We start from the raw sequence: 144179 nt of genomic DNA, 5'->3' as shown, positions 1-144179 counted from the left end.
GAAATGCATATGAAACACGCAAAATACATACACTCATACGCACATGCAAAAAAACATGGTGTTTTTCAAAGCCAGTTGGCCAGTTGTCCCTCTAATCTCAAAATGACGTGCCTAAGAAAAGATTTGTTGAACCTTAAAAATCAATTAAAATATTGAATTTAATTACAAACAAAATATGTGTGTAAATGTTGAAAGGGTGCTGCAAGCTTGCGTCTGCAAATTTATAACCACATTTCCCTTTAATTTAAAGTTAAAAGAAATTAGGAAGTTTAAAAGAAAAAAAAAGCGGCAGTGATTCAAAGAGAATTAGAAAAAAAAAAGGAAAAAGAAATGAACATGAAAAACTGTTAAAATTTAGCAATTGTTCCCCCCCTCCCCAACTAAATTTATGTTGAATTTCAAACAAAAAATTTCCAGTGACTAATTTATTTTAAAATGTTCCCATATCATTCCTTTTAGAAAAAAAAACCTTCTTACACCACACCCACCCGGTAAGACGCTTCACATAACTTTTATGTCAAAGTTAGCAACGTTAACCGAATGTGATACAAATTTCTCGGATCAATTTATCACGGTTCAACAAATTAGTGGCTGATTTATGCGTCAGAGATGTTGTAATTGCGAGGGGCCCCCACGACCAGAGGGGGCCAAGAAGGATATACAAAATTGCACGTGATACATATTATGCATTTTGAGAAAATGGCCTTCAAAAAGGCGTTTCGACGGGTGGCTAAATCTGTAAATCCGCCACTGCAACAAATTACTTAATTTTCATAACTGATGATTTTTGGAAGGCATTTTTATAATTTAAGATACGATTTTACTCTTATTTTTATACTTAAATTGACTTAAATAATAATTACTACACATTTTCTCGATCGGAAAAACTTATAAAAGTAACTGTAAACATTGAGCTGTTAGGGCCTCTTTTGTTTATTATATTTATGAATGACATCAATGAAAATATTTCTGGAAGCATGAATTGTTTTGCTGACGATGTAAAAGTTATGGGGATTGTCGAAAATGAAGACCAAGTAAAACAGCTGCAAGAGGATTTAGATCATATTACTAAGTGGGCAGATAAATGGGGTATGGCAGTTAATGTAGGGAAATGTCAAGTGCTACACTTAGGTCATGGAAATAAACGTATGAGATATCGTTTACAGGGTTCAGTCATAAATCAGGCAGAAAATGTTATGGATCTGGGTACTGGGTATCTTTATTAATCAGGACTTCAAGTTTAGTCAACAGTGCAGTATTGCTAGTAACAAAGCCAACAAAATGCTTGGGTTTATCAATAGATCTATTTCAAACAAATCTAAGAAAGTTCTTCTGCCTTTATATAGGAGTTTAGTAAGACCTCATTTGGAGTATGCTGTTCAGTTTTGGTCGCCTTATCTGAAGAAAGATATTTTTGTATTGGAAAGGGTTCAAAGAAGGGTAACTAAATTAGTAAGGGGACTCTGATATTTAGATTATGATACCAGACTTAATAGGTTTAACATGTATAGCCTGGAGCAAAGGAGAGTCAGAGGGGACATGATTCAGTTATTTAAATTTATCAAAATGAAAGATGAAAATGGATTAAATTTTTGCGGGGAAAGCAGGACAAGGGGTCATTGTTTTAAGCTATTTAAATCTCAGGCTAACTTGGAAATCAGGAAAAACTACTACTTTAGCAGGGTCGTGGGCACTTGGAATCGCTTACCGGAAGAGGCGGTAATGAGCAAGGGAGTGGATAGCTTTAAGAGGGCCATTGATCTTCATTGGGGACTAATTAATTGACTAGGACCAGCCTAGCTGGGCCCAGAGCCTGTTGCTGGTCGTCACATTTGTATTTGTATTTGTATTTGTATTTTACCCAATCAAATCGAGAACGTGTGATGATTAAAAAAGCACTTCACTATTAATTGATAAACACGCTACGTTTTGGCCCAATGACACGTAATAATGATAATATCCTTCAAGGAGTAAGTGCTATCCCACTTAAAACATTCTATAAAAAACTAGCCAAGTCTCGATAGAGCTGCTTGTTTATCTCTAAAAAGTAATGAAATCTGGACAAAGTCATGACAAGTCTAAGGTTCCTTACTGCGATTTCTTTATTATTATAGTTAATTTTGTGTGACTTGGCCGTTAAACGTTCTTTATACGTTAGTGGGTACAAGTCAATTTTGTTTACACGTTTTCCAAGTTGCAATTTTCCATCGTCATTGGGTAGCGGTTCTGGCGACAGATTGGTGCAATGGTGTCATGGAGCACCTGGTTTTGTACCCTTGTGTACCCTTTAACGGCCAAGTCACACAACATTAACTATAATAATAAAGAAATCGCAGTAAGGAACCTTAGACTTGTCATGACTTTGTCCAGATTTCATTACTTTTTAGAGATAAACACGCAGCTCTATCGAGACTTGGCTAGTTTTTTATAGAATGTTTTTAGTGGGATTCACTTCTTTTTGTAGAAATATTTAATTTGTGTAATGTTAGAGTAGACTAAAGTTAGGCTAGATTAAATTAGAAGATGTGTCCCACTACGCTAGACTTTTGCAATGACAGTCGATTTTTTGATGTACCAATAGTAGAAGGGGGCATTACCATATCTTTAATACAGCTGAGACCAGCTGAGGGTTCTTTATTAGATACTTCAGACTTTCGATTTTTGACATCAAATGAAGCGGCCCACCAAGTTGAATATTTTAGTTTTCCCTTTATGTGGTCATCAAACCCTAACTCTGTACCAAATTTCACCTCGTGAGTGAGTGAGTGTCATAAATGCGAAACTTTGCTTTCGCTTAACTTCGGAACTAAATGACCTACAGACTTGAAATTTCGGGTTTCAAGTATGTGATTATAGCTTACTGGATGACGAAAATTTCAGCGTTCTGGTCTCATCAGAAGGTTTTCAAATAGAGGCCTGAAAATGCGGCGAAATGGTTCCAGTAAAGGATGGTACGGCAGTGTTTGCTTCGCGCTCGACTTGGCGGGGGCACTGCCGTGCCCCCAGATATAATTAATATAACACCATACTTATGAGTACAAGTAAAAAAATTCCTTCAAAATTAAAATAACTAATTTTGTATATCTTACTTGATGTTAAATCGACTTAACTTCCTTTAGATGTATTCTATTATCAGAAATAGAACCTAGTTCTTACATTTCGCGTTAAATGAGCTTTTCTTTAAACAATGTCTTCTAATTGCAAAAAATGAAGTCGTCTGCAACAAAAGACTCGAGAGAATTAGAGCAGTCATCTTCTTTTTAATAAATTGTCTGCGGTTACGGTCACTCGATTCCGGGCGGATTAATTCCATGATTGGAGTGCACGCAGAAAACCGATATTCCGAAGGTCGGAAAAGTCAACCACTTTGTTCTCAAAGGAATGTTTAATCCGCTCCGAGATTGGGCCGATACGAAAATGTGACCCTCTGAAACAGCGGAAGAAAATCAAAACAAATGCTTCCAGTGTTAGTTAGTCCTTTGATTTTGGTTTCGTCCGGTAATTCTAAAGCTTTGAATGCCCAATTCTCGCAGCAACTTCGCTGCATAAAAGCTTTTGAAATTATGTTCTTTTGTGTTGCACTCTTTGTTTAACCTTTCAAACAACTCGTTAGAACTCCCCAAGTAATATGAACAGAATAATAATATCATTCAACGATTTTGTGATATGTGTTCATTAACTTTTTTAGTACCTGATACCGCGTTTTATTTGTTGTTATTTAGGAGTAATATCGCTTAGGGCATACGTTAGTATTCAAGTAGAAATTTTAATGTTCTTAAAAAATTATTCGGAAACTTTTTTTTTAAACTCTTCCAAGAAAAATTTCGTAATTATACCTTCATTCATAAAAAGCAGTAAACGTTAGATTTAAATTTCTAGTTATATTGTTGCTTCAATTCTTTACATAGTCACTGAATACAGGGGCGGATACTGGATATTATTTTAGGGGGCGGAAGGTCATGCTCAAGAACGTAGTCTTACGTACAATTTTTTTTTTCTAGAACCCCCCCCCCCCCCCCCCGTCCCACCCCGTAAAAGCTCTTCAAATATACAAACAAAAATCATTGAAATCATAAAAGCTGTTCAAATATACTTACAAAAATCATCAAAATGATTGATAAAATTAAAAGTTTTCTTTTAAAATAATTTTTCGGTTTTAGAATGTAAGCCTAAAATTTTCGGAAACGACAACTCAAAGTTTTGAGAAATTTCGGATCACAAAACCCCTGTTTGATTCGATATTTGCATAATACTCGACACATATTCATCTTAGATTATAAATTAGCATGATACTTGACACATCCATCTTGTATGCAGAAAAATAACATCTCTTAAAAAAAAAGTAAAACATCACTTAAAATAATAGTAAAAAATGCGGCGAAAATTTAACTAAAAATTAAATATTCCAATAAATATAGGCTTGCGAGACGTCCCGGTTTGAACGGGACAGTCCCGGTTTACAAACAAAATTCCGGTGTCCCGGCCAGTTTACTTCACGTCCCGGAAAAAAGAAATTGATTACAAGTGACCAAAAATGTCTAAAAACAGTTAACTGTGAATGATTATTTAGGATGATTACTATATCATTTGTATCATTGACTTGTAAAATTAATACCGTATTATAGCTTGTAAGGTTTTTACAACAAGATTAAAACCAAAAAAGGCTCTCAAAAAGTCCTATGAAATGAAAAGTATATGTAATATTCTTCAACTTTTTATTCCTTATTCAACGTGTTTTTTTCTGACTGAAATAAACTGTAAATCTCTACATATCGGAAGTAAAATGGTCAAATTTTATCTGCTTATGTCATTTTTTATTGCCCCTGTTAACGGTTCATAACTAGTAACCATTTATTCATAGCATCGAGAATAAACTGCTCTACAAAACCAGGGCTGCGGAGTCGGAAGGAAAATGGCCGACTCCGACCCCGACTCCGACTCCTGGATTTTGAAACGCCCGACTCCGACTCCAACTCCGACTCCGACTCCGGATTTTTTTTTAATTTTTTTAATTGTATTTTTTAAACTCCCTCTCTCCATTCAAGGGAAGGGGGAAACCTCTTAACAGGGATTGAAATATTAATTCCTTTTTATGAAAATTTAGCATTTTGTTTTTTATTGTAAACCCAAGACGTCATACAACGTTAGAAATTCATTTTAAAAATCAAACTTTCCAATAGTTACGAGTTAAAAAGTGAGATGACTTAAAAAGCCCTTTTAAAAATTTTGAAAATGATTATCTGTAATTTGCCCCCCTTTAATGTTTAACAAATATATATTGATCAAATCGTGTGCTTTCAATTTTTGAAAGCTGTAACTTGAGAGAAAAAAAACTTTTTTTCTAAATCCAAGTTCTTGAGAGGGAGTGGTTTGCCCCTGGTGACATCCATCTAGTAGATGACACCCAAAGTTAATTTCAGAGTTTATAAAAAATATAAATACTTTAATTCTGAAAATTTTCACGAATATATTTTAAATTATATTTCATCAATAAAATTTCAACGAAAATAGGGCACATATGCGTCAGGAGCTAATTTTACACAAAACGCGGCGGTATACAAATTTGTACGAATAGCTTTTACTATACCTATATTTCTTCTTCGCTAAATTTTTAATTTAAATTTTATTGGCTGCTTTAGAACTAACCTAAATATGAAGATTTTAAGATTAACTGCAATTCTTGAGTGTTGTAATCAAGAAATTTTTTACACTTATTTTGTTCCATACTTTTTAGTGAGAACCAAGCTTACAGAAATAGTCTTAATAAAGAAAAAAACATTAGATTATTTCATCGAATCTTTTGGATTCGTGCTTTCGAGCCAGAACTTCTTTGAATTTGCCGATCACACTTAAACGTTTCAACCTTAGCTACAGGCGTCGACTTACTAATTTGTTAGGTTTCTTTTACTATTTTAAACTGAGATAGAACAAAACACTATATTTCTATTTTTATTTGAAAGTGATTACTTGAAAATGTTATTCAACAAAACCGTTTGCTGGCAGTTGCTATTAGTTAAGTTAAAAAGCAAGCAAACTAGGGGACGGCTACAGAAAGTTCGGTAAGCATTCAAGCTAGCTGATTGCCATAATGGCAGTTATTTTCTCATTAGTATCTTTTTATACATGTAATCGAACCAATTGGTAATCAATTTTTAAAAAATGCAAGGAGAGTCAGTGAAAAGGAAAGAAAAAAAGAAGCCCGGAGTCGGAGTCGGAGTCGGCATGTTTTCCAACGACTCCGACTCCGACTCCTTTATTCCAAAATCAGTCCGACTCCGACTCTTCGACTCCGACTCCGACTCCGACTCCACAGCCCTGTACAAAACGCTCCAGAAATCAGCCAGGAGTGTGTACAGATTTAAGTGCTAACGACGCTGGGAAAGCGGGGGGGGGGGGGGGGGCAAGGCATTCTGGTGTCCCGGATGAACATTTCAGAAATCTGGCAAACCTATATAAATATAATGTGATAAATTCCAATTGTAGAAAATTGGAGGTTGACGAAGACTTCGCAGTCTGAGTCTGATGCAGGAACTCTAGATATGTTTCCATCGGTTTTGGATTCATAAGTTTTTTTCAACAGTCCAAAAAAAAAAAAAAAAAAAAGACTACACTGCTTTGTCTCCCGAACGCTTCATTGTTTTTGCTTTAGGTCAGGGTTTCCACCTAATACTGTGGGCTGGTTTACGAGAACCTTTGTTTTACGAGGTTTTGCGCTAACACGACACTGAAATTTTACATTTCTTCCACGATACTAAATCCGAAAATCACTGATTTTAACTAATAAACTATTTACAGCATATTTAAAAATAAACTCAGTTGGGCTGAAAACGGAACTATCTAAAAATTACAACAGAAAGAAATTGAAAAAAAAAACATTTACGCACTCAAATGTTTTATCGATTGAAGCGATGCCTGTAGCTTTGGATATAGTTTGGTTTTACAATACTATCGTTGATTAAATTTGTCGCATAAAAAGCGATGGGCGGCAGACACTTCTTTGTTACTTTTCAGTAGACTGGCTCCTGAACCCAGCGCCGCAGACTAACTGTCTCAAAAAAAGCTATTTTACTGTCTACATATTTTAAATACATATGCTATAAATAGAAAAATGACAATTAATACCCCCCCTCCCCCCAAAAAAACGAGAACTATTTTCTGTTTCTTATTATGGTTTCAGTCCGGCTTTTTTTTTTTTTTTTTCAAGCAGTCATTTTCACTACTCAAATGCAATGAACCTTAAAACAGATTACAAAGTATTGTCGTAGATTTTGAGGGGGGAGGGGGGGGATCATGACTCCATGATCCTCCCCTCCACTTCTTACGGCTCTGATAAAGTTTTTTATTTTTTCGAGCAAACTTACAAATACTGTTGCGGTTTTGGGGAGTTGTCATGCCCCGCCTCCCTCCTTGTATCCGCCACTGACTGAACAACGGCCGTGAAAAGGATTGAGGCAATTTTGCTGAATTTATGATTGAATATAATTTACGAAGCGATATTCCCATCTACTGATTCTTAAGTATATTTTACAAACGAAAAAATATTAACAAATCAGTAAATGCGTATTGAGTTGAGAGTTCATCTCGTTTGCTTCCTTTCCCAAGAAAAACGATTAAAACCCAACTGCTCAATGAATCACAATTATGCGTCTTGCTTTGTCTTGCACCATATTTTTTAGTGTTGATTAAATTATTACATCTGACGCAATGTGGGATCCTGACATTCAAAGCAATACTTTTACTGCTTTATTTTACCAGAAGATATATCTTATGTGTGTATGTGCGAGTGCGTGTCTTATTATTATTTGTATTATTGCTAGAAAGTCGCCCGTCAAGATATGACGGGTGAAAATTGCTTCTACATTTGAACGAAGCCATTGCCTTGTTTGGTGATATTTTGTGTAGTTAAAATGGTAACTCTAACTCCAGTATAGATTAACCCTAAACTCCAGTAAGTAGCGTTCATTGTTGACCATTTTTTCGTTTCTTCAGTCCCCTGAAATGACACAGCCTTACCAGTAAAACAGTTAAGTGACCAGATCGAGTTCAGCCTTGTCACAACAAAGCCTTTCCCTGCACGTTTAACATTACCAAAACATATTATCAAATTATCATGCCGTGGCGCGAGTTTCATTGTTGAATCACGCGGTTTACTCGAACATCGGCTATTATTTATGTGGGGATTACCACATGTTTCACAAACTTTAGTTTAAAATGGTTTTTAACAATCTATTACTGAGTGAAGAAGCATTATCAACTCATGAATTTTAAATCAAGGATCGAAAGTAAGGAGATTGGTTTTCGTTTCCCTGGAAGTTTACAGACGATTGAAAAAAGCACTGTTTTATACAACTCATTAAAAACTCCATTTATTATTTTTTTAAAATAAATATACATCTTTTTGACTGAATAATTAGTGTTCTTTTCATATCTAGTGTAAATAAAAAATCTGAAAAGGTAGTCTGAAATTTATGCTTAACTATAACTTTTAGAAGTTTGGAGTAATCAATAATAGAACATAGTAATTCGGAAAGAAAGGAAAAAAGAGAGGAAGAAAATATGTTATGGAAGAATAATAAGAAATTCTGTTTCAAAACCGCAATTGTTGAATGCAAACACTTTAATATGTTAGAAACTAATTATTATATTATTTTCTTTCTTTACTTTTTCCGATGTAAAACATTTTAAAGACGGGGATTCAAGTTTCTTGAACAATCCTATAATTCAAACCAAGTCATAACTAGTATGTTGTAGCTATCACGAAACTTTCTTCTATATTTTTTCTTTTCTGATCCCTCCCCATGCTTGACGAGGAAGCAATATTCCTAAAAAACAAAATTACACATGCAAAAACTTGACGACCATCCCACTGTCTGAATTATTGTAAAAGCAAAGCAAAGAGCGAAAATTGAAAGTTATTTTAAAAGCCTTGCTTGAATTAATTACAAATATTTTATTTATTAACAAACATAAGATGGCAACAGTTAAAAATTTTAAATCATTGAGATAATATTTCCATAGACTAATAATAAGAGTAGACCATAGACTAATAATAAGAGTAGACCATAGACTAATAATAAGAGTAGACCGAGCTATGGCAACCCTTTTGCTGCTCATAAACCAAACCATGTGACTGGTGGATATCCTAGCAACAGTGGGCGTTAATCGTAGCAGACGATCAACGCCAGCGCGAAATAAAATAAATAGAATTGATGGAACACGGAAGAATGATCTTTTATGGAGTCCGATTTGTAAATTTGTTATTCTAAGTTGTAAATATTTTGTTAATATAGTGAGTTTTTCGTTTAGATAGTATTGTGCATTTTCTTTAGTCAATTTCAATAACTCTCTAAGCAATAAAAGATGCAAGCGACCAAGAAGAATCAGCAAACGGTAAGATTTTTACCTACAGTTTCAATTTAAGATACCGATTAGTACATTTTTGTGTTAACGCAAAACGTTTACGCCATTTCGTTCACGCCAACGCTGACAGCTCCAAATGAAATAAAAGTTACCGAAAACTGATCAAAAACTATTACTAATGTCAAAATAATGCATAACTAAAACAAAAACAGTTCAATCTCTGCACTTGGAAGTTTTTTTTAATGAAAACACATTGTCTTAAAATACATGTCGAGTGCCAAACTATAGATAATGCTGCGATCTAGCAACCATGCTGCCAAAGTCTTCGCCAAGCCCTTCCACTAGTCACATGATACATCTCTGAACCAATTTTCTTCATCAGCAAGAATGAGAAAGCTCGGTCTACTCTTATTATTAGTCTATGGAGTAGACAGAGCTTTCCCGGACTTGCTGATGAAAAAATTGGTTCATGGATACATCATGTGACTGGTGGAAGGCTTGGCGAAAATTTTGGCAGCATGGTTGCTAGATGGCAGGATTATCTATAGTTTGGCACTCGACATGTATTTTAAGACGTAATGTGTTTCTATTATAATTTTTTTCCCAAGGTGCAGAGATGATTGAACTGTTTTTCTTTTAGTTATGCATTATTTTGACATTAGTAATTAGTTTTTGATCACAGTTTTCAGTAACTTTTATTTCATTCGGAACTGCTACGTCAGCGTTGTCGTAAACGTTTCGCGTTAACGGAAAAATGTACTAATAGGTATCTTAAATTGAAATTGTAGGTAAAAATCTTACCGCTTGCCAATTTTTTTTTTTGGGCGCTTGCATCTTTAATTGCTTAGAGAGTTATTGAAATTGAATAAAGAAAATGCACAATACTATCTAAACGAAAAACTCGCTATATTAACAAAATATTTACAACTTAGAATAACAAATTTACAAATCGGACTCCATAAAAGATCATTCTTCCGTGTTCCATCAATTCTATTTATTTTATTTCTCGCTCGCGTTGATCGTCTGCTCTACGATCAAGGCCCGCTGTTGCTAGGATATCCACCAGTCACATGGTTTGGTTTATGAGCAGCAAAAGGGTTGCCTTAGCTCGGTCTACTCTTATTATTAGTCTATGAATATTTCCGATCATTTCCATACAATTAAAATCACGAGAAATACGCAGACGACAATCTATTACGATTTATCTTTCTTATTGTTGCATTAATAAAGCTATTTTTATTCGCAAAAAAAAAAAAAAAAAAAAATCAACACGTCTTGGAGCGATTGGAGTCAAAATTGAACCAAAGCCTGTTTACGTATGGATTCACATATATTCCAAATTTCAACCAGAACGTAGCATTACTTCTTGAGATAGGGCACTCACAATGGAAAAAAAGAACGGGCGATTGCACTACCCCCTTTTCAGCTGTTGACACCAAAATAAAATCAGCTCTTATATCCACTAAGGGCTACTTGTCAAAAAAATTTTGTTTGATTTCGTTCGTTATTTCTTGAGATACAGCAGTCACAATTGACGACAAAAAACGTTCTATAATTCAACCCCCGTTTGAGCTATTGACACCAAAATTGAATCAGCATCTGTTCCTGTTAGGGGCAACATGTGGACCAAATTTTGTTTGATTCCGCCAGTTACTTCCTGAGGAATAGCAAGCACGAGTAACTCAAAAAACGTCCCATTACTCCACCCCCCTTAGAGGAATTCGCGCCAAAAACCAATGGGCACAAGTTCACATAGGGGCACATATGTGTACCAAATTTCGTTCAATTTCATGCGGTAGTTTTTGCTGTAGAGCGGCCACAAAAAACTGGTCACACACAGACGTGACACACATACACACACACATACACACACATACACACACACAGACAGACAGGCATTTTCCAAAAATAGTCGAAATGGACTCAGCACACCTCAAAACGTTCGAATCTGTCAAAATTCGAAATTCGAAAATTTGCACGAATCCAATACTTTCTTCTATATATTAGATATAGAAGAAAGTAAAAATAGATTGATTACTATATAGCCACAGTGACAGCATCTTCAAGGAGGCGTATTTTGTTATTATCTCAATAGATTTGTTGGGATAACAATAGTGTAGTTTTGCATAAACAACTTCTTTCTAACAGACCTATCATTATTATCTGGACTCTTATCAAAACATCACTGTTGCGAAAGTAACCTCTCATCACATTTAACTTTCCCTGAGAATTTAGCTCAAAATTTATTGAGAGAAAGAGCGACATAATGCTGTGCATTAAAAAAATCCTCTTAAGGTAGTTTTAAAACTTTTTTTAGCATGAAATTAATTTTCCCCGATAAAAAATATTCTTCAACCATTATAAAATATAGTTGAATGGAACACAATACATGTTCTCATACAGCAGAATCTATGTATTTCCGAAATAGTTGCTGCATGATTAAGCAGTATTAGATAAAATAATTGACAAAATATATGTCTTTTGAATAAGCCTTACTAAGTTTAGTTTCCATTAAGAATAAATAAATAAGCAAACAAATATTTGAAAAAATAACAAATAAATAAAACTACATACACAATAGTAAATGATAAGAAGCTAATGAGAAAAATATGCTCTACCAATCAGTCGAAATTTATTTCCCAAAATCAGGGCGAGTAGAGAGGGGAGGAAGTGATGCCAAAATTCAATTTCAGAAAAACAGTGATGAATTTCCTTAAGATGGATGTTCTGTTATGGAGATGGAGATCCTATTTTAATCTCTTAAGAGCTATTGTAAAAGTTTTGAACTTTAAGTTCAAAACTTATTTTATAAATTATCAAGTTCATATATCCTGTCCTTACTTCCTCACTAATATTATAAATGCGAAAATGAGTTTGTTTATTTGTTTGTTCGTAATGATTTCATACCTTAACTACTCTGTACCGTTCAGCATGAAATTTTCTATACACGTTGTCAGGGGTGCAGAATAGAACATATGGTAACTTTCATCCAGGAAAAAAACTATTCCAACTTTTAAGAAAATCATAAGTTTGCAAGTGTATCATTGAAAAAAAAGTCATATTTGTTCGTTCTTTGCAGGTATGCCTGATAAGGTTATCCCTGAAAGAGGGATAGTTAGAACTTCCCTCAATTCTTCGTTTTAAGTTGATTTCAGATTCTGAAACGAGGCTTATTTTCATTTTTAAAGTATCATCTGTAATTTCTGGTCACGGAGTTGAAATTCAATTAACTCGAATTTCTGAATCGTAGCTGACGATAATTTCCGTGAAGAAAAGTAATAAACAACAAGCACATGAAGATTTCACGATTAAAAAAAAAAAAGGGCGTGAAAGTTGTCCCTTAATAAAATGATTGTCTGTTTCATAAATTGTGTTACTAATAGAAAAATGAGTGAAAACTTTATGTATTCAAAAAGAGTAATGATCTTAGTTTTTATGTTTTTTTTTTTTTTTTAAATATTGTGTGCCTTTTCTGCCAGATTTAATAGTTTTTGCAGAACACAATATATTGGCAACATTCTGATAAGTTGATACATAAAGATGACTGAAGTTTTGGGATTTAAAATAAAAATCCAAAGAGATCAAAACTTTAATTTTTAGTATAAAATTTGCTCTTTTCTATACAATGGGAAATTTATTTAGTTTTCCTTGATTGCTGAACATGCGCCACTTGGCACAACTTTTATTTATTTATTTATTTTATTTATTTATTTATTTTGAGGTAGACGGTGCAACGTCGGACAATGCAGCTTTATAAATTATTTTTTTTTAATGTTGTAGACATCAGAATTTCAATAGCAGGGAAAAATATTAATCATTCTTTAAAAAACACGCTCTAATTTTATTTTGATAACATCTCAAATGAAATGTTCATCTTACATTCTTACTGCCGTGCTTTTCTACTTGTATTCAAGATTACTTTTTGATTGCAAATTAACTGCAGTTTGCGCCATTAATCATTCAAATATTCCTGAACTGAGTAAAAAATGAACGAAATATTGGAAATTAGTTGTAGCTATGCATCTCCAGTAGAGCAATAACCATATAGATACACATCGCACCCCGGCAAGAAAAATGATACAACTCAAAAAAAAAAAAAAAAAAAACAGCATTGGTGAAAATCAAGGTTTTAGTAGTTTAAAGCGATTTAGTCTCAAATATTACAATACGTGCAAAAAATTGAAAATATGATGTTTTATGGTTAGTTTTTGCTGTCTAAATTAATAATGCATGTTTAAAGTTTGACATTTTTTTTCTTCTAAATTATGAAATTTTAATGCCGTGTCACTGTTTGTCATGTTTTTACAGCACTACACACCAGTTATGTGAGCTAACTTTGTGCGAGTTTTACGGCAAGAACGTTTTTGCAAATTTTGTGTTGTGTCACTTTTTTTGCCGAGATGCGATATGACCAATCCATTCCATTTACACAAAATCTGCAGACCCCTGCTCTATTCTGACAGAGAAAGGGCTGCAGCACTCTCAGATCTGTGATATGTGAGCCGAAAAGTTCATTGAGCGTTAACTATTGCCACCCAATTTCAAATCAACGATTGGACACAGCCATTTATATGAAAAAGAACACGAATTACATGATACCTCTCTTTGAACTTTCCTTCCGAAACTGTGAGTCTATTATGGGTGGAGACTCCCGGCGTTGATGTCAAAAATAGGCGACCTTTATTAGGGCGGACACTCCAAAACATGAATTACAAAAAGCAAAGAAAAGAAACATTATCGGAACATCTTTCTAACGTAACAAAAGGACGCACGCCCCTTCGAATACAATCGTGATCATAAAACCACCAGTTGCGCATCCCGATCTCGGCAACAATACCGAACGCTGACCTGGCCGGCAACTAACTGTAATTGTAACCTCACCATCAGTATCCGAGAAAAGTGATTAAGTGGCTAGTTTAATCGGCGATGGAAAGACAAGTGTTGAAAAGAAAGATATAAGGTGAGTATGGTCAAGCAAATGAATGATCAGAGATCGGTTTGGTGATTGGTTGAATCTATTTTGATGAAGAAACATATTTCATCTGATTTTAGAAAGGTTTCTTTCCATCGTGTGGAGTAAAACAATTGTAAGCATCATTTTCCCTCCCTTTAAACAGGATGGCTTTTATTAATATATTATTATTATTTATGGTGACACTAGAATATGGTATATTCAGTAAATTACCAACCATTAGCCAGGGCTAAAGCAGAAATACATGAAATACACTGCCAGCTCAGTCTTTTCCAGCCGAGGACTGCAGTTTCGTGCTTATTAGCACTCATCAGCCCGGCATAGGAAAGTGACTGAGCTGGAGATGGAAAACCTCTTAAGGAAGCCAATAGGGCCAAACAAACTGGTAGCTAATGTAGAATTAGCACAGACCAACCGAGTGACCGAAGCAATGGTTCTTTTCAACTCGAAAATTGATGGCAAGGCATGGTATATTCAGTAAATTACCAACCATTAGCCAGGGCTAGAACCCCTATAAGTACGCAGGCCGACTCATCCGCCATTTTGGATCAAAAGATGTTCTGACGTGCTGCCGCGCTTGGCGCGTTATCGCTCTTTTCAGCTCAGCTTCGTACTCGCGCAATGCATTTTTTTTTTCTTCTCGCAAATACATAATGAGATTTGAATTTAGAATGAACTAAATATGTGAATACAAGCACGCAGATACGCAACATGAAAATACAAATATGCAGGAAGTAAAAAAAACTGTGTACATGCAAAAAAAAAAAAAAAAAAAGAGTAATATTTGTGTCACTTAACTTCCTTTACTTCATATCTTTTTAATTATATTTTAAAAGTATTAATTTATTTAACGTTTGCCTAAATTTGGTTTGAAATGTTTGTGAAAAAATCATGGATGAAAATAAGTTTTAAATTTTGTTTCAAAAAGGTATTTACATTAAAAAATTCCTGATAAAATACCCCCCCCCCCCTTCCCCCCAAAAATAGATTTGATGGGCCTGATCCTCCGGTTAAAAAAATTATGAGACATAAAATCTTTAACAAAAAAAGGGATAGTCCCGGACCAGCGAACCACTATAATTTCAAGCCCTGATATGCACTTTGCATTTTAAAGATAGATGACTTCAAAAATATTAATAGTTTGGAGCTATTTAGTGTTTTGAATGCAAAAATAATAGCTTCACACGCACACACACACAAAGAGAGTTTGTAGCAATTTATGAATAATTGTTTGTAGTCAATATTTACAACGTTTGTAAAAAAAAAATAAAAAGGCTGAAAAATAATAAAATTGTGCACTTAAATTCAAGATTTAAGTAAAAGGCTTCAAATATTGTACAAAAAATGCTGCACGACACAGTTAACACAGGACTTTTACATTTAATTCCCCCACTCCCCAGGTTGGATACTGTACGAGAAGTTACAGAAAACAAATTAATAATTAAACTTGTATTCAAATAGCTTCTCAGATTTCAACTAGCTTGTTTACTTTTAAATTTGAAAAAGCCATGGGGGACGTAGTACACCTAAAAGGAGTATCCTATTTTTGTTGTTGAAAAGATCATCTGATTTTTAAGCTTTTAAAGCTACGTTAACAACTTTCTGCAGCCCTTTAAAAATGACGCCAAAGTTGTCGCCATAAGTTAAGAACCGCTCATTACAGAGAATGAATTTTTATGTCAACATTTCCATTATAGAAAAATGATAAAGAAGTTTTTCTTTCGAAACAAAAAGGAGCAGAAACAACATTTATCAAGTATAGGGAACGAACATTGTCAAGAATGAGGAAAAAACAAAACAAACAGATCGTAAAATTGAAGCAATTTCAGTTGGCGAGCTATTACCGCTTCACTAATTAGTATTGTGGTCAAAAACTTCTTTAAACTATTCGCTTATGATTAGAAATCAAATAATTCAATTATTACTTCTATTACTTATGATATCTGAGTGCATAAACTCTCTAATTCGTTTAAGAGTATTAGAATTTGAAAGAAAATAAACTAGTCCAATTTCTGGCAACCTTGTATTCTTTGCAACTTAGATTGTTAGAATTAAATTAGAAATTAATCAGAAATGAACTGAAACTGTCTCAAACTAATGTTCAAAATGAGTCTTTCAACCATACTGAAAATAAAAATACTTAAGAGTTTATAATATAAAGATTACTCACTTCGCACAATCGAGCTCTAGGTCCAGGTTTTCAGTCAGCCCCCCACGTTGGCAATTAATAATCTACTTTTTTCTTCTTTCTGCCTGATTCGGGAATCTAATCGAGCGGAACCCTTTCTCTGTACTTTTTGTACAATTAACTGCGGCACAACTACCCATTTTTATGTTTTTAATACAGCCAATAATAACATTGTTTTACAAGCATGCTCCACGGTAATGGATCAACAGCAGACGACTTTTGATCCAAGATGGCGGATGCGTCGGCTCCTTACTATAGGGGCCTTAGCCAGGGCTAAAGCAGAAATACATGAAATACACCGCCAGCTCAGTCATTATATACCATGCCTTGCCATCAATTTTCGAGTTGAACCGAACCATTGCTTCGGTCACTCGGCTGGTCTGTGCTAATTCTACATTAGCTACCAGTTTGTTCACCATTTCACCCGTACGTTTTCTCTCGTGCCAAGCTCTTGTTCTTTCTGCGTCTGACTTAGGCATATTCACAACATGATTATATATTTTAATGAAGAAAATAGATTATAAAACAGCGAGAAAACTAAGAATTACTCGAAATCCGCTTTTTAGCTGCTGCCAAAAACGATAAGAAATGATGGTAATAATAAAGTTGATTTTGATGATAAAAGTTAACAAACTAAATTCAAGGAACCTTAGCAATGTGGACGACGCTCTTGAACTTGAATCAAAGAAATCCTCGAAAACCTGCTTTATTTGAAACGTTTGAAGTGACTAAAATCCACAAATATATTCTTACTTAAGCCTTGAAATTAAATTGTTAATTTTATTAACAAAATTAAATTTAAACGCTATCATTTTTCATTTTTTCTGGAAACAATTAAAAAACAACTATGTCACTTCCGTCACACAAAAAAGTTGGGGATCAGAAAAGCAAAGCTCTCGTATAAAAAGCTTCACTTCAAAACAGAGGAGAAAAAAAAAAAATTTTGCATCCCAATAAAAAATAATTCATTTAATCCATGTTAAAAAATTCTTGATATAAGTGTTGCTTTTAAGAGAAAGTATCAGTGCTTACTCATTAATTAATATTTAGACACTTAACGGTCTAAAGACTAAACGAGTCATCACCGTGAAGAACGTAACTTCAGCGTTGCGCTCTTCAATATTACGTTCGTCACACGTCATATTTTGAAGAAATATTCATTTCTGTTGCATTATAAGAAAAACGAGCTGATGTGTGCATCACATGACTTCCTTTTACTCCAATTTTACTGTCATGTTCCCATTATTGGCAATTTTAATGTGGTTCAATAGTTTACTCTCTAAATATCACCACCAGTGGCCAAATTGAAACAAGATTTAAAAAAAAGAAGAAATAATCGCCAAATTTATCGCCAACTTGGCGACAAAACTTGGCGACCGAAAGACTGGCAATATATCGCCAAGTGTCCGCCAAATTATAACACCACTTGAGTATACATCGAAATTAACAATGATTTCCCCCCACAAAGGGGCAAAAGACCCCCTTTGGAGCATCCAAATGCAACCAAAAAGGAAGGTGCATAACTAGACCCCACTAGGAGTCTACGTACCAAATTTCAACTTTCTAGGACATACCGTTCTTGAGTTATGCGACATACATACGCACATCTGCACATACGCACATCTGCACGTACGCACATCAGCATATTTGCACATACGCACATACACACATCCGCACATCTGCATATACGCACATACATATATACGTACATACGGACGTCCGAGAGAAGTCGTTGTAATTAACTCGAGGAATGTCAAAATGGATATTTCGGGTGTTTATACGTTCTTGGGCACTTACTTATCCGCGTGTGGTCGGGTTGAAAAAAAAAACTCAACATTCATTCGGGGGTGAACAAAATAGAAATTAAGGCCGAATTTTGAGTGAAAAATTTTTCGCGAATACAATACTTCCTTTTTTTGGAAAAGGAAGTAATAAGTATTATTCTGCATGAAAAATTCTGCATGAAAAGTTAAGGAATGAAAATAACGCATTGCACTGTTTTTACAATAATATCTACCTAAACTTTAGAGAAATTGAGAGCTGAATTTCATGTTGCAAATTCAAGGTTGCAAAAATGTTACGTTCGTCACACTATAGTAATTTAGTTACAAAAACCAATTTATGTGATTTATACTGTGTTTTATTGCATAAATGTTACACATAAGTTTTATTCTTTCACAAAATTCTACAAAACCAAAAGTACAGTGACTCCCAAAAGTCTTCGTACACTTTGAAATTTTTTAGTAAAACCAAAATAACGCAAAACTGAATTCGAATATGACGTCCAATATTTTTTCACATCATTCCTATGTCATTCTAAATACAACCCAGTAGTTTTTTCAAAATATTGATGGATCTTCTTTTTGAAACGGGTCAAAAAACGAAAAGACAGAGAAATAACACGTCACAAAAGTAATCGTACACTCAAATATTTTCGAATAAATTCATGATTAAAATTATCATACGTCGTTTTTTTCATTATTTTTGCATTGCGTAGACCCTTAAAAGTCATTTGCCTTTAGTTTTTTGCTTATTTAGTCCTTAATATTGTGCTTATTACTTTGAAATGGTTGGTATTCGTGAAAAACAACAAACACCATTCAAAATTTGAAATTTTCCCTCACAGTAGCGGCAAATTGCTTTGAAATGTCCCTAAATTAGCTAATTTATTCCATTCTACAGTAAAGTGCTTGATAAAATGCTTTAAAGAAAAGAATCGAACCGAAAAGACTTGGTCAACCGGCAAAGTTGACCAAGAGTAATCGGAGATTTAAAGTTACAAATTTTATGAAAAATACACATTTGAGTGATGTAAAAGTTTCTACAGAGTTAAATGAAAAATTTTACATTTAATATTCGCCTAAAATTATTCACTAAGTTCTCTGGTTAGCTGAATTAAATGGGACCTCTTACAGCATAAATTTTTTTGGCCGCGCGACAAACAGAAAGGTTACGCTTTTCGTCGCAAAATCAATGATAAATAAGCTCAAAACGTTTTGGAATTACGTCTTACTTAGAGATAAATATGAATTCAACATTTTTGGTTAAATTGCTGTATAATTGTAAATAGAAGAAAAAGTTAGGAACTTAATCTTAAGAACTTAGTTGAATCATTTTAATCAGGACGGTGAAGGTGTTCTTGTGTGAGGGTGCATATCAGCATCAGGACTTGGTAGTTTGGAATTTTTTGAAGAAATAATGAATCATGCTGTTCCTTTAATTATTTTAAAAACTAATTTTAAACATTTAGCCAAAAATTTGGTTATCGGAAACAATTTTGTTTTTTACCAAGATAACGTTAAGAAGCACACGGTGTTTAACGTTTGCGTGTAGATCCTCGAAAATTGTCCTAAAGTTTAGAAAATACCACCTCCATCTCCAGATTTGAACTTGATGTAACATATTTAGAGATATCTGGAGGCTAGAGTACGAAAATATGGCTTTGAAACGAAAATAGATCTAGAAACAGAGACTCGAAGACTGGTTGAACACTTACTTAGAAATTACGCAAAAAAAGAATGAAAAAAAGAATGAAATCTATTCCCAGACGTTTAAAAGGTGTTGCTGATATTGAATGATATTCTACTTATTCATAACATAATAAAAAGTTAGATTATTTGATAATATATAGACATTTTTCAAAGTGTACGAAGACTTTTGTGAGACAAAATTTTCGGCACTTTTTGGTTTTTGATTTTTAAAAAATTAAATTTTAATATTTTTCAGAAAAATTTCAGGTAGTTTTGTTAAAAATTGATCATAGATCTTATTATACGTATAGATCCGTAGATAACGTATAGATACGTAGTATACTATAGATCTTATAAGTACGTATTCCGAAGTATTAATTCTAACCAATGGATAGGGACCTATTTCATTGAAAGTCGTAGGTGTACGAACACTTTTGGGAGCCACTGTAAATGATTATCAGACGTTTTAAACTCATGATATGCAACAAAACAGTCTCTGAATGTTACGTTCGTCACTATGGAATGACCCATGAATTAGACTCAAACCACCTTTCTTTCAAACAACAAACAAATATCTGCTTTTAAAATTAAAGCTGCGAAATTAATTTAAGCAAATTTTTTTTTTTGTCCTAACAAAAATCCTTCAACCATGATATTTACCCTATAAAAAGGTGAGTTACCCAAATATTTTTTCCAGCAACAGGTGCTGACCTTAGGGAAACGATTGGGACCAATTCGAACCTCACTGACAGCAGAAGAATTTCCATCGATCAATCTCAATTTCGAATATTCACCACCTGCGAATGCCATATCATCTTGAAACGGCGGGAAAAGTAGCGAAGCGTGCGGAGAGTCGCCGATATATCCTGTTCGGCCCTCATCGAAGAAGGCGACGAACACGGAAACAAAGCAATCGACAGCGTGATCCATCTGATATGTTTACTTCATTAAAGAGCGATTGTCATTACCTGGCGTCAGATCGGGGACGACGAAACACGGAATGTCATCCTACTTTCGCAGTTTAATAAGGGCAGGGTAAATTAAAACACATTTTTAGGTACGTCCTACGTCCTGAATTTAGTTTTCTGAAACGGATTTGCATTACTGCAATACACATGCGAGGCCGTTGACAGAGATTTTTTTTTTCCGGGGAGGGTTATCCAATTTCTCTTCCGCTACAAAATTTATCTGAACTAATTTCACGATTTTCTATTAATGTTATGCAGGGCATACCCAACGTTTTGATTCTTTTTTCAGGGGAGGGGTGGAGATAACAGGAATGTTTACGAATGTATACTCAATGCAAACTTGATTGGGAAACAACAAGAATCACGCTCACTCATATGTAAAAACATTAAGCCGAGAAGGAGGGAGATTAACTCTCCCTGACCCCCCACCCCTAGTGATGGACCTGATGCAGGGCGCACTCGAACTGAAAATTCTTTGGGAGAGGGAGGATTTTTCAACTAACCAAATGAAGTTCTAAACTTAACCGAACGATAAAAACGAGCGTGTTCACGCATTCTTGCATCTAATGAGGAGAGACATTGGGAGCTAAAACAGAATGTGTGTGAAAAAACTACAATGTTGCAATAATGCCTCCGTATTTGCTGAATACGGACATTTTTCCTTACAGAACATTGGGGGGGGGGGGGGGGGGGGGCTGTAGTGAAAACGGGCCCCTTGATGACAATGTTTCCACCTTCATGACAGGACATCCATCACCAATTTCTGTATAATTCTTTAAGGACTGCGGTGTTGGTAAACGACAGTATCTGCAGAATTGAGTTTTTGAGATATTTGAAGAAACGCGTTTTTGATTCCCCACAAACTATTATGAAACATTGGAACTTGACGTTCTTTTCGTGCTTTATTTTAGCGTAAATAAGCAAGATTGTACAATAGAGCTATAGTGCAAAAGATTATAAAAATGAAAAATGAAGTATTTGCAGATACTTCTGTTTAGCTACCCAGGGCTCTATAGTCCGAAGAGCTAATTTTTCTGCATGAATAGTCTGAATTTCGTTCAATTTGCAAAAATTCTTGTTAAATTGAAAATAAGTGCAGGAGCTGAGCTCCTGTGGGCTCCCATTCAAATTAGGTCATGGATATACAATTTTCGTAAAAATTATTTTCAAATAAAAAAAGAACCGATTTCAAAACACACCTAGGAACTAAAAAGCAAAAAATAACTAATTGCACTTACATACGATTTCCTACCCAAACGTTTAAATTAAATTTTCTTTTACAATTCCAGTACAAAAATCAACTAGACTAAACACCCAATTATAAAATAAACACTGATTTTAATTACTATACGATGAATTATTTTAATGCGTAACTAATTATATATGATCTCTTAATTTTTAAAAACCATTTGAAGTCGGGGCCTCCTATAAACTACTCATTAGGTTTAGTTTTAAAGACTTTTGCGTTTTGTTAAATTAATATTTAACTCAGGATTTGGTGGGCTGTTAGTTATGTTAGGTAGTAGTTTATAATAGGGCCTGACTTCAAATGGTTATTAAAAATTAAGAGATCGTACATAATTAGTTAGGTATTAAAATAATTCATCGTATAGTAATTAAAATCTATGTTTATTTTATAATTAGGTATTTAGTTTAGTTGATTTTTGTACTGGAATTGTAAAAGAAATTTGATTTAAACATTTGGGTAGGAAATCGTAAATCAGTTATTTTTTGCTTTTTAGTTCCTAGGTGTTTTTTGAAGTCGGTTCTTTTTTTATTTGAAAATAATTTATTTTTTGCTTTTTAGTGGTGTAAATATAAAATAAGTACGTATGATAGAGTATGTGGTACACTCCTTACGAACATCTCGAGTGAGAAAGCGTCGAGCACAGGAGTCTGAAAACAGCTAAGATGAGCTAAATAGAGAAAGAAATAGAGCACAGCGTCTCGGAGACTTCCGAAGACTGTGAAGAAAGGTTTTTCCAAATGCGCCATTATATACAAAGAAAATTGTCTTCATCATTAATTTGACTTTTTCAAAGTATGCATTCTGAAAAAAAATCACAAATCACTAAAAAAAGAACAGAAATCGCTTTAACTTTGCCCATAGAATTTGAAGAGTTTCTTGATTTTTTAAGAATCCCATCTTCAGATACTGACCTGATGACCATGGGATCACCTCAGAAGTATATACCTTTTCAAACGAGGAAAAAAAAATAATAATAATAATTTTTCGAATTGGCCCATGCGTGTTTGAGTTTACGGGGGACATACATAAAAAGATTCCGACAAATTGAGAACGTCTTTTTTTTATTTTATTTTTTATTTTTATTTTTTGAAATCGGTTAAAAAAAATAAAATCTTAATGCGCATAACATTTTATACGATTGGCACTAAAAACTGATCTTTGTTTCTTCTCAGGATTTATTTGTGCGTTAATTTAATTAGAACCATTTAAATGTCAATGGTTTTCTTAGCTATTTTATATTTCACAATAGTTGTCACGTAACTCGTGAAAAAGGTCCCATTTCTCTTTACTTGGTCCCGTTATAGATCAACACAAGAAACAGAGTATCTACTGTAATGTTGTATTTATGAAGATCAAAATACTACTAGAGCAATGATACTAAATGAATTTCCTGCTTGCTTCAGAGGAGTCTTCATTCAAAATTTGCGATGTGACTACTAATGATCAATACAGGGGAAATATTTAGGGGGGAGCACTCCCCCAAACCAAGAACCCCCAAAAAGGAAAAATACCCCCTTAAAACACCCCCAGCCCTTAAGGGGGCACCCCTGATTAATATTATTGTTTTATCAGGGGCGGCATTTCAGCATTTCGTTTGGGGGGTCGAGTTTCTTGAACATGAATTTCCTCAGAACGGTATAAAATACATATTGTTTAACAAGAACTGATAATTAAATGGTTTTAATGTTAAGAATAATTAGGTTTGTAAAGAACCCCCCCCCCCCCCAATTAAAAATTTTTCGACCGAAGCTTTAAATTTATTTTGTTATAATTTATCTCACAAAATATCTCGGTACTAGTTTTTATTTTTTAGTAAAGTTTTAATCTGCTATTTTTGGAGTCAGGAAGAACAGAAAATTTTGTAACTATAGTTAATCAATATCCAATGACTTAATTTATTGCCAGTATAGCTAAAGAGGAAGGACTTGCTTTGCCTCATTGCGCTTCGAAGGCAATTCTCTAACCTTCTGACACACGAAAGTCAAAATTGGTTGACGTTCAGTTCTCCTACAACCTACAACTTTCTGGTTGTGTGCGTAGTTTTTTTACACCGATGAAGAGGCTCCATTATTGTAGCCTTAAAATAGCTATATGCTATATTTTCGTGTAAATTTGTGCTTTATTTACATCGGTTTTTCAATTTAAACACGGAAGTCATCTTTCAAATGACTGAAATGATTGAAACAGTCAAAAAACAATGGAAGCAAGAAAGTTATGTCAAAAAAGCACATTTCCTTTACATTCGTCTCTTTAAAATAACCAAGAAAGCTTTTTAAATAGGCTAGTATTTATTTTGTGTCATTAAAAAGTATAATCACAATTCACAAAACAATTCCTCTTTCCTTATGCTATTACTTATAAGTGTAATATTTTCTTTTTCGCTTTCTATAACCGACCTACATAATATTGAAGTTAAGACCAATAATAAATATATCTCATTAAATCCTGTCTCAATTTCTTGAGAAACTGAATTGATCAGTTTATTCAAAATATTGATTTAATATTTTGACTAAAACTTCATCTGGGTTTTGTCACCTCTTCCACATTGGCATACATTAAAAACTGTTACGAAAAGTTCTGTCACAAAGTTCCACACCTGGTTCAAGTATGCATTAATGCGAAAATTACTAAGAGTTTCAATTGTCAATCCAAGAATTAAGATTAGCGAATTAAAATTTTTATGATAGAGTGTAGCATTTATCAAAAAAACGCTCCGCAGTATAAATAAAGTAAACAAAAAATTCAGACAAAGGCATACATATTAAAATGACATCAAATTTTTTATCAATGAAAAGGTCGCTTTCCAGTAATTCTTCCATGGGGCTTTTATAACTCTTGAAGACCATCTTGTGTCACTCAGAGATTGTCAAGTAAAGAGCCTCAAGATACATTTGTTGATGTGAAAGTATTTTTTGATGTGAGATGTTTTTCAAAAATAGCATATCTTTACAAAAAGTTCCCATGAAAGCATATGATACACCGAGTTGCTAAAATGTGTTTCTAGTACATGGCGTCAATGAACACTTACTAGCTGAACATTAAGTTATAATATGAGCATAAAAATTTATGTAAACTGACATAGAATTTACGCGTAAAAATTGCACAGACTCTACACTGTACGGGTATCTCATACAAGATGCTCCGTCATAACATAGATTACTCAATTTTGAAATATTTAACCCATATGAAGAGATTACTTCTTTAGTTAAGGCAAACACTTATCCTCCATCAGTTTTTTCTGTTCTGAAAATTCAGGCAAATGATTTTCTAAGTTATCTAAACTGAATTTTACCATTTTATATTATTCTTAGTGAAAAATTTGGGGGTGCAACCGCCCCCTCTCGCACCCCCTATTTGCCGCCCCTGTGTTTTATGGTTCTTTCTTCAATACTGAGTAAAGAAAGTACTTTTGTTTTATGGCACTTTCTTTAACAATGGATTTTATATTTAATTGTTAGATATTGAAATTAAATGAAGTTTACTGTTTTTCGCCCATTACTTTTTTCTAAAGAACAAATATAGTGAAGCAAAGGTTTGGGACCTAAGTTAGATCACTCCTATCCATTAAACAAAAATATCATAAAAATCGTTTCACTAAGTGAGACGCTATGAATTTACAAACAACAAAGCGCGAGCATGAATTTTCAAGAATTGCTTCGATTTCTCCAGGATTCCTCACACCCGGACTTGAAGATCATTAGACGACCGGGAGAAGTATACCGTTTCAAACAGAAAAAGAATTTACCTAATCGGTCCAGGCGTCTTCTAAAAATTGTGGAGTATAGTACATAGAAAAAGTCCAACGAAGTCTGTTTATTAGTATTGCCAAAACTGTAAATTAAACTGACGGCGTCATGAAACATGAAATTTAGAATACTTATCAAACTTCAGAAATCGGACACCAGTTACGATATATTTATTAAGGAATATAAATTTAGTCGTCGGAGGGGGTGGGGGGATTTTGTCTTCAATTCCCCTTGAATTGAACACTAAATATATTTCAAAACTGAAGTATTAAAAAAAAAAAACTTTTATGACTAAATGAAGTTATTTATTAGCAAAAAAATGTTTATATTAAATTAATTAATTCAAGTATTTTCGCAGCTAAATACATGAAATTTACTGATTTGCTACAAGAGTAATAAATGCATTAGTAAGACTGTAATTAAAATCAACAGGCGGCGCCGGGAAAATCAAACATCCCGATGCATGAGAATTAAATATTGTTCAAGACAAGATTCCTCCGTCTAAAAAATGAACCGTTCACACCGAAACCACGTGACCTGTGACGTATCGCGCAGCAGACGAAAGCTGGTCTGCGTAGCTACAACGCGTATGAAATTGAAAGTTTCTTAGATTTCACCGGGACCCCTCATCAAATCCCGACAAAATTAATCTAGGACCATCTGGTAAGTATACCCTTCCAAACAAAAAATAATAATTTTTCAAATTGGTCCAGTATTCTTGGAGTAATACGAAAACATACATAAAAAGTCGCAAGACGAAATCATAACCTCCTTTTTTGAAGTTGGTTAAAAATTGGTTCTGTAGATTCTGTGTAAATGGACTGGACATATCACACCTCGGCAAGGATAGTGACACAACTCAAAATTTGGAAAAAGCGTACTAGCTATTCGCACAATGTTAACTTACATGGTGCACAGTGACGTAAAAACGACATAATTAATAGTAATTTAGTGATACATCACAAAGTTTTCATAATTTTGAAGAAATATTTTCGAATTTAAGTATGCATTATTAATTTGGACTGCAGAAACTAACCAGTAACCATCACACCATAGTTTCTTTTGGCGCGTTTTGTAATATTTGAGAATAAATGACTTAAAACTGCTTTTGTGTAAAACCTTAATTTTCTCCAATGCTGTTTTTTTTTTTTTTTTTTTGAGTTGAGCCATTTCCCTTGCCGGGGTGCGATATGTGTCTAATGGTCCATGGTCTATTTGAGATGCAAAGCTACAACTATTTTCCAAAATATGAGTGATCAGTGCCCATGGCGAGCGATTTTGTTCAATTGATCAAAATTTGAAAACATACCAAACAGTAATAATGATCCAAGATTACAGAAAAACATATTAAGGAAACGATACAACGAAAGCAGCAAATTAGTTTTAAAATAAATTTCTTTCATGTTACATAGTTAATATTCATGTTCTATTACTTAACTTTATACTCTATAAGTTAACTTTGCATTCTATCACTTGGTCAGGAAATACTCGGTATGACACTTCAAATATGTTTTTTGGAACAGAGATGTTGCTGAAATATTTCCTAGAATAACGTCAGTTAGCATAAAACCATGACGTAATGCATTTAAAATATTTTTATTTTTGGAATTAATAAAACCTCGAAGAAAATATTTTTTAATATCAAAACGATATTTAAGATAATATTAACAGAATCGTAATTCTTCATTTCTGTAATCATAATCCTGTTTCCATTTCCTCCACTTAAAACGTTTTTATTTATTTTATTTTATTTTATTTATAATTATCTCTTTCTTTTTTTCCTTTCGATTTATTCTTCTTCGCTCTCTTTTTCTTTTCCATGGTATCTATCTCCTTCTGTATGTGTGTGCGTGTTTTGTTTTGTTTAATTAATTTGCTATGTTTTACTGTTTTTCCATCTCCGTTTTCACAATGACAAAACCCATTGCTGCAGAACGAGAAAAGATTAATTTCCCACCCCCTCACACTCATATCATGAAAAAATATTCAAACAAAATTAAATTTAGGACACGTTTGAGAATTTTAAAATCATGGAAATAGCGACTGGAGTAGTGGTAGACATTAAGAAGAAATTTGCATGAAATCACTCGACTCAGCCAACGTTAATCGATAATGAAATCTCTCGAGAAATTTACTAAAATGCTGATTATTCGATCATTAAAATCACTGAATAGTGATTACTCGATTATGTTAATCTTTCGATTATTCCCACCACTAGACTGGAATGAGACCAACAAACATTTGAAGTCCTACCACACTAGGACTCCCGAACTTAAATTTTTGGAAGAAGGAATTCTTGATTTTCTGAATGAAACTCCAAACTTAGGTATTATTTAGGCATAAGGTATTATTATTATTTATTTTAAGAAATTGAAATATTATACTCTACTGCCTCCAAATTTGCCGAATTGTCAAACAAAATTTACGGAATAAGGAAATTTTTGGAAGGTGACAGAGTCCTCTCGTGACCTTCCATCCTGGCACCCTTGCTACCTCAACATGGATATTTTTGAAAACAAAAGTAAGCAGGGGAAAATGCGAACACAGCAAAAAAAAAAAAAAAAAAACACTATTCCAACCGAAGTTGAACGTTAAAACTTTAATGCGGAGGAAATACTAGTGAATTCAGATGCTTGAAATAAGTTCAAGAAGGATATTTAATTCAAATAATGAATATGATTGACAAAAACTATTGCATTTTAACGTTCTTAAGTCTGTAAATGATGTGTGAAATGTAAAGGAAACTTTGGTTAGAAACTACATTTTTTACAAGTTTTTCATTCTTCTTTAAGCAGTAACTATTTGATGGTAGTGTGAAAAATATTGTTAAATTCCACAAATCTGATAACATAGAGTTACAAGAATGGGGAAAAAAATGGTTTTTACTATATTTATCTACTATACTGTACTATAGCGATGGGCATAATCGAGAAATTTGATAATCGAGGTGTTGGAAATCAAGTACTTCTCATAATCGAGTGATTGGCAATCGAGATCTTTCGAAACCGAGAACTCGAGAGATTGACTTCTCGATTATTTTTAATCGAGATCTCAAGATGTGATAATCGAGAACTTGAAATGTGACAATCGAGAACTCGAGGGGTAATCATTGAGAACTCGAGAGTACGATAATCGAGAACTCGAGCTGTAATAATCAAGAACTGTAGTCCTGATAATCGAGAACTCGTGATAATCGAGTTCTCGAATGATCTTGAATAATCGAATGATCCGATAATGAGAACTCGATTATGCCCCCCACTACTATATTATCGCTTTACTTCATGCAATGAGAATAGTTGTTTTCCCTGCAGTACAGTCATGAATGTAGGACATATCAAGAAATGTGAAGAAGTTTTCCTGACAAAACTCAAAGCTTGTTGAAATTCTACTTACAATCTTATTCTATTTTCCATTTTGTTTCATTCAAAACTCTTTAATGTTTCTTCTCCATTTACTTGCATTTAGTTCACGTTTGAAAGACATTTCAGGAGGCCGTAATTGTTTTTCTAGAGTTGTTCAAGAAATTAAGAAACAAAAAAGTCGTTCTAAAAAGGAATGTTTTTAAAAGGTTTATTTTTAGAGCGTTATTCATGAGTAAAATACAAATTTTTATAATTCAAACAACGAGTACAATAGGCACTTTCAAATGACCCTTTTTCTTAGTTTCTGCTGAAAATAATAAACGTTGAAAAGAGTTCTAAATCATGCTTTTATTCAGAATAACGTTCCCGTAAAAACTTTTCGTTTTTGGACTGGGGAATAAGCCTTGGAATAAGCACTTTTTTGGTTTGAACCTTTGAACGTTTACTTGTTGACAAGCTACTTCCGCTAAGCAGTAACTGAGGAAATGTACTACATACTTAATTGGAATCACACACAAATGGGAAATTATCGGACCAACAATAAAAGTTATCTTACTTTTTCCGTAATTGGAATTAAATCGTAATTTAATTTTAATTGTTATACTGAAGAACATAATTTCACCATAAAAATAACATGTAAATTTCACAGTGAATGATGATGTAACTTACGGCGATTGTTATTTTGAATACTTACTACAATTACTAGATTACAGCTGTTGCTTAAGGCTTTTTGTTTTACGATTAATAAAGGATGAAAAGTGAAATTAACGGTACAGCTTCGTGCTTTTAGTTTCGGCCTATTTTTCGAAAATCGTATTGTTTCCAAGATGTTGATGTTTCTTAACTTCCCAGGTCTTTGATTTACCTATAGTACTGCTCCGGTAAGTTGCAGCTTGAGAATGTGTTTCTTCTTGGGGAATGCAATGACAGGGGAACTGTTATTGGTGCTAGAATGGAGGTGGATTACTGTCGCATTTGTACAACGACGATAATCCAACTCAACTCAAGTGTCGATAACACTTAATCCTTTGGTACTCTCCACAAATGATGTCATACTTTTTTAAAAACGTTTTTGCAACCTACCCCCTTGTCACAAAGTGTCACACGTGCCTTTACTCTCCTCCCTTTTATCATATGACACGCTTTTTTTCATAAACATATCCTTAAAAAAATGCGCGATGTCAAACTTCTTCTTACCCCCTCCCTCCCCTTGTCACAAACTATTACAGTTTCGCGGTTTCCTCTCAAAACGTGACATCATTTCTGGACAACTTCTGAACTCCCCAAGAAGAAATAAACACTCTGATGACCAAGCTACAACTTACCAAAACCAAAATGTACAAGCGATTACTTCTGTGCATGATTATTAAGGCCCGTACTTTACTCACGCTAAAGTTCTAAAATCGATGTAGGAATTTTGGAAAGAATAAAGACAGATTTCCAAGACCACGCTCAGAAACACTCATTGAAAACACAAGATTTGTAATTTGTTTGTTTTATTGGCGAGTGATATTGACAAATACTGATTTAACATGTATATATTGCAGAAAAAAAAGCATTTTAAGAGTAATTTTCTGTGGTATTTTTTAAAACAGTCCGTCCTTTTTGTACCGCCCTGGGGATTGTCCATAAATGATGGACTTTTTTTTTCTACATATTTGACTTCATCCCCTTTAGTCACAAAGTGTCGCACCTCATCTTACCGTCCTCCTCGCCACTTTTTACCAGTCACCTTTAATTACACAAAGATTATTGCAAAAAAAAAAAGATATTTATATATATATATATATATATTGTAACGGATTCGGTGCGACTTCCACTTTCTGGAAAGGATGACACAGTTCTTGATTAAAAAAATACAGGAAATTTATTTACACTATGTACAGGAGAGAGCGTCAACAACTGCTAAATTATTCATCAGCAATTAAGCAATTATCACACAACACCGTAAACTCAACGTTTACACACGTATTTACTTCCAAATACGAAAACAACACAGCGAAATGCCTCGCTATAAACAGAGCAAATACACACTCTCAGTTCGAAATCCTCAATCGAAACTAACTGTTTATCCATCGCTAACGGCTTAAATACACCGAAAAGAAATTTCTCAAATATTCCACACGCTTCTGTAAAGTAGTAGACCGTTATCAAATCTTATCAATGAACAAAAAGGAAATAGGGGTCGTATACTTTAGCCATATGAAAAAGGGGTTGTATATTCATTACGGGAAACTATTTACAGGTTACGTTCCTACAATAATTACTATTTACAGAATTTGTAACATTGCCCCCTTCCTAAGGACTGCACGTCCCGGGCAGTACAATCCCCAGAAAGGTGTCGAACTTCTATCAAAAGTTTACAAATATTCACATTAATTAATAACTAACAGATACATAGGAAACACAATAATAACAAGAAATATTACTAAACATTAAAAGCAAAAAGATTATCTACAAGTTTTATGTTATCAACCATGGTTGTTTACGTAATACTCATGAACTATGGCCATAGTATGGGGCTAACCGATCATAATGTACAACCCTAGGTTTTGCATTAGGTGATTTTTGGATCCTCACTACGACGTCATTTAGTCGGTTAAGGACTTTGTAGGGTCCATCCCAATGCGACTGCAATTTGGGTGAAAGACCTTTCCGTCGGATGGGATTCCATAACCAAACCTTGTCGCCTTCGTTGAATTCATGTCCAGTAGACCTTGTGTCGTATCGGGTCTTCATCTTCTCCGCCGCGATGTTGATTCGCTCTCGTGCGAAGTTATGAACGTCTTCCAACCGGGCCTGGAGATCCTGGATGTACTCCTCAGGCGATGCAGGCGCATCCGGAGGACGACCGAAGACGAGATCACAAGATAGCCGAAGCTCTCGTCCGAAGAGCATCTGAGATGGGGCATATCCGGTAGTCTCGTGGACAGCACTGCGGTAGGCCAGCAGGAACAAAGGCAGCTTCTTGTCCCAATCCTGTTGATTTCTGGATACCATAAGTGAGAGATTGTTCAGGATTGTGCGGTTAAATCTCTCCACCATGCCGTCCGATTGTGGGTGTAGTGGTGTTGTCCTAGTTTTCTCAATTCCGAGAATTTGACATAGGCCCTTAAACACAGCAGAGATGAAATTCCTCCCTTGATCGGAATGAATCTGCAAAGGTGTTCCATATCTCGAGATCCAGTGTTGGACTAGAGTCTCTGCTACGGTGGTAGCCTCTTGATCTGGAATGGGATATGCTTCCGGCCATTTGGTGAAGTAGTCGATGGAAACAAGAATGTATTTGTTCCCATCAGCAGTTCTTGGTAGAGGACCCAGGATGTCAATCCCAATTCGTTCGAAAGGAGCTCCAACGTTGTACAGATGTAGCTTCCCTCTGCTTCTCTTCTTCGGTCCTTTACGAGCAGCACAGGCGTCACAAGAATGGCACCACTTCTCCACGTCATCCTTCGCCTTGCTCCAGAAGAAGCGCTCCCGAACTTTATTGAGGGTTTTCAAGACACCAAAATGTCCTCCAGTCGCACTACTATGTATTTCTTTCAGAACATCTGAAATCCTTGATCGGGGAAGTAGTAACTGCCACCTAGACGTTTTGCCGTCCTCAGATTCCCATTTTCGGTGTAGCACGCCGTTCCGTAAATGGAGCGAGTTCCATAAAGCCCAGTATCGTTTTGTTGCAGGACTGAAGATGGAAACGTCCTGCCAGCTAGGTCGCCGACTGTCACTTTCCATGAACTCCAAAATTGGTTTTATGTCGGGGTCTTCAAGTTGATCTTTTCGAACTTGGTCGTCACTCCATGGATCAGGTTCTGATGATGTTGGAGTCACTGTCACCTGATAGGCGGTAGGGCTAGTCGTTCCATACTGTTTCTCGATTCGGGAACAATAGTGGCAGTTCTCAGGACAGGGTCTCCTTGATAAAGCGTCAGCATTACCGTGAGATAACCCTTTTCGATGCTTGATCTCCATGTCATATTCCTGGAGCCGCTGTATCCATCTGGCTATCTGGCCTTCCAGATTTTTGAAGTTCAAAAGCCAAGTTAATGAGGCATGATCTGTCCGAAGCAGAAATTTTCGGCCGTAGAGGTAATGATGGAAGTGTTCTACAGCTTTCACTATGGCCAGTAACTCCTTTCTGGTGACGCAGTAATTTCGCTCCGACTTTGATAAGCATTTGCTCCAGTAAGCGATGACATGTTCATTTCCGTCAATTTCTTGGGATAAAACAGCTCCGATGCCCTCGTTGCTCGCATCAGTGTCCAGGATGAAGGATTTTTCAGGCTGAGGATAGGCGAGGATAGGCGTTGATGTTAAAGCCTCCTTCAGTCGTAGAAATGCATCTTCGCATTCTTTGGACCATTCGAACTTTTGCTTGCTCTCCGTCAGCTTACGCAAAGGTCGTGCAATGTTGGAAAAACCCTTTACAAACTTCCTGTAGTAGGTGCAGAGCCCCAGGAAACTTCGCAGCTGATGGATGTTTTCGGGACGACTCCAACTCTTGACAGCAGACACCCTTTCTGGATCGGTTTGTACACCCTCAGAAGAGATGATGTGACCAAGGTAGTTCACTTCCCGGCGGAACAAATTACATTTGGACGGGCTTAACTTCAGATTGGCTTCCTTAAGCTTTTGCAGCACCTTCCTAAGATTTGCCAGATGTTCTTCGAAACTGCGTCCCACGATGATGATATCGTCTAAATAGACCAGACAGGATTCGTAGGAAAGTCCTCTTAACACTGTCTCCATAAGACGCTCGAACGTAGCTGGTGCATTGCAGAGGCCGAAGGGCATAACTTTAAACTGCCACAAGCCTTGTCCAGTTGTAAACGCTGCCTTCTCTCGGTCGTCAGGGTGTATTTCAACCTGCCAGTAGCCGCTCTTCAAGTCCAGGGTCGAAAACCACTTGTGTCCGGAAAGAGTGTCCAAGGTGTCGTCTATCCGTGGAAGAGGGTAGCTGTCTTTCTTGGTGATTTCATTCAGCCGTCGGTAATCGACACAAAATCTGGTGGAGCCATCTTTCTTTCGGACTAAGACGATGGGAGAGGCCCAAGGACTGGAAAAAGGTTCAATTACATCATTCTCCTTCATCTCTTTCAGGAGGGTCTCAACCTCTTCCTTCTTGGCGAACGGTAGTCGTCTTGGATGCTGTTTAATAGGGGGGTGTTCTCCAGTGTAGATCCTATGCTGCGTTAAATTCGTCCGACCCACATCCTTCGATGTAGATGAAAACAGATGCTTGAAGTCGTCCACCAATTGTTCCGCAGCAGTTCTTTGATCTTTTGTTAATGGTGCACTCCCAATTAACTTCGATGTCAAGGACTCAGAAGACACAGTCTCGGGGAAATTGATTCTTCTAATGATGCAGTTTACTGGAGTACAAGTTGCTAACACTTCACCTTTCCGGATATTCCTTGGCCTTTCACTCACGTTGGCGACTCTCACAGGAATTACATCCTTAGAAAGGTCCACAAGCGTAGATGCTACCAGCACTCCTTTTGGGTTATTGCTTAAGTTGGGGGATTCAATGAGTCCAAATCGAAAACTATTGCTTTCTTCAATGGAGCCGGGTATTAATGATTCTGACCTTGAGGGAATTGATAAATCTGTTTGGGCAATTATTTGATGAGCGGATTTTACATCACTTTCTGCGGGAAAGACGGCTATGTCTTCTCTTATCGAGTGCAGCTCATTAGTCTTGAAGTCGAGGTTGAAGTCATACTTCTTTAAAAAGTCCAATCCGAGAATGAAGGGGTCTGTGATAGCAGCAACGAATGCCGTATGATGGTAAGTGGCATTTCCAAACACAATTTCTAAGTTCACTTTACCTTCAATCTCGATCTTGTCACCTGTCACAGTTTGGAGGGTAACGCAGGGCGGCGTCCATAGAATGTTGAGTCCAAATTGACGAGCCACATGTGTTCTATAACATTGGCTCCAGTGTCAATAATCAGTTCGCAGGGAAACCCGTTTACATATGCGTAAACAAACAGTCCATTACTGCCGCCACTCGTCGATGAAATCTGGAAAACTTTAAAATGGGGCTCATTCCAATTTGGCGACCTCCGCCCCGCGAGATTGCCATGGCTTAGTTTTCCTGGACCTGGGAGGGAAAGGTGCTCTTCCCTCTGGTTTCTTGGCGAGCTTCACAGTTTCTTCGTAAGTGACCCTCGCCGCCACATTTCCAGCACTTAAGTGATTGTCCATTTTGGTCCTTGGGAGCCGAAGTCCTTTTGAGGATTCCTGCAATTTCTTTTATTTGCTTTTCCAGTTCAGCAAAGCGTGACGAAACCGGATCAGGCTCATCAGTTTTCACGCCGCGGACTGAATGGCGATCCTTGCGGGTTGCTTGCTGGGCGGCCTCCAACTTCATCGCATACACAACAGCAGAATTCAGGTCTTTGACATCCGCCATCCGTAGAGCTTTCTGGATTTCCGGATCTCGAACCCCGTCGATGTAGTAGTTGAGTGCCAGGTTGTCCCGAACATCCGCAGGACAGTCGCAAAAGGCAAGATGAGACAGTCTCTCGATGTCCGCTGCGAGCTCTTGCAGGGTTTCCCCGGTTTTCTGGAAACGGGACTTCAACTGGAGTCGGCTGAAATCTTTCTGGCACTTCTCACCGAAGCGAAGCTCCAACGCAGATGTGAGGGCGGCGAAATCCAGGCGCTGGCCGTCCGGAAGGGTCTGAAGAATGTCCGCTGCGTCACCTCTCAGGGATGCTGCAAGATGGCAGGCCTTGGTAGCAGAGTCCCATCCGTTCGCTTCCGCCACTATCATGAACTGAGTTTTGTAAACCTGCCACGAAGTTTTCGCATCAAATGTGGCAAGTTTAATGGACGGTCGAGCAACCGATGTGGGAGCGCCAAACTGTACAGAGCTGCTTTCCGCGGTCGCCAATCTCCTTTCCAGGTCTTTAAAGATGTCTTCTTTAAGTTGATGAAATTTTCTATCTTCTTCTTCCAGTTTATTTTCTACAGCATTGCATCGGCCTTCAACGGAACTTAATTTTTCTTCAAATTTCTCTTCGATTTTATTTTCCACTGCGATGAATCGGCCTTCAACTGCCTCAAACTTTCCTTCAATAGCATCAACTCGATGCTCTATCCAGGGCCGATCCTAGCAGGTGTGCAGAGTGTGCGCCGCACAAGGGCGGCCAAAGCAAGGGGCGGCCGCAGGCCGAATCATAAAGTTCTTATAATCAAGCAAAATTCCTCAAGAATTTCTCACAAGATAACTTATAATAAGTAGAATAAATATGCTGATTTTTAAAATTTTAATTGTCAAAGTATGTGTCGATTTCCTGACAGCATAGCATAATTTAAGAAAAATATAATGTTAGGAAAAATTGTGTTGGTTCATTGTCCATTAATATCTGCTCTTAACACACATGCTTCATTTGGTTGCAAAGTTTGCGACAGAACCGGTAATCAGGCATGGATACAGGGGAGGGGAAAGGCCCCCTTCTGAAGCATGGAATCGTGCCGTCTAAAAGGAGCACCGAGGGCGGCCACTAATGTTTACCCCCCAAGCTTTTATAGACCTAAACAATGAAGACATATTTTATTTATTTAAAAAAAAGCTATACTGATTAGATACTCTCGCAAGCATTTCAAACAACAAACTATGTAACAAACTCTGTGTTTAACAGTCGTGGATGCGCGGAGAGAAAGTGGAAAATTACGACTCCCTTGAGAGTAACATATATGAATGACGAACTAAAATGATGTACTTTTCCCCCTTTACGACAATTTTTCTGATTAAAATCTTGAATGAACTGCCCGGTTTCATCAGGTAGGAGGACATGGCCCTTGCCCCGGGAAGCAAATGCAGCTCCAAAACGAAGATCCAAAAGGATGCCATGACCTCCTTGACGAAATTAAAGAAGGCTTAAAATTGCGTTTCTAGGACTTTACTTTCGGAAAATTTCGCTGGTTGAACCATCGATCTTAAGGACCCAATTAAGTCTCTGATTCACCTCTTCCACCTTAACTTAATTAAACATAGCCTAAAAATGTTGACTCCAAAATCCGAAACTTGTTTTCAGACGACAGCCCTTCCTATCATCAAACATCATATAAAATTGCTTTGGCATTTTTCGAATTTTTTGCAGTGAAGGACCCCGAAATCCATTCGCAAACATTACTACCAAAGACAGTCTTAATCAGCGTCTTTAGAGAAGCCCCTAATTCCACCCTCTCTCACTTAACGTATTGAAAAACAAACTAAAATTGCGTTTTTCAAACATCAGTTTCAAGAACTTTTGGGGAAAGACCCCGGATCCCCATTTTCTCCAACGCAATCACTATACCTGAAAATTTCGTTTTTAGACGTTTCCGTGGAGCCACAGCTTCCTGCCTAAACTAGTCTGAAATTGACTTCAGTTTCAAAAACACAGTTCGTGAGGGCACACTGAACCCCGCCCGCTCTTAGTCCCATCGTTATCAAACAATGCTTAAAGTACGATTTTGGGACTTATAGTTCTAAAGAATTCCGGAGGAGAACTGCCAGGCTTATGTAACTTTTCACGGCGCTAGGGCATATCCATCAATTGTCGAGGTGAGGTGAACAAAAGTCTATATAGTTATATTTTTCAGATATTAATGTTGAAAAATATCCGAAAGATCCATGGAAACTTTCCAGTTTTGTTAACGTCACCAAAAATAATATAAAATTGCGATTTTAGAAATATCCGTTTAAGAGCTCCAAAATCCTTCCTTCCCAAAAATTGCCTATATTGAATTTCAGTTCCGAAAAATATTTTGGTTCGGAATATTTTCACGTTTCCCCTATTGCTTTCAAATCTAGCCAAAAACGGGTTTTTGAAAAAATAGTGCCGAGAAATTGCCGGAGGATAGCCGCCAGATCCCCTACCGTCACCAAAGACGGCCTAAATTTGCGTTTTAAACTCATATTTCGAAATCTTTCGATGCGAGACGATTGAATCTCCCTCTTGAAACGTCAACAAAGGAGACCCAAAATTGCGGGTTTAAAATTTCAATTTCGGAGATTTTTCGGGAAGAACGCCGATCCTTCCTAAGCTACGGTCTTAAAAAATAGCTTCAATTTGATTTCAATTTTGAAAGAATTTTAGGAAAGAACTGCAACATTACTTTCACCTAAAGTCTCGAAAAAGTTCCTAAAATTGCGATATTTGATGTCAATTTCGAAAATTTCTCCATGCACCTTGAATATACTTGACTCTTTTGTCCTTGCAACCAAACACAACTAAAGATTAACTAGAAATATTTTTCATACGCCAATTTCGATAATTTTCTTGGAGCAATCCTCCTCCCCTGAACCCCTGATACCTCCCCCCACGCTTCCCCTTCCTCCGTCCTTTCTCTGATGTCAACGAAGAAAGACTATAAAATGCGTTTTTACGACTAGTAAATTTTGGTATCTATTACTTAAAAGATATAAATTGTACCTAAGGAGTTTCTTACTAAAAAAAATTTGTTCCTTTTTATAAGATCATTCTTCTGCCCCCCCCCCTTTTTGAATTCGAACTTGGCATGGAAATTTAAAGAAAGATTTATATAGACGTTAAAGTGTAGTCAAAATATGCAAATTACTCTTGAGGGGCGGCACATTCGCTCTTTGCACACGGGCGGCCGATACCCTAGGATCGGCCCTGGCTCTATCTCATTAAATTTATTTTCCATCACAGTCTTTACCGAAGTAAGATCGTTTTTAATTTCCTCTTGGTTAGAAACTAGGTCATTTTTCAGCACCGTTAAATCACTTTTCAATTGGTTTTGATTAGCCGCCATATCATTTTTTAATTGTTCTTGATTAGCTGCCATATCATTTTTTAATTGTTCTTGATTAGCCGCCATATCATTTTTTAATTGTTCTTGATTAGTCGCCATATCATTTTTTAATTGTTCTTGATTTGCAGTAAAGCTTGCAGTCAAATCACTTTTTAATTGGTCTTGATTAGCCGCCAATTCATTTTTAACAGAGTTGATTGCATCAAGAAGTTGTTTTAATTGTTCATCCATTGCGCGAGTAATCACCATAAAATTAAAGTCCAAATTCAAAAAGTTTTTATGAAAAAAATGTCCAAAGTCACACTTCTCCAAGAAAGTCCAGAAGAAGCCCCACGTTGGGCGCCAATTGTAACGGATTCGGTGCGACTTCCACTTTCTGGAAAGGATGACACAGTTCTTGATTAAAAAAATACAGGAAATTTATTTACACTATGTACAGGAGAGAGCGTCAACAACTGCTAAATTATTCATCAGCAATTAAGCAATTATCACACAACACCGTAAACTCAACGTTTACACACGTATTTACTTCCAAATACGAAAACAACACAGCGAAATGCCTCGCTATAAACAGAGCAAATACACACTCTCAGTTCGAAAACCTCAATCGAAACTAACTGTTTATCCATCGCTAACGGCTTAAATACACCGAAAAGAAATTTCTCAAATATTCCACACGCTTCTGTAAAGTAGTAGACCGTTATCAAATCTTATCAATGAACAAAAAGGAAATAGGGGTCGTATACTTTAGCCATATGAAAAAGGGGTTGTATATTCATTACGGGAAACTATTTACAGGTTACGTTCCTACAATAATTACTATTTACAGAATTTGTAACAATATATATATACATATGTATATATATATATATATATATATATATATATATATATATATATATATAATTTGAATTCTGACACTTTGAATTCGAATTATGTTTTCCGCGATCCCGAGTTGCGACAGGACCCTACTCATTGGAGGCTATTGTTTCTAGAAACGGCTCATGTCCTCCCAAGCATGCCCCTCCTCCTGGGAAGTTACGTGTGTGTATGTGTGTAAGGACTTGTTTGCGTGTAGACGTGTGTGTATGCAGGACATGGACGCCACCGCCCAGGAGGAGGGGATTCCGTTGGACAGTGCTGTTAGTAGAGGCTAGGACCAGAGGAGCAGCTCTGTCCTCCGGTGGACGGTGGTGCTGCAGAGGCCCCTGGTCCATTCTGAAAAAGGGACCGGACATCAAGAACGGTCAAATAAAAGCAATAAGCAATCGTGATTTCTCGAAAAAAAAAAAAAAAAAAACGTGTGATATCACACTTCTTGTTATCCTCTTGTCACAATTCCCCCCCCCCCTCCCTACTTCTCAATGCGTAACATCCATTTTGAGCCACTACCTGTATTAGTGTTACTTTCCACCACACTAGCACAACTGCTACACATTTTACTATTATTGTTACTGAAACATACCTGTTTCTGAAAATAGTTACTTCCTTTCAACCTTTAAATACTAAAAAGCTTTCAATACACCAACTTACTGCTATTTACTACTGCCACAACTTCTGTTTTCCTGTAGCAATACTACTACTTACGACTGCTACCACAACCAGGGGTGCCCACCTTCTTGGAGAGGGGGGGGGGGTTCAAAGGGTATTTTTCCCTTTTTTTTTTTTTTTTTGGAGGCTCCCGATTTACGTAGGATGTCTTAGTGGAATTTAAAGGCGCGCCCTTGCTCGTGAGGCGGATTGGCACCCCTACTACAACTATTGATTTCAAGTCTTCAATTCTTTGACTTCTGCTATTATCATCACACTGAAAATCTTCAGACACTTTTTGAACGCATTTTGAACACTTTTTGAACATGGACACTTGTCTACTTTTTAGAAAACTTTGAAGCACCCTTTTAAGAACAAATTTCAAAACATTTTCAAGAATTTTTTTCAGAACACATATTTGGTTCAGCACACTTTTTCGACGTTTTCAGAACACTTTTTGAACACTGTTACATGTCTCTTCTTTTAAATCAGTTTTTGTATATTTTTGACTCTGCTTGTATTGCGTAACGGTAATAATGTTGAACTGACAAATTTTGCTGGAATCTAATTCCAATTGCTGTTTGAATGCACCTTCAACTTATAAGCTTCTGTTATACAATAAAAGCATGGCTTCTGTCGGCTAGTCCTCGGACTGTCTTTTTTTTTAATTATTATTTTTGTAAACGACCAAACTTCTCAAAAATTTGATAGCAGATTAAAAAAAAAAAAAAAAATGAGTTTGTGCCTTTACAAAGTTTGTATACTACTTTGTAGCTTTGCTTTCTTCGTACCTTCAATAGATATTGATTCCTCTATTACAATTTAAAAATTCATTTTTCCCCCTACTTACTGTGCGAAAATATGCCTCATAGAAAACAAATAAAGACAAGTTTTACGTACTAGCAATCAAAATCTTTTTTCTTTTTTTAAAACAAATTAGTTTGTCTCAAGTATTTTGGACTGCAGTTAATTTACTTTCTTAAAAAAGAAAAAAAAAACAAATGATCTGGGCTTAAAAAATAAATTGAATAAATAAATCATAGATTGTGAAAAGTAACTAATAAAGATTTTTCGCACAAGAAGATTTCTGCATTTAAATTTTTTTTTTTCTATCCAATTTCGATTGCAGTAACGTGTTAAGGATTTTATTGAAAAAAACCTTTTGATTTTTGAGCAAAATATAAAGCAAAATAAGAGATAATTAACTTCTGTTTGCTGGCAAAAAGGTTTTTTTTTCTGAAATATTATTTTGAAGTAGAAAATTTATTTACTTTTTAGAAATTTTGTAAAAATACAAACAAAAACTTTGCTCAGTATTTTCTAAAAAGTCAAAGACCATGTTTTTACTGTTGTCCTGAGATTTTCAGAAGAGAAAAAAAAAATGAAGTTTAAGTTTTTTTTAAATTTGAGGAATAAAATTTTTTCCGCATTTCTATAGCATTACCAATTTGCATTCGACTTCTCACAGAAGCTCGGAGCTGTTTCCATAGCAACTACCTGAACGCCCGGTCGCGCTCCAGAAGTCTTTACCTTGGCCTGATATCGCCAGCTTGGCATTCTTGAATAATTCATCATTTGAGCTTCATTGAGATCCCGTCTAGACGAGACTGCAATCTAATTTCATTCACATCTCACGCTTACCATCAATCACTATTTTCTCCCCTCAAAATGCAAAAAGAACTGATAGAAAACTTCGAACAATCCAGTTTTCACACACTTAAGATTTTCCACTTACTTGATGAAATGAAAGAGATTTATCATAAAGATCATTTCGTTAGTATAAAAAATATTTTCGTCATTGTTTTTTATTCCAAAAGTAAGATTATTTTAATTTATTAGAATTAGACCATTTATTATGCTGAACTGACGCGGTGATGTTTTCGCAATCTTTCAGAAAGTAGACTTAAATGTATGTACTGTATTATTCTTGATCAAGTAAAGAAGTTTGATTTGGTCAAACTGTACAAATAATAATAATAATAATAATATTAACGAAAATTTGAATTTTGATATCTTGAATTCAAAATTTTCGCAATCATAATTGTGAAAAACAAAGCTACAATTCAAGATGTTGAAACTCAAATTAATACCATAGGCTGGAGATGTTGTGTGATGGATGCTGTTTTTCTTTGAAGAAAATCGGGTAAGTCGAGAGGATCGGGTATAAAAAACAAAGGCGATTCCAGGGGACAGGAGCTAAGAGCACACCGGGGTTATATTTTTACAGAGGCTATGGTGTAACAATTTGATTTCAATGAAAGCTAATTTGAAGATTGATGATTAAATAAATTACTCTTCACGACAGAAATATTGAGTGAAAAAATTATTCACTATTTATGAATATGAATAGCAAAAGTATTCCTCATTTATGCTTATGAAGGAGAAAATCATTTGTTATTTCTGCAGTAAAAAAAATATATACATGTATTTGAAAAAAACCTCTTCGCAACTACACGCACACACTAACTCACACACACACAAACACACACACACACACACGCACACACACACGCATATGAATCAAATGCTTTCTATAGATATGAAGTATTATGAGCAAGAAAAGTAAGAACTGTAGTTCGTAACAATTTGGTTTCAATTGAAGCTAATATGAAAATTGAGGATTGAATAATTTACACTTTAGCCAAAATATTGAATGAAAAAATCACTCATTATTTATATTTATAAATGAGAAAATTATTCATTATTTCTGCTTGTGAATAAGAAAATGCTTTTAAGGCGTACTTTTAAATAAAAAATAAAATATTTAAAAGTACATCTTCGCAACCACACACAAGCACACACTCATATAGATATATAAAATTTTACTTTTAATATCTTAAGAAAAAATAAGCAAACACGGTGGGTTGTAAAAATCTGATTTCAGTGTAAGTGAGTATGAAGATTCAGTATTGAATAATGTATGTACTCTCTCTTGAGCAGAAAAAAAATGAATGAAAATATCATTCATCTTTTCTGCTGTTCAAAATAACGTATTTGAAAGTACACCTTTGCAATCACACGCACGTCCGCACTCACACACGCACATGTCTTAAAGTTTTATGATTAAATATTTTGTGAATGATTAGCAAGATCCATGGTTTGTAAAAATTTGACTTTAAAAAAAGCTATTATGAAGACTGAAGAGAAATTTATCCTTGAGCAAAGATGATGAATAAGAAAATCATTCATTATTTCTCATTTTAAAAATAATTCTTTAAAAGCACTTATCCGCAACCATTCGCACGCACACCCCAATACACGCAAGTGTTTAAAATTGTTAGAAAAAAAATATTTTAAGTAAGAAGAGCACACATAAGAACCCTGGTTTGTAAAAAAAATACTGTAGACGCATGTTTCGGAGTTAAAAAGGAATCACTTTATCAATCCACCGGGTTGTGAACTATGGAGTTGCAAGTGCAAAAAAATCGGAAAAAAAAAAAAAAAAGGTTTTCTACAATTGGATTTTATATTTGGGCCAGATTTTCTCATTCATTAAGATTGTTTGTGGGTTTGGCTGTTATATTTGTCATGCATAACTGGCGAATTTGCATGCAGACTTCCAAAGTGGTTATTATTTTTTGAATATTTCAATCGACATTTTTTATGTCTGTGATAAATGTATGTGGGTATGTGTTAAGTGTCTCTTCAGCGGTTTTTTCTTTATTTCGTTCCTTTTCTTTTTTTTAAAAAATAAATTAAGTATTTCTTGGAAACGTGTCGTGGTAATCTATTTAAAGTCTCTTAAACTATTTTTTATGTGTAAAACTATCTATTTCACAAATTGATTGTTTGCATTTGTTAAACTTTTCATGTATAAATTACATTGGCCAAAAACTAATAGAGGGGGTCATGTACCCCGCGCGACCTTTTATGTGCTATTTGTCACGGAGTTATACCAGGTTAAATAACTAAAATCTTAGAGTATGATTGGAAAAATGAGTAAAGATCGAAATCAGAGTGTCCACCAGCTTTAAGAAGAACAAAACCTGTGCCAAACAAATAAGTCATTGTTTCTAAAAGTCTCAAAAAATTTTAAATTAAAAAAAATTTTGTAGCTAGAATCATTTTCCAAGAGGATGAAAACAATAACAGGAATTAATGGAAAGATCAATTAAGTGCACTGCGAAAAAGACGACTCATGGAACATATCACCACACATTACGCATAAAAAAAACTTATGCAACGAAACTTTTTCTGCGATTTTTTATTCTCAAGCGATTGCGAAACAAAGGAATAATTACCTCGCGGTTGACTGATGCGTCAACTCTAAAACGATACTGTTTATGAAGCATAAAACTCGCAAATAGTACTGGATTATACCTCTTGTGAACTGGTTTTACAGAGTATAATATGATAGAGCATGAATAATACGCAACATGTTTTGAAGAGCATCACTGTGACCATATTTAATGATGTTGAAAGAATAAGAAACGTAGAACCATTTCATTCCAAGAAAAAACTAGCGTTATTTTCCCGGTCAGGTAGGACAGAGGTTCCCAAACTTCAGACCCCCTCCAGAAAAGTTACGAACTTCGCGCCCCCCCCCCCCCCCCCGCCTGGAGCGTGAAAAAAAAAATATTTGATGCAAAAAAAAAAAAAAATCTTTTTTTTTAAATATATTTTTATGTTTTTTTCCTTTAAATTTATTTATTCATTGTTCTGTCTAGTTTAGAGCTCTTGTCTCTTACATTATTATTTTGAGTTAAGGAAGAAAACTTCTATTTGAAATTCAATTAGGAATAAAAATGTTATCACCAAAACAAGTTTACTAATTTAAATGAACTGTTGAAGTTAGTGAACAAAACACTGTTGAACTCTAGTCTAAGTGCGTTAATTTCTCAAATGAGTTGTATTTTTATGGCGTCCGGCATGTACTTAAGCAAGAATTTTTTTATACTTTATACATGTGCTTTCTTTTTGAATTAAAATATCGTTACTCGTCCTTCAATCTCAGTTACATTTATCGTTTCAGCTGGATAGCATCGCGGCCCACCTGACGTGAACTCGCGGACCCCCGGGGGTCCGCGGACCACAGTTTGGGATACTTTGAAGTAGGGAATTAAGGAAGGTGCGGGGGAGGGGGGTGAATCCCATGGCTGTGCCCGGGCCTCGTTTCTAAAATGGTTCCCTAAATTGGACAGCTTGTTATCAAGGTGTCCAAACATTTATAATTTTGCAAATTACTTTCAATATTTTATTATTTTCCCATCAATTCTGAGACTACGCATTCAATTTCTTCCAAAATAAGTATGTTCTTCGACAAAACAACTTGAACTAATTAATACTTTCTATTAGAATAGGGGGGGGGGGATTAGCATTTTAATTTCCTTCATACTACACAATAGACTAGTAACTCCAAGTATTCTGTTTTCTCATTAAATGCGCTAGTATGCAATATATTTTTACCATGTCTTTATTTTAACATAATTTATACCAAACGTCTACAGAACTTCATACGCCAGAGCAGACAGAATTGACCTTCTGATACCTGTTGGTCAAAGCAGTCCTTTGCATGAAAATAAACTATCATATCTGTTCCTCAGAGCCAGAAGGAAGTAAGTTACATTATAATAATTTTACTGTAGAGAGGAAAAACTTTTTTTTGGCGCATGTAAAGAATGGGACGGGCACTCTTTTAATCCTGGTAAAAAAATTAAAAGGGATTTTATTTTAAGGGAATTACGTTCACATGGCTCGACGCGGAATAGACTTCAACATACAACTCACTAATAAAACGAAAATCGTAATTTTTGGGCTTACGTCAGTTTCTGATCGACAGATATAAGGAATAGCATTATGAGTTAAAATCAAGGATCTAAGGAGAGGATAACACATAATACGCCTTGCTGCGTGCCTGACTTTACTGTGAAAGCCCGAAGTCTGGTAAATGTCGCCATTAGCCGTTGAATATCTACAATCACCTACCAAAGACATCGGCGAAAGACCGAAAATTTTCATTGAATCACCGGTGAAAGTCGATGCTCACCAATTTCGATACTTCACGGTATATGTTCACTGATCTATGAAAATAACACCTGTTCGCCAGAAAAATATTTTACAAGATTTGACAAAAATGTTTTGTACCAAAGGCGCCCATATAGGGGGCAAGGGGGTGCTAGAGCCCCCCACCCCTTTGAAATTAGAACTTCCTTGCTTTTAGTACTTTTCTCTTTGCAAAATGTAAAAACATTTCTTCTCCAGCCAGAGATGAATAAATTATTAAAAATGACAAACTTTAATGACTCTAATCTGTCCTGAAATCGGTTTCCACGGGGAAAATATTCTGCTAAACCACGGGGAAAATATTTGAGCCCCCCCCCCCTTGCAACTTTGCATATGGGCGCCCATGTTTCGTACACTACATATTTTTGAAGGAATTGTTAAACAAAACAATTTTGGAAAGTTTTGTTGGTTGGTAAGTTAATGTGATTGGTTTTTATCGGTGCAAGAGAGTTAATAAGCTACAAATAACTGTTGAAAGCCTGAAAGTGAAAAAAAAAAAGTTAAAATGCGAAAGAAAAGAAATTGAACTGAACAAAATTTTGGGGGAAATCTGAATTGCAGAACAATTTTGAGAAGTACTGTCAAGATAGGAAAACAAGAAAAACGAAGCGAGTACTAAGACAGCAAGCAATAATAACAGTAATCAAAATCAAAAGAATATTTCGTCAAGGAAAAAGACAAAAAACTGCTTTGTCCATTGCTGTTTGTTTTGAATGTTTTTTTTTAAACAATTTACAACAAAACAAATTTTTTATTAAAAAATTCGGTTTAAAAATATTAAATACATCTCGAAATTTCAAGGGGAAAAATCATTTGGCGTAGAATCTTTTGGAACATGGCAGCCCTTCACGCCGGCTACGCCAAGATCCGACGATAAACTGAAACAGCCAATCGGGTCTTGTCCGGCACCTCGACGGAAGTGACGTCACTTTGAAGAATGGTTGGCCTTTTAAGGGTGAGTCTCATTGTAGCAGGAACCAGGTGGTGAACTGCTGTCGTGCGGAGAGTTCGATCTGTGAACAAAATTTCTCTTTAATAATTTCACCGACTCCGGCCGGCTTGTTTTTGCTCATCCAAGTAGATTTTATCAAAAAATATGGCCCCAGTATATGATTTTAGACACGTTGAGCTGGATAAAATAGGACGTGGGAAAAGGTAGGTTGTGACTGTTATTAAAATAATAATTATTTGAAATTTGAAAAACAGAATGTGAAGAATTAGAAAATGTTCCACTTAGTGTTTTCTCATTGTGATTTGATATCCCGTACATATTTGATGCATTGCATGTCTTGAAATTTCAATCTTGCATTTACTCAAGTGAAAAGTGAATCTTCTTGCATAATTCTTTTAAAAATGTCATTTATTGATATTTGTATTGGAGTTTAAATGCCTTCTGACGTACACTTTTAATTTTAATTCAGTTTGATTCAAAACAGAAAACATAAATCATGTGGAACAGCATATCATTGTGTTAAAATATGTTTCGTGAACTCGGTTTTCAAATTTCGTGCATAATGTGAAATTCTGTAAAACTTTAAGTAACCCGCCGTTAAAAATCACAATCGGAGAGTTAAATAACATTTTAGAATATCACCTACACTGAAATGTATTATTCAGATGATTAAAATGCATAAATTACAATTTTTAAATTTAGATAATGCGTTATTGTTCTGACACATTCGTATGGAAAGATTATGAGATTGCTATCCATCACTGATGAATGGTGATGAAATCATATTCATTGGTATTTAGCAGTTCATTGATTTTAATTTCAATTACACATTTCTTATTTTTAATTACTTAATTAGAATTTATATTCTTTATCATTTTTACCTTCATTCAAAGATGTCTGTCAGCGTATTTCTTTTCTGACAAGTTTCCAAATTATTGCAAAACATTATGCGGTATACGCAAAAATTTATGTTTTTACCCTTTTCACATTTTAATTCCACTAAAATATTGAGGAATAGCAAGACGTTTCTTACGACAGTCAATAGATGTTGTGTATAGATTTCTGATATCCATTTATTTTTTTATTACAATGTGTAATTATACATACATTACATTAGTTAAGTTCGTTCATTGCAGAGGAACTTTATCATTTTTAACGATACTCTGCTGATTCATAACCTTTTTTATAGTATGCTATTTGTTAAAGAAATTTCATTTACTAACGTATATTATGTATATTATGAATATATGAGATTATAGCAGCTGTTTTTTCACCCTGCAATTTTTTTTGTATCGATTTTATGAAACGAAATCGGATACTTATTAAAAAAGGAGATCGCGATTTTTATGGTCCGATTTCGTTATCGTAAGTTTGGAACGGTTTCGTTTCTACCATGTAGAATTTGTAAAGAAACTATTTTTGCAATTCTGAGTTTTCTGAAAGTTCCGCTTTTGTGATCGCAAATTTATTAAAGGGAGAATTTAGAGAAATCTGAACGGACCCTGCTTATCCAACGCAAAATAAATGTTATGCAAACGATCTATTGCACTTATCGTATTTTTAAGCTGAATTTAATGATATACATAATATAATTCCCGAAATACATTTTGGATAATTTTAAAATATTTATTAAAACACGGTAACTGACTGACATTTTAAAAAGAAGTATGTCAGTCAGTTACCATGCTTTTATTTATTTATTATTATTTTATTTTTAATCGTTCAAAATGTAGTTTGAGAACTTTATTATACCATTGAGTTCAGCCTAAAAAATACAATATTCCACGGGAAAATATTGTTTTCACAATGCATATTTTGCGTTGAGTATTACAAAATAAGTATTGTTTTGCTTCAAAAATGTCAGTCAGTTACCCATGGAATTGCCCTACTATAAAATAACTTTTAATACAAAATATTCGTGTAAACTCCGTAAAAATATAGTTGGCTCTCTGTTTAACGAAGCTCTATTTAACGACTTTCTATATTTAAAGACTACTTTTCACGGTCCTGGATGCTCCACTGTAGTTTTAGAAGCATTCTGTTTAAGGACGATTTTTTGTGGTCCCTTGAAAGTCGTTAATGGGATATTTTTTGACACCTGTAATCTACATGCAAGATGAGTCTCCGACATTATACAGAGAAGTCTGGTTTATGAAAAACATTAGGAAAACACGGAAGAACTCTTGACTTAATGAGTAAAAATTGAGACATGTTCATGAATTGGAAGTTTTCAGTATTTTGCAGCCATTAATGGCGACTTATTAATTCTTAATGATGATTAACTGTAACTGCTTCTGTAATCGCACTGGGTTATTCAATATTTATATTTGTTAGTCACTTCGCCGATCGCAGTTGTGGGAATTTGTAACCATATGCTGTTATGAATATGTCTGGTAGGTTAAATGTTTAATCCTATGCAAGTAATTTGAAGAAATGTGAGCTTTTTTCCGTTTCAAATGCAATTAATAACTGAACATTATTAAAATCTCAGAATGAATAAGTGGATTGATTTTTAACTCACACAAATGAAGGGGAGAAAGCTGATTACCGTACAAAAGAAAAAAATTCAACTTTTGTTGCTTTTATGAAATTACTTTCAAATAAAATTGCTAGAATTTCATTCAAAATTTTAAGAGAGAGAGAGAGCTGCGAGTAAATGCCTCAAACACATTTTGTCAGAGAAGGAGAAATATTAGTAATAAAATTATTTCATACGTAAATAAGAAAAAATAAAAAAATAAACAAAGATGAATTTCTATTTTTTGAATAAAATATATAAAGATGAAATAAATATAATTAGTATTTCTTTTAGCCTCAAAAAACATCAAGCTATGTCAAAACTGCCAATTTTTGTAGATTTTTAAACATACGCTTTATTTGTTTCAATAAAAGAGAAAATTCGACGGCATATTTCTTTTATGTGCAGAATAAAAATTTGTTAAAAAAATAACTTCTAATATTTTCGCAAAACTCTCAAAATAAATTTTAAAAATACACTACATATTTAAAGTTTTACTTGTTTCACTTGATTTTATAATTTAAATCCAATTGTAAAAAAAAACCTTTCTTGATGTTTTCGATCATTTGGTTCAAAATAAAAAGCAAAAACTATTTATTTGTATAAAGAAATTTCTTAATGTAGACAGATTATTTTATTTGTAAGTAAATTAATAAATATTTTGTTTGTACAAAACCTGCTCTTTATTAATTTTACTTGTTCGTATCAAACTAATACGAATCATTTATTTCATCTTAGACTTAGTTGTTGTAACCTAAATAAAAATATATAAATGTAATGATTTTTTCAAAATTTTAGAACATTACACAAAATACTCGTACTTTCCTCCTTATCCACGGTAATTTCACCAGAAGTACATTACATTTAAAATTCGTTGGATGTTTGGCTACAAAATATATTTTGAATTTAAAAAAAAAAAAAACATACCTCTAAAACTAAACTAAACTAACCAAACAATTATTGAAACAGCTCTCAAATCGATGCATATTGATTCTGACTTACCAACAAAGCAGTAACATGTCAGAAACGTTGCTATCCTTTCAGATATATTTTTCTCATAAGAAGAACGGTCTTACGTGAAAATTCTAAATTAAATGTGAAACAACATTCCATTTGTTTCACATTGAAGCCAATATTCCTACTTGGGCAACAAGATTCCATAACATTTGTTATATTTAAGGGGAAGAAAATACCAAAATTCCTTACATAGTCTCCATAGTTTAATTTTTACTTTCAGGGTTTTGTCTACAAAAAAAAAAAGTTGTTTATAGGCATATGAAATATAGAAAATTTCAAAATTCAGTTCTAAGAGTATATTAATTTTTCGGGCGATTCTCGAAAAAAATGTCCCGTGAGTAACGCTAAGTTTTTTATTTTATTCAAGTAACTATTTATTAAATATGGGATTAACTGTTATGCTTTGATAGTATTATAAAGCATGTATTGTTCTCCAACAGCATTATATTTTGAAAGCTTTGGTTAGCTGGGGAAAAAAAAGAAAAAAAAAAAACTTAGCGTTATGCACGGGACATTTTTTCGAGAGTCACCCTTTCATTGTATTAATAACTAGTAATTCCCGCACGGCTTTGACCGTAGTAGAAAATTAAAAGGTCATTTGGTTCGCCTGTATATTTACATGGATGATAAATTTCTCGCCAATTGGCTATGTTCATTTGCTCGCCCATTTTACGGTTCTACGTTATGATAATTTCGTAATTTAATCTTCCACGTTGTGATAATTTGCTCGGAAAAATATTCTTAAAATTAGAATATTGAAAGAACAAAATCGAATTTTCGAAAAATCGCTTCGAGGTGCACACCCCCATGCTACAAACTAACTTTGTACCAAATTTCATGAAAATCGGCCGAACGGTCTAGGCGCTATGCGCGTCGCAGACATCTAGACAGAGAGACTTTCAGCTTTATCTTTACTAATAATAAAGCTGAAAGTCTGTTTGTCTGAATAACTGGATCTTTGTGACGCGCATAGCGCCTTGACCGTTTCGCTGATTTTCATGAAATTTGGCACAAAGTTAGTTTGTAGCATAGGGTGTGCACCTCGAAGCGATTTTTCGAAAATTCGATTTTGTTCTTTTTCTACTCCAATTTTAAGAAAATTTTACCGAGGAAATTATCACAACGTTTAAAAGTAAATTACCAAATTACTTCTACGTGGAACCGTAACATGGGAAGCAAATGCACATAGTCAATTGGCGAGAAATTCATCATTCATTATTTGTAAATATACATGAGAGCCAAATGGTCTTTTAATTTTCTACTACGTGCCAAGCTGTACGGATACCACTAGTTATTAGTAAAGACTAGATGTTGGGAATTGTCGTGCATGTTAATCCTGACACATATTCCATAGTAGATGAGCATTAAATAACGTTATAAATGTACAAATTTGCAAATCTGTGCATAAGGAACGTTAGTTTTTAGATATAATTTTTAGCACCGAGGTATTAAGTTATTTCTTACATATAGTTTTGCCATTTGGAATGCAATAACGATTTTTTTTTAACCATCGATATATCGCTCACTCCTTTCAAAAAGTCATACCTCAAAAATTATCGATTTTGAGATATGTATTTTTTTTTTTTTTTTTTTGAACTGCCATGAATGAGTAGCATATCTCTGCAAGGTTTAATATTTCGCCGTTAGAGAGCAAAGTGTCGTATTTGCATTTTCAAGTATTTTCGGAATGTTCTTTCCAAGAATGTCACATCTTGGGTTGTGCTTCTGATCCATTAGGCATAAAACATCTGTGTTTATTCCGAAAACAGTATTGCACACAAAAAAGGAGCATTTTTCATTCTTTTTTTTAATCAAGAACGCACTATTTGCATTTATGCCGGTATTGCCTGTATTGTAAGAAGAACAATTAGTAATAATAATGACATATTTTGAGATATTTCAAATAGTATCTTTGAAGTTTAATGCAAGAAAGTCATAAATGAAACGTAACTTTTTAAAACGTACACTTTTTACACTTCTTCATGAAACGGAGAAGAAACGCCAAATTTTCTTGAAAAGACTATATGCGTAAGAAAAAGTTCAATCAATGGCTTGAAATATAGTTTAATTACATGATATATCTTGCTTTTAATTTTTAAAATCGCTCACCTGAAAAATCACGTTTTTTGAGATATGACGTTGTTGAAAGGAGTGAGCGATATTAGGATCTGTGTTTTCCGTTCGAAGTTTTTCCAATATCGATGTTTTCGTTTTGAATAAAAAATAGCATTAAGAAAAAGAAAGAAAGAAGGAAAAAAACCTTGATAAGTATATTTATCAAAATATCGTTTTCAAGAGAGCTGTTTCATTGATCTGACCGCGGCATCCCGCTGAAAGAGATGTACGTAAAATTGTTTAAAGACGTCCATGAACTGATAACTGCAATATTGGATTAATTATAATATATATGGTTTAAAGTATCGCTGTTTTAAAGTCGATGTATCGATACTATCGATGTTTTAATATGTGACATCTATGTTTTGAGATAGACGTTGCATCTTACATGTATGTCATCTCTTCTCTAATGTATTACGTATATAATTAAATAGAAGCATTTTAAAATTCATGATTGAAATGCGTTAATTATTTTTCCTCGTTAGAAGTTCGATACCCTTCTCTCACCTGAATAGAATCCCATACATATGCGTGGCCTTTTTCATACACAATAACTCGACAAGGATGATTTAACTTAGGATGATTTAACTTAGGATGATTTAACTTGTCAGGTCGATCGATTTACCAGTGCTTTATTCTGTATTGCAAAAGGATAAGTGAATGTAATTGTTTAAAAGAAGCAAGAAGATAACTCAACACTCCTCGTAATAACTGAAATCTTGACCTTTGGTTTCCTCCATTTTAAATTGCATTTTCGATGCTTCCGCGTTTAGCCCCATCACCTAAATCCGGCCGGATAATCCCATAATGTCCGATATTTCCATTAAAAAGAAGCAGTAAAAAAAAACAAGAATACAGTAATTTCACTGTCACGCTTTTTGTTCGATCACTTTTTCCTTCCCCATTATTTTCTATAACTCATTTTATTTTTGTTCGAAGAGAATGGATGAGTTCGACGCATATCGCCAAAACTGCATTCTGATGCGGTAATCAGTTCGATAACGTTCGTAGAAGCCCCTAATGTTTCGTCGGTTAGTTACAAGCATGTGATGATTTTTTTCCCTCTTTTTTTATGCATTTATTAGAGCATTTCTAATGGCGTGTTCACGACTTCAGCCATGCTGGTGATCGTGCTGCCGCCGCATTGTTGCCAGATATCATCGGATGTTCCTATCTTGTTTATTTATTTTCAGGCAGAGAAGTATTTTAGGTAGCCAGGTGGGGAAAAAAATCTTCCTGTGTTATCTTTTGCTTCTTAATTGTTTCTCTACCGTTATTGGTATCATCTCGTTTTGCATGCTCTTTTTTTCTTCTTTTTTTTCATTTATTATCTATTTTCTGTATCAGGAAGATCGTCCGTTCTCTGGATGTTATTGTCTTCAGTGTCATTAAAATTGTGTTTTTTGTAGGGTAAGATCGTGCTGTACATATCGAATCTGGAATTAACCTTATTCTGTATTTGCGTGTCGCTGTATTGTTCTCTGCAATCTTGAAGAAAAGAGATTTCGCGGGCATCCAAAAATACATTGATGTCCGTTAGATTTAATAAAAAATGCATTCCGCTGAAGAAAGTTTTTCAATTTTAAGTTCAGGTTGACAAACGCTTTGGTTGTTTTTGAAAGTTAATGATCTTCTTTTCTTTAACCATTGCATTAAATTTTTAGTTTTAGCTATAGCTGTAACACAATACGACCTGCACAAGATTAAAAATCTTTTGAAATTTGCTGCTAATGAACAGTATTCTAATTAGAATAAAAACAATGATTTCTTAGTTACTTTCTGCTTCTCTTAATTCAGAACAAAAACCTGAAATTTAAAGTCCTCTCAATACCTGCTTTATTTATTTATTTATTTATTTATTTTTATTTTTATTTTTTGCCAAAATGACTTTCGTACCGGAAAATCTCACCTTTCCTTTTGTATGCGTTAAACACGCTGTGTTTAATTTTGTTAATTATCTATTAAACAGTAGAATTATAATGAATTTTTAATGTGTTCTTATACAAGCAATTGTACGGATTTAAAACTAATTTTCACATACATTTTGTGCCCCAAAATTCCTGTTCCATTTAAAAATCAAATGATGCTGAAATGTCAACTACACTTTTCAAGATTCTGGATATTTCTTTTTCAAGAATGCATCATTGTACTAACTTCATTTATTAATTACAAAATATCAGTTTTTCAGTATTCTCTGGCAAAATGTCTATTGCGAGTTTTTGAATACTTTAAAATAGTGTTAAAAAATTAAAATATCGATAATAATTTATTTTTAACTCTTGGAAAACATTCCTTTTTAAAATACTTTCAACTGAAATAAATTTTGAGAAAATTTGACCGGCAGCTGAATTTTAGGTTTTTGGCTAAAAGAGTTGACCAAACATTCGGTTTTGGCCTAAACAGTAAAGAAACTGCCCAACCTTCGGTATCTAGCATTCAATGGAATGCCTATTCGTTACATTCCTAAAACAAGAAACGAATCATTTAAAAACTTAATTACATTTTGAAAAGGATCAACAATAGCTTTAAGGTTGTAAATTAGTTTCTCTAACAATGGTGTCAATTGAGCAATGGAATATTTATTGTTTGTATAAATCAACTTGCTGGAAGGGATCAAAAAAATAAGTAAATACATGCAAGTAAAATAAAAATTAAACTAACAAAACTCTGAGAAGATCTTGTACTAACATCAAATTTATTAATTTACACTATAATTTACACCTATGATCCGAAAAAAAGAAAAAAAAAATGAAAGGCTTATGACTCATTTGCATTTATTCATTATTACGGTAGAGTAGAAGATGTTAATTGTTTAGGATTTGTTGGCGAATTCATTAAGGATGTGCAATCAATAGAATAGTGGAAAATGTTCTAATTTACAATATAAAATTTTCCAAGAAATAATTTTGGATTGTACGTTGTTTACGATAGTCTAAATGCCAGTCACAATTTATGTGTCTTGGAGGGAAAAAAACTATGAAATAAAAAACAAGTGTTTCAGTCACAGTTTTGATAAAGGGTGCGATTGATCTCTTTTGACGAGTTCCATCCGAAAGCCGGCGAGAGACGTCGAGCAGTTGCTTGTAACCCAATCCTGTTATCAGTCCCGAGATAACAGTGAAGATAAGTCGGTCTGGAAAGTCAAAAGATCAGCATAGCCTTTCTTATCCCGTGTGAAACATTAAAAGTCATTTTTCTGAAGAACCAATCCTCAACCGAGTCGCGTTTCCTCTCTTGTTTCTAAGAGGAGGCAGATTTTTCTCACACATGTTCTCTACAAATTGAAAAATATCGCTATCTTAAAAAATATATGCTAAAATTTTAGATATAGAAAAAATAACTACTACTTCAGTCTGTAATTTTATTCTCCTAAATATCGTGAAGACTCCCCCAAGAACAAGAGCCTCCCCCCCAAAAAGAATAAATACCCCTTAACCTACCCTAAAATTTTCAATGGCACAGTCTGCGCCACGCCCCCCCCCCCCCCCCAGGTGGGCACCCCTGGTGAATTAATACACTGGGCGGGAGGGGAGAAAATAGTATCGGTGTTGCAGCTTTTGTCGAGTTTCAATGATTTTCCGGGGATGGTATGAGAATCAGGATGAACCCCGTGTCGTTAAATTCCTTTTTAATGAAACATATTCAGATAACCTCTTTCAAAAAATCCTTTGCAACCTATTCAAATTTGAAAATATTTAGTTTTCCTAAGATGTGATTAAGGTGAAGATAAAACCCCTTTCATGAAATCCTCTGTAATGAAACGGTTAAAATTTCAAAATATTTAGTTTTCCTAAGATGTGATGAAGTGGAGATGAAACCCCTTTCGTAAAATCCTTTGCAATGAAGTGAATTCCGATTTAAAAATATTTAGTTATCCGAAGATGTAATGAGAGTGGGGATAAAATCCCTTTCATAAAATGCCCTGTAATGGAATGGTTAAAATGTAAAAAATATTTAGTTTTCCTGAGATGTGATGAAGTGGAGATGAAACCCCTTTCGCAAAATTCTTTGCAATGAAGTGGATTCACATTGTAAAACTTTTTTTTTCCCCATAAGATGTGATGTGAGTGAGGATAAAATGATAAAAACCCTTTTTTAAAATCCTTTGCAATGAATCGGAATCAAATTTGAAAATATTTAATTTTCCTTGGATGAGATGAGAGTAGAGATAAACCCCTTTCATAAAATACTTTGCAATGACGCAGGCTCAGATCTCAGATTTGAAAATTATCTCAAGATGTAATGAGGGTGGTGGTAAAATTCCTCTTGTAAAATCCTTTGTAATTAAATGGTGTTCTGCATCAAGATCTGTTAATTGCTCACAGAGATTTTCATTGAACTATGGTCGAAAATTTGCAAATATTTAGTCTCAGACTCTCAGAACATTTTGTACCTGATTGGTCTTTTGTGACTGTAGTTGGAAAATAAACTGACAACCCTGATCAAATTTTTAAAAAAAATCTTTAATTCGTTTGTCCGGTGCAGTTTAAACTGATGAATGTGGTGCAAAATCATGTATTCATAGAAAACATTTCTTAAAAATGTAAGCTGCACACATTTACATAATGAATGCATGCTTTCTCTTGCTTTTAAATTTCTCAATGCCGGCTGGCTACCCAAGCAGTCAAATTGTTAGCCACGCCCAATTTTCACATAGACACACAGCTTTCAAAATTTAATTAAGTAGTATGCATTTTATAAAAAATTCTATGACTCATGAATAAGGTAATAAACCTCCGCGACCATATTCACAATAAAAATAACTTAATTTATTTTAGTAGAATTCTTTTCCCACCAATGCATTTTTCATTTTTGTCCTAGAATGTAATCCATTTTTTTTTTTTTTTTTTTTTTTTTTTTTTTTTTTTTTTTTTTTTTTTTTTTTTTTTGCAGCTTACAGGACTTGAAGTCACAATTTATTTTAGAATTGAATTTAATTTATTTGTATAAAGGCTTTCACAGAAATAATCCATCACTGTGCTTGATAAATGACGAATTTTCGAAATTGCATGATTTTTCAGGAAAAATAATAGAATCGTTGCGTACTCAGACGAAAACCATTCCACTCAAAGCTTGATAAATGACAAATTTTCGAAATCGCATGATTTTTCAGAAAAAATAAATAAAATCGTTGCGTAATTATACAAAAACCATTCTACTCAAAGCTTTTCCAATTGAACCATTTTGTCGTTTTTTTTAAAATTTCATCTAAATAATAAAACTACAACTACCAATTGAGCCAGTGCGAAGCAAATGGGGGTATAGGTGCATTTTAAAGTTTTGAGTAAAACGGTTGCTGAGTTCAAACTTTACGTAGATTTTCATTGGATTTTTTTGTTTTAAATCATGCTCTATAGCAGTACCTGCCAAGGGCTCTTGCACTAAAACTGACGAGTTTCTTCCACAATTTTGTACTGGCCCATTCGACCATTTATGAAATAAATTTTAAACTAAGGAGACGTACATGTTCCTCGCAGGACCCGATTAAGGTAAAGGGATCCCTAGGCCAAGCGCTTTTTGTGGTCCCTTGTAGTCAAACCTAATGAACATAAACATTCACTGAAAACCAGGAATGCCGACTTAAAGGGTGCTGCAGGGCTCAAACTCTAACTAAAAATATTTGTTGAGGTGCAAAGCATATCACACCTTAAGTAAGCAGAAGAAAAGGAAAGAATAAAGTGAAAAATCTCAATCTTATTTCTTGTTCTTAAATAATGAAACAGAACTTTTTTTTTTTTTTTTTTGAGCTATTTGGGGCTTCTAAAAGGCCGCTGTTCCAGACAGGGACTCCCCGACGGAAGGTCACTGAGACCTCCCAAACATTTCCTTATTCGGCAAATTTTGCCCCACGATTCTGCAACATTATCATTTTGCGAAATTTAGAGTTCCATTCGGCAAAATTATCATCATTCGGAAAAATTTAGAGTTTCATTCGGTTAATTCATAATTTCTCCCCTCCCAAAAATTTAAGTTTGGGGTGCCCCTGGTACCAGGTCTAATCCTAGTTGATCTATTCAGTACTCAGGCCTTGGTCCCAGGGTCCTTAAAAAGTTAGGAGCTTTTGCGTTTTATATTTGGTAATGTCTTACCAGTGTCCTTGCGCGAAATCCTACGAATTTTGGCCAAAAGTCCTATGACGCAAGAACTGGCACGATTAAGCATGGAATCGATTAGTGACGTAATTTTGCTGAATAAAGTGAGCGGAAATAGCTGCAGCGCATGGTCCGGAACGAAATCGCCCTACTGCATGGCCCGGATGTGACGAGTCCTCAGACGACGAAGATGCCGGATGTAGGATGCGGTCGGACGATATCGATTCGGCGTCAACAATTTTAAACCTTTGCATCTTCTCAGACTGAAATTCCTTTCTTTGAAAATGATCCTTTAATCCTACTGCGGTTACCGTGAAGAAATTTTCAGAAATAGGTTCTCTGGATATATAGTTATTATGAACGAATAACCGAGTCTTGTGAAATCAAGTAGCGGAAATAAATGTAAACAACTTACATAGAAGGATGCTCTTGGTGAACTTCGTTGACTTCGGATCTTTAAAATGTTCTAAGTTGATTTAGTGGGAAAGCACTCAAAACTGTTTTTGTGCGATTTTTTTTTTCTTTTTTTTTTCTTTTTTTGTGCGATGTATGTGAAAATTTCAATCAGATTGGGACTCAGTTGACGAAATTACGAGTGGCAAGGTAGTATCTTCAAATAACGACAGGGGCACCTCAATGGGAAGTCACTGTGACCTCCCAAAAATTTCCTTATTCGAGAAATTTTGTCCGACTAGTCGGCAAAATTATCATTACTTGGTTCATTTTGATTTCGTTTAAAGAAGCAGTTTCTAGCTATTTCGTAAGTTTTTGGGTTGTTTTTTACGTGAGACGTTTTTTATACGATTCCTACCCACCGCATAAAAAAAAAAGCTTTTTTTAAGTGTGTTGCGAAAACAACTTTGTAAAGCTACTCGTGAAGTTTCAAACATTTTTTTTATGCGGTTCATTACCACCGCATAAAAATAGGTTTGGGTGTATAACAACTCTTAACTTATTAAATTAGCTAATTGACAGTTAATTATAGTGACATCTTGACTTTATAAAAATGATTCTTGTTCAAATTCAGTTGAAATTTAAACTTGTGTGGTATTCTCTGTTTTTTAACTCTTGTTTAGTTTTTTTTTTATTCGCTTCATGTGTAGACTGTTGACATTTTAAAACATCGATAGTCTTGATTTAAAAATGTATAAAAAATCTTTAGTAAAGATTTTTTTTTAAAATCTATTGCAGTCGTAGGTACAAGTTCTCTTGAAAAGAAAACGTGCTGACTACTACTAAAGAAACAGATGAAACGCCTCAGTCTTTCGAACTTTTAAAATCGATTCATTTTCGTTGATGAATGTTGAATATTTGTATTTGGAATTTAGTCTCTTTTTAAGCAAAGAAAGAACGAAAGGAGATATCAAATAGCAGTTAACTAAAGTCTGTGTAAGTGTTTTTTTTTTTTTTTTTTTTTGAGAAGAAAGATTTTTGCATTTAAACATAAATTTTCCAAAGACTAATATTCAAGTTTATTTATTCATATTTATATGTAATATATATAGACTGTAGCAATGAGTGAAGGGCCCCTGGAAAAACGACCCAAGTTTTTGATGAACTCTTTGTTTTAAGTTTTATTCATTTATTTTATACCATAAATGTTAATTTCAACTAATCGTATATTTGTAGTTAAACATTATTTTTAAAAAAAGTATTTTTAAAAGCTTATTTGAATTTGAATTGCCCTTTTTTTTCTCTGGTAAATAAATGTACATTTTTGTTTTATTTGAAGTTTGAACTCTGGCCGTTTTTCAAAGATCCCTTCCGATGCATTCTTTTATTTGATGAAAGGTTACTTCATGAAACAAACAAACAAACAAACCATAACTTAAAGAAAAGTGAGATTCAAAATATTAATCTTAAAAATTACAACAGTATTTTCCTCCCGAAATCGGGAATAGTCGTTCAAATCATTGTCAGTAAAAGCAAGAAGTTGTTCTTCAAAACATTTGGTCTGGGGGGAATTCTGGAAGTGCAATGCCCGACGATGCACTCGGTGAGTAAATACACAATCTTTATAGTAAGCTTCACCTCACTGTTAGCTTTTAATCGGCTGAACTTCAAATATTTTATCAGTTTTAGAATTCCTTACGTAATCCCGACACCTCGTCATCAATATTAATGCTCTCATTTTTTTCCCTCCAATGGTTCAGGTTTTCCCTTAAGCTGATGCTTTGGAAGAGATAATCGAGAGAAAAAGCGTTTCTGCCCTCAGTTCTCTCTCCCTCTCCCCTCACCCCCTCTGCGGAGCCAAATGGGGGATGGGGGCTTTAATATGTTGCATATTTTCCTAGCGTAAACTACTTAGATACACAGTCGTGAACCTCTGAGGATTTTAAACGTCCAGTTGCTTGTTTACGTTATGCATTTTGCAGTAATATATGGAGCTAATTTTAACTATTTCAGGTTTATTTATAAATTTATTTATTTTTTTAGAAATTAATTAGTTTTGGATAATAAAAATGGTTTTCCACCCAAAAGGAATATTTTTAATATTCTTTGTACTTTATTAAACGTGGAATTACTTATTGAGGCCGCCCGTCTTGTCTAGTAATCAGAGAAGTTTGCGATGGGGAGGTCCTGGGTTCAAATCTCGGCTCGGGCATGGATGTACTTTCTCTCTCCTGTCCTTGTCCTTATTATTATTATTATTATTATTTTGCGAATGTGTTGTGCTGTGAATGGTTGCCTACCCCATAAATGGGTCCTTATGGCATGAGTGTACTGTGGAAGTGGGACTTAACACCAAATTACGGTACAGTTGGAGAAGTGAAGCAGCGCACCCTAAATTGCCAGTCGAGCTGGCACACGACAACAACAACTTATTGATGAATCTACTGTCTAACCACGGATTGCATGGAATTTTCAAACGCCCAGATAAGACGAATCTATGTGAATGAGGGGGAAAAGTAAAAATTTGATGCGCGTATTCCGCTCATTTGTATGAGACTCTGCTTCTGCAAAAGCTGTCATCGTAAAAAATAATAGATTCGTCCATTTCCGGCTGTAAAACGGATGTTTGTCTTTCCATACAATCCGTGGTCAGGCTATATTGCTTTTAATTTATCTCATTGAATTATCTCATGACGTTTGATGACGTCAGTGGTTTAGTATGTCCTGATTGCTAAATAAGCCAAATAATTTCATCCCTCATTTTAAAAATCTCGGGCACCCTTCAGATTAGGGCCCGGGTCAACAGGTCTCCCTTCACTCCGCCCCCCCCCCCCTTCCTGTGCACGCCCCAGCCCTTTTATCAGAAAGCACATTAGCGCTTTTTTTTATATATAATCTGAGGAAACATTAGAATTTATAAACGTCAATGAATGAATCGAAGTACAAGGTATGGAATGACAGTGGGAGTGCTAGACTGAATCGTATTTATCGAAGAGAGAAAAACTCACACTGCACACCCAAGCATAAATCCTTTTCCCAATCTTTCGGATTCCACAAACGTCGACTGCACCCTACATAAATAGCAACTCGATGATGGAAAATCACGATCTCTCGCATTCCAGTGCGTGTTGCGTTAACGCTACCATATTTTTATTTGATGCCAAAAAAAAAAAAAAAAAGTGTTAAGAATTTCATCTTTTGCATCGAAAGAAAGGGCGACCGATTACATACCCTGCTCAGGTTTTTCTTTTTTTCTCTCTCTCAAAAGGCTGGCTTATTGGTTTGGCAGGTCAAGTTTACGCAAGTGGAGCACTCATGTGTGCTTTTTTATCTCGTCTGCCACGGAATAGAGGAGATGATTCCCTTCGGTTACTAAACACAGCGATAAGCTTATGCCGGGTCAAAGACCTTATATATATATATATATATATTATCATAAGCAAAAACGTGATTTATTTTACTCAGAAATGTCATGTTTGGATGCAGAATATTTTTTGATATCCGTGATTCTTGGCTAAATTTAGATATTTTATCTTTCTACTCATCATTTCGGAACTCAGAACGAATCCCTCCCCTTTCGAATTCAGTAAGGGGCCATTCATTAATTACGTAAGGTTCCCGAGGGGGAGGAGGGGTTGAAAAAATCTCTACATACCCTTATTTTGGGGGAGGGGTGTCAAACCCATTTCTACGTAATATTTTAAAAGTCGATATTTTATATTAGATATCTCGCGGTCAAATGATTTGGAAGAGATCATGTTTCATTTGCTTCTGAAAGGTAAAAACTTTATTAGTATGAGCTGTTTTTTACTTGTTTTACAAAGAATGAATAGTGTAAAATATTATTAATCGCACTATTCATGACATGCTTTATTTTTAATTAGTATCGCATCATATAACATATTTGAAAAATAAAAATCTTTGATTTACGTCAAACTGGGAGTTTTAGTCTAACTGGTCCTTTTCTAACAACATTTCATTGTTTTGAAAAACGAAAAGGAATATTACGTAAGAATGTAAGGGAGGGAGGACTGAAAAATCTTACGTATCCTTACATGGGGGCGGGGGTCAAAAATAGCCAAAAAAACATCATTATGTAATTAATGAATGGTCCCTAAAGCGTTCAGAGGATATGGTGAACCTGGAATCGTTAATCGGTGTCTTGTTTGTGGTATAAAATGTCAGAGAAATAGTTAGATGGATAATCTAGATGAAGCCATCTGGTCCATTAACTGATGCATGTTATGCCTGAATGCCTGGTTCCATGAAAGCTCATTTGCGGGCCGGTATATGATATTTTGCCCATCCCATTGGTGCTGGGTAATCATGGGTATCAGATTTTATTCTGCTGCATATTTTACTTCATTTTTCCGCTGTTTAACTATATTTTATTTGAATGCACCAAAATATATATATTCAGGAAAGAATAAATTCTTTTTTGAAAAAAAAAAAGAAAAGATTGTTTTAAAATGAAATTCACATTCGCATTCCAACCTTACTCTTTGCAAAAACATGCATATTTGTGAACCCATCTTTGCAAAACAAGAACAGCAAGTAGTTTAAAATAATTAAATATCCAAGTACAATTAAATATAATTATTTTTAAGTAAAGTTCTCTGGAGTTCGAGGCAATATTTCACATTTTAACAAAATGTCATTTTTAAATGAAAACAAACTGATATTATTTACCCCAAAAATCTAGTGATCAGGAGTTACCTTGGGGCATCTTACTCCTATTTAGCGACCTGTACTATTTTTTAAACCTTGACACTAAAAGTACTCCAACGCATCTTTTTCTTCTTCTAAAAGGACAAAAGCTGTGACAGTTATTTTACGTAAAAATTTCTTGTCATCCAAAAATTAGCTTGGAATGGCAGTAGTGGCAGGGAAATTATGCTGTTTGCTAAAAGGGGGTGTTTTCTTCAGTCAAAGGAACAACTTTTAGTCACTGAAATTGATAGAATAAGCAAAAATAAATTTAAATAAATAAATTGAAAAAAAATAATAGTAATTAAATGCAGCCAGAAAATGCTTTATTTTTCCAACACTTACTTTTTATTTAATTTTTTCAAATGTCAAATTTTTAAAACAAGATGTTTCATCATGTGACGTCACAAGTGAGGAAAACCATCAGCGTGCGGTTGTCTTTTCTAGCAAGATACCGCCTTTTGGTAATTTTTCACTACGAATAATTATGAGCGGAACGAGAATTGTTATTTAAATAAAAAAAATTCATTTGGCGAAGCTTGGCAAAGTTCTGAAACTTTGTTCTGGTAACCCATGCGACTTGTTCACTTGTGACGTCAGCAGCAATAATGAAAACAGCAACTGAACGCCTATTAAGATTCTTTTTTAAGAGAGAAAATAAGTCAAAATGAAGAAAAAAAGTAACTTACCCCATTTTTTCGACCATACTCTTTTAGGGAAAAATATTTTTAAAAAATGGGACACAATTGAATAAGGAGCTGTATTTAAAAAAAAAAAAAACTTATTGTTTAAATGTTCGATTTTGAAACTGTCTCAACGTATTGGTTATCTCCAGCTTTTAAGAAAATCGAGGCACTGAAGTTATGCTACAATCATGTGGGCAAGTGGGCATTGATGCTTGAATCAGAGACATGATGGGGCAAGTAGAATTATTAATGGTTTCTGCCAGACGACTTTTCATCGTGTGAGCAATTGCCGTGACAGTTCCTTAGCCGGAAAGGAATGACGAAAAGCAGTTTGACTCGTCCGTCATTTGAGTCATGTAAAGAGTAAAAATATTAATAAACAAATTGGAAATAACTCGTAGTTAGTATGGGACACTGACTTCCCACTGTTTGAGGTGGAATTTAAAAAGTAGGTGGTCATTTCTTACGCCCATTGTGCAATCGTTTCGTAAAATGCTTCGTGTATTTTTTCTTCGCCGATTTCAAATCTAAGTATGATGTTGTTTTTTACTGTTCGATTATGCGATGAACTTTCATTTAAAAATGAGGATTTTCCAGCGTTGTACATAATATTTGTTTTTATTTATTTATTTTTTTATTTTTTTCATCGATTTATTTTGTTTATTCTTATATTTTGTAGTAAAAAAGTATTTTTAGGGTTCTTTCATTTCCTTTTTCTTCACCTTTTTTGCAGATAATTTCACGTCATCATTTCATTTTCTTGTTCGTAATAGAACATCATGTACAATAATCATTTTGAATTGAATAAAAAGTTAGGAACTCCATTACAAAAAAAGCAGCAGAGAGATGCGACAAAAATATATCAATTTAAAATATAAATCAACTATTTGTCTTTAATTGCCGTGAGTGTTTGAAGCTGTTAAATTACGCGTTGGCTACGACAATGGTGTTATGTCACTTTCTTGCTTTCTTTTTCAAATCTTTCAAAACATTAAACATAGGTCAATATAAGCAAATTTACACATGTAATAAAAAATGCTGGTTTGAATTGCACTTTAATGTATACTAATTAATGTATAAAAACGTTAAATATTTTTCCCCCTTTCGAATTTGCAATGTTAGTTTTGGAACAAAATTTTAATCCAATTTGGTCAAACCGATTAAAATTTTTCGTTTACCAAACATAATCATAAGAATTAGGTTTTCAGAAAGGTGGGAACAACTCAATTGTTGAAAAAAATTTAGAGTTTTCAAGTACCTCTTACTGAGGTTCCCAACCGGTGATCCGCAAAAAAATTTGTCCAGTCTTCAGACACCTTTCCTCGTTCACGCTAAAAAATTTCCTTACTAAAAAAAGGAGGGGAGGGGGGAGATGTTTTTTACATTAATTTTATGATCAATTTTTGAAATTTTCTATGATTTTTCACTAATGCTTTTTACTTGTGTATAATTATTACAGTAAGTGACATATAGCTATTTTTTGTGACCAGTTATTTAATACCAAATTAAGTTTTCTTAAAATATTTATTTATTCATTTATCTGTTGTTGCTACCTTTTAGTAAAAAAAAAAAAAAAAAAAAAAAAACCCTCAGTCGTCAATACAAGTTTTTACAGATTTTTAACGATCCCCGAGTCATTATTATTATTTTTAAACAATTAATAAAGAAATAAACAAATCAAGGAAAAACTTCACCATCTGAAAGAAAAAAAGTCATTTTCCGCGATTTTTTAAAAAACCGTTTTTGTCTCTCCACGGTTCAAAAAAGGTTGAGAAACGCTGTCTAAAAGTCTTTTTCAGGGTCATCATATTATTTGCCGCAGATCCTTTTCAAAACGGACAGTTGCAAAGAACAAAATTCTTCATTAACATCTCTACAAAGAAAAAAAAAGGCACAATTTGCGTTAACTACTGCTGATTCTCGCGCAACTTAGATGTACCTGTGTTTCTAACGTAGTATCACCAACTAACTACTTTCTCGTCACACCTCAACAATTTCATACTGCTGCAGTCACTGATTGTCCACACACAAATGTAATAGAATTACCAAACTGATCCGAAGTCAATCTGCTGTAAATCCCGGTTATCATTTTGTTGCCGTTCGCGTGATCGGCCGCCGTTTCCTCTTCTGTCAGTTTCCCTTTTCTTTTCATTTCGCAAGGTTGTTAAACAATAACAGGATACAACATGCGTGTAGTAGTTCTTCGCCAAATCTGTAAGAACAATTATAAGTGACATCGAAATTAAATGGAATCAGTAAACTATGCTTAAATAAATAAAGAAAATAAATACTATAAAAGAAAATGATGTTTTCTTATGCCTCTTACGTGCGTGTTTGGTCATTTTGTTAAGATATTTCACGTGAAATTTGAAAGAAACTGTGGCACAATTTCGTTGAACTCTTCGTTTCAATTTTGTTTCACTATTTCACCACTTGGTTATAATTTCTTGTTTATATCCTTGTTCTTATATCTCTACATAGTATAAAACGAAGTCTGAAAAAAGCATCTGTTTGTTTGAACGCGCAAAACTCGAGAACTAACTGGCCAATTCCGCTGAAATTTTCAATTTGTTTTTTTACGCCCGAAAAGGTTTTCAGAACAGTTCGAAAAAGGTTCGACAATAGTCCTTTTTTTTTAATTCCAATTTAGGCCCAATTTTCAAATTCCCGAATATGGGGGTGAAAAATTGCCCTTACTTATATTAATATTATATATCTTTGGAAAGGGCAGACTTTTCTGCGTTCTATGCAATGTGTTCCAATTCTCTAACTTAATTATGGCGGGAGTTATTCACGTTAAAAACGCGAATTTTTCAAGGTTTCGCTGCCCTTCAGGCATTATTTTCTTCATTAAAACTATCAATAAAAAGTTAACGAATTGTCCTTCGGTTTTCTTTTTGACACCATTGGAATAAACGACTTTTTTTACTCTTATTCGGCCGAAGGTGGAAGTTTCAATTTTCTCTCTCAATTAGAAAAGAAGTACAAGCAAATTAACCTGAAGTTCAAAAATCTCTTCTCCATTCAAGTTAAAACATTTTACTTTTTGTTGCCACGGTTACGCTTTTAAATCCTTCGTTTCTTTCTTTCTTAATTTAATTTCTTAAAAGTGCATTTCATTATGTAGCGATCCACAACCCTACAATGTTAACTATAATAAGGGAAAATGCCTTAGGGGACTGGTGTTAATAGGGAGAAAAAGAATCTTTCTTTTTATTTCAGAGTAGGAAGAGAAATTTACATTTGCTCTAAGAGCTTTTTATTTAACTTCATACTAGAAGCAAAGCCGTGCGGATAATAAAAAGTATGCAAGATTTTTCTGAAAGAAAAAAATATCAAGTTTTAGCATATTTCAACTGCTACGCAACTATCCCGTATTTTTTCTGCCAGTAAAAAACTTGGAACTTATACTTAGAACTTATTCTTCTATTAAAATAAAACTTTCAGCTCGTATTTAGTTCAAAGCTCGTATAATACTGAAAAAACTACTGTTCAGCATTAAAAATAAATAAATAAATAAATAAGTGATTTTTTACACAGAAATTTTATTTAATGACACAGAAATTTTGACAAATTTAATTAATATGCTAAAAATGTAAAAACTAATAAATAAAAATTAAAAGTTGCATTTTTATTACTTTGACATCTTTGAATTGTTAACAATGAAATGCAACTTAAAATGCTATATTGTATGGTTTTATGAACGTAGATTTTAATCGCTTAAATTTCTTCTCTTCATCTGCACTCAACTTTGTTGAGGGAAAAAAATAATCCAGTTACTGCACGAGTTGAATCAATGCGGGTTATGACTCTTTAAAACAAAAATTAGCTCCTTGATAAATTCTGCTTATGTTGCTGTATGAATTTCTAAGTGTTTTTCTCTTTGTTAAACATTTTAAATCCGGAGAGCAGACACGTTTATGCGTTATTGCTGCCTCTTGAGGCTTCGTAATTGAAAATCACCAACTGGATTTTACTGGAGCATTTTTGTGTTTTTTATTGTGAAAATACAGAAACATTTCCACGTATACTTTTAAGAAATATATTGCTTTGCTTACTCAAGGGTTTTAAATAAGAAAAAGAAAGATACAAGCACGCGCGTTCTATTGAAAAATGCAGTTGAAAAGAAAATTGGTAACTAAGTTCTTGTTCGAAATGTTACGCTTCTTGAATCAAACTGAATTCCCATTGAATTCATTTTTCAGTCTATATATCGGCAAAATCTTTTCTCCTTTTCGCAACCAAAGATTAGATGGCTCACAAGAATATATATATTTTTTTCTTTATTATGTGTGTGTATTATTGTCTATCGAATCCTTTCCGTTATCATGTCCTTTTTTTATGTTGTATGTTCGGAAGCCATCCTAATTGTTCGAAAGGTCATCGGCCAACAACTAACACAATTAACGACACGTTTGATTGAAGAAAAATTTGCGCGTGGGCGAGGGATTCAGGAAATTGGAAAGGACAAGTACAAAGATGACTTTGTTTTTACTAGTGACCACTGACAGAGTGACCTACTCTAATTTGTATTTTTTTTTTTTCCATGCTGCTGGCATTGATTTTGTCTTGTTTAGTTTTGCGGAGTCGTATTTTTATTGGCTTTTGTTGGCTTTGCACAGATTGCAGGGCTCTGAGAGAGATTGTAGAGTTGTTACTTTTTGAATTTCAGAAGTTTGATTGTTTGTGGTTATTGAGTCGTGACCTAAACACAGCATTGAAACATAATAAACATTCGGAGTTTTTTCAGTAAGTTACCGCCCTAATCTTAAGTAACCTAAGTAACCGCCCCAGAAATACATGAAATACATCGCCAGCTCAGTCATTCCAGCCGAGGACTGCAGTTTCGTGCTTATTAGCACTCATCAGCCCGGTATAGGAAGTGACTGAGCTGGAGGTGGAAAACCTCTTAAGGAAGCCAAGAGTGCCAAACAAACTTGTAGCTAATATAAAATTAGCACGGACCAGACGACTGACCGAAGCAATGGTTCGGTTCAACTGTAAGAGTTGTCTTCAGAGTTTTTGAAATCAAGACTTTTTTGGTTTTAGTTTAATGGGTAATATCATTTTTGAAAAAGTTTTTCATTTTCATAAAAATTTGCCAATTTTAAGGCGAAATTTTTCCTTTTTTTGGTCGCATGCTCTGTTTTTTTTTTTTTTTTTTTTTTTTTTAAATAAGTTTCAGCCTTCTGCCTTCTCAAAAATCTAGAATGAACTCTTCTGTATGAATGTGTGTGTGTGTGTTTTAACTTTATAGCCTACAGGCATAAATTAGAATCAATACTTTGAGCACTAATGTAAAAGAATTGGTTACATTACTAAGACTTGTGGGACTGAGTTCCAACACGAAAATTTAGCTTGAAATCAAAATAATCTTTACCAAGCTCGATTCCATATTCACCTCTACAAGTATTCCTTCCGTTAAGTCGTCTGTAGACATTGATTTATTACTTCCTGTATATCAAAGGCGGACATTTTTTGCTCTGGCGAAGCATTTTTTCTCTCCCTTTTTATTTTTTGAATAAAATTCCTGTCTTTAAGCCACCAGTTTTTACATCCTCCCACCTACTGTTTTGGTGTAGCATACAAGGCCATACATACGCTTGCATCAAATTTCGACATTAGAATAACAAAAGCCATCGTCACACTCCTACGGAAGACTGCTGATTTAAAACTAACACCGTTGTTTTGATGCAGCTGATGCTGTGTTTGAAAACGCCATGGAGGCTTACATAGGGAACGGAATAGTAATAAAACATTTTGGTGTGTATTCCTTAGTATACGCTGAGTGTTTATCATGGCTTGGTGGATGAAGGACGGGTAATGTAAAAATTTTTAATGATAGATAAAGGGAATCTATGTATGTGCGCTAATCTTAAAATATTTCTTGCTCTGATATCCTCATATATATAATAGCCAACGATCGAGTAACGCTCCTGACGTCATCAACAAAGAAACTCGCGCCACGGCATGATAATTTGATATGTTTTGGTAATGTTTAACATGCAGGGAAGGCTTTATTGTGACAAGGCTGAACTGGATCCGGTAACTTAACTGTTTTACTGGTAAGGCTTTTAGGAGAAGGAAGAAACAAAAAGTGGTCATCGATGAATGCTGTCTACTGGAATCGAGGGTTAATCCACTGGAGTTAGGGTTCACATTTCAACTATCAAAATTTCACCAAACCGGCAATGACTTCGTTCAAATGTAGAAGCAATTTTCACCTGTCATATCTTGACGGGCGGGCTGCTGAGTTTCCTAAAAAGACTTAATAGCATTTTTTAACCATATTTGGGACGAATACAATTTAAAGTACGACGGGTGTTGTAAATAATACAGTACAGCTCTTCAATGTATTGCAATTTGCAATACACTCCGATTATCAGATTTCTAGCTTGCCATACATCTAGCAACAAGCTTCTGCTCTGACCGAGGATTTTTAAGTCGTTTCCGACGTCAACCAACCATTTTCTCTAGGTATGCATGTCTTCCTCTTATCCTATTACCATCTTTTTGCTCTGAAAAACAATAGTTGAGCTGGGTTAATCCTGTGATCTTCAGAGTTTGAGATACATAATGCTCCCTTCTCCCAGCCTTTAGATTAATTTTGTGATATTTTATGCAGAGGCAACAATTTTGTTAACATGGCAGTAAGATGCTAAACATTTAATTTTCAACACATAATACTGTTGAAAACTTAAAAGTTTCCTTGTTTTGGTTTACTTACATTCAAAATTAAAAAAAATTTAAAGGGTACTTTTTCAATACTGTAAAATTCTTCCTTCACCAAAGACAAAATAATTCTTACATTCACAAAAAATAATGCTTATTCCCATGTCTAACATCTTCAAAAATTTTGTTAAAGAAAAATGTTTATTAATTAGATTTCAAAAATGTTATTAAAATTATGGAAAAAAATTAGTTTTTTTAACTCATTGAATATTGTTTCGTTTTGGTACAAATATAAGCCTTTTGGTTCGAAGAAACTAAAACGTTCGGAAGATTTAGTCATGAAACAAAATATTTTTGACAGTACTTTATGTCGGTCATTAAAGAGATTTTATGATTGGAGCAGATTTTTTTTAAATAAATCTTGTTTTAATTTATCGTAGTACGTTAATAATATGTTAATAGAACTCTCTCTCGCTCCTACTTCGATGCTAAACTTAGTGATGAATGTAAAGCTTGAGTTAACGCACATTCCTCTACGGTGTGTTGAATCCCTTATTGTTTTATCACAGCAGTTATTAATGATGTGTGTTTCCATTAGTTTTCTAATGTACCTCAACCTGTTGAATTTTGAAACACTTCCGGAGTTCAATGTGTGGCTGATTGTTCATAAAGAACACCATATGATTGTCTAAGTGTCACAATATATTTAACGTATGCAGTTGATAAGTAAATTATCATTTATCACCTTAGTAATTGACTAACAATAAAATTTCTTGACTTCAAAATGTTACTTTGTTCATTATATCGAGTTGCAATTACTCCAAATTTGTTTTTAGACAATGATCTAATCTCATTTAGCTGAAACATTGAAATTCTTTTTGCTTCTTGATAAACTTAATTGCTTAGTTTTTTTTCCTCTGTATTGTTCAATGCAAGGTTCCGTAAACGTTTTCAGACCGTGTTCATGTAGTTATTCACGGGAAAAAAAAACTACATAGACGAAAATTTTTATAACAACTTCAAGGAAGAATATTTTATAAAAGAAATTTCTTTGAAAGGAATTGGTTAAAAATATTCACTAGTTTCAAATTCTACAAGCATTGAAGATACAAAAATGTTACCATTATTTTTTTTAATGCATAGGTAAACTTATTCTTTCCCCTATACTTTTATTCCTGTTTTCGGCTCCAAACTAGGTACTTGCAAACGGTTAGCCCCATCACATGTAATATTTTTACTGGCAGGCGCAAAATGTTTCGGCATTGGATTTTTTAGAGAGAATAATTATTCAGTTGTTAGAAAAAATATCTTTTCGCCTGCCTGGAAAAGAAAAAATGAAATAAATTTTTAGTTACTTCGAAAAAAGCTGTTTGGTGGGTATTAAATGTTAGTGGTATCCTCTCAAACTTTTTTGTTGCTTTCGTGACCATATTCTATTTTAAAAACAATCCTTCTGACGCTGATAAAATCGAACCATTTTTTTTCTTCTAATACAACAAAAAATAATTACAAATTCACAGTTTAATGAACTTTGCTTAACACCACTGGCGCGATAGGAATCCGAGTTCCTGTTTACTTTCTGCTGGTGATCCTTCAACGATTAATTACTTTCCGATGGTTAATCGTTTGTTGTTCTTCTAAAAATAGTTCTCAAGATCAGCTATATTGCTTACCTTATCTTCATATTTATCGATTTAGTACGGATGATAGATAATTTATTATGGGTCATGTATTCGAAATTACTTTGAAGGATTAAATTTTTCATAAAACGCAACTTAGTCAATTAATGTTTTGCTATGAAACAGATTTAAAAGACTCGTAAGCTCAATGCAAGAATTCCGGAAATTATTTTAGAGTGGAGGGTAAGGTAATCAGTAAGAGACAAGGGTCCAGTAACAGGCAGTCAAAAGTTTGGATTTAAATAATAAGCGTAAACCTAATGTTGCTGTGACCCATGAATACGGTGCAAACATCTAGTGTTATTAAAGTGAATTTTATGAGTTAGTTGGTATTTACTAGGCAGTGGTGAAAGGTTATGAATAGCCACCACGAGGTCAGCTGGTGTTCCATGTTCATCTGAACTTAATAAGGCTTTTAGTTGTAAAAAATAAAGAACTTTTGCTCATTTTGAAGAGAAAAGGGGATTTTTTTCTATTACTCATCCTTTCCTCATCCTATCTGTTGGGTATCATCAGATTTTTCGGGGGTCGGACCTTTTTTCGGAATTGAGCAAATAAAATAGAATTAACTCAGAGGACCCAGAAGCAGCCAATCGTTACATGAGATGTTGTTGCATGAGAGAAAAATAGTTTAAAAAGTCTAAATGCATTAAAGGGCTCAGAAAATTGAGTTAACCTGAGAGCGATGTTTTAAGCATGTCTGTGACTGGTGCGGTTACCCTATGTACATTTTCTTTCTTTCTTTTTTTTTTTTACAATTTTTTAAGAAAGTTATCACTAGATATAAAACAATAGGGAAGTTGCAACCTATTAAATGTTCATATTTTGACCATTGGATATTGTTAATTGACCCTCAAAACTAAAAAATTCACCATCGCCGAATTTTAAAGCACCGTGATTGATTTTTAATGAATTTTTAAAAATACACGCGCAAAAGTGCGCTCTTCTGAAACGTCACGAGCTTACGTCACAGGGCACTAATGGGCAGCCTTCCATCGAAGATCCCTTGTTTTCGCTAGGGACATTTTGAGCGCGTTGATATTTTTATTTTTTAGAAATTCAATAATCCTTTTGAACACACTATGGAGGCCGGATTCGTTAAAGCACAATCTAAATAATCTTCCTCAAGTAACATCAATGATGATATTCGAATATTTCCAATAGGATGAGAGATTTAATGTTCCAGAAACGCGAGAAGTTAAATGGGAGGAGATAAGCCTTTTACGTTTCGTCTTCGAAGCCAACTTCGAAGCACGTCCTTCGGCTTCTCCCGTATCGGAAGAGCGCATGACGTCACTTCCTATGCCATTTGACGTCACAAGCGCTTGAACTTTAAAAATTAATTTAAAAAAAACTACTTATCGTATCGCAAAAGTTTTTTCACCTATTATGTTCATACATGTTACTCTATCATATAAAAATAAAATTGAAAAATCGAAAACTTCCCTATTTAGAATTACTCGATTTTTCAAACAATTTAAATTTGATTATTTTGGACTATGTTTTATTGTTAATTTTATGATATAAGTCGTTAAAGTGTTGATTGTCATAAGATTTTGTTGTAATTTAGCCCCCAAAACAAGCTTTACTTCACCGTAGCCCTGCAGATTTTTCTTTCATAGACACCATTTTCAGTTTCTGATGTTAGCGCCACCTATATGCCTTTAGTTAATATTCTACCAATGGAGAAAAAGAACTTAGATGAGAAGGTTCTTTGGAAAATAATGGCAGATTTTATGTTCTAATATTAACCACTGGAAAGCACAGCAAACTTACTTTTCTTAATGCAAATTGCCTGAAGAGTTCAACTTCAAACACTTCTCCTGTAAAATTTCAATTTTTCGTATTGTGGTACTCTTCTTACAAATGAGCGACATTTTCTTCATCAGTGTGGGTCTTTATTAAACACCCTGTATCTCTTTCTCTATTTTCATTCGACTTTCTTGCTCTGGTTAACCGCAACTTGAAGATATGGGATGATTCAGGGAGCGGATTAGAAAACTACTTTTTTTCTCAGCATTTTCTGTAAAGAACCCATGCATGAAGCGCTCATTGTCTTACATTAGTGTGTTTTTCGCCGAAAAAATTGCAATGGATAGGATGTTGTGCAAGCAATTGAGTCAAAAGTTTGATACTTAAAGTGAGACATAATGTTCCGCTCTAACTTGGATTACGTCATTTTTTCGTATAATAAGACATCAAAAAATGCGGTTAACAGTTGATTCTCTTTGAGTTTAGTGTGTATTGTTTGTTTGTGACAAGAATCCACAACGCAAGTTGAAGGCTTATGTTTTGACACTATTTTTGCCAGATACTGAATTTCGAAAGCTTGTTTTGATTATTGACTTTGATCTTAAAATTGTTTTCCTTTCCTAAATAATACTGTGCTTGCTCTGTAGCTCTACCATAGAGACAAAACATTCTAATTTTAGTTTTACAAAACATTCTCGTGGAAAGAAAACTGAATATTTTCGGTAACGTTTGAATTTATAATCCTGCTCTGTGATATTAGGTTTAGAATTTGTGAAAATAAAATGTTCTTACTGTGGACAACAATCATAATTTTTATTCGCATTGTCAAGTGTGTTTTAACAATGGATGTATTCACAATCGAGTTTTTCGTGCTCTAATTATTGTTTTGCAAACACACAAAACTCACATTCCTAGGAAAGCGAATCAAATTCTCATTTGGCTTCAATTACAGCAGTAATTAATCCTTTAGAGAGCAGGAGAATATGGCTTTAATTATTATCGCTCTTTTTTTTTTCCGATTTGGAAATGAATAGCTTGAATACAATATAGTTAAGCATACTTCCACCGACTTCCACGATGTTCTTATTAATCCGCTGGTTAAGTGCATTTTTATTTTCTTTCGAGCTTCGCTCGGATTATTTACATTTTGAATATTACGTCTTTATGATTCTTCTACTGTTTAATCCCTTAAACACCTCCTTTATTTTGCCTCAAAATGAAGTATTCTATTTACATCATTACTAAATTTCATGGCTAGATAGCTTTTAATGTTTCAATTACTAAACAGGAAACTTTGACCTAATAAATTATGCTACTTTAACTTTCTCTAACCCTTAAGATAACTTCTTATTTTAGTTTTACCTTCAACAAAAGGTTAGTGCATTAAAATATCGGTTAATTGAATTCAGATTAATCTAAACTCAAGCTATTGTAAATTCTAAACTATTCATCACCATCATCATTTATTATGTTTTAATTATTATTAGTTTACTGCTGAGTGAGGTTCTTCTCTAGAAACTATGTTAAATAATGTGTAGAAGCAATCTACTATATGTAAAGTAGTTATGAAATTCTTAAACCAAATTTAATATTCTAAAACGAAATGTGCTAGGGAAAATGTATCTAGCTATATCACAGGTCTAGTTGTTCTAGCGCGATCGTCTTGAAACTTGACGATTATGTGATAACTTGACGATAAGTTTATGAGTAATGATGTAATGTTGCAAATGATTTCGTTGGCATTTTTTTATTGGGAAAATTTTCTACAGTTAAGTTGACTTTTACACATGACTCGCATGGTTTCTCGCTTCTGTGGGATTATATCATGAGCAAAACATCGAAAATGTTTCAATTTCGATTTATCCAACTTATCTTTCAACGTTAGCAATTCATTTCAATCGATTATGATGTCATAATCGCAATTACTCCAAACCCGGCGCACCGCATTGTGGATGCTGCTTAATGGTGCTTTTAGTTTAGCCAATTTTGCCTCGACAATAGAATTGAGGCAGCTGCTATGGTGGTTTGCAATTAAAGGCCAATCTGTGGTCTACACTGGGGCCCGTGCCGTGTCGTACTCCTTGCATTTGACTTAGCGTTTTCGCAAACAGTCATAATGATGGATCCGATGACGTGTCTTGCTGGGGGAGCGAGGGTGGGGGATGGGTAACCAGATGAGTCAGGGGTGATCAGCTGGAGCGTCAGAACGTCGGCGCCTCCGAAAAAATCCAGTTGCTATAAATGATGTGGGGGTCTCGAACCAGAAATGGAGGGCGACGGGACAGTGCGGAATCGGTGATATTAATGTTTTCGGGTGACAGGTTGATAGGGCATGCATCTGTTTTGATACTCTCACCCTCTTGTTCCCGTGGGTAATGTAAGCAAACGAAGTAGGGCAGCTTTCAGGGGGTGTTGCTTGCTTGAAAAAGTCGTTTGAAGCGTTGAGTAGCTTTAATGTAATTTCAGATAAACAGAGCATGCGTGAGAGTTTCGTTTGGTCTATTGCGTGAATATTGGTAGGTGTATATTTTGGGGGAAATATTTACCTTCCTTTTGTGTTTATGCAAGTTAACTGTTTGTGCATTCATATATCTTTGAAATAAGAATAAGTCGCTCAAAAAATATCAATTTTTGTTCTAGTTTGTATTTTATTTATTTAAAGTCTGCAATTTTTATTCGAAGCCCGCTATACGTTTTTGCAATTATGGCTTTACTGGGAAGAGATTTAGATACTAATCAATATTACAATATAAAAAATATTTAAATTGATAACTTTAATCATTTAAAATACTTTTCGTTTTTTCATTTCTACCATTAGTCTCAGAAGTTGAGCAAAAATTTTTAAGCGTAAATAGTTTAAGTTAGAAGACTGAGCTGAATATTCTTTCAATATTCGTTACATTTATCCAATCCTCCACGAATTTATGACTTCACTTTTGAAATTTTTAAAATAAAAACTAATTTTAATAATTTGTAAATTAAATAAATATTCTTTAAAAAAAAATCTCCAATCTAATCCAAGTAATAGTTGAAGTATTCTATTTGAGATATTTGATTTAGTCTTGGTTATTTCGCACATTTTGCAGTATTATATATCAAACGAAATCCAAGCACTTAAAAGGAAAATTATACTTTATTGGTCTGTAATAAGGGAATTTAACAATTAAAAGAACATAAAAAAGAGTTCCTTCAAAAAAAATTATAAAAGATCAAGTAAAATTCTCAGCATGTTACATATTAAAAATAACAAAATATACATTTAGTGCGTTTACATTTTTCAAAGCCCTTCCATGAAAAACACACGCACTCACACACACTTTGAAGACAACTTCTCATCAAATATTTCGGCGAGATTTGATGTTTCTCCGTCAGTGACAACTTCTGTAAAACTATCTTTCCTGCCTTCTTGCGCGGTGTTGCGGAAATCTTTCACAAATGCTATATCTAATTGCCCTTTGCAAAGAATTAATGGGTTGAGCATAATCACACCGCGAAATGTATGTGTATAAATTTTAATCTACAACAATATGTTTATATCACACTCTACGAAATCCAATGTTTATTCTTGGGCATGTATCAAATCAGTCGTGTTAAAACCGCATCGTAACTTGGAGGTTAAAAAGAAGTTACAAGCAAATGAGGAAATGATTTTTTTTTTAAGAAGAAAATCTTATGTAGTGCTGTAAGTAGCGACTTGTGCTTTGATTTTTAAACTTTTTTTTTTCTTTAATTTAGCTTCTAGAAAAAATCGAGCTGACGGGAAATTAAATAACATTACTCTCGACATCACACTTCATTCTTATTCTTGAAACAAATCTGAGACTCAAAAGCATTTTTTCGAGTAATATTTTAACAATTTCAGTTTTATAAAAACATAAAAAAAGAAAAATTCTCTTTTGCAATTTCAATTTCCATCCCTATAATCTAACACGCTCAAAGTCATTTCAGTCAAATATACTGTCGTAATCGCAGTAAGTTGACCATCTTGACGTGTGTGAAAATCATGTTTGAAAACATCGGCATAGTTTGGGACCAAAAAAGTTTTCCGGAAAAATAAAGAAGCCACAAATAACTACCTTTTTCGGAAAAATAAAGAAGCTGAATAAACATCGAAGTCAAAGGGAAAACTAGTATTTATGTAAACTGATTCTTTCACTCGTGGTTGTTTACGCTTGCGTTTGGAAACAAGTCTAATGTAAAAATATTTCGAAAATGCATCGAAAGAAATTTAACTGGTAAATGGAATTATTTCTTTCAAATTTATAAATTGTTAACAAATAAAATCAGCCATCTGTATCGTATCGTTTACGTGTTTGGATTACTATGCTAGAATAACCTAAGCAAAGTCTCTTGACGTCATTGACTTCCAAAAGTTTCTGATAGACGAAAGCATCCGTTTTTTTTTTTTTTTTCAAAATAGTTCTCTTTGCTTGATGATTACCATGGGCGGTTACTCCGTTCCGATTGAAAAACTTTTAAAAGGGAAATAAATATTAGAATGTTTGTTGCGTCGAGGTTTTCAGCTGACGATTCGTTGGAAAAATCTTTTCTAGACAGTTCGTTGGCCTTCGCGACAATTTTTAACAATTGTATTTTTCCCTTTCTTTGGACTGCACAAAAGGCTTTGTAAATAAAAAAAATTAAAAAGGTAGTCCAACTATCGGTTGTTTTATGTATGTAAGTGCAGGTGTATGGAGAGAGCGTTTGTGGATACCATCAGATGATTATTTAGACTTTGAATGGTTTCATTTCTTCCGGATAAATTCTATCGCTTTGATTAATACAATCATTCTTCTATGCATGTTGATTTCAATCATTTCAAAACCTTCTAAACCTATTTATATAAAAAAAAAGTTAAACTTATCGAATAACTTTTCTTCATGACCGTTCGTTTCCAACATAAAACGGAAAGTATGCAATTAGCTTGTTATGTTGGCGGGATTTTTTAGATAGTTTTAAATTATGTAGATATCTTTTAAACATAATATTTCTTCTTCAAAATTATTGTAAATGGAAAATCTCTCTGAAGTGACTCCCAAAGGTTTTGGTAAAAATCGTCTTTCTTGAAAAATGACCGTGTTCTCAAAAATGATGAATAATTTAAAGCTCTTGTCAAGACTCAGTTCATGAATATAAATGTTTAGTGTATTTTATTTGCGTTGAAATTACTCCCAACTAAACTGTTTAAAAATCAGTTGACCAATAAGCGAAAAATGCAAAAAAACAAAAGTTATCCGTCTTAGGGACCAACCTGTTTCTCAAAACTGAAAAAAAAAAAAAAAAAAAAAAGTTCCATCAAAAGGTTAATATCCGTTAAAATTGACAAAGTCTCCATTGAAAGATGCCAATTTTGTACTATGCTTCTCTTCTGTACTGTCTGCAATTATGTACATCATTTTACGCAATGGATTTCCTAAAAGTTTTAAGATTTTGTTAAAATCATGTACAGGGCCAACGAGAGGCCAAGTCAGGTTAGTTACTCAGAAACTTGGGCGACCCTTTGGAGAGAGGGGAGGAGGGGTCCTGACAAGATGCCCGCCTCAGCTCTCGGCGGTGTTGAACACATATGTTTTTACGTTTTTTCTAAAGATATTAATCGTTGCATACGTTTAGAAATGAAATGTTTTCCGTTGACATCCATTTCTTTACCGATTTGGTTGATAGTATTCTAACAAAAAAAAAAAAAAACTTTTACTTTTTAATATATATCGAAGCAGGGTGCCCACCTTGGGAAAGGGAAGGGATGCTGACTGAACCATTGATTTTTTTTGAGGGGGGGAGGGGTTGTAGGGGGTGAGACACTGTAATGCTTGTAGGAGATGCGTCGTTGTTCTATGGGGTGGGGGGAGGGATAAGCACCCTTGTAGAAAGTATTGTTTTGACAAGGACTAGAATTTAAGTTTATTCGGGAAGTTCATATTTACAATGATTTTATCTTTTGAAATAATGAGATTAAAGCTTTTAATTTGGAAGCAAAGGGGCCATATACCAGGGGCGAAATTGACCTGAAACCAGTTTAGAGCATTCAATTTACTCCCTAGAATGTACTTCTTGAAATTTAACTATTACAAGACCTGGATCTACAAAAACAGTGTCGAAATCTAAATTCGGTTTCAAAGCCTTTTAAGTTTTGTTTCAATGGGGTTTGGGGTTGTTTCCATCAGTCAAAGGTGCTACTACTTTCAATCACTAAAGTTGATAAAATGAGCAAAAAAAAAAAAAAAAAGAAAGAAAAAGAAAAATAGCATGGAGCGAGAAAAAATCTTTTATTTTCAAAACGTCTAATTTTGAATTAATTTTTTTAAATGTCCGATTTTTCAAATAAGGCGTGTTCTTTATGACTTCACAAGTGATGAACTTTGGTGCGCACTCCACTGGCGCGTTGAATGTTTACGCTTGCTCATGCTCTTTCAGAAAAAAAAAAAAAAAAAAAAAAAACTTCTAAAATTTCGGGAACGACCCCATTTATGAATCCGAAAAATACAAGTATTTGGCATGGTTTCACAAAAATTCATAAGTAGGTCTTGTCATTTCGCAGAAAAAAAGAAAAGAAACAAAAAACTTTCTAAAGAATCGTCTTCGTGCAGTTCCGTAATTTAAAAACACATCAGAGGACAACCTTCAGGCCTTTGGACAAGTCTTTAAAAAGCTTCTTTCGCTCGTTTTTGGAGTTATATTCTCCCTGCACATCGAGAGTGAAATTTCAACATACAACGGAAGTAATGAGGAAGTGCTTTGAAGTGATGCCATTAAAAGGTATTCTTTAAACAGTAGTAAGGAAGTGCCATTATCTATTATAATAATTCTCTTTATGCAAACTGCGTAGAGGTTTTAGGTATTTAAAACGTTCCTTCAGTCAATTTTTTTATTAATTATATTTACCCCCAAACTCCGTGGTATTGCAATGTTTTGCTGTATATTTGCATTTCAGTGCGACAAAATGTGGTTGTTTCTTTTCAAAAGTGCTACTTTTAGTCACTAAAGTTGATACAATGAGCAAAAAAAAAAAAAAAATAATAATAATAACAACACGGACCCAGAAAATACTTTCATTTTCCCACCATTTAATTTTTATTTTTTTTTTAAAGTGTCCAATTTTTCAAACAAGGCATGGCCTTTATGACGTCGCAAGTGATGTACTTTGCGCGCAATCCACTAGCGTGCTGAATGTTTACGCTTGCTATCTACCTCGTTTCTAGTTTATGATAATTCAGAAATGAATTAAATATTGCTTTTTACGATTGCTATCAACCATGATGTCGCCAATACATATGAATAAATAAGCGATTTAAATATTGCGCTCTCCGCTAATGGCATCAATAAATGGCTTTTCATCACTTGTGAAGTCATGTGCAGAAGCGTAAAAAAGGAAATTGAATCTGCGCACCGATTAAAATAATGGGGTGGTTTCCTTTAGTCAAAAGTACTACTTTTAGTCATTGAAATGGATAGAATGAGCAAAAAAAAAAAGAAAAAAAATTACATGAACCCAGAAAATACTTTTAATTTCCCAACAGTTTTTTTTAAATTAATTTTTTAAAATGTCCTGATTTTTTCAAACAACTCGTGGTCTTTATGAAGTTCCAAATGATGCAATTTGGCGCATCTTTCTACTACGTTTCCACGTTATGATAATCAAGCAGCAAATTGAAATTGCGCTCACGCTTGCTATCAACCATATCGTTGCCAATACACGTGAGTAAAGATGCGAATTAAATATTTTGTTCTGTGAATGGCAACATTGAATTGCATTTCATCATTTGTGATGTCACACTACAGAAGTGTAAACAATAAAAGCGCACCGATTTAATTAGTTTTTAAAAAATATTAAACTTAAATAAATTATTTAAAAAATGATCAAATCCTATGCTTTTAAGCATGTTCTTTCAGAAAAAAATACTTTTGGAATTTTGGAAACGACCCCATTATTAAAAAATACTAAACTTTGTCAAATTATTTTAAAAATGGTCAAATCATATGTTTTTAAACATGCTCTTTCAGAAAAAAAAAAAAAAAAAACTTTTAAAAACTGCAGTACTCGGCTGGAATTGATTGAGCTGGAGGTGTATTTCATGTATAACTAACGATGTTTTCTCTCTTAAAAAGCACTATTTTTCCACATGACAAAACTCGTAAAAAGGGAACTCACACATCGATTTCTCTTAAAACTTCAATAAAAAAAGTTATGCATAAAAAAATATGGATAAGTTCATTTTAAGTAAAATGTTTGTTCGTGATAGTCATCAAACGAAAGCTGCTTTTCGAAATTGGAACTCTATGAAAAGGAGCAAAAGGCGTCATTCAGTTGCACAACGCCTGGAAATAACCGTTAAACCTTATTATTTTTTTCTGCTTCCTATAGAGAAGTTTGAAATGAAACGTCTCTACCCATAAATGCTCACTAGAAGACAACGCCTATCATGAGGATCAGATGATGACTTTCTACACGCCCGACCTCTTCATTGAAATTTTCTTTTGGTGGTGTCTTGGCGTAATTGCATTATTTCTCTCTGTTCTACTTGCGCGAAGCAAGGTGCTTTGTAAGGTTTATCTGCGGTAACCTATTTCAATTTATTTAGCTTTGAAGCCTTTTAAAGTTTATAATCTCTCTTAGCAATTAAATAAGGTACTAGTAATAAATAATAGGGTAGTAGATTACTTTTCCGCTGAATGAAGATTATTTTTTCATTATGCTCTGTGGCCTAGATTGCCATTGAAATCCATTGCTCGAAGTTATGGTCAAAATATTTTTAATACATTGAGGAATTTTCGGAAATTCACTGCCAACTAGGGATGCACCGATAAGCAAATTGGCCGATTACTTGATAATCGACTGCTTAGTGATCATGATGATTATTTTTGGCTTCCCCCAGTTTCGCCGACACAAATCCCCCCCCCCCCCTCAGGAAATTTGAAATGTCGACGAAACTGAGGATAAACCTTATTTTTAATGCTACCAATTTATACATCATATTTTTTCTTTTATATTTTCTACTTTAGAAATAGATAATAGTTTATTTCTAACAGACGATTTATTTATTTCTTCTTTTCTAGTTTTCCAAACATAATTTCAAAACTTCATCCCATTTCTTTAAGCCAATGTTCATATTGTTAGTAAAATTAGATAATATTAACTAGACATGAACATTTAAAAATATTAGGAGGCAGCCTGTGGTCAGAAGACTAGTTCAAGAGCACTTTTAATTTAAATGTATTTTTTAATTATTCGTAGGCATTCAATCCAGGACTTTATTCTTAAGAAAAATTATAGGGTTATCAAAAAGCACTATTCTAAAGGATAAAAGTATCGGCACTTGAAAAATGATGCAACGTTGTATGTATGTGTATTTTTAATCCAAAAAAAAAAAAAAATAAACAAATAACGTACTTTAACCTTCGGTTTGTAAAAAAAAAAATGTTTAAAATCGGTTTGTAAAATAATAATAATAATAATAAATTATGTATACATTTTTTAATCAAATAATATTTATTCATTAAAAATTTTGTTGAATCAAAAATTAATAATTTAAAGAGAAAGTTGCAATATGTATGATGCAATCATATGTGCCTTGCCCGGGAAAAAACTAAATATTGAAATACTTTTCTTCTTTTTGGCTAATTTTTTTAAATCACCACAAGGTGGCGTATTCTAAATCTAGAATTGAAAGTAAAATTGAAAAATTGACTTCAAGGCTGAGCCTAAAACAAAGACTTATGGATTTTGGACTTTTGAAACTTAAAAAAAAAATCTCGGTTCTAGATATGGATTTATATTAAAATCTTTCTTCGCCAATCACTTATTAAATATTTGTCAGTAGCTATTATCTCTATATGGTGCTACTCGACTTGTCACCCGTGGACTCAGTACTTGTCATCGCAGCATTTTCTGTTGGCTGAGTGATAAAATTTAAACGCCGTTAAAATTCACTGTCAACGCTTTTATTTCCTGTTTTACTAGTTTCGAGAAAAACAATTTCTGTTGCCTGACATTGTGGTCTTGCCTTATCGTGACCTTTTCCGGCTGGGTCAGATATTCACCCCAAACTTCTGTCAGCTGGGAAACAGAATGGCGTTGAACGATGACGAAATTTCCAGCTAAATACTTCCATTCTCAAAACACGAGTTAAAAAAATATAGATGAGAAACATAGAGAAAAAAAAATGTTTTCTTGCGAAGTGTTTGTGAACTCTCCTACTCTCATTATAAAATGTATCGTTGCAGAGTTTTCTTCCATAATTTTCCCATTTGTTAAACTATAACATGCATAAATATATAACAATGCGATAACGAGATATTTAACACAGCCTTTTGAAAGAAAATCACACAAGCAGAAAGCTATGGTTTTTAATTTTAATTCTCCAAATTTCATATTTCTCAAAACATTTCCCGAAATTATACAGTGCAGAAATGTTGCTTTAAAATGAATTCGCATTTTCTACATGCTATAAATACTTTGTTTTAGGAACTCGATTAAGAGGATAGTTTTTCGAGTTTAAATGAAATGAATGCATTTTCTCGGTGCGTAGTTTTAGTTGTTAGATAATAAGCCTAACTTATCCTATTATTTTGAAAATTAATATTATTGTTTATCTTATTAACATAAAACTTTTTAGCATTATAATGAAAGAGAGTAAATAGTAACGCATAAAAACTTTGCTGTGTAGGGTTTTTTAATTTATTTATCACACCATGTAGTGGTGATAACACCAGACGCTTTTATACATTGATTCTGTAGTAATTCGTGTTTTGTTGCTAAATGAGGCAGTGAGAAGCAAAGGGATATAAGTGACAAAATAAGAAATTTAGAGATAACCAGTATTCTATCTTGGGACAAGAGATGGTACTAGTGCTGCTATACTTATATAGCATGAAAGAAACTTTTAGAAAAACTTTTCAATGAAAACCTACCAAGGACCGAAACTTTAAGCACGATTTACTCAAAACTTGAAAATATCCACTTACATCCCTTTGCTTCTCACTGCCTCAAATTATAGCATAAAGTGATTGATTTTAATATTCATGATTTTAAAAAAAACTCATTTGAAAAACAGTTGACATCTAATAAATTATTTAATTTATTAGGTGTCTACTGTACACTGTTTACTTACTGGAAACTCTTGAGTAGAAGAAAGCTTATTATTTGCAGCAAGTTCCGAAAATACAGGCATTTCACATTATAAAATATCGCTACGACATTGCAAAATAGCACTAAATATGGGTATTTGGTATACAAGGACTGTAATCACTGCTAGTTAATATTATAGAGGATGAATTAGTGCAGTGGTTCTCAACCCTTTTCCCTACTGAAAACCACCTGGTACCCTTCCGAATCCTAAGCGGACCACATACAATAGAAACAATATTTTCACATAAATTAAGGGAAATGAGAGGTGCATCCTTTTTTTTTTTTTTTTTTGATAAATTTAATTGCAACTACAAAAATGATATTGATTCATTTTTACAAGCTGTTCACGGACCATATAAAAATTGCTCGTAGAGCAATAGTGATCCGCAGACCCCACAGGTTGTGAATGCCAATTATTTCGAATTGAGAAAGTATTTATGACCAATTATTACAAAGATACTTTCTTAAGTGTTAAAAACAGGGTTGGCAAGGTTTTGGACACTATGGTAAAAACCACGGTAAAAACCCTGGTTTTTACCGTCCTGTCCAAAACCCTTGTGTCCAAAACTGTCCGAAAGTGTCCAAAACTATATTTTTAGAGAAATTGTATTTTGTGAGAAAACATCAAAAACAGAATAAAATACATCAAAGTAAAGTTTTATATTGAACATTTATACAATGTGAACATACAACTTATTTATGCCGCTGATTTTAATCTAGTTACAGAAGTTGAATTCTTAATTTAAATTTGTATGCATGAGTTTATTTTATTTATTTATTAATTATTATTATTACTATTTTTTATATTTTTTTCATAATGGTAACCAAATTTACTTATGCTTGTGCATGTGTGCAAATGAAAGCAGGGTTGGCAAGGTTTTTACCATCCGGTTCAAAACCCTTATGTCCAAAAGTATCTAAAACTATTTTTTGAAAAACCATCAAAAACAGAACAAAATGTGCCAAAATTATGTTTTCTTTGGACTATTTAATATATTTATTTAATGTGAACATTCAAGTATAAATATATATATATATATATATATATATATATATATATATATATATATATATATATATATATATATATATATATATACAGCAGATTTTAATCTAGTTATACGTAGAAATTAAATTCTTCATTAAATATTTCAATTTGTATGAATTAGTTTTTTCTCTTTTTTGTTTCCATAAACCAAATTTTTCAACATTTATGCATGTGTTGAATAAAAGTGTTCAAAATATAGTGCAACAATGGACTTAAATGCAATAAATGACAATTTTTTGTACTTACAAAATGTATTATATTAAAAATATGAACTAAAAAAGAATGGTACATGTTTTAAAATATAAGTTGTGTTTAATCATTAATTTCTTGTTCTTTAATCTATGATTAAAATAATTTTCATTAAAACATCACGCAAAATTTATTTGCAAAAACCATTAAAAAATTTAGTTTTTTAAAAAATATTGTACATGTAATAACGTTCCTTTGAGTTATTAATAAAACTGAAATTAGTTGTCTTGGTAGCGATGTGAATTTCCTTTCATGGCTCTACCAACTGTTACAAAAGGAAGTTTTTACATGATAGTTATTGGCATATAATTTTAAGTAAAATATTTTTTAAATCAACATTTTGGAGAAAAGTATTATCAAATACTCAATAATTAAACCTCATTAATATTTATATTTATGCATTACAAATGTTGTAGTAAATACAAATTGATTAGATTGCACCCCTTTAGCTTTAGCATAGTTTTGGACAGTTTAAGACAGTTTCGGACACTTTTGGACAGTTTTAGACAGTTTTGGACGGTAAAAACCACCTGTCCTGTCCTAAACCAGTTTTGTACAGTCCAAAATCCAACCCTGGTTAAAAATATACTAACATTTTACTATTGACAATAATATGTTATGTATTTGAGGGGGGTGGGGAGTAACGCAATTCACAGGTGGGTCTTTTTGGTTAGGTAAGAATATTTTCCGAAAATTGATTTTTTAAATGCTGATGTGAAATTTTTGTCCCAAATATGTGTTTTGGGCATTTACCTATTACTCTTAGTTTTGGGGACTAGGAAAGTGAATTTTGGACGGAAACGAACTCGATCTCCGCTGCAGTTATTACTGCAAACGTATATTTTGAGTCCCCTCTTTCCATTGGGGAAAAATTCGGTTGTGTTGCGTAAATGAATCGATGCCAACCTCTTTTTGAGCGAGGGTCATAATTAACCGAGTTTGTGTATTGTTTTTGAGTCTTGAGAAATTTTGACCAGCTTTAAAGAACTTGGTGCATTTAATTACGGAAGAACTTTTATGAATGAATTCATTTACTTTTTTTTTGGAATAAAACTGCATTTTTATTACTATGACTTTATAAACAAACAAAAATGTTGTGTTTTTGTTTTTGTTTTTTCTACTTCTTTTTTTGGATATTTCAAGTCTTCTTTATATTTTTATTTTGTAATTTAATCAACTACCTCATTTTTGGAACTTAAGTGGGTCTCTTGAAATTCAGAATTGGGTGACTCGATGACCTGTGGGTCTTTGGCTGACGAGGCCCGCTGTTTGTTGAGTGATTGTTTCCAAAATACTAATTTAAATTCAAAGAAGGATGTGTATTGTTTTTCTCATTGTCCTTCCTAATATTAATACATTTATTCCAGATTTTACGAAAATAATATTTAAATTTTATAATTACTTTCAATTAGCATTTATGATTTTTATCATGATCTTAGTACATATTGTTAGAATATTATCTCGATTATTTTTTTATTTTTTTTTTATTGTTAGCCTGCAAATTTCAGAAAAGCCCCAGCTCGCAAATGGCTCAATTTTCCTTCAAGATCTCATAATTGAACCAGGGTTGGCAAAAACCCGGGTTTTTTTAAAAAAGCCCATGGACCCAGGGTTTTTTTGGGTTTTTTTGAATAAAACCCAAAAAAAACCCAACTAAAGCTGGGTTTTTTAAAAGAAATGTGGGTTTTTTTGTCTTTTTTTAGGGGAAAGGTGGGTTACTCATAGCATATTGTAGCATAAGTATATGGACAAAGCACAAAAATTGTCTTGATAAAAAAAGCTGGAAAATTCAGTGTTTTCTGAAGAAAGGTATAAAAGACGACAAAATTCAAGAATGGTGAAGTTTCAGATTTTTTTAGTTTGCATGATTACCAACAGTTAAGGCAAAGTTACTTCTTGAGTGATAAAATCTATTGTTTATTTGTTCGTTTTTAATTTCGACATTTTTTTTTTTTTTTTTTTTGTTTTTTGTATTTTACTTTATTGTATTTCATTTTGTTATGCAAAACTACTGTAGAATCTCAAGTAGTTTAAATCCCTTTTTACTGAATTCCAGCTTAATCAAGACATTTCTTTGAATTTTATGTTGCCTGTTTTTCTATTTCTGTGTACAGAGTAAGAAATATTAAACTTTTTCGTAAGATAATGAAAATACTGTACATCCTATTTCGTTTTCTGTCCGACCATTTGTAAAAGCTGTTATTTTCTAAAAAATATACCTTGTTTATTCGAGTTTTGTGACGTGTTGGTTTGCAGAAAATAATTCACACGAGAGCCTTTTAGCTAAAGTAGTATCCTTTGTACAATCTGCAAATATTGAGAAAATCTGACGTGACAGGACTTAGTCAAGATAATTTGAGTTCCTTATTGACCAGTTGAAGGAAAATGTTAAATATATTTATTTAAAATCTTTGAAGCATTTTTTAATGCCCTTAAGAGTTAAGAAATACTATTAAAGTTCAAAATTCATTTTTTATGTCCATTGCCTATTGTGAAGATGAAATAAAAAAGAAGTTTAAATTGTAAAAGTATTTAAATTAATTATTTTTTAAAAAACAGTTCTCAGAAAATTTTAAAAAACCCAAAAGTGGGCTAAATAATGGGTTTTTTTAAATGGGTTTTTTCAAAAAAACCCATTGGGTCCAACCCAATTGGGTCCAATCCGGCCAACCCTGAATTGAACCCCCCTCCCCATCCCCGGAGGCTTGGAAAAACTCCAGGGGAAGTGTCAATGCATAAATTAGAAAAAGTAAATTACTTACTTTTGTGATTACGTGTAAGAAAATTCGATACTTCCACTTTGAAAAAAAATCGAAGCAGTTTTTACCCACAAATCTCCGAATCTAGATTTTTGGCATTTGCAGAAACAACATTAAAATATCGAACAAGACTGAATATCTAGAATGACCTAAGGTGTGTTTTGTCACAGTTACAACCTATAGGGTCTGGTGGGGTAAAGTGGTCAATGGGGTAAAGTGGTCATAGGTCAAATAAGTGGCTATAGCTTGGAAATAAATGTTCGAATGATTGTGAAAATTTTATTTTAGAGTAGAGCAGTAAAAAACTACATTTTGAATACAAAATTTTACAACTGGCAAAATTTTATTTGGTAAAAAAAAATATTTTGTGTGAATATGAAAAATTTTAAACTCTAAACACCTATTTTAACCTCCTTGGGAAATTTTGTTTGTTAGAATTAGGAACAAATTGACTGTACAGGAAGCTTCCTACATGTCTCTTACTCATTAGCAGTTAGCTCAATCTATTTTAGATAATTTTTTAGAACAATTTAAGTAAGATGGGGTAAAGTGGTCATAATATTAGGCTTAACGAATATTATTCTTCTAATGTCACTTAATCTTTAAGTATAAAGCAGATACAAATTAAATATTAATTTTACTTAATATGTATTGTTTTTACAGTAAACGGGGTTAAATATGCGAGTATACGCGTATATATACGCATATACTCGTGTAGGCACGTACATAGACGTATTCACATAAATGCGCCACTAAACACGTATATGGGTATCTGCAAGTATTTTTTATGCATACAGCTATACATTCTACTATACACGTATATGCTCGCTTATACTTGTATGTTTTAGAACACTTATATACTTAGAAAGACACATATATACGCGTACGTACTCGAGTAGACACTTACATACAAGCATCAGAAATACAAGTATACAGGGTGAGTTTAAACTTGAGCAAATTATCAAAAGGTGTTAGAGAGGAGGATAGGAAATAAGAATCATAAGGAACATATGGTCACAAACACAATGCTGAAGCGCTACATGCACGCAAAGCGAGAAACTGATGGATGATAAAAAGTCACAAATTTAATACACAAAGACAATTTTACACAACATTTTAGGACTTAAGAAAGTTTTAAAGCGATTGATGAAATTTGCGGCCTGTAGCTAATATGATGCCTGTAACTTAATATGATGGTTAGAAGTAAAAGTTATGAAAAGAAAATTCTTTTGGGACCAAATTTAATTTATCGTATCGATTTTTTTTAAATTCTAATTACAGCATTTCTTTCCAATTCTGAGTGGCTCGGTTTAAAAACCAGATACAACGGAAATGATAATGCTTCTAAAGTAAAAGCCTAACCTCATTACTTATTCTGCGCAGAGCCTCCGAATTTGAATCGTGTGTAATTTTCAGTCTCTTTAATCTCTATCTTTATCCCAAAGCTGCCTCGTGTAAAATTTTATCTTCTCTCAATTTTATTCTCTCTACCCTTTTACGCTTCAAAGTACGCCTGGTTATCGTCTGTTAGGAGTAAATTACGGTTTTCAACTTTTCATTGCGTTCGAATGAGATAGGCAATTTGAAACGGTTCCCGCCAAGAAAAAAAAAAAGAAGTTGAGACTCCAACCCCTATTATTATCATCAGTTCTTTCCAAGTTCCGAACGACAGAATGGAACTCTTAACATTAATTTAAAAAACAAAAAAGGCAATGACCGCAGAAAAACTCAAACATCGCTTCGGGGTCTACGTTCCATTCCCCGTTTACCATAACTTAATTTTCTTGCCTCTGTTGCCCACGCGTTGTTAGAAACTTTGACTCCTGAACCTGACCTATAAAATCCACGTGCTTTTGCTAAGAATCGTCTGATGTGTTTTTGTTCCATCTTGCTTGCAGTTTCGTCGCTGTTTGTTAATTATGCCTAAAATAAATAGCAAAAGATTTCGCATGAACTGCAACATAAAATGTTGTTATGTACTAACAACATAAAAAATTTATAATCTTTTTTTTTTGTAATTGTCTGGTCTTTCTTTGTTTCTATTTTGTTTAAATAAAGCTGGTGCTCCTTCGAAGTTCAGTTTAGCATTAAGTGATTTTTAAATTAGCAATTTAGCCCACAATTTAAAACATTTTCTTTTATAAAAGCTTCAAACATTAATTTATTGAAAGAATATAATAACTTGAAACGTTGAGCAAAAGTTAATTTGTTTATTAAGTGTTAAATTAGAAGAATGTATACTTAAAATTAAGTTTTAGCTCACATTTTAATAATACACTGGGTTACTTTTTTTTCCTCCAATAAAGTGAAAACTCTTCTCAGCTGGGAATGGAGACACTATGACAAAACAAGATTGCAGTATGCCACAGACCAGTGATGCCCAACCTACGGCCAGCAAAGCTGATTTTTGTGGCCCGCCTCAATGTCTCAAATCGAAAATCGAAAAACACTATTAGTGGCAATGTCGCAAATTTTGAGCCAAATATTCAGAAATGGATTTTGAAAAGCATGTCTTAAAAAATACGCATCAAGCAATTGGCAACAACAGTTATTGGTTTATAATTTTCTTTTTCATATTTTTCCTTCTTATTTAGAAAATAATGAGATATTGTTTTAAAAAAGAAATATGTTCTTGCCCGCGAGAATTATTTGAATACTAGAAAGGCGCCCGTCAAATTGCTTCTACTACTTGCCGTGAAAACTGCTTCTACTCTTCTACATTTGAACGAAGCAATTGCCTGTTTGGTGATACTTTGATAGTTGAAATTTTAACCCTAACACCAGTGGATTATTGCCGGATCGAGTTCATCCTTGTCACAATAAAGCCTTTCCCTGTATGTTAAACATTACCAAAACACGTTATCAAATTATCATGCCGTGGCGTGAGTTTCATTGTTGAAACATGCGGGTTACTCCATCATCAGCTATTATTTATATGAGGACGGAATTTTGAAAAGCATGTCTTAAAAAATACGCATAAAGTAACTGATAACAACAATCATTAGTTTATGATTTTCCTTTCCATTTTTTTCCTTGTTATTTAGAAAATAAGGATACATTTAAAAAATATATATGTGTTCTTGTCCGGGAGTCTTCTTATTTTAATATGAGGCTATTAGAATAACCAGAAAAAGGTTGTGCACCACTGCTACAGACCGTATCCGCTCGCTGTGTCTAATTTAAAAAAAAAAAAAAAGAAAGAAAAAGTGAATGATTTATTTATCTAGCAAAAACTTATCCTAGCAAATTTGTACCAGAATTTAATGAACTTACATTATAACTTAGAACAGTGGTACCCAATCTTTTGTTTTACCCGTGGACCGAACCTGATACTAAGATGAATCTCGTGGGTACATCTCATACATAACATGGGAAAGTGAGAAAAAGAAAAGGTATTCGTATTTGCAAAACCAAGAACCGTTGTTATATTATTACAACATGTTTACTTTATTGAACGATATTTCCATCTGTATTTTGAAACCAATTTATAACTATTTGGTTTCAAATTTGCAACAATCATTCGCAATACCGAATCAAGATTATCTGTTAGTTCGAAAGGTTCCAGAATATATTTTTCGATCCGTAACATTGAACATAACCAGGTCCTGATTATAGAATAGGCTACCTGGGGCGTAGCCTGGGGCCCCTGCTTTGTAGGGGACCGCCCCCAAATGGCAAAAATTGTTTTATCCAATACTTGAAATTGTAAGTTTTACTACAGAGGCCCCCGAAAACGTGTTGGGCCTTGGGCCTACCGATATCTTAATCGGGCCCTGAACGGTGGCAACGGGCAATATGAAATTGGCTTCATGGGCCACATTTGACTCGTGAGCTGTAGGTTGAGCACCACTAACTTAGAAGTAATTAGCGTACCTGAAAGTATTTTATGCATATAAGTTGGAAAACTTTCTCTAAAACTATTGCATTTATATTTTTTGATATTTAAATCAATATCTTTTTCTGAGCAATGTGTACTAAAACAAAATGGTCATAATATCCTTATGCTTCTTTAGATTGCAAAACATCTGTTACACTTTACTACTAGCTTTTTTTTTCTTGCATTGATTCCAAGAAAGCCCTCATACTCTTACTTACGGTTTTTATAACATTAATCTGCTTTCCACCTGCCTTTTTAAGAGCTCGTCTTGTTGAGAGTAGTGTTGGAGTTCTTTATTTAGCTTTGGGGGAACATTCTTTTTGTTGTGCATAGGAAAAAAGTGACAGGGGGACTGAACCTTTCAGAAAAAAATACTCATCCCATCTTTAATTTTCTATTTTTTGCTACTCTTTTTTAAAATTTTGTCAGTAAATTATTCCTACATTTGTAGGGATGCACCGAATACTATATTTTGCAGAAGAGCTAATATTTGGTTAAAATTCTATCCGAATATTCTGCCGAACACTTAACACTTGGATAAAAAATTAATCTAACAGGCTAAAACTTGAAAATGCAGAATGGCAAGTGTTCCTTCACCATACTTTATTGTTTTTTCAAAACAATATTCAATATTTCATATGGTGTAAAACTTCAGAAGTGAAAGTAACTTAAAAGTTTTATGACCAGGCGATTCCTTTGTGTCTTTTTAATCCCTTTTTAAACATTTGAAATTTTAATGAGTGTACGCTTCACAAGGGAATAAATATTATGCGTACACAAGGACTATCTATAATTTAAATGTGTGAAGTAAGACATACTAACATCATTGACTTTTCACCACTTTTTTTAGGCATATTATATACATGAAGGCAAACTACGCTCTCTACAGTTAAAGTAGAAGTTATTGAATGAAATTAACATCTAACAATGAGAATAATACGAAAGAGCAACTAATGCTTGATATTGAAATCAATTTACAAGTAAAACATTAATTTTGATATTCGACATCATCTTTTCCAGCTTTTAATTGCGTTTTATTTTACAATAAATCGGAAAATATGTACATTTTACAACTTAATCAAAAGGAAGAAAAAAAAGGGGGGGGGGGGAAATCTCCGACTTTCTAGAAAGTTGCAACTTTAGTGTGAGTCACGTCTGTCTTGGTGGGTGAGATAACTTTTCACGCCTTTTACGACGCTTGCCCTTACTGCGCAAGTGCGAATGATATTACTTGAGTGACTTCCGATTCAAACCCCTCTCCCCTTCAAAGTTAATTGCGCTGTCGAATGATTGTTGAATTTTTATGATTTCCTACGAAAATATTCTATCACCCTCTCTGAGTCACGCCTCAGCACTGAACAGGGTCGTATTCTGTGACGGAATTTTCCCTCTGTAATTGGAAATGAAGCGAATGGGGGAATCTCGGGAGCGCCTTCACCGAAGTTTTAACTCCGTAATGATTTCGGAAGCCGATATTTTTTTTTTTCCTTCTTCATTCTTTGTTTAAAAGTTGTTACGAGTTCGGTCGAAAATCCAATTGGAGTGGCCCTTTGAAGTCTGAATGAATAAGTGCTTCAGCTGGTGTTGGAATTCTTTCTAAATTATTATGGAAAAAACATATAAATTCTTTCATAAGATTCTTGTTTTTTTTTAAATTCATTTTATAGGTCTATATTAATTTAAATTTGTTCTGGTTTTGCCCCTGCAATATTGAATTATTCTTTTTTTTTTTTTGAATAATTTCGATTTAGCGATTTAGGTTTGGCTATCACAGCCAGAATATGTCGGGATAAAAATTGTACGCAACTAAACTACATTTAAAGCACAGCCAGCTGGTATGAAACATTCATTCGAAAGTTGTAAATGAAAAAATATAATGCACAAAATTAAAATTAATAGAACCTGGATTGAGGAAACTAGTGTAGTGTTTGGCGCTTTCGCAAGTTTTAAAGTGAAGGCTTTTGTAGAGTAATTTTTATAGAATAGATGCTTATTTGGACTAACTGATTATTAATTGATTTATTTCATCGGTTCACTCTTTCTTTTGAACTAAACTATTTCAAATTTTTTCACTGCACCCATTTTTTTATGTTGGTAATGTAATTTAAGATTATTCTGTTTGGTCTTTTAGAATCGTGAAACCTCCTGGCGGAGAGTGCAGCGATATCTTTGGCGTTCAGAATGGTGCCAGCCCCCGAGTTGAACTGATGGTGACGCCTCGCAAAGGCAAGAACTACATGCAGTCCAACATCTTCAGCCCCGACAGTCCCGACTCCGGTTACCAAAATGGACACCAGCACACACCAAGCCCCCAAAAGTCTTTGGACACACAGAATCGACTGTTTGGACCGGACGGAGACTCTACCCCTAGGAAAGTGGTCAACAGGCAACGATCGTCCATCTTTGATGAAGATGCCATGGATTCCAGACCTCCTTCCGTCAAATCAACTCCAAGTAAGTGCACAAACAACTAAGGTGGCTCCTTGAGCAATATTTTCAGTAGCAATATTGAACTCTTTACTTTCGTCCAATTACAACAAAAGCCATCTTATCCATCTAGTTTTTATTTATTTATTTATTCCATTGGTAACAAAATTTGAATATAAAACTTTCAAGCATAAGCATTTTTTTTTTATTCACGCGAACTTTACTCCGAGTGATTTTTTGATATTACGGATCTTTGAAGACAATAAAAAGACAGGATATCAAGCAAATACACTTCTTAACTGTGTGAACACACCATTAATAAGATATTATGTTTAATAGTAAAATTTTATATTGTTGAAGACGATGTAAGAAATATTTTTTATGGTTTTAGACAGCAGTTCAACGGTGATTTAAACAATGGGGTCGTTTCCGAAGTTTTAAAAGTATTTTTCATGCTTAAAAACATTGGATTCGACCATTTTTAAAACAATTTGACAAAGTTTAATATTTTTTAACAATTATTTTCCATGGTGCAATTTCATTTTTTTACGCTTCTGCACATGACATCGTAAGTGATGAAGGCCATTCACTGATGCCATTAAAGCAGAGCGCAATTCACTTCTTTACTCACATGTACTGGCAACAATACGGTTGGTTGGTAGCAAGCGTAGAGCGTAATTTTTAATTCGCTTCTGAATTATCACAATCTGGAAACGCGGTAGACGGCAAGCGTAAGCATTCAGCGCGCAGTGGAAATTTATTGAATGTGAACATATGTACATTCAAAAAGACTTTTGTTCGACAGATTTTAATCTAATTATATAGAAGTTGTGGTTCATAAAAAATTTCAACTAGTTCAAACGAATTCATTTTATTTTATATATTAATAATAATAACCGATTTTTTTTAATAATAACCAAATTGTCCTGCATTTGTATAGTCATGTGTGAAAATGAGGGTGTTCAAAATATAGTGCAATAAGTAACAATTATTCAACTGAAGACAAAATATATATTGACTCTTTTACAGCTTTGTAATAGTTTTTCTTCTCTTGACTACAGTGCCATTTCATTATCTGAAATTTAATTACCACCAATCTGATGTTGGAAAATGGCGATTCCCCCCCTCCCCTAAAATGTATCAAACGGCTATATTTTTCGTTTACTGTAGTTACAAAATGCATAGAATTAAAAATAAAATTTAAAAAATTGCGCTAGTTTTGAAAAATAAGTGCTTTGTTAAAATATCATGTAAAACATTGTTGTTCGGAAATCATTTTAAAGAAAAGTTTTTTTTTTTCCTTATAAATAATAGTGATTTCCGGATAGTTAAAAAAGTAGATCCGCGGATACGGATCAGGATCATTAGTGGCAAGATCCGCGCGGATACTTTTACGGATCTCAAAATGTTTTTACCCAAACCAACTACCCAAGTGCAAATTTGCTACGGAAGGTATTCCCGTTAGGGTAATAGCACTGTTTCTTCAAAAAATGTCATCTACGGCGAAAATATTATCAAGACTATGATTTACTCTTTAAAGAAATATCCGTTAAAATTGAGGGGAGTAAGCTTATTTCTAGATAGCTTGGTAGATGTAGGATACAGGAGCAAGAATGTAAAGCTGCTTCTGGACAGGCTAGAAATATTTTTTCGCATTTTATTTCAGCATAAATGCAGCGTTGACCCATTCCACCCGAATTGCCCCGACAGACGAAATAGCAGAGCTGGTAACACCTTTACAAACAGTGAATAGAGAACTAAGTCTCACTTTTTTTTAAGGATGCCGATAAAAACCTAAAGGAAGAATAACATAACAGCAATAACAAAAACCAATATTAAGTTTAAAAAAAAAACATATCCCAGAGGACCGACCTCATATTGAGATGAATTTCGTGAGTCAGAACACGCATTGCTGAATATGAACTGACAGCAGAAAGAAATTTTAAATCATTAAGTTTTTCTCCTTATCTTCCGACTATGAAATCGCTACCAATCACGCGTATAAAGGCTTAAAATAGCATTTAAAATTTACTTAACAAGATTATAGCTCCTACTGTATATAACTTGAAAGTTCCAAACAAATATGAAACGCAGAAAAGTTCGTTCTTTCAATTAGGACCAATATTTTTACTAACGGGTAGCTTTTACTACCATAATTGTAAAAAACGTTAAGTCGGTTTTTAATTAATATCTCCAGTAATTAAAGTTCTACAAAAACGAGGCCAAGCTAAGAACACTTTCGAGCAAGTCACCTTTTGAACGAAAAAAGCAACTATCAAAATTGGTTCATCTGTTTAGGAGCTACGATGCCACAAATAGACACACAGATACACACTTTTAAAACTTAATACCTTTTCCTTTTTGCGACGGGGGGGGGGTAGAAATTGGCTTCGGAAATGATCCCTTATAATTTAAAAAGGGAATAAAACCTAATTTAAACGGAATTAGAGTCCTTTATTCAAATATTAAAGAATTTTTAGAACAGAAAAGATCCGTTTAAGATCCGCCAAAAAAGTAACGGATACAGATCTTGATTTTCCCTCGGATATCCACGGATACGGATATCCGGAACATCACTAATAAATAATACACATTTAATAGCATTCCTTTGAGTTTTAAATGGAACTGAAGTTAAATATGTTTTCAGTGTTGCATATTTATTTTCAAAACACTTTCAACTCTGACATAAGGAAGTTTGTATATAAAAGTGTTATTAGCATATTATTATTATTTTTCCCGTAAAATATATTTTTAAATGAATATTTCAGAGAAATATATTACCAAACATTCATTAATTTCATCTAAATAGAATTTACATGTATACATTATTAATAGTGCAGTAAATACGAATTGATTAAATTTGACCCCTTTTGCTTTAGTATACTTTTTACAGATTAAGACATTCGGACAGTTTACGATAGTTTCGAACTGTTTGGCGTAAAAAACCACCTTTCTCATCTAAAACCAATTTCCAGACGTCCAAAGCCCAACCCTGCTTGACCTATGTAGTTAAGAAATCTCTGTGTTGCATTAGGAATTATTTGTTATGGGCTTCAATTTGAAAAAATCTAAATGTAATCCCGTAATCCGTAATGGTTTATAAAATTTATTAAAACAGATCTAAAATATTTTTCATTCTTTCTTTGTTTGTCTTCTCATTTCTTTTTCTCTGAAACCTTAACTTAAATTTATTGCTCATAGCATTTTTTTTTTAAAATTCAATGAAGTCTTTCTGTTAAGTAGAACGTCTAACTGCTGATTTTTAAGATGTGCATGTGCATGAGTTATTTTTTCCAGTCTTTTAATATGTTGTCCAATTGTTCCTAAAATTTAAGATTTTGTTCATATTGTTTTTCTTTTTTAACAGTTCGCAAAAATATGATCAATCCCATAACTGGTGCACCTATCACTGAAAATGGCATGTCGAATGGAATGTCCAATGGAAGTACCCCTAATGGAAGCACCCCTAATGGATCCACTAATGGTTATTCCAATGGAATATGTAAGCAATTTTCTTCAGATTATTAATTTTAGAAAAATACTGATATCATAAAGATTGGATTGTAGGATGATTCTTGAAACTGTTGAAGCTCAAAAATGTAATTTTGTTTTTGCATCGTGACAACTTAGTACCAAACGGCACGACCTTGAGGGACACGGATTTGGACAAAATTCTAGATATAGGTCAATTCCGACTAGATATGAGCCCAAGTATAGCGGTTTGACTGCATAGGCCCCAGTTCGACTGCAACGGGGGTCCAAAGTTGATAATTTTGACCCAGAAATGCAATGGAGTTACCTTAAAAATTACCATTTTTATCGCTTTTTCTACATTGTACTGAAGTATGAACCGTTTGCATGCTTATCTTTAAATTAATTACGTTGAATACTAATTTTTAATAAACTGTTTTTAAATTTAAATTGACCTCTACTTTTAATTTCATTAACTTGAATGCCAAAATAAAATAATTACGGGATATTTATCGTTTGCAAATGAAACTATTATTTTCGTTTTATATTAATCGTCTGCCAGGAAAAAAGTATTTATCATTTGCTAATAAAAACATTACTTTAACTGGATACTATCGTCTGCTATCCCACATTGATAAGCAAAAAATGGGCGAAGGGAAAAAGTTGCAAAAAGTCCACAAAAGTACAAAAATACATGATCGTTTCGACTTTTCAAATAACTTAGCTAATGCCCATAAATAAATACGTGTTCTCCCTTATACACAATTTACTAACAAAAGATGCCAAAGGTGTTGGGAGATCGAACATAGTGTCGAATTCTGAAATTCCAATGGAAACGCCATTGCACTTCTGGGGCCAAACCAGCAAATTAGGACCCTCGTTGCAGAGAAACTAGGGCCTATGCAGTCAAACCGCTTTACCTGCACTCATATTTTGTGGAAATAGACCTATAGCTAGAATTGTGTCCAAATCCGTGACCCTCAATGTCGTGCCGTTTGGTCGTAAGAACGTAGGGAGAGGATTAATTAATACTTAGACTAAATTCAAATATAATTTGATTTCAGATAACTGTCAGCTGAGATACAGTGAACACGGCAAATCATCTTTTTCCAAAAGTGCCCTTTGAAAAGCTCTGTCACCGGCTTGTCTTAGGATATTTTTTTCTCAAAAATTTATAGAATATTCTTAAAACCATTCAAAATAATGTGCACAAAAGGTTTTAATAAATTTAATCAAACCATTTTCTTTTAAAAAAAATTCGTAAAAAATGTGCATTTTGTGACACTAAAAGCCCTATCCACTGAACTAACCGAGCCAAAATTTCACACAACCTTGTTGGCTCTGAAGATTGTGACGGCTTTAACCGAAGTGTTTTGAAAACACTTTAGCTTCTCTTCCAAACTTTAAAGAACGTTATAAAATCCCTGTTAATATTTTCTAAGGTTCTATTATTCCTTGCTCAAGAGGTTGTTGTGCTTGCTGGGAAAATTGTCACCTTAACATTCGAAAGCCGTATGGAACCCTTCACTTAGTACTTCCAACATTTTATCTATAAAACAGTTTCATGTTTCAATAAGTTAAAAAATGAATTAAAAAATTTTCTTTGCTAAAATATTTACAAAAGCAGATATGTTTTACTATTGGATTATCTGCAGACACTATTCGATTAAGAGGGGATGTTTAACATTGCGTCCATCGGGAAATATTATGCATCACAAGAGTTTGAGTGCAAAATTCTAAATTCTTCTGGGGTGTAAGACGCCCCAGAACACGCCAGTTAAGTCCTAAATCTCAAAATATCGATAGTCTGTTCTGATTTCAATAAACATCTGTCCCCGATCAGTATACCGTGCATTGAGCACTGCAATTGGGTAAACCTCGATTAACCGAGGTTTCTGTTAACCGAGCCGATAATGAAGTCTGTTTTTAAAAAAGACTTTTAATTTAACATTAAATTGAAGAGTTTTTCAATGTGAAAATAAGAATATTTTCTAGAAATTTGCTTCTTTAAATGCATCTTTCAATATTTAACTTGGCATTGTAAAAAAATAAATATATCATTTTTTAAAACTTACTGCAAGTTATTTTCTATTTTAGTTTTTCAACTGTAAAACATTGCTTTTTACATGGTCATTTTTATTTTTTAAAAATATTCTATTGTACTTTAATTAATACTTTTTTAAAAATTTGAGATCCTGACAGGTTTTTCAAAGTTTACCGAGATTTCCGACATCCGATGCACTAGCGGTCCCAATTAGCTCGGTCGAGGTTCTACTGTAATTACAAGTTTGTCAATATAGAATGTTTTACTTTTGTTGATAATTTTTGTTTTAAAAAAAAAAGACATAAATACTTCGAATTAAATAAAATTTAGAACTGGTTATTTTATAAACATTTGCTCCAAAAGTCGTGAAAATCTCCGAAGTAAAAACCTTCGAGAACCATTTTAATATTTCTGCGGACTAACTGCGGACCGGTTCCGGACTACTGGTTAAGAATCGCTGGTCTTAACCTGCATCCACGGGAAAGATGGACATGACGTAAGCAAAGAAGTGCGCCATTTGGCGACGTCAATCACGTGTGACATAAATTGGTGCCAAGTCAACGGCGATTGAGAGCTCTATTGCTTTTTTTTTATTCCTGAAAAAATCCTCAAAAGTGGCCGTAGTGGTAAATTTTCTGGCAACCTATTTATTTCTGGTCTATCTTTTCCGTGAACGCAACATAGTTGTGGCTTCCACCCCACGATATGTGAATCGATTATTTCGGAAAAAGCGTATGTCCAATGGAAATCCATTGGCCGTACGCCCTTTTTGAAATAATCGATTCTTGCACGATTTTGCAATAAAAAGAGAATGCTTGTAAAACAATTATTAATGACAATTTAGAAAATAATGTTTGTAATGTATTTTCTTCCTGTTATTTGTTTTAATTTAGCTAAACAACATTAGTCATTCTGTAGCTTCCATTTTCTTTGCAGCAAATGGCCACTCCTCTCCCGAAAGTCCAATGAACGGAATGAACGGCCATGCTCGTGTCCGCAACCCACCCGGTGGTAGATCATCAGGAATATTCTAGAAAGCTGTTGGAACACCTTAGCATTCCGGAAATATTTTTTTTTCCTTAATTTGATTTTTTAAGCTCTTTTTATTGTTATTTTCCCCCTTTGTCTTCCATTGATTGGATGAGTAAAAAATCGTCTGGCGGAAAACTGAATGAACTTTCTGTTTGTACCTACTTCATTTAATTTCAAATATAGAAGATTAGAATTTAAAAAAAAAGATAAAAAACGAACAATCATTTCTAAATAGCTTGTAGATTAACCGTAGTACTTAAACGATGCTCAAGCCGCATCAAACAGTCATTCATACGAACAGTTAAAAGAACAACAATGCCAAACTGATTGTAGAATAAATTGTATAAAATATGTTAGCAGAGAATTATTGCTCAATTATTAGAACAATGAATTTCCCCTTTGTTCCATATTTGAGAAACATTTTGTTTTTAAATTGAATGAATATAAAAATGACTCCAGAATGTGCATTTGTAACTGCAGTATTATAGTAATTATTGCTCAAACTGTTAAACTGTTGCAATTAATTTTGAAGTTTGGATCAAAATCATTTGACTAAAAAAATCGTAAGAATCCTTCCGTACCGGCCTGAACTTTTTGCTTAACCTTAGACGGTCTTGATGTGATATGAAGTTTACCAAATTCAATTTCGAATGGCTATGATCGTGAAATAGAACTAATATCGCAGCTGTTTGAAATACACTTTTTGGCGGATGGATGTGTTCATAGACTCGCAGCAGATCAAAACTATTCCACTTTTTACATTTCCCATTATGGTACCGAATCGTATCCGTTATTTATTAATGGCTGGTCCATTAGTAAGGAAAGAATCTATGCAAATAAAATGTGTGTATTTTTTTTCTAATACAAAACACACCACATACACATCTGAACAAATAAATACGATGTCCAAGTAAACTTCAAAAGCCGCCAGTGTATTTTGTGATACTACACTATACAACAAGCAACTTTTCGTTTTGGTGAAGAAGCCGCATTTTCAGTTTTGGAAGTGCTTTTACACTTTTTGATTTTTTCTTTTTCTATGATATTTTATATATTGCATAATATGGAATCATTTTTTAAAGCTAATATGCTTCTTGTGTTGTTTTTACATAGCAGTTATATCCATTTACAGCACTTTTCTTTTGTGTACTTTTTTAAGTTTGTATTTTGTTTCATAAGAGAAGATTTGCTTTGCAGTTGTCAAGTTTTAGATTTCTAATGATTGAAAACGTGTTACAGTGATAAACATTACTTATGAGCAATGTATTGTCTTAATATTAGCATTTTCTCTATTACATGTGTTTCTGTTTTTTTGTTTTTAGTTCCTAATACTTGTATTGATTTAGTTTTGCTACCCTAAGAGTGTACCCGTTCAGTATATTAAGTAGTTCGAGCAGCCTCTGTTTTTACATGCTTGCACTAAGCAATGAACTTGTTTAACAGTTCTTGATATAAATTAAAATGCAGAGTGAATGTGTGGGTCTTTTTGTATCATGTAACTTGGCTTCTTTAAATAAATATTTTACATGAAGTTGTGGATCTAGTTATTTCGATTGTTATTTCCGATTCCAATACAGTCAGGGTAACTTTGGCACTTTGGGGCACAGTTTCTCTATTTTAAACTGCCCTATTCATATTTTAATACTTTAAATATGAAAAGAGCAGTTAAAAATTGATAACTTGTTGAAAGTTTTTGTTATAAAATAAATGTTTTACATGAAGTTATGTATTAATGCATTATTTCGATTGTTATTTCTTGTTCCAATAAAGTCGGGGTATTTTTGGAGCACAATTTCTCTATTTTAAACTGCTCTGTTCATATTTTAATATTGTTGCTGTAATTTTTTATATAAAACTGAAGAAAAACCTCTAAATTGTTGTACACAGTCGGATCTCGATAGCTCGAAGCTTATGACTCGATTTTTTTATCTCAAGGTTTTCCTTGGGTCCCAAACTCTTGAGACTGTTGTAGAAACTTCCCATTACTCGAACGTTTTAGCCGGTCCCTCGGAAATTCGAGCTATCGAAAGTTGACTGTAGTTATATTTTAAATCCATTAACAGCCTAATTTTAAGCTATCATGACATTTAGGGTCACTTAGAGCAGCATTAGAAATAAAATAGAAAATACATGGTGTCCGAAAAGTCCTTGACGCATTTTAAAAATTCATATCAAAGCAACAAATTGCAGCATCAATATGCGGTTTACTCAATAATGCTTCATAGTTTCAAAAATTGTTTGTGACATCGTAAGGAAAAAAGTAATTATAAGTAATTTATATTGACGGCTGTACTGTCATAGTAAGAAAAAGAAATTCTTACTTTACGATACAGACGTCAATGAAAATGACTTATAGTTATAATGTTTTCTTTATCTTTTTTTTAACGATGTCATTAAAAATTTTGAATCTATGAAGTATGTATTATAGAGCAAATCTCATATTCATAGGATAATTTGTTGCTTTGCTATGAATTTTTAAAATGTGACAAGGACTTGTCTGACACCGTGTAATTTAGTAGTGCAAATTTAATGCAGCAAATTTTTTTTTTCTAATTGTTTAAAAATTTCCTTTTTTTTTTTTTTTTTTGTACTTTACAGCATCACAAGGTTTCAATCATTTGTAATTAAAACAGAACACAACGAGGTAGGAAAAACACTTTCAAGAACTTCAAAAATAGCTTCCAAACAGCTATTTCAAAATTATTGAATGACGCAATGAGCTATGTACGATTTTTTTTTTGTAAAAAAAAAGAGAAAAAGAAGAAAATTTACCGAGTAACAGCCCTGAAAGCAATCAGCAAAGCATCCCAGTGTTTGATATTTCATCTTAAATGCAAAATAATTACAAAAAATGAAACTTCTTCGCTTAAATTTTTGAGCCAAATTTACTATTCACAGTTAAATTACCAAAGCCGAAACGAACTTGACAGCATTGACATCATCGCCGAGAAACGTATACTCCATAACACGATTGCTGGGATTGATTGAATTAAAAAATCAAGAAGGAAAGCTTCGAAAAGTGTCTTAAAATGCATACAGAATTTTAACATCTCATTTGCAGAAGCGTTATTAAGTTATGGCAAATATGACGATTGTCGTTCATTTCAAGTGCGTGTAGTCACTGCATAATTTCCCGTAAAGATATGGGAAATAATTTATGCTATTAGAAATTAAAAGTGCGTTCAGGGTGTAACTCCAACCTTGTCAAAAACTGTCATTAATTAAAAAACTATTCTATTTATGACGCACCTACTAAAGCTCTAGATTAGCGGTCTGCATCGCCAACAGGCAACAATTTCATTGAAAATAACTACTGAAAATTCAAGTCTTAGTCGCTAAAAGTGGCGTAATTGTTGAAAATGTTATCGTATATTGGTCTACGACAACACTTAATTACTTGAGACATTCAGAGCATCAGACGACTCCACCTTGGCAACGTAGTTCGGAGAAACTCCCTTAAGCTTAAAATAAAAAATAACAACGTCAAAAAGCACAAATTGCAGATTACAGTAATCTTGTTTTACTTTTTAGAAGAAAGATATTTATTTAACTTCCCTTAAGCTTATTTTTGTAGTGAATATATATTTTTTTAAAAAACTGACTATACCAAAAGTCATAAGTGGCTACCATTCAGGATTCCTAAGTTTAGAACTTTACTCTATCCCTATATCTTGGCGTGTTTTGATTTTACAAAAGACGAGGTCCTCCGAGATCCTCTGCTGCTTTGGACTTCCTGGAGACTTTTGGATCCATGGAGATTATCCAACTCTGCTAGGCAGTTGGAGATTAGAAACAAGTACAACTTATGACCTTAGTGTCTTCAGCAACGGGACACTACTTCCGTTCGCTGGTTTGTTTCTTCATATCCTTTCATTTCTACATCGCCATAGATTACAATTTCCTTTTTATAACCTTTTCTTTACATATTAGCGGAAAAACTAAGGAATTAGCAATCCTCTGGAATACAACTCAAATCATCTTCAGCAACGGGACACTACTTCCGTTCGCTGGTTTGTTTCTTCCCATCCTTTCGTTTCTGCAACGCCAAAGATTCAAATTTCCTTTTTATAACCTTTTCTTATGATATTAGCTGAAGAACTAAGGAAATAGTAATCCTTTGGAATACAACTCATGACGTCTTCAGCAACGGGACACTACTTCCGTCCGTTCGCTGCTTTTGTTTCTTCCCATCCCTTAGTTTCTACATCACCATAGATTCAAATTTCCTTTTTATAACCTTTTGTTAAATATTAGCTGAAGAACTAAGGAATTAGCAATCCTCTAGAATACAACTCAAACCGTCTTCAGCAACGTGGCACTACTTCCGTTCGCTGGTTTGTTTCTTCCCTTCCTTTCGTTTCTACATCGCCAAAGATTCAGATTTCCTTTTTATAACCTTTCGTTTGATATTAGCTGAAGAACTAAAGCATTAGCAATCCTCTGGGAAACAACTTATGACACTACTGTCAGATAAGTGTCTTCAGCAACGTGACATCACTTCCGTCCGCTGGTTTATGTCTTCCCATCCTTTCGTTTATACACCGGCAAAGACTCAAATTTAACCTTTCGTTTAGTATTAGCTGAAGAACCAAAGATAATTAGCAATCCTCTGGAATACAACGAGCCGTGGGAATGTCCAGACACCGTGTTAGTACTGGGTCTGCTCTAGCGTTACTAAATATCACCGAAACCTCCTCTCATTTGGAGATCTCATCAAACTGCATCGGAGGTGGGGTCAGGCGTAACGCCACGCTTCGCAGAGAAGCGCTTTCTTCTCGTCTGCTCAAGCGATGGGAAGAGTCACGCCTACGTGGCGTGGATGCTGCAGAACCGGGTCTGTTGAATTAACGCGCTCCTCGATGATGCTTCTGAATGCTTTTTCATCAGATGCGAATTCAGGCCAATTGACTTGCAGGGTAATGATATACTGCGTCAGAGTTTCTCAATCCGCGGAAAGCTTTTCTGAACAAATATGAAAACGTTTTATTGATTGAAAAATGAAATGACGAAACGAAGACTTCTTTTGCTTTTGAACTGTAGAGCAGGGGTGTATGTGATACGAAATTTCCGAAAATTTTAGGCTTCCATTTCCGAAAATTTTGATCTGGCAACATTCTAAAACTGAAAAATTATATTTAAAAAAAGTTTTAAAATGGTTTCTTTTAGTGATTTTTGTATGCATATTTGAAGAGTTTTTACTGGGTTGAGGGGAGAGGGGCGAGCTTTCGAAAATTTCACACTATCTTCAGAAAATTTTATTTGAGCTCACTTGCACCCCTGCTGATGAGAAAAAAGTGAAAATAATTATGGATCAATCATGAAGCTAGGCAGGGCCCGATCAAGCCATAGTGGGGTCAGGACACTGGGTCCAGAGTTCATGCGGCCCCTCCTCTCTCTCATTAGTGGTATGAATACGACTAAAAGTGCAGCGTAATTTTTGTTTTTTATTTAATACAATATTAATTCTATTTGTGCGAAGTTCAATATAATTTTAATGTAATATTGTAAGAAATTTCGATAGGCAAATATGCTGAATGTAAAATTTAAACCACAAATAATAGAGAAATAAAAGAAAAAGAAACAACAATCATTTCAGCAAGGATTTTGTGTTTAGTAGTTTTATATTTGAAACCTATTGAATACAAATTATATTACATACTTTGAACAGAATTGATTGAACTTTGAAAATAAATGGCGGTTCAAAAGCCTTAGATTACTAGACCTGGAGCAGTTGGCCTATTCCTTAATCAGGGCCTTAAGCGCATTATGATTAGATAGTGCAATTTTTCGAAATTGAAATTACCAGAAACTCAATTGTTGCTGATATTCTCTGATATTATTGGGGAAAGAAGTTCGTGGCTCTCCCCTGGTTTTCCTTCTAAAATTGATGACTGTAAAACGAAATTTTAGAAGCCCTTTAATGATGTTGCGGGCGTTTTTCCGTGGTTTTCGGTGGGCGCGTTCTCCTGGAAGTTGTCAAAATTGAAGTCCTAATTACATTTCCACACAAAATCGGTTACATACAAATACACACCGACAGATGTTTACCAGAAAAAGGTAAAAAACGATTCGGCTCTTCAGCACACATCAAGCTTCGAAATTCGAGAATCTTCACAAATAAAATTCTTCCTTCTATATATATTAGGTATATGGAGGGAAGAAAGTAAAAGTAATTTAAAAATTGAAATAGACTACACAAAATGACACCTAGAGCTGACATTTATTACATAACTAGTGGTACCCGCACGGCTTTGCCCGTAGTTGAAAATTAAAAGGTCATTCGGTTCGCCTGTATATTTACAAATAATGAATGACGAATTTCTCGCTAATTGACTATGTTCATTCGCTCTCCCATTCCACGTCATGGTAATTTCGTAGGTCACTCATCCATCTTATGATAATTTTGCTCCGGAAAATGTTCTTAAAATTGAAATAGTAAAAGAACAAAATCGAATTTTCGAAAAATTGCTTCGAGGTGCACACCCCCATGCTACAAACTAACTTTGTGACACATTTCATGAAAATCGGCCGAACGGTCTAGGCGCTATGCGCGTCACAGACATCCTATAGACATTCAGACAGAGAGACTTTCCGCTTTATTATTAGTAAAGGTAAAGAAGATTGACTTCTTTGCGTTGAAAAAGGGGTACGTTGTGACCCCGAAATACGCGTCTGCAGTAATTTGCAATTTTTAGGCATTATAACGTTGGAAATTCATACATTTAATTTTGAAGCAATGATTTCGTTATGTAACACAATGTTTAAACACTCGTTTCAAGTGATTATTTGTTGTTTAAGGATTATGGAGTGCGCGTATTTCTCGTCATTATAATCTTTCTGATTCTTTTTTTTTTATCTATACATTCAGAAATATATAAAAAGAAGCTAAAAATTGCTGCTTAGTTTAAGAGTGCGTAGCGCAACGAGCCGTGCAAAATCGCTAAGCAGGCCGCAGAAGGCAATTTGCAGGTGCCGAGTGCCAAGGCCTATTGAAACAAATAAAAATCTCGTCTTTGACTAAAAAACCTTTTTTTCAAGGTTTAACTTCGTAAGCTAAAACAGTAGAAAGTAATAATAACTTTGAGAAGTTATCATTGCGTTGCAAAAGAAAAAAATATTAAGAATTAAAGAGACATTTATTTGGGAAAAATATATAAATAGTTATATATCTTTATACATAAAGGGCTAATCTCTGTCCGGATGTCCGGGGTAAACTTCAAAACTACTGGAGGGATTTTAACCATTTTTTCACCATAGATAGCTACATAATCGGGGAACAACTTACTCTATAATTTATCACTAAAAAACTTAGTTTAAGAACGTCGTGATCGAAAACAGTAAATGTCATGTAATTTCCACATCAAATGATTAAAGATTAAACCATTATTTCGAAAATTCGTTGCCTAACAACAGAAATATTAAAAGTACTCATAATGTAAATTTTGAATCAAGGCCACTCTGGAGCAAGCATGACATTGCTTTCTTAGGAATTGCATCCTCATCTTTATACATAAAGGGCTAATCTCTGTCCGGATGTCCGTGGTAAACTTCAAAACTACTGGAGGGATTTTAACCATTTTTTCACCATAGATAGCTACATAATCGGGGAACAACTTAAGCTATAATTTATCACTAAAAAACTTAGTTTAAGAACGTCGTGATCGAAAACAGTAAATGTCATGTAATTTCCACATCAAATGATTAAAGTTTAAACCCATTGTTTCGAAAATTCGTTGCCTAACAACAGCAATATTAAAAGTAATCATAATGTAAATTTTGAATCAAGGCCTCTCTGGAGCAAGCATGACATTGCTTTCTTAGGAATTGCATCCTCATCTTTATACATAAAGGGCTAATTTCTGTCCGGGGTAAACTTCAAAACTACTGGACGGATTTTAACCATTTTTTCACCATAGATATATACATTATGAGGGAGCAACTTAGACTGTAATTTATTCCTTAAAAACTTAGTTGTAAAAAGTTACGGTGGAAAACAGTAAATTTCATGTCATTTCCCCATTAAATAATTAAATTCGCAACTCCAATAAATTATAGGGGGCGCAGCAGCCACTGTCTAATGGCGGAGGAAAAAAGGTGAAACAAACAAATGCGATAACTTATAACTTGCGTTGACATTTAGTGAATGACAGTACTTTTTCATCGTATTTGTACGAAGCTTTCTTTTTTATTCTTCTGAAATTACATTACACCACAAACTGCTTGAAGCCGGAAATTTACCCTAAAGAAAACTCGTGGAATGGAATGTTTTACCTTTTTCTTTAGTATTGGTAATCACCGCAAGGTAGCGTATTCGAGCTTTGAAGTTGCGAATAAAAAAACCCATTGTTACAAAAATTCGTTGCCTAACAACAGCAATAATAAAAGTAATCATAATGAAATTTTTGAATCAAGGCTTCTCCGGAGTAGACATGAGTTTAAAGTCGTTTAAACATTTGGAAACTCTACTTTTTGCATCCTTAAAGCAGGGAGGTAGAAGGGAGGAGATAAATCTTTCCTATTTAGAAGTGGCAACGATTGTTCACTTTTTTAGAGGGCGCTGTCGGCGAACCGCTCCCGTCAATCGCAGCAGATCAATGTAAATGATGCTAAGTTTCTCATTTTTTTAGAGGCAGCTATTAAAGCAAAAAAAGAAAAATACTACTGGAAATTGGTTGTAATAAGGGGCTAATATAGTGAACGATGTACGGCTTTCGTCCACAGGAAGTTTGCACAGTATTTTGATGGAAAAATTAATTTTATTTTTCATCACCAACTTGCCGAATTCGTCTGCTGTTAATATTGCGCTGCGCGATGTTTTATTTATTACGAGTTGGAATCTTTCTATTCCTGTAAATAATTACAAAATGAGAATGCAGTACAATTATTTACGTAAATACTTTTTTTTTAATTAGTTGTAAATTTTGTGACATGTTTCGAGAACTAATTAAAGCGAAATAATTTTTTGCTTTCACGACCTTTAACAGATAAAAATAAATGTTAATGTTCTATTTACTTAACTTCAAGCTGATATTGATTATAAAAATTTTATTCATGTATTTACTCACTGCTTAGACATAATTATTATCATTGCTTTTTACTATTATTGCATTTATTTCGACAACCAAATGGAAAAACAAATCGAGAAACCTTATTCATTAAAAAAATTATACCTTGGAACGCTTTTTTGAGACATTTGTGGGATTTTCTGTTGAAATTAATCAAGTTTTCAAAAATTAAAATGTATTCTTATTGTACATGTACTTTTTAAATGAAAAAGGTTTTCTGATTTTTTTTTTCGATTTGGTTGTAGAAAAAAATTCAATAATAATAAAAAGCAATGATAATAATTATGTCTAAACAGTGAGTAAATACATGAATAAAATTTTTATAATCAATATCAGCTTGAAGTTAAGTAAATAGAACATTAACATTTATTTTCATCTGTTAAAGGTCGTGAAAGCAAAAAATTATTTCGCTTTAATTAGTTCGCGAAACATGTCACGAAATTTACAACTAAATTAAAAAAAATGTATTTACGTAAATAATTGCACTACATTCTCATTTTGTCAATTATTTACAGGAATAGAAAAATTCCAACTCGCAATGAATAAAACATCGCACAGCGCAATATCAATAGCAGACGAATTCGGCAAGTTGGTGATGAAAAATAAAATTAATTTTTCCATCAAAATACTGCGCTAACTTCCTGTGTACGAAAGCCGTACATCGTCCACTATATTGTCCCCTTATTACAACCAACTTCCGGTAGTTTGTTTCTGTTGTTGCTTTAATAGCTGCCTCTAAAAAAATGGGAAACTTAGCATCATTTTTACATTGATCCGCTGCGATTGACGGGAGCGGTTCGCCGACAGCGCGCTCTGGAAAAAGTGAACAATCGTTGCCACTTTTACACTAGCAAACCCGTAGGACATTTCTCTCCTTCTTCCTACTACGTGCCTTAAAGAAACATAGTAGAGAGCTTTTTTTTCTTTTGAGTGTGTACTATTTAATTAAATAAAGCGCACGGTTTTTTCAGTGATCTTAGTTTTTGTTATTTCATATTTTGGAAATTCTTCAAATTTTTATATGCTTAATTTTGTGCTTTCGTTTCTAAATGAATATTCGTTCATTCTTTATACTTATTGCTATTTTATTTTAATGGGTAAGGAAGAAGCTCGATTTTAATCACGTCAAAGTGATATGTTTTGAGTTTTTTCAGTTAAAACAGAAAACGAAAGGAAGTAGCGATTGTTTCTTACATTTATTTCTGACCCAGGCAACGCCGGGTATTTTTGCTAGTTAAGAATAATTTTTTTCATTTAGAAACTACTCTTGTGAAATATTAGTGACGAATAAATTCTTCTAGCGAAATGTTTTGATTGGTGATAATCTGCTGAAGGAATTTTGTGGTTTGAATTAAAGAGCATCGAAACTGCCAAGGGTTGTTCGCGTCTGGTTAAGATCAAAACTGTCGAAATACTGATATTGTGGATTTCACTTATATAACAATCGAGCCCTGATTTAACGAGAATCCAGATATATCAAGGAAATGCGAGATATACTTGGTTGGTGCAATATTAAGTCCATGACAGCACAGCTCGCTTTTAACGAGCAAGTGATGAGTCATTAATCCTGAGAACAAATAATGGCAACTGCCCCCTTCCCCCACTTTTTTTAAAAAATTTTTTAGAACAGAGAAACATTTGAAAATTATATATTTGTTGATGCAAATGTTATCTCTCCAAAGTTACTGCCGGGGATATAATAGCCCAAATTTAAACAAAAGAAGATGAAAATAATAATGATAGCGATCTGGTCATACATAAGAATTCTCGAAAAACATAACAAAAGAATAAGGATATAGCAGGGGGGCGCAGACTGAAGACTGCGCATTGAAATTGTAGAGGGGGGGGGGGGCTGAAGGGTATTATTCTCATTTTAAGGGAGGGGGGCTCTTGCTCTTGGGGGTCTTTGCGATATTTAAGGGGGTGCGCCCTAGCTTTTATAGGGGGTGGGCAACTCCTGGAGATAATCTGTTCAATGCAACTTTTGTGGCACTGAATATTAATAGAACACTGGCAAATCAAATATGTCTGAATTTTCTTTATTTTTTCCGGAAACTGATTTCACACGACATGATCACTCGGTTTACAGCGAGTAAATCCCGCTCCTTTTGAATTCGTTAAAAATCCAAAGTTCGGATGTACATGGTGCTGCCATCTATTGCATTTTACCTTAGTTAAATTGGAACTAGTGCTTTTTTGTAAAACGTAAGTCGTACCTATATATCTTCTCTTTATCCCTTAAGATACGAATTCTTTTCTGAAAAATTGGAAAAAAATGGTAGATTTTCTTTGACTGAAGATAAATACTTAGGTATGGTGAAAAATTATTTTTTTCAATTTCAATTGTGTGTTAAGGAGGATGCCTTGAGAGTGGGAGGTGAGATAATAATAGTTGTTTTTAAGAAAATGGTATACAAGAGGGAATCGATTAGATTTCATGCGTATTTTGAATTTCAAAATATCGAAATAAATCAAATTTCCATGCTTAATAGCATAAAGAATGGCTAAAAATTCAACGGAAATGGATATAATATACCTTTTCCACACCAAGTACCCTACTAGCAAAATTTCTTGCATCAACCTTGACAGATCTTGATATTATACTGACGGCGTCAATATTGACGTGTTTCATACTGCATAAAGCTTGCATAAAGATTAAAAAGCAATATTACTATAACAACACGTATGCAACATTGCATTCATCTTAAAATATCAATATTGATATTACCTTAAAATAACAACATTGCATACATGTTGATGCCGTCAAGATGATATTGATTTCATGCTGTCGCCGTCAAGGTAATTAGTACACAATAGAGCAGGTGGACCTTCGTTGATACTTGCGCATGCGCACTGTTCTTTCTACCCAGCGTCCCTCGCATTGCTGGCACATTGATTCAGTCGGTTCAGAGGAGTTGCACGTGGCTTTGCATTTTTTAGGCTTCGTTAAGTTGGTTGCTTAGTTATTAGTGTGGAATAGTATTGTTTTAGGAATAACTTATGAATTACTGATATTTGCATTTGTTTATTAATATAGTACTAAACAAGTCATATCGCAGACGATGTGCGATCAATGTTAGAAATGGCCGAAAATAACAAAGGACATGAAGTCCATAATTTCGTATTATCACTTCAATCTCACAAGTAAGATTAATTTTATTCAATGGTTATTTATGTTATTCTTTGAGATAAATTCATATGTTTTGTCCATGGGATATTTTCAAAGCTGACATTCATTTGAAAATGTACTTTATTGTATTTATTTATTATTTTGCTACCTTTACTCTTAAATGTGCTATAAAAACTTGCGCAATTATTTCTAAATAGGCATTTTATGTCTTTATAATACAATTAGAAGCAAGAATTTAAAAAATAAGTCAAGTATTACTCAAAACGAAGAAACTTTCATTTTTTTTAAATTAAATTGCGAGTACTATTAATATCTTTATATGTATTTCCGATCAGATGTCAGCTTTAAGAAAATATTCTCAGACTAGAAAACTATCTTGAAGAATAACAGAAATAATTAAAGAATGAAATTTAATTCTCGAGTTTGAAGTGAAAATAATACAAATAAATAAATGGATAAAACACCTTGCAAACGTGCTGATTTCATACTGTCATGTCAATGTATCCTGATATTTTCCTGTCATACCAATACGTATGCAATATTACAAAAGCAAGATCATCTTGCCTAGACCTTGATTTCATGCTGTCATGACAACATCTTGATATTATCCTGTCATATCAATACGTATGCAAGATTACAAAAGCAAGATCATCTTGCCTAGACCTTGATTTCATGCTGTCATGACAACATCTTGATATTATCCTGTCATATCAATACGTATGCAATGTTACAAAAGCAGCCTACCTTGATATTTTCCTGATATTATGCTGCATACACCTTGTCAGTCAATATTGTGGCAGCCTGCTGACAGCATAAAGGGAGTAACATAACAACATTGAGGCAGTATTAATGCAAGATGATTTTTCTTGCATGTCAACCTTTATGCAATACTGAGGCAAGATATTTTGCTTACTGGGTAACTGCTTTATAATGAAGAATTCCTTACAAACTTATGGCTAATCATCAAAATGCACGACGTAGTTTACACAAGAAAAATGCTGCATAAGTAGTGTTATTTATAGCCTATAAGTTCGATTATAATCCATTCTATTTATTTTTACTCTAACAAGTCTCAGAGGCGGGCATTAGAAATAAAATAACGCGCGATACAAGATGCCCGTGTAAGACACGAACATGTGCACATTTTCCGGTAACCTTCGCCCGTGTCAGAAGTGGGCAAATGCGTTCAGTGGTAAAATTTGTTAGTATTCTCTAGAGTCCCTATATGAAAACGTAGTTTTCAGAGTTGCGACAACGCGGTATCATTTTCCTATTGGTCGAAGACCGCCTGAGGCAAGGTTTCTTCTTCTCCCGTAGGATTAACATGGAGCGTATGACAGTGCTGTGGAAAAACCCAGAATCTGAAAAATTAAAGGTGAGTCCAGGATTTTGATGCTCATATTACTGTTCTACAATGTTCAAATTATAAAAGTGTAGCTTTACTTGAGTGAGTCCATTCCTATTTCTTTAACTATCGCGTAATTATATCAAGAACATGTGTTCCGGTGTGCTAAAATTTCATCCTGACACTTTATTTGGGCCTTTTATAGTTATTTTTTCTGTTAAATCTATGATTCCAATCACAACGTTATTGAAAAATAACACTTTAAGACAAGGCAAATGTTTAAATTGTGTAAATTAAATTTTTTTTAACGATAGATTTCTGTATTCGGTTTGGCGCGATCAATTTCGTGCTTGGCGACGAGTGGAAGTAAACGAAACATACACTTGTGATGTGAAGAGATCTTAACTTGTGATTTGTATTATAAATGCTTTATGCTGCGGAAATTTTTATTTTAAATGAATGTGACTTGATATTAAAACCCATTTTAACTTATTTTTTACTGTTAAGGTTTTTGTTTTTCCTGATCATTTCTTAGACAAAAATTGACTAATGTATCATTTTTCATGTTCCTTCAAGCAATCTTCACTTTATGCAACGTAAGTATTTACAGTGTCAAATTTTTGTTTTTTGAAAGGAGATGCATAGGAAATAAAATGCTTATAAATTATAGGACTTTCAGTGCTTGCTGGCAGTATCTTTTAATAACATTTTGATTTATGGAAACTTTTTGTTATGATATTCTGCTAAATGTTTATTAGTTAAAATTTGTTTAAAAAAATGTCAATTCGATTATGAAATTAATGTCACCACATGAATTTGCCAAAGCGTTTGAGGTGGATATGAAGTAGAACACTTGCTTGACACACGGCAGTTTTTATCGATTCTTTAGGTTGAGCGAGCCAATTTAAAATGTATTATTTTATTAAAATTTTAATGAATTGTAGGCAGTTTTGGTTATTTTGGTAATTTACTCTTTTTTATTCAACAAGCATGTCATTCGCTGTGTGTTCCATCATAAACAGAAAACTGAGATGTTCTAAGTTCGTTTCAAGTAGTGTGTTGGTACTTTTTATTATGCTCTAATTAGGGTTTACTAATTTTTAGGTTGCCTAGTTATTTCCTTTTCATGCTACTCTTTCTTTATCACCTGAAGAATAAAGTGCATGCTATCACCCCGCTTCAGGTTAGTAAGAATTTCTATTTTTATTGAGAAAATGATTTTTAAAAAATTATGGCCATGATTGATACAAAATTAAGTTTTAACAAGTGTTGAATTACCTTTGAGATCAGGACCGTTATCGTGGGTTTTTGAGATTGTAAATGTCCTCCCAGCCACAGCTCTTGTTTGTCAGAAATTAGGTACATTTAAAGTTTTGCGGGTTGAAGTATCAATACTTTTATGATAAAATGCTGAATCAAAGATTTTTTAAGTGAAACTTTTTATGCAAGGGCTTTGAAGTTATGATCTAACCTTTTTGTGTGACGAAAAGTGGTGGGGATAAGCAATGTTGTTTAGAAGGAAAGCAGTGGCTTGCTTGCCTTCAGGTATTGGAGAAAAGTGAGACATTACACTCTTCTTGCTTCCTTTCTCATTTTGTATGGTTACATGTACTTTGTTCAGGCAGCGCGGAGATCAATATGTACATTTGTAATTACTTACTTTAGTTATCGTAAACAGATCCAATCTCTTCTTAAGAAAGAAGAAGATGACCATTATCAATGGACACATGTATATCATTTTTATGTAAAAATATGAATAAGAAACACAATCTGTTCAAAAGTGTTTGATGAATAGTTAAAATGTTTCATGTCTATCGTGTGTCATTATGACGCAACCTGTTTCTTGGAATCAAACTTTAGAAGAATTCTACTCTTCTAGATCAGCAGAAAAATAAAGTACATGAAGCTCTCACCCCACATCAAGTTTGTAAAAATTTCGATATTTGGTGGGAAAATGATTTTTAAATAATCCTATCTCGATTAATGTGGAGTTAAATTTTAACTAGTGTGGAATTGCATTTTAAAATAAAGGCTGTCATCGTGGGGTTTTGAGATTATCTGTAAAGATCAGGGTTCGAAAATATCCGATATTTTGATATACAGTCGAGTCCCGACTTATGCAAGGGATGCATTCCAAGACCCCTCGCGTAAGTCGAAATTTCGCCTTGTGGAAAAAGGTATGTGTAAAAACTTTTATAAACACAACCAATCATTTTAGACATGTGTAAACACAACCTTAAACAGTTAAAAATCTTTTCTTAACCATACCTTACTGTTTCTTACATAAAGAACTGAATTTTCATTTGTATTTTAAAAAAAAGCCGTTTTATTCAACATAAAATGCTGCTATGATGCACAAAAACAATGATCAATGGGAAAGAAAGACGGAACAAATCTAATATACCCCCCTCTTGGCGACTTTTTCCTGTTGGCGCCAAAAAAGCGTCGCCAAGAAAACTATGTATGACGTCATATGTCATACATCGTTCTTAGCGATGCTTTTTTAGCGCCAACAGGAAAAATTCAAATTATGTCATTAATTATTTAATGAAATTAATGCATTAATTTTTTTCCGTTGTTTCTCCGGGATACGAGCCCTCGGTCTCATAGTACTTTCGTAATGAGACCTCGGCTCGCCGGCCCTGCCTCGGTCTCATTACGAAAGTACTATGAGACCTCGGGCTCGCCAGGACCTCGCTGCCGCTCGGTCCGTTATCCCTCCGACTTTTAATATACATCACAGTCGGATATAAGTCACAGATCTCCTCCGTTCAGTATACAATAAAGTCACAGATTTTATGTGAAATTAACACCATTTTTGTGCTACAAAAATGCCAACCAGACCAAAATACAAACTACCAGAAACACACTAAAAACACAATAATTCAAAATATGTTCACTTACCTAACCTCTTTATTTTCAATTAGTTTAAATATAAAAAATCTATTTAGGACTCCGGTACGTCCAAACGTTGGACGACCTGACGAAAAAGAAGATTCATTCAAAAATTTCAATTGATACATTTGGACAACATCACAAACCGAACTCATAATTAAAATAGAAAATTCAACTAAATTAACATTAAAAAACAACAAGAAAAAGAATACTCTAAAATAAAGTTTGAATTGAAACTTTATTTTAGAGTATTCAACTTAAAATCTCCCTAAGAGCGAAACATATGAGCACCTACCTCCTAAAACACATACACGTGCAAAAACAGACTTAGAGAAACTACTTTCCAGCGTTCAAGTTGCAAAACCAGGGTTGCCAAGTTATCGCCTTATTGGCGATTTTCGTATCGAGCGAAAAATTAAAATCTCGCCAAGAGGGGGGTATATCAGAGGAGAGCCAGAAAGACATAAACCAGTACTGTACGTACGGCATGTAGTAAGGAGAACAAATGCCCTATAGTTGTACTTTACAGTTGATTCAGTAATGATATTTGTAACTTTAAAAAAGTGAAAATAATGATTTATGCTGCAGTTACTCTAATATATTTTTAAATACAGTTGCTTCATTGATTCTTTTATAAAGTTTCCATCTATGGCATTATCCCTCTTCCTGGTTTCTTTAATTTACAATAATAAACAGCTTTCATTTTCATAATTTTTGCATTTTGCGTGGATACTATTACTGGGTGAACTTTTATGGGTTTCCGTTTCTTGACTTGTAATTGTACGTATGGAAGATTCACTCATACCGTCATACCTAATTGTTGTGCTACCCTTCGAAGCATTTTTTGGTTCAGCTTAAGCTTTTAAAGAAGCTTTACCTTTTCTTTAATTGTCAGAAACGTTCTCTTTTTCTTTCTATCTTCACCAATTTTAGATAAAGCAGCGCTCCTAGGTGTCGTTATATTTTGTTTACGTTCGCATTTAGAATGAAAAAAAATAATGGAAAATGAGAAGTAGTTACTTATATAAGCGATAAAAGACTAGTACAGTGTGGGTACTTCTGCTCTCAGTGATTCTAAAGGGATGATGGTCCGTTCATGAAAACAATTTACTCGCCGTGGTTCCTTTCTGAAAATTTTCATGTTGCGGGCGAGGAATTCATGCTAGCTCAAAAATTCTTTACTGTTGAAAAAATCGCGTTATAGCCATTGCGCGTAAGTCGGATCGCTTTGTAGCGGGAGTCGACTGTATATTGGATATTTTGATATTTATCCGATGTTTTCAACCAATGCAAAATAAAGTGTTTAGTAACTGCTTCCTTAAATCAGAGTTATTAATTTTCTTATATTATTATTATAATGCATCAACTTTAAAAGTAATTTTTCTTTCATTATTTATATTCATTTATTACATGTTCGTGATTTTGCCTCACCCACTCAAAAAGTAATTCAATTGCATCTGAGTTCATTTCAACCACTCATAAAAATAAATACATAAATAAATAAATATTCAATTTATCAGAGCTTATCTTAATTTGTTGAAGTCTTTAGAAAATCAATACTTTTGTCAGGAAATAGAACATTGAAATAAAGGGGAATTCAAATTTTCAAATGCTCTAAAACAGTGGTGCCCAACATACGGCTTTCAAAACTGATTCATGTGGCCAGCTGAAATGTCAGGTATAGATAAATGAATTTACTAAAAAATGTGGCTTTATTTTAAAGAATTTAAATTCAAGCATCAGTATATTGCATTCTCTATATTTTTACTTCACTTAAATTTATATATTAAAAACAAACAAAAACAGTTTATAATTAATTTTTTTAGTATGCACTCACATTTTTTCAATCACAATCACAAGTAATCGCTTTGATGAGGTAGTGGCATTCACGTGAAAGTTTAAGACAGGAGTTCAATTTTTTCCCCACAATCTTGACTAAAACCATTAAAAAAATTAATTCATAGTTTTCTGAAAAGTACTCAGGACTGCTGAAATAACACTTTCTGGAATAAAATTTGTTCAATATAACTGTACCATGTGATTTCATTATAGGATTTGTAGGACCATAGGAGCTATTTGTTGGTCAAAAAATAAAATAAAAAATATTAATATTATTCAAATAATTGGACCCCGTAAAACATCCCCCACTGTCCAACGTGCTCCACCTCCCCCTACAATTTTGTTGTGGATATTCCTAAGTGAGGTGCAGAAGTAACAAGCAAGTTTTCTCACGGTTCCTAAAAAATTAAGAATCAGGAACGTTCATTACTTATTTTAGTCATCATAAACTGATGATTTCTCTTCTTAAGAGCAAAGATGATGCACAGTAACAAATATGTACATAATTAAATGAAAAACAATCTATGCTTGTCAAAAGAGATTGATAAATTAGGTAAAATATTCCCCTGTAATATGTGTTTTACTTTTTCAAGTGTTTATAAAACACATCCTATTATTTGAAATTAAATTTTACAACACACTTAATGCAAAGTAGTTGAAATACAGCTCTATTTCGATTAAAGTGTGTTTATTTATTTTCCATTTATAATTTTATGAACTAGTTTAAAAAAACATTCCTGCCAATTGTGTTCAGCTGTATTGATGATTTAGCACATTTGAAGAGTTTTACTTCTGCTTTTAAATTTATTTGCCCTTAATGTTTTTTAAGTTTCTTCCAGATATTCTGTAACTTGAAGAAAGCTCAACTACTAGCTGAATTTATAGCCCTGGTGCAGATGTTCTAGAAAACTCATGATAGTATTGTACTGTTCGCTTAAAGAATTGTATAATAGAATGATCTCCAATATTTAGTTTACAAGAATGTCCAGAAATCATTTTCCAAGTTTTCTTAGCTTGACAGCTTTATCAAAACTAATGAAGTTGTTTAAAAAAATAATAAACTTCCATACATAATATGCCATTCATGTTTCTTATGCTTCTTATTATGCTGATGACTTCAGGAAATTTGTTGCCAAAATGGCCTTTGGACTTTCAACAATGACATACAAACCAACAAAAATTCTGTTTTTAAATGCTAAATAGTGTAATTAAATGAAATTTTGATCTTCTTCATACAAACAGTGCTGTATTTCTGATTTGTCACGCTTAGTATCATATTTATTATCATTCATTTGTGTAATAATATTGAAATGTAAAGAGGTAAAACAAACAATAATTTTGCAACAGAAATTGAGAAATAGCTGGAATTCTGTTTTGATTCTCTAAATTTAGAGTTTTGAATTTGTTTTGTAAAACAAATGCTTGTAAGGTTTATGCTTGTTTGTCATGTAAAAATATTGTTTTCAATTTAGATTTTTAATAAATTTTTCGGTATTCAATGCAAGGCTAAATAATTTAGGTATACATAAAATTATGAAAGATATATTTAGGTTTGTTTATTTCAGCATTAAATGAACAGTTCATTGATGCTTATTCTCTTTGTGTAGTTATCCAGAAATCCCCCCCCCCCTTTCAAGAAGAGATTTTTCTCCCCACTTAAACTACAGGACAGGATTTGAATAACTGCAAATAACTCCAATTTTGGAAGGGATAGGTAGCAACTGTTATCTTAGTCCACTTTCGACTGTCAATGCACCTTCTCTGTTTCTGACTAAATTCTGGAAGCATTTTTCAGGATGCTGGAATATAGGTCATGTTCATCCATCCATGATACAGGGTAATGAATGGAATTGCAATCTATATGAAAATATCTGAACAAAAAATTCAATTTATTTCAATCAAGGGTTTTTTTTTTTTTTTTTTTCACAAACATTCACTTTACAAATAGTATAAAAGAAAATAAATTACAAGCATCAGTATATTTTGCCCTGTCTAATCGAAACTCCCTAATTGAGTAGATGGGAGCAAAGCCTATAACAAAATTTATTTTCTTTATGCTTATTAGTGACTGAAATTTTTGATTAAACTTGTGTTTTGTCCATAGTTATTATTTTTAGGAAATGATACTTTGGAGTAAAGAATTTTTAAAAATTTGATAATAATAACCACATTTTGAACATGTGAATATTTTAAAGTTACGTTGCATTTCAGAAAACACAAAGATTAATCTTTACTTATTTTGTTACTTAAGCAGTTATTGACAATAATAGTTTGCCCCAAAATCTATAAAAACAACAAATTCTGTTTTGGTACCCTGAATTTGATTTTAATTGCCTCATTGAGAAAAATGTCTTTGTTTTCTCTCTTTTTTTTTTTTTTTGTGTAAAAATGTTAGAAATTCTATGTTTGAAATAAAGTTTACAGATGTAACAACACCAAAAAATAAATTGAACATTGGAGACTTTTGTTGTAATCTTTATGTGGTAATGACCTGAACTGTTAGTATGGAATGAATGAGTTTTCTTCATGCTAAGTTGTATTTAAAATCTCTGTCAAAATTAAATGTAAACATTGTTTTTCCACGAACATTGAAAATAAGTACAAGTCCACTACTGGTGCTGGGAATGATTTTTTTCTTTGTTTCATTAAGAAAGTGTCTACTTTCTTTTCTTTATAATATTGTTTTGATTTGAAAATATTGTTCAAAATGTAAGTAATAGATGCATGATGTGATGCAGAGAAATAAATAAATAACTATAGATACATTTGTTTCTTATTCATATGAGTTGAAAATAAGTAATGTTTCAAATTACACCCCCTCAACTCCTCAATTTATTCCTGTATATTTCTATCTACATCAAATTAAAGTAATAATTTTCAACTTTATTCAAATTAATATTTTAACCAAGAGTGCCTACTGAACCACTAAAATATTTAAAGGTTCTTGGTATTCTTTCTTTCTTTTCTTTAGGGGGGGGGGGGCGTTACCTCGTTTTGACCATCTACCTATTTCTAGTATTGAACTTTCAAATTTTCCTTTTGCATATTTATCTTTCAAATTTTTAATTTAATCTTTAACTTAATCACATTTAAATCAGAAAATTGTACAGGGTAAACTTAAACATGCAATTTTAATTAGCATTTTTTTAAAATAGAAAACCATTTTAATTAGTGATATTGCTTTTTAGATGGTTACAGGAAATATTTTTAGATTTAAAACTCTTTACAACGTTTGTCTTTCCGTTCATTTATTTATTTTCTTACCTTTTTTTTATCTCTTTCTTTATTTTGAATCAATTAAATTCTAACACATGGAGGTGAGAATTCACATGCTGCGAACCAAAAAAAAGAGAAAAATTTATTACAAAAAAAAAAAAAAAACTGTCGGCAGATTTAAATGGATATATTTTTGCTGAAATTAAAAAATAATAAATTATTCCTTAGTTTTAACTGCAAAAGGCATGTGACAGCAAAGTTGCACTTTTTGAAGATTAGCCCATTAGTGACTGAAGTTTTTAATTAAATTAATGTTTTCTTTTTCGGATAAAAATGCTTAAAATTTTGTGTTAATTAAATTCTAACACATGGAGGTGAGAATTCACATGCTGCGAACCAAAAAAAAAGAGAAAAATTTATTACAAAAAAAAAAAAAAAACTGTCGGCAGATTTAAATGGATATATTTTTGCTGAAATTAAAAAATAATAAATTATTCCTTAGTTTTAACTGCAAAAGGCATGTGACAGCAAAGTTGCACTTTTTGAAGATTAGCCCATTAGTGACTGAAGTTTTTAATTAAATTAATGTTTTCTTTTTCGGATAAAAATGCTTAAAATTTTGTGTTTTAAATAAAGTTTATAGATACAATAACACCAAAAAGTAAATTGAACAACAGAGATATATGTTGTTTACAACAACAACAAGATTACAACAATAAGATCATGCTATTGATCTGAAAACTTAGCATGAAATAAATGAGTTTTCCTCATTCTAAATTGTTTTCAATTTTTAGTTTTTGCTTTGTCATAAAAATTCAAAATAAGTACAAGTCCTTTTTTGGTGCTCTGAATTGTTTTAATTTCGTTTCATTAAAAAAATGTCTACCATCTAACTACCTTTCATTCTAGCATTGTTTTGGTATAAAAATGTTGAAAATTTTAAATAATAGATAGTGTACTTTCAAGAAATAAATATAAAATAATAGAGACATCTGTTTCTTATGCATATAAGAATGTTGAAAAAATATAATGTGTCAAAATACACCCCCCCCCCCCCCCTCCTTAACTTCCCAATTTATTTCTGAATATTTCTATCTGCATCTAGTTTCAAATAAAAATGACCTCTGATTAATATAATTTCAGTTTTCAACTTTATACAAATTAATCTATTAACTAGGTGTACCCGCTAAACCATTAAAATATTCAGAGGTTCTTAATCTCTTTTTTTTTTTTTTTTTTGGAGTGGGTTGGGGCGAGATAGGATACCCGCAGTGCGGGGTGCCCCACGTCTTAAGGGGTTCAACAGCCTCTGAAATTAAAAAAAAAAATTGAAAAAAACCTAGCACTAAGACTTATTTAACATTACAAATATACACTAATGGCCTCTGGGGAGGAGCTGTACAGATTTTGTTGCAGGAGGCCTAAAATGTATAGATCCTGGCCTGGATAGGATACCTTGTTTTAAGCTTCTACATATTTCTAGTATTACTCTTTCAAACTTTCCTTTGCATATACATAGGTGCCACACCCCTAACAGCACCCCCCCCCCCCGTATGTGGGCATCCCAGGCATATATTTCCTTTGGGAATTTTAAGCTAATGCTAAACTTTGTTCCATTTAAATCAGAAAATTGTATATTTTTCCTTTTATAGAAAAAAAATAAGTAATGCTTTTGATATCAATCTAAGAAATATTTCTATGTTCAAAAATCTTTATAAAGCTTAATTTAATGTAGCAAAAACAAGCAATTTTTTATGTTCGTTATTTGTTGCTTATTTATTTATTTTAATTTTCTTAATCAGTCTTTATTCTTTCATTCATTTTGAATCAATTAAAATTATTATATAATTTTCGTTGTCTCGGAATCTTTTGATTACTTTAAAATTGATCGTATTAAAGAGAATAAGATTTAAGAAAAAAAAATCTGCTCTTAATTCTGCTAACACAGGGCCATTTTGTCTTTTTTTAATGTTTGAATCAAAATCGAGCGTTTCACTTATTGAACAGCATGCATTTTCGAATCCGCGTGCTTACATCCTTCAGAACCCGTTTCAGCCACTCTTTCCACTCCCGTTTGCGCTATTTTTTTTAATTAAACTCGAAAGCGAACAAGGAGCCAATCTTGCAGCTCGGCGGCAACCCTATTTTCCCCCTGTAACCGGTAGCGCTTTCCGAGCGTAGCTGTTGTCGCAACTCTGAAAACTACGTTTTCATATAGGGACTCTAGTATTCTCTTTGGGCTCAGATACCCAAGTGATTTAGGCAACAACAACGACATTTTTTCAATCTAGTACTGCAGCAGTCGAGTCGACAACTGGCAGATTGCGGCAGGATTGCCCCGAGGATAAATGAAACTCCGAATGGGGTCGTTTAAGAAATTTTAAAAGTATTTTTTTTTTTGAAAGAGCATGTTTTAAAACATGGGATCTGACAATTTTTTAAATAATTTGTCTCAGTTTAATATTTTTAAAAGTTACTTAAATCGGTGCGCTTTCATTGTTTATGTTTCAGCCCGATGACATCACAAATGATGAAATGCCATTCACAGACCAAAATATTAAATTCGCATCTTTACTCATGTGTATTGGCAACGATATGGTTGATAGCAAGCGTAGAGCGCAATTTTAATTCGCTTGTTGATTATCATAACGTGGAACTGTGGTAGAAAGATGCGCCAAAATGCATCATTTGTGACGTCATCAAGATACCGCCTTGTTTGAAAAATCGGACATTTAAAAAAATTAGTTAAAAAACAACTGTTGGGAAAATAAAAACATTTTCTGGGTCTATGTTATTATTATTATTATTATTATTTTTTTTTTATTTTTTTGCTTATTCTATCAATTTCAGTGATTAAAAGTAGTACTTTTGACTGAAGGAAACAACCCCATTTTACGGAATGATTTAAAAATAAATAAAATAAATACGTACAAACATACCTACATAGTGGAAAAATACATCAGGCATCTTTAACGGAAATATTTTTAAACGATGATTCTTTTTTTGAAAACTGTCTCACTTTTGCCAAATTTTCCAAATCATCAGTAGAAATTTGCCAGATAAGAAACATTTTGGGAGGTCACATTGACTTCCCGTTATCTCGGAACCGCGGTACCCTTGGACTGTGGAAGGTTAAAAAGGGTCTTTCCATGTCAAATCAACAACAACAGCAAAACTTTTCATATTCAAGTCAAGTAATGGGATCGTTTCCGAAATTTTAAAAGTATTTTTTTTTTCTGAAAGAACATGCTTAAAAACATAGGATTTGACTATGTTTTAAATAATTTGATAAAGTTTAACATTTATTTTAAACTAGCAAAAATACCCGGCGTTGCCTGGGTCAGTAATAATTGTGAGAAACATTCGCTACTTTCTTTCATTTTCTGTTTTAACTGAAAGAACTCAAAACACACCGCTTCGACGTGATTAAAAATCGAGCTTCTTCCTTACCCATAAAAGTAAAATAGCAATAAGTATAAAGAACGAACGAGTATTCATTTAGAAACGAAGGCACGAATTGAAGCTTATAAAAATTTGAAGAATTTCCAAAATATGAACTAACTAAAACAAAGATCAATAAAAAAAAACCGTGCGCTTTATTTAATGAGTTAGTACACACACACACACACACAAAGAGAGAGAGAGAGAGAAAAACCCTCTCTGCTATGGTTTCCCTAAGTCTGCAAAAAGTAGAGTTTCCAAATGTTTAAATGACTTTAAACTCATGTTTGCTCCGGAGAAGCATTGATTCAAAATTTTCATTATGATTAATTTTTATATTGCTGTTGTAAGGCAACGAATTTTCGTAACAGTGGATTTTATATTTAATCATTTAACGTGGAAATTACTTGACATTTACTGTTTTCCATCATAACATTTTTAAACTAAGTTTTTTAGGTTAGTTTAAATTATAGACTAAATTGAAGTGAAAGAAGGGTTGAAATCGGTCCAGTTGTTTTGAAGATTTCCCCGGATATACATACATACTGAAGTAGCCATTTATGTATAAAGATTAATTTAATCAGTGAGCAGATTCAATTTCATTTTTTACGCTTCTGCGCATGACATCACAAGTGATGAAATGCTACTCACTTATGCTATTAGCGCAGAGCGCAATATTTAATTCACTGCTTTACTCGCATGTACTGGCAACGATATGGTTGATAACAAGCGTAGAGCGCAATATTTATTGGCTTCTTAATTATCATATCGTGGAAACGTGGTAGACATCAAGCGTACGCATTCAGCGTGCCAGTGGAGTAGGGCGCCAAAGTTTTTTTACTTGTGACGTCATAAATACCAAGCCTCGTTTGAAAAATCAGACATTTTAAAAATTAATTGCAAATTAAACGTTTGAAAATAAATGATTTTTTCCCCCGCTCCATGGTTTTTTTTTTTTTTTTTTTTTTTTGCGATCCTTCTCAATTACAGTGACTAAAAGTAGTACTTTTGACTGATGGAAAAAATCCCATTCTGCTAAAATGTACAGGTTTGAGTTTATCCACGTATTAGTATTAAAAAATGATTATTTTGCATTTTTTGACCGTTAGTTTTTTGTGTGAGACTCCCCAAAGTATTCCAAAAATGCCAAAAAGTAAAATTTCAGTACTTACGAAAATTCATTTCGATAGAATGTCGTACTAGGTGTCATTTTATAACTCTTGGAATCTGCATATAAATTTGTCAGTTGCAATCATGAAAATCATTGTTTGGCGTTGTATATTTTCAAAAGTATATTTTAAAAAATCTGATATTGCTTACTAATGTGATCTGCATGTGGTAAAAATTTCAGAATGGGAATGCAATTGATCATACTGAAAACTAATTATGAAATATTTCGATGGCGCAGGATAATGCAGTTTTTCCCACTATGCGATTGCTAATTGTTAGTAGTGATCAAAAATCCATCCTTCCTCAATTCCTTTTCCGAATTTGATGCAATATAAAAAATATAATATACGGTGAGATGAAAAAAGGGGGTGGAGAGCAGAAAAATATATCGTTTAGAAATCAAAAGCTTTATAAAATCCCTACAGTTATGGGGTTCGGGACACTGAACCTTCAGTCTTGTTAATCCTGGTACCCATTAGTCAAGCTTGGGAATCACAGAGGTCCCCATCCACCTAAGAACAAGGGTGCATCCACTTAAATATCGCGAAGACCCCCCCCCCCCAAGCAAGAACCCTCTTAAAATATAAAAAATACTTCTAAAAACACTCCCCTTAAAAATTTCAATGGCGCTATCCGCGCCATGACTCCCTCCCCCCTTAGGTGGACACCTCTGGGGGATTAAAGTGGAACAGCATTGTTTTGTCACATCTCATGACAAAAAGTATTTAGATCGCGTGGGTGGCACTCTTAAAGTACTTGTAACCAAAACCAGTCGTCAAACGACACATGGTAACCTGGTTATTACTTTACAATACTATAACTACTTTGATATGGCAAATGAAAAACCAATTCAATACATTTTTAGTATAGTATTATTTTGCTAAGGAGAAGAGACTTTGAAACTGATTGACATTACGCTTTTCTTACAGATTTAGCTCTTTTTACTTCCTTTTACAAAAAAGGTAGTATTGTATTCGCGAAAAAAATTTCAAACAAAAATCGGCCTTAATTTCCATTTTGCTCACCCCCGAATGAATGTTGAGTTTTTTTTTCAACCCGACCACACGTGGATATGTGCCTAGGAACGTACGGACACCCGAAATATCCATTTTGACGATCCCCGAGTTAATTACAACGAGTTTTCTCGTGACGTCAGTATGTACGTATGTGCGTATATGTGTATGTATGTCGCATAACTCAAGAACGGAATGTCCTAGAAAGTTGAAATTTGGTGCGTAGACTCCTAGTTTGGTCTAGATGTGCATCTTTTTTTTTTTTTTGGTTGCATTCGGATGCTCCAAAGGGGGTCTTTTTCCCCTTTTTGGGGGAAATCATTTGTTAATTTAGATGTAAACTCAAGTGGTGTTATAATTTGGCGGACACTTGGCGATATATCGGCAATCTTTTGGTCGCCAAGTTTTGCCGCCAATTTGGCGACAAATTTGGCGATTTTTTTTTTGTTGAATCTGTTTCAATTTGGCCACTGTTGGTGATATTTAGAGAGTAAACTATTGAATCATATTAAAACTGCCAATAATGAGAAAATGACATTAAATTGGAGTAAAAGGAAGTCATGTGATGCACACATCAGCTCGTTTTACTTCCTTTTACAAAAAAGGAATTATTGTTTTCGCGAATAAATTTTCACTCAAAATTCGGCCTTAATTTCCATTTTGCTCACCCCCGAATTAATGTTGAGTTTTTTTTTTTTTTCAACCCGACCAGACGCAGATAAGTGCCTAAGAACGTATAAACACCTGAAATATCCATTTTGACATTCAACGAGTTAATTACAACGACTTTTCTCGTGACGTCCGTATGTACGTATGTATGTATGTGCGTATGTGCGTATGTATGTCGCATAATTCAAAAACGGTATGTCCTAGAAAGTTGAAATTTGGTACGTAGACTCCTAGTGGGATCTAGTTGTGCACATCCGCTTTCGGTTGCATTCGGGTGTTTCTAAAGGGGTCTTTTGCCCCTTTTTGGGGGAAATCATTGTTAATTTCGATGTATACTCAAGTGGTGTTATAATTTGGCGGACACTTGGCGATATATCGCCAGTCTTATGTTCGCCAAGTTGGCGACAAATTTGGCGGTTTTTTTTTAAATCAATTGTTTTTATTTGGCCATTGGTGGTGATATTTAGAGAGTAAACTATTGAATCACATTAAAATCGCCAATAATGGGAAAATGACATTAAAATTGCAGTAAAAGGAAGTCATGTGATGCATACATCAGCTTGTTTCTTTCAATTGAACTAGAATCTGGTAGATTTGAAAATATTTATCTTTTCAAACAAATCAACAGTAGAACGCGCGATAATTTTCGAGGATGATCTTAAATGCTCAAAAATGGTTAGGTTCTGAAGATATTATGGATATCAGTGACCAGGCCGGTTCTACCAATTTTGGGCCCCCCAACAAGCAACAACAAAATCTGTAGGGCCCCTCCCCAGAGGCCAGCAGTTTGCAACGTTAATTCCTTAGTTTTTAACCGACTTCTAAAAGGAGGCGGTTATCAGTTCATACCGTATGTATGTTTTTTTTTTTTTTTTTTTGTCCACTCACAGCTTCTCACTTAGTGAACCGATTTTGATGATTTTTTTTAAATGGATAGAGGATGGCTCAACTTAGGTCCCATTACTTTGTTTGACCATATTTGTCCTTTAGAAAAAAAGTTATGGGCAAAAAACCATAAATTTCATGCAATTTCCATATTAAATGATTAAATTTAAAACCCATTGTTATGAAAGTTTGGTGCCATACGACAGTAACATTATTAGTAATTGTAATGATAATTTTGAATGAAGGCTTCTCTGAAGCAAGCATCAAGTTTCTTCAGCGGGATATTTCGATAATAATCGGGAATCTGGCGCTGTCGTCTCATTTTTGGCCTAAATAATTTTATTTTGGTAACCTTGCTGATTATTGGTATCAATACGTGAATTATCGAAATCTTCCCTTCTTCAGTGCTATTGCTCCATAGTGGGGGTAAACCTAACCTGGAAGCGAGGTGATGCAGTAATTAGGATCTGCTAAGCCTTCACAATGCTGCCATTAGGTTTGCCTCAAGTACACAGTAGTATTTTTTTCGTTATCATCTATGCCAATAACAAATGATGGGGGCTAAGTAAGAAAATACAGAATTGCATCATGAGCAACTTAAATGCTGTGAAATGTAAATTAGTTAGGAAAAACGTAATATTTAAATGGTTATAATTAAATTAACTACACATTAATTCCAAAGAGGAACAAAGATAAGTTTTTAGTGCCAATCGCTTAAAGTTTAACGCGTGTTTATAGTTTTTTTTTTTTTTTTAGTATGGAGCATTTTTATTAAAAAAATGAGGTGAAGTTTCGTGATGGTAACTTCTTACTATTTCTGAAATACCTACATTTACACTAAAAAGAATGAGATCAAAAAATTTGAAAAAAAAAAAAAAAAAAAAATAGAACCGACTTCAAATTTGCTCTAAAAAGTGAAAAATAATTTTATTCTTTAAACACCATCGATAATGCTTTTAAACATAATTTTTGAAGTTGGCGCAAAAACGATAGATAAAATCATTCACAGTCATAACTCAAATACAACTGTAAATTTAACCAGGACCAGTTTCTTCACTATCACATACATTATGCATTGATGACAGCATATTTGAATAGCGATATAAATGTTTCGTTCGTAACTTTGGATGCTTTTCTGAAAAAAATATGAACGAAGCATGGTTAAACTGGATTTTACGTTTTGTTTTTGCGCCAACTTCAAAAATTATGTTTAAAAGCATTATCGATGGTGTTTAAAGAATAAAATTATTTTTCACTTTTTAGAGCAAATTTGAAGTCGGTTCTATTTTTTTTTCAATTTTTTTTTATTTTTTTCAATTTCTTGGGCCGTTGGGCTCCTTAAGGAGTGACCCCTCCCCCCCCCTGCGGGCAGGGGATCAGGGCCTGTTGGTGACTAGGATGTGCTTTAGTTGAAGACAAAGAAAATAAAAATAGAACATTGCAGTATTCAGATGGACCTTCATATTTCTTTAAGATTCTTAATGCACCAAAGAGTGTTATTACAAAAGTAGGCCGCAGGAGAATTCCAAAAAAAGATGGGCTTACGACCTCTCGAAGCAGGAACTGAACAGTGCGAACTATAAAAAGTATTTGCCATTCTGCAAATTTTTCTGTAAATGTCTTCAGTGCTAATATTGTTTGTGACTCAAAACGTCACATCTCAAATTTAATAATTTAAATTTTGAGTTTGAGACGGTGAAAAGTCATTTCTTTTTCATCATTCCCTGTTCGGAATTTTTTCCCACATCTTTTCAATAATTGTGAAAGGAACGGATTTTCAATTACTTCTTATCGATTAGCAATCGCACAGTGGGGAAAATTAGATTATTCTACGGTATCGAAATTTTTCCTAATGAATTTTAACGTGTAGTTCAAGTAGTTAGCCAAAAAAAAAAAAAAAAAAAAAAAAAAAAAATTTTTCAGCTTTAAAAAAAAACCGTTTGAGCATATTCAATGTGAAATAATGGTTTTTATGGCCTTGAAATATTAATGTCACATGACGTGTCCAAATGACATATCATATGAAAACCTAATTCAAAGAGCTTCAAAATAACACCTAGTACGACACTATGGCTCCCATACAAGCTAAAAAAAAGTAAGTACTGAAATTTTCCCTTTTGGCATTTTTGGAGTACTTTGGGAGGGAAGCGGGGGCCTCACACACCAAGAACTAACGGTCAAAAAAAAATCTATAAAAAATTCTCTTTTTTTTATCAATACGTGGGAACATTTAAACGAAATCTGGAAATTGTGTAGAAATCAATGATGGTCAAGTAGAGAGGCTGGTTGATTAGGCGTAGAATGGCCTAAAGAAGTGGACTGTTATAAAAATTTTTTGAAAGCATATTAATTACAGAGTTTGGTTATTTTCCTATGACACAATGCCTTTATTTATAATTCCACCTAGATAAAATGCGCCTTCTTTTAGTCGCAAGTTGACTAACTTGTATCGTAAGTTGTTTCTCGATCCCGCATGAACCTAACGTTAACTCAGGACTGAAAATGTAATTACTCCCATTAATTTTTCAATGCAAATCTGCCTATGCATTGCGACGGTTTTGAGTACGAAAAATTTCTTATACTGTTTTTGAGTGTCAATGCGAAGCCCCAAACCGACTGAGAATGAGAATGAGGTACCTTCTTGAGGCTTAAACATTACAAATTAATTTCAAAAACAATGAAAAAAAGTAGTGTTTGAAATAATTTATACTTTCAAATATAATTAATGAATTGAAAATATTAAAGAAATCGTATTCATTGCATTCATAAAGTGCTTTAACACAATGTGAATGGATACTATGGTCAACGGTTTAGTGCGGTTCCCCCTTGTATCCGGCTCTGCTCTCTGGACCTCGATGAAAAATTTCAAACGTATTCGGACCCAAACTAAAATTACTTGACGACCCCTGTATTTGTATATTTGCTTAGCAAACCATTAGATGGCAGCACAAGAGATAAAAAAAAGAGCATTGAATAAACGTCCTCTTCTTCTCATATCAATTAAATTTAATTTTTTATTAAAAGTATTTTAATCTTCATATTTTCCCCGACTTTCAAATATAAAATAATTTTCTATGACTTGTCAATAAAAACTAACATTTTGAAAGACGCAAAATGTTAAAACAGCTGTGTGGTGGCGCTAGCTCTCGTTTCTTCTGCTGAGCGAGAACGTTCCGTCTGGTATTGGATTGCGTTGCGGTGTTTGTAGCGATTGTTTTTCCAACATGTCACTTTCTTCATTACAAGAGCAGTTCGGTGTTGTGTATGTCTGTTGGATTTCACATTAGTCGGCCTATTTTGCAATTACAATATGTGAAAACACGATTTTACGTTCTGCGTATTTCTTTTGTTTTGCTAGTTATGTAGTTTGTGATCGTCTTTTTTTAAACGATGGATATTGTATTTGTTTTTTGTATTCCCTGGATTGTTTCGTTAAGTGTGCTGCACAGGAATTTGCCAAATTTTATATGTGTTGTTTCGTGTGTGCTGTTTTTCTGTACGGTAATTCAAGCTACGGAGACCACAGAGGTTGCTGGTGAAGAATTTCTTTTAAAATCTCATAAAGTAATTGAAGCAGTACCACATGCCTTGCGGAGAGTTCATTCATCAACCAGTGCTGGGCTTCCAGAGGGTAAGAATTTAAATATTTTCTGTACAACTGCACCTTTAAATTATTTTATCAATTCGTAATCAGTTTTGCATGCGAAATCTCATGAAATATTTATTGATTAATGCAAGCTGTTAAAGTCGAGTTGCAGAAAATGTATGGTAAATAGTTGTGATGTTGCATAAATGTTGACATTTAAAATTGCAATCTATTTACATAACATACGTTACTAAACTAATTATCATATTAAAATGCTTCAACAGTTTAAAATTTGTTTTTAAAATATAATCTTAAAAACGTCGACGAAGCACAAGTAAATTCTTGTGTACTCTGAACTCTTGGTTCAAACACAATTCTAATATCTTCTGAGTTGTCAAAAAGCAAAGTGATAGCAAAAGTTCATTGCTATTCTGTAATTTATTAGTATTTGAGAAACTGTATAACAGGAAAAAACTTTACCACAGGTTACTTTGAACCGGTCTCAATTTTAATTAATATTTTGTATTTTATTTTATGACCATCAAATAGCACCTAGTATTACAAATCCTGCAACAAAATCACATGGTATAGTTAAATTGAAGAAATATTGTTTCAGAAGCAAATTTTATTGGTAATGTTTCAGTCTTGAGAAATTTTCATAAGTAAACAACTTTTTTTTTAAAAAATTGTTTTGATGAAGAATGGAGTACCTACCTACTAAACTGAACTCTTCTCCTAATAGGTTCTTTTAGTTCATAATTATTTGTAACTTCGTTATTTTTTGTCATAAAGTTAAAAAAAAATATGACTGCAAAAAAAAAAAAAAAAAAAATGTTGCCCACTTTTAGAAAACCCACAAAAATGAAAACTTTTTGAAGAATTTTAAGAATTAGCAACAGTAAAGTTGATGAAGACTGAAGTTGCACTAATTCTTGAGAAAATGTAGATATGGTTCTGGCACACAAGATGCAAATAGTAGACGTTGGTCAATTAAATATTTTATATTGATCGTTAAACTTACTTTTCCTACCTAAACATAAAAGAACATAAGTTAGTTATATAATATTGAATAGTATTATCATTAAAGATGTATTGAAGTTGTTTTCAGTATGCGAAACATGGTACCCAGCTCTCGGGGTACGTTGTCCATTTCACTGTCAAAAAAATTAAATGTAAAGAAAGTTAATGAATTGAACATTTTGGAAAAGATCTGGGATGGTGAGAAATGTAATAAACCTCATGGCAGAAAATCAAACTACTCATTTTATTTTTTTGCTGAGATAAAAATGAAAAGCGGAACAACAATGTCCTATCTCTCTTATATATTCTGAAGCTAAATAAAATTAAACACAGGATTTTGTGTAATTAGGTCACCATATTTAAGATTGGTTTATTTAGCTTCAAAATCTGGGTACTTTGACTTCAATAATCTAATGAAAACAAGTTTATCCCTTGTTTTCATGGATACATAATTCGAAGCAAAAGCTTATCACATCAAAACTTTTATCTACATATTGTCATATTCATTTTCATGCCTGTTCGGGATAAATGTTTTAATGTACTTATGTAATGTATGCATTTTAGTCGTTTGTTGATGATAATATTTAACATTAAGATTTAATCCATAAACAGGGAAAAGTCAGAAATTTTGAAAGTGCTCTTAGTTTTCTATTTCTAGAAATGGGAAAAGTATTTCTAAAAATGTAGTGGTAATAATAAAAATTAAAATATAGTTTCTAGATGACTTAACATCAAGCCACTCATTTTCAGTTTTCCTAGGAAGGGGGGGGGGGGCATAGGCAATATATATACTCAATGTAAATTATAGCAAAAAAACCATGCTGATTTACATGCAAATAAATTGATTTCTCAAAGCTGGGGGGGGGGGGGGGAGTGGTGCAATTGACTCTGACTTCCTATAATGACTAGCATGTTTAACATTGGTTAAATATTATTTTATTTTTGGTTCAGTTCAATACGAAATTCACAAAATTTTTATGTTGCTAAATCATTGATTTCTTTAACTTCGCACAAATTAAGGCACGCAAAAAACTAGCGCTTTACAGTAAATGATTCATTATCTTCACAAAGCTGTAAAAGACTCACAAATATATATTTTTTCTCTTCAGTTCAAAAATTGTCATTTGTTGTATTTAAGATAAGTATTGCACTATGTTTGGAACACTTTCATTTGTACACATGCATAAATGTCAAAAAAATTTGGTTACTATATGCATTTAAAAAAAGAAAAAAAAGGCAAATTTAAATTTTTAATGAAGAATTCAACTTTTTGGTAACTAGATTAGAATCAGCTGTATTAATTGTAGTTTTGAACTTTCAGACAGTTCTGGACACAAGAGTTTTGCACAGGATGGTATAAACCATGGTATTTAACGTGGTTTTTTACCATAGTGTCCAAAACCTTGCCAACCCTGCTTTAAGATTTTATTTTTTTTTGGCAGCAAATTGAAAATGAAACAATAATGTAGAATATTTCATTGCAATTTTTGCAAAAATATATTAAAAACTGCTGTAACTGCAGATCTCATCGTGGTCCCATGCCGAAACTTTTAGGATGCATTCTAATTAAAGCTTTTAAAAATCACTTTTTTCCCAAAATTAAAAAAAAAAAACACTACCAGAAAAAGTTTTTAAAATAAATTTTTAAAATTTTTCTTTAGTAATTGTGGGACACACATCAAATTAAAGTGCTATCATTTGTCTTTATAATGAGCTATTACATAACTCTGTAGCTCCCGTAGAATTTAGGCATAACTTTTTAAAGCACTGCCAGCAAGTTAAAAAAATACCTTTTGACAAAATTCTAAAATTAATTAACTCATCCATTATGAATGATAGATTTTTTTTAAAAATAATTTCCTTAATATTAAAAAAAAAAAAAAAAACGTAAGGTCAGAAATTGTGAAAGGAAATCTGTGGCAGGCCTGCATACAGGAGACCCCATAGCACCTACAGCCTTGAAATTTTGTACATAATTACTTCGACTTTGAGCCCTGAGGATTTGCACCTAAGGTTTTATGTTTTAAATTTCGAATTAGTTTTTTCATCATCAATTTTTTAAGCTAAAATTTAAGGTAAATTGCCCATTACAGGTATGACAGATTTCCCATACCCCTAACATCCTTTGCGTCAATCGAAAGAGATTTTTTTCTGAATCAAATAAAGCTTGTTCCAATTTTCTCAATTAATTAGAACAACAGATATGAGAGTTTCTATATTAGCGAAAAGTCCTAGTTTGAACTCGATTCAAGCCCAGAGAGCTGAAGTGCAAAATATATTACTATAGATCACGAATTTGAGAGTGACTTTTAGAACGTACTTTTAGCACCTATAGTTGCAAGTTGGTACAAGTTAGTTTGGAACCCGGAAAAGGGGGGGCTGTTCAAAGAGTTTTTCTTTAATTCCTCAGTTGAGTGTTATTTCAAAGTTCTTTTTGTCTTTGGGTGGGAGTGGGGTTGTGTTCTCTTATGAGCTCTTTACTTAAATTCCACTTTCTATGGGAGGGAGAAGGAGATTTTAATTTTCTTCGAAATGGAACTTGTAACACGGTTTTTTTTTTTTTCCGATTCTTTCTCGTAGACGATTTAAATCTTTGTGAATCAAATAAGATTATGAAGCAATCTTCAGGAGTTGGTGAGCGAGAGCCCCCCTTGTAATACATTAATTTAAGGTGTCAAAGAATAAGATTTCTGAAAGATGCATTATGAATAGGCTTGCCAGATGTCCCGGTTTTCAAACAAAATCCCGGTGTTCTGGCCAGTTTACTTCACGTCCCACAAAAAGAAAAATTTGATTACAAATGACTAAAAAGGTCTAAAAATAATTAGTTGTGAAGGATTATTTAGGCTAATTACTTTATTATTTGTAACATTGATTTGTAAGATGTCTAGATTAGCTTGTAAGGAACTTTACTTTAAGATTAAAACCAAAAAAGATCATCTAAAAAAGTCCTATGAAATGAGAAGTGTATCTAAATATTGTTCAATTTTTCATTCCTCATTTAAAGCGTTTTTTTCTAATTAAAATGAAATGCAAGTATTTATATCTCGGAAGTGAAATGTTCAAAATATCTGCTTATGTCATTTTTTAATACCCCTGTTTTAGGTTTATAACTAGTAACCATTTATTCATAGCATTGTGTCCCGGTTGAATATTTCAGAAATCTGGCAAGTCTAATTATGATTATCTGAGATGATCAGGTTCAAGATTTTATTTATTTATTTATTTATTGTTTGATTTGACATGGGTCGACCCCTGGATAAAATTTTGACCCTTACTAAGGTATTATATCTTTCCTTCTTCTTTCATTTGCTCTTTTTGTTTTTCTTTTCTGCTCATACAAATTGAAAAATCTGTATTTTAGAGCAATTTCTGTTGGATTTTATTTATAAAATTTGTTTCTGATATTTTTTTCCACTTTCATGTTGGAACAAAAAAGTCTTGTTTGAGATAAAAATGTTTCTAATTGAAGAACATTAATAAATATGAAATTCATTAAAACACTGCCTAAACAGTTGGAGTGAACGAATTTGCTGATAATACATTCCCGACTCATAAATTGAATAAGGTGATATCTACAACAACTAATGTGGTTTAAACAGGGGTGTCCTCCCTCAAGAGCAAAGGCACTCCTCTCCCCAAAGCAAGATCCCCCCCCCCCTCGATAAAAGTGAAAAATACCCCTCAAAACACTCTCCCCTAAAAATTTCAACTGCAGTCTGTGCCATGACCCCCTCTAGGTGTGCACCCCTGGTTTAAAAGCTAATTATGCTCTCATTTTGAAAATAAGACAACTAATCCTTCATCGATTTTTTCTTATAGTTTTTACATTGTCAAGGACGAAAACAAAATTTGTTTATTTATTTACTTTTTTGGGTGCATCCATGAATTCTATTTTGAATAAATGTGTGTCTCCCAGTAAAGTTTTCTTGAAAGAAGTTTATTACTCCTTATAAACATTGTTTTGCATTCTGAAAAATAAAATGACTGCTAAGGTTGGCAAATGTGTTGCTAGCTATTTTTTTCTACCAAGTTAAAGTGTTGCCAGATATGTAAACATTTTCATCGCAGTTTTTCCTTTTCGAAAAATGTTGTCTTTGTAAAAAAAAAAAGCAACTATACCCATTTTTACCCAGTGTCCCCCTAGAGGTCCCCCTTGTCTTAATGACAAAACATTTATACATTAAATGTTTTGTCATTAAGAAAAACGATGTCCAGTTTGTTGTTCAGGGAGTCTGCTTCTAAAATAAAGCTGTTCACCTGTTCCCTTTTTAGTCGCTGAAACCGTTCGTTTATGATCCTGCGTATCGAAATGTATCGGAGAAAAGAAATCTATCTACGATAACGATCGGTGTCCCCCCCCCCTTAAAAAAAGTCCTTTTTCATAGCGTTTTTTTTTTTTTTAATTTTTATTACAGTTCATTTGTTATTTGAATTTCTATTTTATCACTCCTGATGATACAAAAACTTAATTTCAAATCGGGCTCTTTTCTTTTTCTCTTGATCCTTTTTCCTTTCATTTTTCAGAAAAAGAATTATTTCTGTGAAAAAAAAGTGAAGGGAGGGGAGTACGACTTACTTCAGGCCTATGTTTTCCTCAATACTTGATCTACATTGCGGTCATCTTTTCAATATTTTCCTCTCTTATTTATTAAATGCCAACACATTGCGGTGGGGAAAACCGTCCGTTCGTAGTCAAGGTTATCAACCACAGCTGTGAGATTCGTACCGGTTAGCTTATTTTTACGACCGTTCCAATGTTTCAATTCAGTACAATTTTAATCGTACAATTTAAATTGTTGCAGTTTTCAAAATCAGTGTTGCGAGAACTTTTTGTGAAATTGATCGGTGTTGTATCTGTCAAATGTTTTATCATCATAAAGGGGTTAATAATGTCATACTTTTTTTCAACATTTTCGACCCCCCCCCCCTCCCAATTTTTTCACTAAGTGTCACACTTCACCATACTGCCGTGCTAAGCGCAAAAATCGAATCTGCAGCAGAGTTCAAACTGAGAAATTAGCGTTTAAAGTTTTGCGCCTTCATGTATTTGATTCAGATGCAACTTTTTCAGATTGTTTTTTAAAAATTACTTCTACTGTCAAATGACCATAAAACTTTGTATTTAGGTGAAATGTATGACAAGAAACCACCTGGTGATCGTAACTCAATTTTGATGAAAAGTTCAGATACGACTTTTGTGCGCAGCATATATCCCTCCCCTCTTAGTCGCATATCACGCCTTTTTTCATATACGTATTGTTACAAATCCTGTAAATAGTAATTATTGTAGGAACGTAACCTGTAAATAGTTTCCCGTAATGAATATACAACCCCTTTTTCATTCGGCTAAATTATACGACCCCTATTTTCTTTCTTTTCATTGATAACGGTCTACTACTTTACAGAAGCGTGTGGAATATTTGAGAAATTTCTTTTTGGTGTATTTAAGCCGTTAGCGATGGATAAACAGTTAGTTTCGATTCAGATTTCGAACTGAGTGTGTGTATTAGCTCTGTTTATAGCGAGGCATTTCGCTGTGTTGTGTTTCGTATTTGGAAGTAAATACGTGTGTAAACGTTGAGTTTACGGTGTTGCGTGATAATTGCTTAATTGCTGATGAATAATTTTGCAGTTGTTGACGATCTTTCCTGTACATAGTGTAAATAAATTTCCTGTGCTTTTATCAAGAACTGTGTCTTCATTTCAAGAAAGTGGAAGTCGCACCGAATCCGTAACAATTTGGCGCCCAACGTGGGGCTTCTTCTGGACTTTCTTGGAGTAAGTCTGACTTTGGACATTTTTTTCATAAAGACTTTTTGAATTTGGACTTTATTTTTATGGTGATTACTCGCGCAATGGATGAACAATTAAAACAACTTCTTGACGCAATCAACTCTGTGAAAAATGATATGGCGACTAACCAAGAACAATTAAAAAATGAATTGGCGACTAACCAAGAACAATTAAAAAATGAATTGGCGACTAACCAAGAACAATTAAAAAATGAATTGGCGACTAACCAAGAACAGTTAAATAGTGATTTAACTGCTAAACTTACTACAAGTCAAAATGAAATAAAAAGTGACCTAACGTCGATGAAAACCATGATGGAGAATCAACTAACCGCCATGGGAGATAAAGTTGATGCTCTGGAAGAAAAATTTGATACTGTGGAAGAGCGTATCGCCAATGTGGAAAATAAGTTGGAAGAAGAAGACAAGAAATTTACCTCATTTAAGGAAGAAATAATAAAAGACATGGAAAGGAGATTGGCGACCGCGGAAAGCAGCTCTGTACAGTTCCCACATCGGTTGCTCGACCGTCCATTAAACTTGCCACATTTGATGGGAAAACTTCGTGGCAGGTTTACAAAACTCAATTCATGATAGTGGCGGAAGCGAACGGATGGGACTCTGCTACCAAGGCCTGTCATCTTGCAGCATCCCTGAGAGGTGACGCAGCGGACATTCTCCAGACCCTTCCGGACAGCCAGCGCCTGGATTTCGCCCGCCCTCACATCTGCGTTGGAGCTTCGCTTCGGTGAGAAGTGCCAGAAAGATTTCAGCCGACTCCAGTTGAAATCCCGTTTCCAGAAAACCGGGGAAACCCTGCAAGAGCTAGCGGCGGACGTCGAGAGATTGTCTCATCTTGCTTTTTGTGACTGTCCTGCGGATGTTCGAGACAACCTGGCACTCAACTACTACATCGACGGGGTTCGAGATCCGGAAATCCAGAAAGCTCTACGGATGGCGGATGTCAAAGACCTGAGTTCTGCTGTTGTGTATGCGATGAAGTTGGAGGCCGCCCAGCAAGCAACCCGCAAGGATCGCCATTCAATCCGCGGCGTGAAAACTGATGAGCCTGATCCGGTTTCGTCACGTTTTGCTGATCTGGAAAAGCAAATAAAAGAAATTGCAGGAATCCTCAAAAGGAATTCGGCTCCCAAGGACCATAATGGACAATCACTTAAGTGCTGGAAATGTGGTGGCGAGGGTCACTTACGAAGAAACTGTGAAGCTCGTCAAGAAACCAGAGGGAAGAGCACCTCTCCCTCGCAGGTCCAGGAAAACTAAGCCATGGCAATCTCGCGGGGCGGAGGTCGCCAAATTGGAATGAGCCCCATCTTAAAGTTTTCCAGATTTCATCGACGAGTGGCGGCAGTAATGGACTGTTTGTTTACGCATATGTAAACGGGTTTCCCTGCGAACTGATTATTGACACTGGAGCCAATGTTACGATCATTAGAACAGATGTGGCTCGTCAATTTGGACTCAACATTCTGTGGACGCCGCCCTGCGTTACCCTCCAAACTGTGACAGGTGACAAGATTGAGATTGAAGGTAAAGTGAACTTAGAAATTGTGTTTGGAAATGCCATTTACCATCATACCGCATTCGTTGCTGCTATCATAGACCCCTTCATTCTCGGCTTGGACTTTTTAAAGAAGTATGACTTCAACCTCGACTTCAAGACTAACGAGCTGCACTCGACGAGAGAAGACATAGCAGTCTTTCCCGCAGAAAGTGATGTAAAATCCGCTCATCAAATAATTGCCCAAACAGATTTATCAATTCCCTCAAGGTCAGAATCATTAATACCCGGCTCCATTGAAGAGAGCAATAGTTTTAGATTTGGACTCATTGAATACCCCAACTTAAGCAATAACCC

The 144179-nt window shown here is 33.7% G+C and overlaps 1 protein-coding gene across 1 annotated transcript; it reads left to right on the top strand.

Annotated features, from left to right (window-relative positions):
* The first annotated feature begins 47573 nt into the window (after window positions 1-47573).
* Window positions 47574-104690, top strand: LOC129217227 (microtubule-associated protein Jupiter-like). Its single transcript, XM_054851501.1, has 4 exons — window positions 47574-47774; window positions 96392-96714; window positions 100055-100189; window positions 103139-104690. The coding sequence occupies exons 1-4, from the start codon at window positions 47716-47718 to the stop codon at window positions 103234-103236; spliced, it is 615 nt and encodes a 204-aa protein (XP_054707476.1). The 5' UTR covers window positions 47574-47715; the 3' UTR covers window positions 103237-104690.
* Window positions 104691-144179: the final 39489 nt, after the last annotated feature.

The sequence above is a fragment of the Uloborus diversus genome, chromosome 2 (genome assembly GCF_026930045.1).
Source record: "Uloborus diversus isolate 005 chromosome 2, Udiv.v.3.1, whole genome shotgun sequence".
In the NCBI taxonomy this organism is placed as follows: Eukaryota; Metazoa; Arthropoda; class Arachnida; order Araneae; family Uloboridae; genus Uloborus; species Uloborus diversus.
This window is presented reverse-complemented; position numbering and strand designations above follow the sequence as displayed.

Excerpts from the sequence above, each read along its gene's own strand:
- LOC129217227 (XM_054851501.1), top strand. The coding sequence starts at position 47,716 with ATGGCCCCAGTATATGATTTTAGACACGTTGAGCTGGATAAAATAGGA. Across the intron at positions 47,775-96,391 it reads AAAATAGGACGTGGGAAAAG|AATCGTGAAACCTCCTGGCG; the intron begins GTAGGTTGTGAC and ends TTGGTCTTTTAG. Across the intron at positions 100,190-103,138 it reads TGGTTATTCCAATGGAATAT|CAAATGGCCACTCCTCTCCC; the intron begins GTAAGCAATTTT and ends TTTTCTTTGCAG.